This window comes from Spodoptera frugiperda, chromosome 2 (assembly GCF_023101765.2).
Source record: "Spodoptera frugiperda isolate SF20-4 chromosome 2, AGI-APGP_CSIRO_Sfru_2.0, whole genome shotgun sequence".
NCBI lineage: Eukaryota > Metazoa > Arthropoda > Insecta > Lepidoptera > Noctuidae > Spodoptera > Spodoptera frugiperda.
This window is the reverse complement of record NC_064213.1, coordinates 4,640,018-4,784,196: the sequence shown is the minus strand read 5'-3', so window position 1 is coordinate 4,784,196 and position 144,179 is coordinate 4,640,018. Positions and strand designations below refer to the sequence as shown.

The 144,179-nt window shown below is 35.4% G+C and overlaps 5 protein-coding genes across 9 annotated transcripts; 4 read left to right on the top strand and 1 right to left on the bottom strand.

Moving 5' to 3' along the window:
• Positions 1-77,982: 77,982 nt before the first annotated feature.
• Positions 77,983-80,955, bottom strand: LOC118269144 (splicing factor 3B subunit 4). Its single transcript, XM_035584087.2, has 6 exons — positions 80,857-80,955; positions 80,485-80,568; positions 80,126-80,223; positions 79,546-79,722; positions 78,885-79,069; positions 77,983-78,516 (listed from the first exon to the last, which is right to left on the bottom strand). Exons 1-6 carry the CDS (start codon positions 80,888-80,890, stop codon positions 78,066-78,068), a joined length of 1,029 nt encoding a protein of 342 aa, XP_035439980.1. The 5' UTR covers positions 80,891-80,955; the 3' UTR covers positions 77,983-78,065.
• A 455-nt stretch (positions 80,956-81,410) lies between these two features.
• Positions 81,411-106,551, top strand: LOC118269332 (F-box/LRR-repeat protein 4). 4 transcript variants are annotated; one of them, XM_050700370.1, is made up of 13 exons: positions 81,411-81,769; positions 83,883-83,976; positions 84,464-84,653; positions 86,364-86,518; positions 89,347-89,471; positions 94,150-94,302; positions 98,373-98,470; positions 99,075-99,184; positions 99,649-99,804; positions 100,351-100,516; positions 100,960-101,145; positions 101,559-101,628; positions 101,999-106,551. In XM_050700370.1, the coding sequence occupies exons 1-13, from the start codon at positions 81,545-81,547 to the stop codon at positions 102,107-102,109; spliced, it is 1,839 nt and encodes a 612-aa protein (XP_050556327.1). In that variant the 5' UTR covers positions 81,411-81,544; the 3' UTR covers positions 102,110-106,551. The 4 variants fall into 4 exon arrangements, with proteins under 4 accessions (XP_050556327.1, XP_050556332.1, XP_050556325.1 ...); XM_050700375.1 differs by having other exon boundaries at positions 81,412-81,763; XM_050700368.1 differs by having other exon boundaries at positions 81,412-81,769; positions 84,461-84,653.
• Positions 106,552-108,126: 1,575 nt separating this feature from the next.
• On the top strand, positions 108,127-119,118 carry LOC118269087 (alpha-amylase 4N). The gene is made up of 11 exons (XM_050700385.1): positions 108,127-108,283; positions 108,684-108,888; positions 113,243-113,400; positions 115,521-115,692; positions 115,955-116,070; positions 116,209-116,392; positions 117,459-117,635; positions 117,714-117,845; positions 118,195-118,395; positions 118,750-118,911; positions 118,992-119,118. Exons 2-11 carry the CDS (start codon positions 108,703-108,705, stop codon positions 119,010-119,012), a joined length of 1,509 nt encoding a protein of 502 aa, XP_050556342.1. The 5' UTR covers positions 108,127-108,283; positions 108,684-108,702; the 3' UTR covers positions 119,013-119,118.
• Positions 119,119-120,460: 1,342 nt separating this feature from the next.
• Positions 120,461-127,966, top strand: LOC118268995 (alpha-amylase 4N-like). 2 transcript variants are annotated; one of them, XM_035583861.2, is made up of 11 exons: positions 120,461-120,623; positions 121,179-121,374; positions 121,675-121,832; positions 122,329-122,500; positions 122,969-123,084; positions 123,441-123,624; positions 124,061-124,237; positions 124,682-124,813; positions 125,369-125,572; positions 126,152-126,313; positions 127,784-127,966. In XM_035583861.2, exons 2-11 carry the CDS (start codon positions 121,189-121,191, stop codon positions 127,805-127,807), a joined length of 1,515 nt encoding a protein of 504 aa, XP_035439754.2. In that variant the 5' UTR covers positions 120,461-120,623; positions 121,179-121,188; the 3' UTR covers positions 127,808-127,966. The 2 variants fall into 2 exon arrangements, with proteins under 2 accessions (XP_035439754.2, XP_050556338.1); XM_050700381.1 differs by having other exon boundaries at positions 120,546-120,627.
• A 1,418-nt stretch (positions 127,967-129,384) lies between these two features.
• Positions 129,385-134,942, top strand: LOC118268996 (alpha-amylase 2). The gene is made up of 9 exons (XM_035583862.2): positions 129,385-129,551; positions 130,679-130,850; positions 131,700-131,851; positions 132,303-132,483; positions 132,828-132,943; positions 133,056-133,563; positions 133,676-133,876; positions 134,291-134,452; positions 134,856-134,942. The coding sequence occupies exons 2-9, from the start codon at positions 130,680-130,682 to the stop codon at positions 134,865-134,867; spliced, it is 1,503 nt and encodes a 500-aa protein (XP_035439755.1). The 5' UTR covers positions 129,385-129,551; position 130,679; the 3' UTR covers positions 134,868-134,942.
• The last annotated feature ends 9,237 nt before the right edge of the window (positions 134,943-144,179 follow it).

The window sequence follows — 144,179 nt, the reverse complement described above, 5'->3', positions numbered from 1 at the left end:
AAAATATAATAGCTATTCACCTGCGGCTTCACTCGTCTATTGTTTAAAAGTTTTTCTTTCATATAAGTTACATCCTGTAGTTGCAGTTGTGTAGATCAACTTTGAAAAAATCTATACATCCGATGGCTATAGTTCCAATAGTGTTTTATTAATTATTTTAATGTCCGCCTTGTACATTATTTTAAAATATCAGACACGTTTTTTTATATCTTCTTACGAAAACAAATACTTTCGAAGATATATCGATTTTAAATATCTATGTACATTTTATACGTAGTAAGGACGTATTTGCTCCCACTCCTTAACTTTGATTCATTTATTTAAGTATTGTTATCTTATACGATTTAATATTTCACGGACTAAATATTTTTTTTTATTTTCATACCCCGTCATCATCCCCATTCAGGCCATTTTATCATTTTGGAGCCTATTTAAACAATAAACACTGAAATTCGTTATTTTTAATAGTTTATAGAACAATTTTGTTTTGTATAAAAATTGTTTGTACAGTTATTTTAGTTAGTAAAGTTTTTAGTTTATTGTTTTAAATAGCCGCGGGCTTTTGGCATATTTATACAATAACACATATTTCTAACATTTGAAAATAACATTGTAATTGGAAAACATTATTTGTTTTAAAATAACATCACATTGTTATTTTAATTATCAATTTATTCTAGCGCTAACTATGCAATCATATTTTTGTTGTTTATACTAACCTATAATTTAGTTATTTTATTTATAATTTATTGATAACTTAATTTACTTAAAAAATATTGTTATCCGCGTTGTGTGAGTGAGGTTACCTGCGGTCCAATTCCCTTCCCAATCTTCCCAAACCCGGATTTCCCATCAAGCCTTAAATTCCTAACCCCCAAAAGGCCAGCAACGCACTTGTAACACCTCTGGTGTTTCGGGTGTCCATGGGCGGCGGCCATTGCTTACCATCAGGTGATCCGTCTGCTCATTTACCGGCTTATAACATAAAAAACCTACTTAATATACTATTTAATTTCAAGTACATAATACATGACAACATAAACAAAATTACTGACTAGCAAAACGCTAACAAATGAATACCAAAAACAATAACAAAACACATACATTTACAAAAGAAAATTATAACACTCCCTTTGTACTACTATCCATACAAAATTTGTGAAAATTAAAATAATTAATTCCCATTCATTATTTAGGACTATTGTGTCCAACAATAGCTTGTCACATTGACAGGAAATAATTTATACTGCACCCGCTGTTCATGAATGTACAATGTACAGTCGAGCTCAATAGTTCTATCAAACGGGAATAAAAAATAATATGAAAACAATATTAGACACGCTTCTTCTTTTTTGTCGTTTAAAAATACAACACAGAAGTAAAAATAATTCATACATCATCAGCCGGAAGGCGTCCACTGCTGAACAAAGGCCTCCCCTTAGTAAATAAGGGGGAGATCCTTTAATTAATACCTGGTTAAATTAAGGTAGCTAGCTACGTTATTCGTAAGTAAGTATAAAACGTTGGAACGAGTACCTAGCTACATTGGAACGAGCGTCACTGACAGACAGACTGACGGACAATTCAATTTGACGTTTCAAAAGTGTCTAATTAAAGATTGATTGAAATAAATGCTTTGTTTTGACGTTTCTAGAAGTAACATCACGCGCTACTTTAAATCAATATAAGTAAATAATCGTCAAAAGCTTTCGTTCGTATTTTCATGAGAAAAAAAATGGTGTCTAATATTTTTTCATTATCTAACTGATGATCATACATTTATAATTTTATATCCTATAATCATCCCTATTTACATCCCTATTTACACCACTGTTCATGAATGTACAATGTACACTTGTACAGTCGAGTTCAATAGTTATTATCAATTATAATATTCATTGGAAAATGGATGGCACGTCTAACGCTTGAGTTCTTCGGTTTTATCTATACATATAATAAAATCGTAGAAAAGTGCTGTCTGTACATTGAAAATAAAAATAAAAAAAATAGCAGGGGTTATTGTTATGTCGATGTCGAACCCAAAAATGTAATTAACTTTTTTTTGTCTGTTTGTCTGTTTGTCTGTTTGTCTGTTTGTCTGTTCGTCTGTGCGCGCTAATCTCAGAAACGGCTGATCCGAGTTGGATGCGGTTTTCACGAATATATTGTGGGATGCTTAAATTTACATTTAGTGTTTGTTTCATGTCAATCGGTTCATAAATAAAAAAGTTATGTCAAATTAAAGAATCACGTCGAACATTCTATGCTTATACCATTAATCTCCGCAACTATTTGACGGATTTGGTTGAAATTTGGTACAGATATAGTTTAGAACCTTAGAAAGGACATAGATATATTTTTATTTCAAAAATCAAAAAATAAAAATAAGAAATAAATTATTTATAAATAATTCTATGTCGATCGTTACACGACTTCGGTTCATGTTATTGTTTTAATTCATCGAAAAAATGTAAATAAATAGTAAAAAGGTATGAAAAAAATAATATCAATATAATTAAACTTTTAGTACAAAGAAAATGCCCGAACGGAGTATAAATAAATAATCCAAGTTGTCTTTATCCTCGATAGATGGCGTTGGGATCGAAATAGATCGCGCTATGGTTTCGTTACATTCATTTGGTACTATCGTAGAAAAAGTGTATTATCAGTCGTATGATTATTTGTCTGTAGTGGTCCTGCTGTTTCGTATATTCTAAATTGGTTTCGTTGTATTTGTCAATTAATAAGTTTATTTGTTGGGTTTTCCTGGTTTTTGGTTAAACTATTTAACGTAGGTTTAGTTTGATATCGATTATTAGTAGTTACTGTAGTTAGTTTTTTTAATAAAATTGTAAGTCTAATTTATAAATTAATTAGATTAGATTTAAGTCGTTTCTTTTAAATTATTTAGTTTAAGCTTGGTTATTATAGCATAGAGGATAGGTTGTAATATAGTTTCTTTTTTAATTGTTATAAATTCGTAATTCGTAGCTTTCTTTAGTTTTAAGTTAGTTTAAGTCCGTTTTTAAACTATTTTTTCAATGCCCTAAGTGAGTATACATCTATTAAATTCAAACGCAGAGCTCATTATGTTGATTTTTGAAGAGTTCCCTGGAATATCTTCCACATCTCATTTTTGAAGAGATCCCGCGAGATCGGGAACTATGTGGTTAAAACCAAAAATTTGCCGGAAGTCACTATTCCACGCGAACGAAGTCGCGGGCAAAAACTATATTGAATAAATTCATTGTTGTATGGACTTCAATAGCAATTATTATGAGTGTAGTACTCGTAGTTCGGAAGTAGTGAACTTGTTGAACTATGGTCCACGTCCAGTTTACAATTATTCAATGGAAATGATAGGTAGTTATTGAAGGTTTGGTTGCTATTGAACATTTTTTCCTTTTACATAGTGATTTTAAGGAGGATTTTTACTGTAGGTTCTTGCTTAATGAGAGATTATGTTCACCATGCTTCGCCCGCGTTCTCTTGGGATAAAAAGTACTCTTTGTGTTAGCATAGGCCTCACCACTTAACTTAGTGTCAGTGAAAACGATCACATAGTTTCGCAATGCATATTAAATCCTTGCAACATAGCTACATAGCACTTCTATGATTTTCCACTTCTATGAAAAGCACCCTTAACGAGACTCAGTGAATACCAGAGATCATACAAATAGGTACTTTGTCCCCATATTCAAAGAAAATAAGAATGTATCGTTCAGTCTCACCATACTTTTAAGCAAAGAAACCTTCAAACAAACTTCCACGAAATCTAGAACATAAAAAGATAACACCAACATTCGCTCTCATTCCATTCCCCTAAAAAGATCCATGTAACAATATTTATTAGCAAAATAACAAAAAAATACCGCTATAAAGTACACCTGACGACGCAATCAATGTACACAGCTGCAAACCGAGCTACACATAACCAGTTTATCGTGGTCCCGCTTTGTATGACCTTTCCGCATATTTGACGGTCAGTTTATACTGGTTTTGTATCACTTGATGTGTACTAGGGTGACAGTAAGAAACGTACAGGGACATGATAAAGACGACATAGCCCATAACAGTTTCAACGCTGAAGGGAACACGGTGACAACTTTTAGTACTGTTTTAGTACTTTCCAACGTTTTATCAACTGTTTATCTCGGTTTTATTAAAAATGTTCATATTTGGGATCGTAAAAGCAATGTTTTTTTAACGTTTAGTTTACAGTAGGTAATATGTACTTCATATTCGAATTTATTATGTAGCTAATTATTATCTTTGTCGTCTTCAGCTACAATAATGAGTAAGTACCTATGTGTACCCTATTTATTTATTTTTATTTTTAGCCGTGGTTGTCCCACTGCAATCAAAAACCTCCATACTGTCATTACCACTCTCTCTCTGTGCAGAGCTTTCTGCGGCCAATCCTTATCACAGGTTTTAAGTTCTGGGCCTGCCGCGATGTATATATATACACCTTTATAGACATAGGATAACCTATATATTATACAGAAACATAAAACTGAAAGTGATTTTATGTTCACAGAATATGTTAATCTAATCTGACTTTTCATTTCAAAAAACAACACCTTTGTTTTTACAATGCTAACTACATAATTTGTATAAGCTTATTTTTATACAGCAGCGTAGTTTAGGTAGGTAATCACTGAGCTACATTAATTCACCTATTTAAGAACAGCTTTATGAAATCACAGGCACTACTGAAACGCTTTCACAAACATCCACGCAAACTTGGACGGCAAAGCGCACTAAATCCTTTTAATAAAGCTGAAAATTGAAAAGCTGGACAAAAATAGTGTTTCGAAAATGCAAATTGAAACATAGCCAAGTTCATTAAAGTTCATTTCTGTGAAATAAAATATCTGGACAACGAATGTGATGAGAATTTGTGACACAGAAGTACTAAAGTCTAAAGGTGCTTTTCAGCAGACATGTGCTATGTCACGAAAATGTAATAGCTAAGCTGTGAAACTAAGTGACCGTTTCCTCTAAGCTAACTGTGTGAGGAAAATGCCCAACTCAAGCATGCGATGTATCGATAGTAAAGAAGTCAATCATAGTACACATCACACACATCAATAGCACGCATCATCTTCAATTAAAAGACATAGCTTAGCTGAGTCCGTTTCCACCAATGCTAAACTATGTGCACTAGTGAATATGATTGATGGAAGCCAAACGCATTCACAGCAACGTAGCATAGAACTTCTCTGGTGAAAAAGCATTCTAAAACTATTCAAATATGCATTGGATTGCTAGTTAGTATAATCCTTCAAATGTGTAATTTGATATAATGCTATCCTAGAAGCCAGAAGGCAATTAACCTAATTCCAACATATCTTATTCTCATATTTCACCTTGCAGGTAGCCTTTTTGTGCTAAGTGATTTACTAGTTGAATTTATGTTCCAGAAGAACGGATTTGAGAAAATTAATCCAATTGCTAAACAGTTTCTTGCTTACTGTTTTTAAAGGGGGTAAATCATCCAATGTCTTCTTCCACCTTGAACGAGGCGAGATGGAGTGTCAGACTCTTACTGACTAAAAACCAGCCCTTTTCTACTCGTATGTTTTGAGCCAGAGCCCCAGTAACCCGCTAGGTAGTCTGCAGCTCCGGGTGTCGACTAGTTTGTTGTTTGATTACTTGTGATCTAAATCAAGTGTTAAGCATGAGGTTTAGGTAGTACATTCCATCTATACAGTAACAGCTACAGTATCAGCCACAGCTACAGCTACAGTATCAGCTACAGTACAAGCTACAGTAACAGCTACAGTAGCAGCTACAGTAACAGGTTCAGTAACAGCTACAGTACAAGCTACAGTAACAGCTACAGTAACAGCTACAGTAACCGCTACAGTAACCGCAACAGTAACCGCTACAATAGCAGCTACAGTAACAGCTACAGTGACAGCTACAGTAGCACCTGCTACAGTAACTGCTACAGTAACAGTTACAGTAACAGCTACAGTAACAGCTACAGTAACAGCTACAGTAACAGCTACAGTAACAGCTACAGATTTATATTTATCAACTCTCTGTCCATCCAAAAATTGTCTGATGAATATCATTTTGCTCTTTATTCACTCTTTAAAAGTTAATTTCAGTAAAACTTCATTCTGCAGTCACGTCGAATGCTTCATCACACTTAGTACGTATTTTCCATAAACCAATTAATTTTAAAATTGATATACTAAATGGGTATAATAAACTACATGCCCAGGTTTAAAAGTTGAAGAGGCTTTTCAAGCATACTGAAAAGGGGGGGAAGTTAACAATAAGTTGGGGGCAGTCGGCCAGTAGAAACTGGCCAGCATCGGCTTAACCTACTTAATGAGCAGCTTTGCAATTTCCACACGTAACTAGAGGTACGAGCACCGATTGAGAGTACTACTGCACACATTGAAGTTCTCAGATAACGTTGTTTAAGCTGGACATTTGGATAATTTATGTGGCTAGCGACGTTACTGGTGCTTTTACCCTGTTCTTGTGTAGTAGGGTGCCAGAGGTAATTTATGGTGTGTGATTTTAAGGTGTTTTTTCTGAAGTCTCTCAGTCGTATGTGAATTAGAACGAATGGTAGAGGTAAGATAAGAAATGTTTCAGATAAAAGAACCCTCTACTATCTCCCTAGTAAGCTAGTAAAGAATGTAGCCCTCCTATGTTTTATTAGTAATATTTTGAATAGTGTTTCATCAACAATTCAATCAAAACTTTCTACAGCAATCACGTTTAAAAAAAATACCTCGCAAAACCGAACCAATTAATAACTCACTAAAACACGAACTCTTTTAAAAGTAAACATTCATTTAACCACTACAAAAACTCCGACCCATTAACATTAAAAAAACAACACCAACTATAAAATAACAACCACGTGATCGAATAAAAAAGAATTCAAGATCTGACATCGTTAGCACGACGCTTGAACCCAGTAAACTACTTTAGCGAACCGTTTTTACAATTGTGTGAATAAAAGGAAAACTAGGGCACGCAATATTTCTATAGAACTGTGCGTGGAGGGCCCTCTTACCCTCTCACCTTGTAGTAACGATCCTCTATTAGAAATGGGAGGGATGTCAAGCACTTCTCAAAAGCGAGAATGTTTTGCTGTTTTGAGTAACGCGTTCTTGCTTTTTTCTAGAGCTCTTGCAGGGATGTTACAATGGACGGTCGTAGGAAGGGTTAGTGTGTTAATGAACATGGGAAGTAGTGAGGGGATTTTTATCTTAGTTGCTTAGTACTACAGTTGTTTTTTTTTTCTTGAGGGGGGAAAATCATCCGATGACTTCTCCGAGAGTGTTATGTCTCGTACTGACTAAAAGCCACCCCATTCCTACTACTGCTTTTCGAGTCCCGGTAAATCCGCTAGGTAGTCCGCAGCTCCGACTACGGTAGGTATAAGGTTTTGTTTAGTATCTTAGGTTGAAATAGTTTTGTAGGTCAGCATAGATTTGAATCTAGTGTTCACTGAACTTTTTATTTATGGGAAATTGTCACGCATTTTTTTAGTCTATATCAGTCCTTGTCTTTGGCTATTCTTTTTTTTTCTATAGCTATCCACACTAACTTTTAAACATTCCAAAACTACACTAACAATACATTCGATTTTTAGTTTTAATTCCGCTTATTGATGTATTTTTAACATGTCTGCAATTAAATGCTCTATTCTATACATTCCAAAACTTCCTAATCTAAAAAAAAAACTTTGAAAGACTCCCTATAATAATACACATTATTTATAAATGATTTCTTCTGAATGACAGCGTATATTTTCAATATTTATTGCCATTTCACTGTGATAAAGCGGCTGTTTGGTACGATAGCGTAAAATTGTTTGCCCCTTGTCAAATGTGAGCACTGGCCGTAAATATTTGACAACGCACTACATTGGGGATGCGCGTTTATGGAAATAAAAACAATCATTTGGTTCGAAATTCGAACGCCCGCCATGTTGGTTTTAGGGTAGAAATAATATTGTTTTGTGTTTTGGGAATAAATGTTTTATGTTTTATAAAATAGGACACATTTTTAATTGATATGTATGTAGCTGATATTGTTAATAACTTTTTAATAATGAGCTTTATTTATCTTAAACATTTTCTTAATTTGGCACCATGGGCCTTGTATAATTCACATAATATGGCTGCAAAAAACTATTTTGAGAGACGCGTTTAACTTCTGTCATTTCAAATCCATTCAAGCACAAAATTACTGAGCGAAAAAAAGGCAAATAATAATCGATTATTTATTTCTTAAAATAAAAAAATGAATGAATCGCATTTCCACTCATAAATATTTATTAGTTTTAATATACTATAATGTGCACTTATGATTACCATCTTACGTCATCTTGACAGTAACTTATTGACAATAAGTTATTTTAGGGCAGGGATAGATAGAGGGGGAGAAAGAAAATATTACTGTCATATTTCTGAACTCACCCTAATTATTACGCAAATGTAGTGAATCGTTTGCGAAATAGAATAAATAGATACTCAGCGTATATTAACGTAATTAATTTCTAGATGTCATTGACGAAAAGGATATTTAGATAAATAGGAAGCAAATAAATTATGAAAGTTCTAAAAATATGTTTTTAATTTATACCCGCAATAAACAATTTTGTTGAAACATACCTATTTAAACATACATATTATCCAAACAAAATGTTCAAATAAATACATTCCTAACAAAAATACTACGTCAATAATAAAATAGCAACAAAAACCATTTCACAATCCATTCTACAGGATGGTTCAATAAAAATTATAATTTAAAAATCCCCACCACATCCCCGAAAAACGTTATTACAAACGGGCCCTTTGTTAAAACGATTAAAAAACGAGTTAACTCAATGTCGGTTCATCACGGGCCAGTGAAACGATTAAAAATAAAATCAAATGAGTTAGATTACTATAGAACACGAAAAACACAACAGTAGGGTTTTAGGGCAATTAGTTGGCCGTCATTCTGTTTTGTGTTTAATTATTGCACACATTTATTTACACATTAGGTTAACGGCAAAAACGGGTCCCTCTTTTGAAATAAATTGTCTGTGTTGTAAGCTGGACTTTATGGCTACCAAAATGTATACAATCCCGACTATTTTACCATATACGCTGTACATTCCACGTAAACTATAGCAGCGGAAAATCTATCTCTCTCAACGCCTGTTGTTGGCACGCAATGGAAACGTAAAATAGAATGTTTGGGAAAATTTCGACGCGTTTCGTAGTGAATGCCAAGGGACTTCGGACCCTAACAATTTGTTACATATATCGTTACTTGCCTTGTGTATTTTTGGAACAAAGAAACCCAGTCTATTGTCCGAATTCTTATCTATAAGGTTGTAATTTGGTTAGGGAAAGTCAACGGAAAAATCGTTGATAATGTTTCTGAACAAAGTTATCTGGTAAACAACGGCAACATTCTGGCGTTTGTTTATATTGAGAAAATATTTGATTTGGATGTTTTTATGAAAAAAGAAAACGCTCTTCAAGGATAGGATCCTATCTAAGTTTTGTATCAGTAGAGCTTTGGAACGTTTATAAATTACGATAACTTTACTATATAATATTAACTTCATAATTATTATTATACACAATAGTCCGTCAGTTAGGTAATGAAAAAATATTAGATACATTTTTTTTGTCATTTTGTCATATTATAAGATAGTGGGAGCAAATACGTCATTTCTATCGTCATTATAGTCGTATCTAGAAAAGACGTCACGCTACATTTTATACGTAAGAAAATAAAAAAATACGTGTCTAATGTTTTAAAATAATCTACAAGACGGACATTAAAATTAAAATTAATCATCTACCTTATTAATCGAATAAACCTCACCCTATTGAAAACAGAGTTGTAAATAAAAATAAAATAAATACGAATAATTGAACAGCTGCTCACTTGTATTCGAAAATCAATTCATCATAACCATTTTGTTGGGTGCCAATTAAAAAAGGATTCAATTTTATAATCATTTCCAGCAAATCTGTAGTATGATTTTGTATGGACGTATATATTGAAATATTCTATTGAACCCGTCATTTTGTTCAGCTAACATTTCAATTTTGTAATAGATAGGGTGGATAAATGCCACATATTGAATTGCAATTTTTATTACCACTAGCTATATTTTATTTTGATTAGTTTTGGCGCCATCTTTTTGAGAAGTTTTCTCTTTTTAAGGAGTTCTCATTGATGACACACACCTATTTTTTATTTTTTGTGCATTTCTCAAGAAATTTTCTGCCTCGCACAGCAAAACTGTAGAATGAGTTGTCGTCGGCGGTATTTCCGAACCGATACGACCTTCAAACCTTAAAAAAGATCGTATTCCTTTTTAAAAGGCCGGCAACGCACCTGTAACTCCTCTGGTGTTGCGGGTGTCCAAGGGCGGCGCTGATCGCTTACCATCAGGTGACTCGTCTATTCGTTTGCTACTGATTCCATAAAAAATGTTTTAAAAAATCCAATGTCTTCTCCCGCCTTGGGCGAGGTGATAGCGAGTGTCAGACTCTTACTGACTAAAAACCATCCCGTTCCTATTCCTGCTTTAAACCGGAGTCCCGGTAAATCTACTAGGTAGTCCGCAGCGGACTGTCACACACCTGAATATTATAGATTATTATATAACCAAACAATAACATCACTGGCAAAACGTGTGACCTTTCTGACGATGTACATAAAGCACATTTTCCAATACCTGAAAACTCTTCTACTATTTTCAAACACCACGTTTCTAAACATTTTCAAGAAGCTAAGAGAGCCCTAACAATCCGAGAACAACAGTAACTAATTAATTATATTCTTGGAAAGTTTTCGATGAAAACTGTTACAATGAAATCGTAATTAGCACTGGATTATATCTTTAGCAAGAATTAAATGTGATATTTTTGCCGTCCATTCCCTCATTTGTTTTGTTAAAATTAATTTCATTATGGCACGATTTAATTAATGTATTACTAGGTTCAGTAGGACTTTTTGTAGGCTTACTTTTTTAATGGATAAGATTGAAGTGTTAGACTCGACCGGAGTGATACCACGGCCTCACAGAAAACCGACGTGAAACAACGTTTGTGTTGGATTTCGTTGTATGAGTAAGGTCACCGGAGGTCTAATTACCACCCTTTACAATCTTCCGAATCCCCAATTCCTCGATAACCCTTTAATTTCTAACCCCCAAAAGGCCGGCAACGCACTTGTAATACCTTTGGTGTTTTGGTGTCCGTGGGCGGTGGCGATTGCTTACCATCAGGTGATCCGTCTGCTCGTTTACCGGCTTATAACATAAAAATGTATATCAGCAACGTTCTACCAGCAAACTTTAGGAAATTGTGTACCATTGTACCTACTACCATCCTATTCATATTTCACTTTCAAATAGTTTGTATGAGTAAAAGAGCATGACAAACTAACAATGTTACGTCAGTACGCTGTCAAGAGTTATTATTTATTATCCTAACGGTCACTCCGAACCTCTGTCCTCTTATTTGTTCGTTTAGAATTTGAGGCTTACATTTCATAAAATAAAATTGTTTGTTCACAATAAATCTGTTATGTATTTAAGCACTTGAAAGATTTGTATCTTAAAATTGGTTATTGTTTATATAATTTATATTTTCAACTGTTCTCCTGGTATCTTTCGTTAAAAGATTATATTAGGTCACTGGGCACTAAAGGAGGTTACGACATAGGACAATTTTAGAAAATATCCTGATAAATCCAGCGTAAAAAGTTCCGGAGCTGCGGACTACCTAGCAGGATTACCGCGGCTCCGGCGCGAAAAGCAAGGAGTAGGAACGGGGTGGTATTTAGTCAGTTATAAGAGTCTAATACTCCCTCTCGCATGAACTAAAAATCATTCGATATTTTTATCGATAGCCAGAATAGAATTTGATTTTCTATTCCGAGTTATTAGAGATTTGATACCATATTTGTTTTTAGAATCGCTGCAAAAAAATCAAACATTTTAAAATAGAATTGAACGTTCGAATGCATGGAATTTGAATCTAAAATTATTTTTTCCCGAACGCAGCTGCTGTTTTGTTTTTTATTGGTCTTTCCCGCAATTTCAATCGTGTATTAATAATGATTTGTTCTGAAGATTAAACAGCTTTTATCACGGCGAGAAACCTTCAAAAGGCGCTTAGCGTTTTGGGGATAAAAGTCTAAGAATAAGATAAGAAAAAGGGGCACCGAGTTCTTTTAGTAAACCTGCTCCGTAGCCCCCACGGTGCAACGCCTATTAGGGAGACGTGGGTCTCCCATGAACCACACTGTGCACCTAGCTTCATTGACAGACAGACTGACGGACTTGATTGAGTGTTTCAAAAATGCCTAATTAAGGATTAATAGAAATAAATGCTTTGACATTGACGTTTAAGGTTATCAAACACACAGTTCTTGAAATTCGCTTTAGATATATTTTAAAACTATTATAATATCACATCTATTACTCTGTTCAGCAGAAACCACCACCTATCAATGTCCTAAGGCATAGATGCCACCACCATTTACATTATGAGTTTCTAATGATTGATTGCCTATAAGTCTACACCGCATATTAAACTGCTCATAGCTCTTCACATACGACCTCATAATGCTTAATACCTAAGGACAATTCACATAGCTCATCTTCACCCTTGATTAATCCAATAAAGTAGTAAGATCAATATACTTCAACCTAACTGTGAGGTGCGACACTAAATCGTCCCTTTACGTACCAAAACTAAGAAACTTCAAATGGAATTATTGAGTTTAATCGATGTAAAGTTTACGCCGCTTAGGAATGTAAGGGAGAGGAATTTAATCAACCATCTTTGATATCTAGTTGGGATACGGTATTAATCATTTAGCTATTATGTTAGTTGTCGGGACAAAGTTCACACGTGCTCGTTTTGTAGTTTTGGGGTTGGATTCGTGGCTGTTGATGTTCAGGGTTTGTGTTCGATGTTCAGATCGCTGCGGACGAGTTCAGATCGCTAGAGGATTTACTGGGGCTCCGGTTTGAAAAGCGGGCAAGGAAAAAAGTCTGACACTCCCTCTGGCTTCGACTAATGAGGGAGAAGATGTACTATGATTTTCCCCCTTAGTAAAAAAAATATAGGAGAAGTACGAGATTAATTTAATCATACCGTGAGTTGTTCTGGTATGGGACGGGTAAATAAAAATACCTACACACTCCGCCATATTATCATCAAATCAGTAACGTCAGTGAACACAATTATTGAGTCTCCAATTAAAAACCCATAAGTGCCTGGGTGACAGGCAAATAGATTTTATAGCAAACTAGGAAGATAACTATGAACTAATCACTTAACCAAAATTATACAAACCTACGAAATAACTTGCGAAAATCGGCTTTAATATTGCCTACATAAGAACAACATTGTCATACCTTTCAGGCAAACCCAAGCGAGGTGCTATGTTTATTGTTGGTGTAAAGGTATTGTCACGCCTAGAGGGTGAATATCTGAATATATTAAATATCTGGGCAGTCTCCCCGCTTCTAATGTTACTTAGAGCTTAAACAGTTACTTTGTTCTCCTCCTTAGATTGGCTTTCGAGAAGTAAGTGGTATTTGTACCTAATAATTATTTATTAGGGAATTTTGTTTGGAAATCTTGTGTTTAAATATTTTAAGTCCTAAAGAAAATGACTTAAAAGAGTTATAAAATCAAGACTTTTCTGTCATTTGTTTATTATTTAATACTTGAAGTACATTTTTGCGAATTGTTATAGTCAGTACTTACCATTAGTACGAAATCGAAACGAGAGCGCGTTCGATGCTCTGATTGGCCGGCTCAAATAAACTAACCAATCAGAGCGCCGAATGTGCTCTCATTTCGATTACTTTGAACATAAAGCAAACTCATACTAAGGGTACAAGTTATAAGTACCAGATTACAAATTATAAGTATTACTTCGTTGATTAAGTAATCACAAAACAAAGATACGAAAGCACGTACGATCTCTGACTTGCACTCTTTTCCCTATTTTTTACATAACATAATACGAACTGATCAGTTCATCCGTGATCATGGCGCTTGCAACAGTGCCGAAATATCGGAAACTCATAAAAATAGAAAAACATGGTAAATATCCCGTTTTGAGTTCTAATACTAGTGTTAGTGACCATGTCAATTTTAAAAACTTATAATATATTATAATCTCCAAAAAGCAATGTGTTCTTTTAATTATTTATATTAAGACCTAATTATTAATAATACAAATATTCCAATACTAGTTCCCTATTTTCTTCCACAGTTAAACATCAATAACAATTTCAACACCACTTATTATAACAACACCATGTACAAACGTACCATACGAAAATAATTCACGTCCCTTAATTTGCGCGATGATTCAAAAACAACATCATTAGGACGGTTCATTTCCGTCCCTGATTGCTGTTTTCCATTTAGTGTCGACTCATTAAGAATTTATAATAAGTTTTACCAAATAATCTGCGATTTTAGTCTTGCTTTTATTTGGTATATGATGAGAATTTGCTACAACATCAGACAGTAGAGTAAATTACATTTTCTCACTGCCTCTTCTCTTCTTGTGGGTGTGAAGAAACCAGGTTGCAAACAGCGAACTTTTATAAACCTACGCAAACTGCATTCTCCAACTTGGCAATTGCTTGATCCAGCATCCAGCAAACCAGCTTAATCCAGCACTTTTTGAGATATTCCGGATCCCATAAGCTGTGCTGAATACAGCAACGTGAATTCCCATACATATTATCAAAAGTTACTTCATATTTATTTTATTGGACATGTATTTATTTTGCTTCCATTGTTTTACTGGATCCGTGATCTTGCAAAACTCCAGCTGGATTGAAAATGCTGTTGGATTGTAAGCCCTAGTGTGGAGGTTACGACAAGGCCTATGGGCATCCACTGCTGCACCATAGTCTAGCAGAGGACGGTCACGGACTGATAAATAGTGATGATCATGAATAGTAACGTTAGTAATCTTCACATAAAATAACTTACTTAATAAACATACATACATACATATCGTCACGCCTTTAATCCCCGAAGGAGTAGGCAGAGGCGCACATTATGGCATGTAATGCCGCTATACAATGTACACCCACTTTTCACAATTATTTATGTTGTAAGTCCCATGTAATAGGTGGTAAGTCTATTGCCCGGTATATTATTATATACCGGGCACATTTCCAGACTCCGTGCTACTACTGAGAAATTTTCGAAAATCCGAAAATAGCCCAGCAATACTTTGCCCGACCCGGGAATCGAACCCGAGACCCCTTGTTCGGCAGTCGCACTTGCGACCACTCGACCAACGAGGCAGTCGACCAACGAGCAGACTTAATAAACAACACACTGTAAACTACTGTAAAGTAAAAACATTGAAACATTTGTATGGATATTCGAATACAAACCTACACCTACGATATACCCCAACGAAAATTCCTCATTAATTCCACAAGATTGAACGAAATATTTATGGTGAAACATCGCGTGTCGGTCGGTCGGTCTGACGGGCGGAAACAGAACATTTCCAGACACACGTTTCATAGTGCCATCTGTAAAGCTATGTTTTTGTGTTTCTTTATTATGATTGTCTGTCTAACACTACTATAGATGTTACAGTATACGATCAGTACCGCTAAAATATAATTGTAATTAACTTAAATTATAGTATTAATTAGTCCAGCTTTTGGACTCAAAATCATATCATTGGGAATCGAACCCGAGACTTCTTGTCCGGCAGTCGCACTTGTGACCACTTGACCAACTAGGCAGTCAGCTGTTCAGCTTTCGGACTAAAAATCATACCATATTGGTGCCAGACATCATCGACGTCTTATAGTGTGGGTAAGACGTCGAGCCAGACTCAATAATCCTTGCTACTCAAAAGAACGACAAGGATATAAATATCTTCTTTAGTCTCCAAAATGTAAATTTAGATAACAACAAACATCATTATCACAGTTCCAAGTCCACCTAAGAATAGCTTAGACAGAAATAAAACAAGTACATCGTATAGACAACAAAGCGTTCACAATAATTACGGCCCAAAATTCTTCGCCACATTACACAGAAGCTAACAAAATAAATGAAAACAAACGAAGGAGCAAAACATTCCCCATCAACATACAAAAAACCAGTATAACCTGACCGTTGGATGTGCGAAAAGGTCGTAGAAAGTCGGATCATGATATACTGGATTTGTATAGCTTAACGTGTAACTATGTGTACGAACTGCTGAGCCCTAATCATGTACACACATCAAGATAACCCAGTCTATCAAAAGAATTTCAACTTTATTCTTAACATGTTAAAGTAGGAAATAAATTAAAGAGGTTGAATATTTTAGAGTATGTTGTTATGCTGGCATCTACACCGGAACTTTGGACATAGTATATACTCGTAACAAGCCGGAACACCCAAATACATTACATACACCTTATTACCGTCTTTTGGCTCGACTTGTAATAGGTATTTGAATATTTGCACTTAAGTCCTGAGTTCACTCGGGCATTGGAGACTCTTGTTTAACTTAAACTAAAGGCTTGTTCGTAGAAACAGCTCATAATACATGTATCACATTTTTTATTTACTTAATTTTTTGTACTTAGGAATTCTCGGTAGTAGACAATTTAATTTTGAAGTCTTTGAAAAGTAGGCGCTCGAAAACAGATTTCTGTCTCATATAGATTCAAACAACTTTATGCTTACGCATACGACAAACCAAACATCTATATTATTTCAGTCAGGATAGTATCTTTCTACAGTAAATAACAGACCAGAATTCGTCGAACGCATTTCGCCTCAACAAACCTCAGAAATACTCCCATCTAAAAGACAAATGTCCGGAAACTTCTAGAAATTAAAACCATAACACAAGATAGGAGAATAATATGGATGTGCAGCGTAAAATTAATTCACACCTAACCCCATCAGTGGAGATAACAACTTCAGAAGTCTTCGGAGGTTATATTAAATTCCATCCAAAAGAAACTTGCAGAAGATAAGGGCGCTACGTAATTTCATTTACGCCGTTTTAAACTCCAACTTCCAAGAGTCTGATTAAATTTTTAACAATATCTTTAATTTATAGATGTTGAAGAAGTTTTATTGCAAGAGTTCAGCGGTGTGCTGTCATTGCGTGTTGGTTCTTATTGCTGTTATTATACGTCTGTTGGAATTTCATCTGTGGGTTGTTATATAATAGGATAAGGGTGCTTTTCTACCAGAGATGTGCTATGCAACGTTGCTGTGGATGCGTTTGGCTTTCACCAATCATATTCATTGGTACACATAGCGTAGCACTGGTGGAAACGGACTCAGTTTTAATATCTATCAATTTCGCTATAATTCAGATTCACTCAATAGTCCTACCTAATAATGTACTCAAGATGTCTCAACTTAAGTCCCCAAGATACAGGATTATCCTAGTTTGGGGGCTACCGATACACTTGATGACAGCACCAAAATTAAACAAATTATTGTGATATAGTATAAGACCATGATGATTGTGAAGTATTCTTATTCTTAGTTAAGCTATGTTTTTATACGGAAAGATGCTTGCTATGGATGCGTGCTATAGATGTGTGCAAGGGATGACTTTCTTACTATCGATACATCAAATCTTTGCACAGCTACGTAGCTTAGTATCAGTGGAAACGGTAACATAGTTTCACAGCTTAGCTATTACATCTTCGTTACATAGCTACATAGCACATCTCTGGTAGAAAAGCGCCCTAAAGTTTGTCTGTGATTGTTATTGTACCTTTGTGCAGTTTAGAGCTGGTCTGTTCTGTTAGTTTTGTCTCTGAGTCATATAGCCAGATTTGGTTGAGTAATTTTATAAACTAGTTTAAGTAATAAATAGTTAAGTATAAATGTGCACACAATTTGAAATGTCACCAAACTTTTATTTAATATAATAGTTTGATGGCTATATAGCCCTCTGAGGTACAGTATATATATATTCTCAGCAATGTAAGCCAAAAATTATGTTGAATACGATTAACTTTTTTTATTCACCCAATCTAGGCTAATCATTGCTATACCCAAGGTGCTGTAAATACAGTTGCAACCTAATTTACATATCAATGTGGAGAAACGTTCCATACCTAACCAAAACAATCCAATCAAGATACCGAAATTCTCAACTAAATTATGTACAACATATAGAACAAGCTTATTCCATATACCAAATACAATAAGGTAATAGACTCCATATTATAAAATGTCCATCTAGTATTAATATTAATTTAAAATATATGCATGAAAAGACTGATGACTGTTGATGAAGCGAAAGAGGTAAGATTCGTAGCAATTGGCGTTCCATTATCTCTGCTTACCCCATGGGAGACAGTGAGATTATAAATATGTAAGTATGTTAAAATATTAGACACAATTCTATACCCCGTACATTACAAAGAACTTTAAAAAACCCAATACAATAACGCTATTTAAAACACCTACTATTGAAAATCTTCAAATGACCCACACTCAATCTTACACCGAAACCCTCAATATTAAACAACATTTTACACTAACCAAAATTCGTTCATAGTAATAGGTAAACAGATGCTGGGTCCCTCAAGGGTCTGTCCATTTGGGGTCCGTTGAAAAGCCGGAAAAGCACTAATCCATCACAAAGAGTTACGACGTTCGCAGAGGTTATATACGGTTGTAAGGGCCCACGCAATGGACCGCTCATATTGTACCAGTACCTTCCTTGTATCGCGTTTGTGTTACGTTTTGTTCGCGTTAGTGTATTATTTTGGTTGTTATTTGATGCTGTTTGGTATTGTAAAATATATAAGTACTACGAATTTTACTACGAAGTGTTTACTGTAAATAATTAAGAAATGAAATCACTACAACTTTTTTATTTAGTTATTAATTTATTTAAAGCTTTATACATAAATACATGTGTGGATATAATGCCGTTGGCATTTTCTGCCTGTCTAGGTCATGTAGAAAATAACCAGCGGGTGCAAGGACCATGACAAGTAGTAATCTTAATAGAATTAGAAATAATAAGATACATACGCAGAAGTACAATATACATATATATAATAACTTTCAATTTTGCATGTCCATAAGTCTAGCTTATTGACCTGGGTTTACACACATGTTCAAATTAAAGCATTAAATGTAAACTTCAATACTCGCACAATTCTAATCATAACAAAAAGGAAAATAATCCAAAATTAAATGACACAACCTCAAAAATCACAAACGGATAAACAAAACGACTAAGTTGGACAGTACGAAACGGAACGAAGTGCGACATAACATTGTTTACGGGGAGAAAGAAGTTGCGATCGGGACGCGGAACGGGACGAAACTTGTCTGAGGTTTGCACGCAGACAAACAAACAACCAATCTAATTACTACACCCTGTATATGAGTAGTATAGAGTAGCAGGTGAGTCAACAATTTTACTTTTAAATGTTTTCCAGTGATGCGAGAAGTTTTAAAAGATAATATTTTTTATAATATCTCTCCCTTTCCCAGTTAGTTGGACTTTTTCGATTATGGTGTATTTGATTATACTGGTAAGTAAACACTGAGTTCAAATTCAAAATTTGTTTTAAAATCTGAGGAATAGAAACTTTAAGAGTAATAATAGCGATGATGACGGGGTATGAAATTAGGTAATAAAAACATATTAGACACGTATTTTTCTATTTTGTCATACAAGATAACAATATTTATTAATATAGATAAAACAAATTAAAGTATAGGAGTGGGAGCAAATACATAATTTTTACATATAAAATGTACAGTAGAAATGACGTAACGCAATATTTCAAATCGAATATATCTTCGAAAGTATTTGTTTCCGTGAGAAAATAAAAAATCCGTTTCTAATATTTTAAATTGATTTACAAGACGGACATTAAAATAAAAATTAGTCATCTTCTTTATTTAGCTATCTAATGATTAGAATTAAATGTAGCAAATGCTTTAGTTTTTTCTTTTATATAATTATCTACCAATTTAAACGAATTAATAAATCAGAGCACTAAAGCATAATTTATCTGATGATAAACTAATCTTTATATTAGAACGGAGTTCGTAGTTTTAATAACATTGTCTTAAAAGTAAAACTTTTCACTAATCTTTTACTGTTATCAAGTAACTTTGACAGGTCCACATCAGTGCAACAGACTAAAAATAAATTAGTTGACAAAACAATCTGTTTCTAAAAAATTTAAATTAAATGATTTCAGTTGGTGGCAATCAGACTTAAGTTATCATCATTCAATCCGCGAAAGCTGTTTGGATATCTTTTATCTTTATTTTTAGGGTACTGCAGTGAAATGGTTTGAACAAAATTCAACTTTATTTTATGATTCTTAAGATCGCGTTTTGTAATTGTTACAGGCAGGATCAGTCTTATAGCTTAAGGCATAATGTTTGCTGTGGTTTCAAAGCTTTACATGAAGTTCAGTACCCTTAGTATAACTTAAGGAGAGCGCGTTCGGAGCTCTGATTGGTTGCTTTATTTGAGCCAACCAATCAGAGTGCCGAACGCGCTCTCGTTTCGAATACTTTAAACGTAAATCAAACTCGTACTAAGGGTACAGAACTGTGTTGGATTTTCACGAAATTCTAATTGAGGGTTGTCTTTAGGATTTGGCCCCAAGACAAACCAAGGCATGTAACATGTATTATTATGTTATGTAACTAACAACATAATTTACATTAACAATAATATGATAAGACTAACTAATGCCCGCAGTTACGCTAGCGTCGATTAGGGACTTTGTGTCAAATAAAAGTAGCCTAAATTATTCCTTAGTCCATCAGCTATCTGCTAATCCGTCAAAATCGGTCTAGCCATTTCAGAGATTAGCCGGAACAAACAGACAGACAGACAAAAATCATTGTATATGTTTCGTATGTATGTTCAAATGCTACTAAAGTAAACTTTGTCATATTACAAACAGACACTCCAATATCATTTATACTTCCAAACTAGACTAGATATTGTGATAACTGTATACAAATATATTTTCTCCTTTCTATTGCAAGTAGTCACTGAAAAAACCCTTCGTATAAAAACTCAGCTCAGACTTGGCAAGTTTTTTCTACATTATAAAATTAAACGCAACAAGATTGTGACGATATTTTTTTATATTCTTCTAGCAAAGGGTATTTTTATTTTTTATATTATTTACTCTGTATTTTAACTTGTCAAGTTTTTATTGTCTCTGTATTTGCTCGAGGCAGACTTCTAAAGAGGTTTTAATACTTTAGCGTCTTTATAATCTTTGCTGAGAAACTTTTATGTGCATGAATAAAATGTAACAGTTTCTTGTTTGGGTATTTCGTCTTCAATGTTTTTTTTAAACCGTCTGTTTTTCCCAAATTAGTTTCTTATTATTTTTTATAGTTAGTTAACGTGATTTATAGTTTTTTCGGTATTATATCCATGCAATTAACTATAGCTATAAAATAAGTAACTACAACAGTTCGATTTAAAGTTAAAGAATTATTTAATTTAATGAAATTAAGCAATAGGGAAGTTGACTTATTTTTATTTTAATGTCCATCTTGTTGGTTCTTAAAAAAATTGACACACATTTTATTTTCTTACAGAAACAATTTATACTTTCGATTTGAATTATTGCGAGACGTCACTTCTAGGTACATGTTATACATAGAAATGACGAATTTGCTCAAATTCCTCATACTTACTACTCCTTCTCTACTCCCAAATTTTGATTAGTTTTGTCCTTAGTATTGTTATCTTACATGACAAAATAAAAAAACTTTTCTAATATTTATTCATTACCTTACTGACGGACCAAATAGATTTTTAAGATTTTTTCCCTATTCTTTCCTTTTTAACACAGAACATGACGTCACGCTTTCTCAATTTCCCGAATAACAGAATGATTTAACACTGATATTGATATTTATTCGACTATATTTTTCCTAGATTTATTAATCCAGATAATATTTCGTCTAGATTCTGTTGATCTAGGGACAAAAATAACTAACGAGACGTGATTGTTATTCGCAAATAAGTTATATAAACTACATTTATTTTTCTTATTTAGTTCTTGTAATATTACATCAGATTAACTGCTGTTGCGGGTTTGACCGCGTAGAATAATAACTTCTATTAACATCTTCTATATCTTATATATTAAATGATACATTATTAATGATATATTGTTACTGAAATGTTTATAGCCTAAGCTATTCCTTAGTACATCAGCTAGCTGCTAATAAAATTCTTATCAAAATCGCCGGAACAAACAGACAGACAGACAAAAGCTGTAAAAAATGTGATTGGGTGTATCTTATGTATATACCTATGCATGTAGTAATGTCATGACGATATTTATTGTAGTATTATTTTAATCAGCCAGTCTATAAATACTATTTTACAAAACCTAACAATTATTGAGACCAACGCCAGTCTTTAAAAGCAAATAAAATTAGATACAAATAAATAACACCCACAAAGAAGCATTTATACACAAAAATAAAAGCAAAACTCCTCAAGCCTTCAATCTTTTAAACAAAATGGTCTCCTCGAAGCTTTCACATTTATTGCTTTTCCATCCAATGACACTGCGGCAAGTTTTGTATCTATAAATCTTCCAATACATAGTATTTATTGATACTCAGAGATCTTTATAGGATGTAACATATACCTATTACCTACATTTTATAAATATTAGTTTAGTTTTTTTACAAGATAAGGATCTATTTTAATTTTATAATGCTTTTAGTTCAAAGTTATATTGTAGGGGTAAAGGAATGAGGAAATACGTTTATGAGAAAATCGAGGTATGTACTCAAACTCTATGGGTGCTTTTCCATCAGAGATGTGCTTTGCTACGTTGCTGTGGATGCGTTTGGCTTTCACCAATTACATTCATTGAGACACATAGCTTAGCAATGGTGGAACGAGCTAAGCTAAGCTAGGTTTTTATATGGAAAGATGTGTGCTATGGATGGCTTCTCTATTATCAATATATCGCAGGCTTCAGCTACGCATGTACACCTAGATAGCTTAGTATCGGTGGAAATAGTCACATAGTTTTACAGCTTAGCTATTACGTCTATGTAGAATAGCTACATAGCACATCTCTGGTATATCTCTGGCGGAAAAATACCCTTGCTCTTGTAGTTAGTATAAAATAAAAAACAAGTTAAGACTCAGAAGTAAAGGCAGAAACTAAACATAATAAACTGCTTTATTACCATGTTAGTGATAGTAAAAAGCCACTTATGCACCTTTACAGGTTTACCTGCGATGTTAGGCTGGTAGGTTAACTATCTAAACAGATTTTTAGGGCTTATCATAACATAAACAGTAGATACTTTTAAAAATAAAACACAAATAACATTAGAATTAACATAAAAATCATAAATGATAAAGAGACATACAAAATTAATTTTTGTATTACTAAACTCAATGTCAAACAGTTTCATAATAATTAACATAAAAATAATTACACAAATTTACTCAAAAATAAAATCAGCCTAAAAACTTATTAACAACACAATTAAAATACAGAACCAAACTAACCCTTAAAATTAAATAAATTCATCTAGCTGTAAATTAACAAAACCTCCACAAATTCACACAGTCACACACACACACCACAATAAATCCAAGTACAAACACAATAGTACTAAAACTAATACAATAACAATTACAGTGTTATAAAACATGAAACTCTTCACATATTACTCGACATAGGTAACACGGTAACATAATACTTGTTAACAAAGTATGGAAGTGTCAAAACTATCGCGCCAAATTGTTTTGCTACATTGTCTCGGTGGAGCGGTGTTTCATAACGTCCCATAAACTTGAACGTTAAACTAAAGCTTTGGATACACGGATTAGCGTTAGCGGATAGCAGAAATGTGTCGCTGTAATTTTACAACCCATTTACAAGTTCTTTATACATATAATTAAAGTTCTTTATACAAAAGTTCTAAACATTGGAAATACCGGAGCTGCAAACAACGTAATAGGTTACCGGGGCTCCGGCTCAAAGCAGGAGGAGGAACGGGGTGGTTTTTAGTCAGTAAGAGTCTGACACTCCCTGCTTTCTCACCTAAGGCGGGAGAAGTAATAGGATGATTTTCCCCCCTCAAAAAAAAACTTTGAAAATAATAAAGGTGAGTTAGAGAAGAGACTGGTGTCCTCTTGGTCTTTTAAAGCAGTTCTCATGCAAATATGTTATCGGTGTTAACGCCACTAAGTTTTTTGATGATGATCTTAATCTATTCACTCGAGACTAAAAGATGCAGGTTGCATTTTCTCTATGTTGATATTTATTCTTTAAGAATCCGGGGTCTTCTTTAAACTTGACTACGGAATCTACATAATTGACACGGTTAAAAAAGCACCGAACGCGCTTTCATTTCGTTTTCGTTTAACGTAAAGCAAACTCGTACTAAGGGTACAGATGATACTATCTACTCAAAAGATAATCTAATCTAGAAATCTATATTATTTACAAAACAATGTAATCAAAACAACTCTGAAAAACTGATACCATCATCCTTAACGATCTTATTAAGGACGCTCCGTATAAAATCTTCATAATCCAATCGACAATTTCCTAAAATTATACCTCCAAAACATACAGAAATTTTAATTACCCGTACCACCGAATCACTCCAAATCCGTACACCTATTTAACCCATAAATTCTATTGATTAAATCCGCTTTATTCACTATAACAGGGGCCTAATGGGCCTGTCACGTGCTCTCGGAAGTGTCGCTAGCAGAGCATGCAATTAGGCGACGTTTTGTGCAAATAATTATGCCTGGAGTATTTCGGTCCTTTTCCCACCTCTTAATTCACAACAAACAGGTATCGTGTGAATTTTGTACCCTCATTACTGACTTGAGGGTTGGATTGAGCCGTCTGAGTATGTTGGATGAACAATCCATAAATAACCGTTGTTTGAGGTTTTTGCAGCTCTGTATAGATATGTTCGTATTAGTAAATTTTCCTTTTAATAGCATAAAATTGCATGCAATTGGATTATAATAATTATAACTACTGAAAAATTTATGTTATCTACATCTATACTTATATTTAAATATGAAGAGTTTGTTTGTTCAAACGTGTCCATCTTCGGAACTACAGAGTTCAAATTTAATAATATTTGTTTTATGGATAGTTCATTTATCGATTAAGGCTAAATGCTATAAATACTACGTTACGATTAATAGAAACCGGAAATATCTAGGTATTCCCGGTTTCTGTGGATCGAATAATAATTATATGGGCAATTCCATTTACTTCAATACAACGTTAAGAATGAAAAAGTCATGAAGTGTTCATGTCAAGATTCCTGAAATAAAACAAAGCAATCTGTATAATGTATGTATTTGACAAAATTGAAAGTTTCAGTACAAAAATACTGTCTTGTTTGTTGATTAAAATGGACCACGTTGATGAAATGTTAGATTGGATTTCTTAAAGTTTATTGAACCGAACTAGACAAAGGCGTCATTTCCAAAAAAAGGAGATTGTTATTAATTGAATTGAAATATCGTGAAAGGACGCCGCTGTATAACATCTTTGTGCTTTTCCTTTGTTATTTTGTAGAAAAAATACTTCACTTTGAAGTCTGTATAAATTCGTTTTCAAAATTCTATTTAGGGTCTTAATTCCATAAAGAGTTATTGACCTTGTGTGTGTAAAATAGTTAAGATACACCTACATCATACTTAGTTTTCATGAAAAAAATTAGTACTTATGCCTTTTTTTACATCTAATTACTTCTCCCGCCATGGGTGAGGCAAGAGGGAGTGTCAGACTCTTACTGACTAAAAACAACCCTGTTCCTACTCCTGCTTTTCGAGTCGGAGCCCCGGTAACTCGCTAGGTAGTCCGCAGCTCCGGAGAGTACTTAAGCCTTGATTGATATTTCACCTTCAAAACTAAAAAGAAAAACATAGTACATCAAGTGGAAAATAAAAAGAAACAGAATAAAAACTACTTAGTAAATACTCCTTCAAGAAAAAATAAAAATCAATTTTGCATTCTATTTCCGAACACACGCATAAAACAAAAAAAAAGAAAATTCTAAATTAAAAATACAAGTTCCAAATTCAAACTTTGATGTCATCATGACACTTCCACGGCCCTTTCATATCAGACTATCAGTAGGGTTGTGACATAAAGAGCAGCTATAAACTCCACCGCTTTGTGAATGATCGATGCTAAAGATTACTTTGTGATGCCGTAACAGTCCTTCTTTCACTTAAACTAGTTAGCCTGGGGCTAAAGTGTCGTATTACACGAACATAGGAACACGCAAGCCCATTTAAGTGGCATAGAAATGCGTTGTTAGCTTTTTATCCAGCAAAAAATAGATTTAAATTACGAACTACGGATTTTTGTTGGGGTAATTGGTTCGGTACAATGAAATTCGGATGTTTTTTTTTTTGGTTGGAGTATTTTTGTATATGTTGCCATGTGTAGTGTACGGTTCTAATTTGGTTTGCTTTTTGCAGAACTACAAATAAGTACATTGAGCCAATATTTGTTATTAGATGTTGTAGTGTTACATAAATTATCAATGGACTAATATGTATTTCACTGTATTGAATCTGTAGTACTACATACATAACTTCACGCCTGTCTCCCATGAGGGTAAGCAGAGACAATGGATCGCCAATTGCTACGACTCTTACATACTTCTTTCGCTTCAACCACAGTATTTTCGTTAGCTCGTCGGTTAAAGGTACTTTTAATATGTATCTGATCTATATACTTACTTTAATAAAGCAATTTTGCCACCAAACGAAATAGTTCCAATTTTAAACAAAATTAAAACATAAAAAACGGCCAACCCTAAAAAAAAACGAAACAAAACTCTCACGCACACACACAAACAAAAAAAAAACAAAACAACATCATTACAAACATTACAAACACAAACAAATCCGACTCCAGAAAACAATGAACCACTTATTAAATCGTGGAAAGGAATGTAACAAAATGAAATGAATCAATGGTTGTAACGAACAAAGCGGGCATTCCGTCGCGATCATTGGCGAAACGATACGATACGCAGTCTAGACGGATTGCGCTAGACGAAATATGGACGGTTTATTCCGAGTGCCGAGAGTAAAACGTCTTGTAACGTTGTCTGCATAAGCCGTTATAAATAGTAGCATTTTGTTACTGCTTGTTTTTAATCAGTGAAGTGGTTTTGGAAAATATTGTTACTGTTGTGAGAATTAATTAAAAATATTATTTTAAAGAATAACCTTTTATATATGAAGTGCATGCAAGACGACTACATCACAGGAGCAAGCGCAGATGTTTTCACGAAAAACATGCATAATTTTACAGCTTAAGCAATACATATATTGTTAAAAATAGAAAGTGTTGAAAATAGACAACAAAGAAAAAATAAATACAATAATTTTAATTACTCAAAACTAATTCATCAGCCATCCATCTGACAAAATTTTAAAAATTCATGACATACATCCTATCTTGCTGCAAACAAATCACACTCTGGTGCAGACGTCAAGAGCGGCTATGACTGAATTAAATGCCAGCTTCTGGATTACTTGCAAGGAATCCAAATTTTTATTGCTAAAAAAGTGATACTGACGTACAAAACACAAACATGAGCGTGATTTATTTAAATACTCATCTTTTAATAAAAAATCATAAGTTTCTTGCCTATAATGTGCCTCTCGTCAGTCCCCATCCTATCGCCTGCAGTCGGACAGTCGTGGGTGGAGCAACGAGCAATGATACCAACTGTTTACTTTGTACCGCGCCCCCTAATGCATCACATTCTTATCTATGTACTGCAGTGCGCCGTGAAACTGCTGCCCAAAATTAGCGGATATTTTCTCTTAGTAACCGTATATTATTGGTTAGTTTTGTTTTAAGTTCAACTAGCAATGATAATAGGCCTCTAATTAAGAATTTTTTTATCAACAGATAATCCACCTTCTTGTTTGCCCCAACGCAAGGACACGCCTCTTATAAGGTCCATAAGTCCCATATAATAGGGTGTGAGCCTATTGCCATATACTGGGCACAATTTCAGACTCCGTGCTACTATTGAGAAATTTTCGAAAAACCGAAAAAAGTCCAGCAATATTTTCCCTGATCTGGGAATCGAACCTGAGACGCCTTGTCCGGCAGTCGCACCTGCGACCACTCGACCAACGAAGCAGTTGGCTCCCAATCACAGCTCCGAATGACACGGTCACAGCTCTCTCTTTAAACTCAACTTTTTAAGAACCCTGTTATCTCCCTCCGCACTTGCTAAACGTGGAGATTGAGCAAACCTCATAGTCCAGAATAATGCTGTCTTGAACTGTCGGTGATTGTAATGTGAAGATTGTTCTATATTATACAAAGGCAATTTCTCTCTGGATTACGGACTCAAAGCCCGTCATGTATTTTTAAATCCACAATAGAATGACGTATAAATATATAAAAGAATGAAATTATGAATAGTTATCTGGTTTCAACTAGACAGCTAAAATGAATAATTACGGAGCATATTGCTCTAATAAATTCTCACGCTTGTCAAGCAGATTTGTGATTACAAAACATGATATTATTAATGTCTGTTGCCTCTTTTACATAATATATTATAAAATATACATATTTGGTTCTAAAATTGAGTTGTAACAGGATTTAAAAATATAGGTGTTTGATGAATTAGTTTACGGTTACTGAGGGTAAAACCCTGTGGTAAAACCTACTACTGTCCACGTTGCGTTATTTGACGATTTCATGAATCCATCATTCGTTCGGCTGTTTGATTGGTCGGCTCGAGTAAACTAACCAATCAGACCGCTGAACGTGCTGCCGAGCGCCGATGCGTGGATACAATCTAATATCTTCTACTAACATACTTATAAACATTTACGGTAATTAAGGTTCTTGCCAAAAACCGAAAAATCGAAAACTCCGATCCGTTTAATTACAATTACAAAAAAGTTCCAAAAAAACGAGAGAATCCAGAAGCAAATTTAATAAAAAAAAAGTGAGAGAAAAAGTCTACGAACGAATCAATGAAAACAAAGATGGCCAACTTCAAAAGAAGTTACAACAATGAACGAATTAGTCACAATGCTGGCGTATAAACGTAGGATGGTTTCGAAAAGAACAATTTCATTAATTGAAGCTTTAATTTTCTACGTCATTATGATAGCGGATCTTTTCTCTGTTTTTTACTGTCCATCTAAAGATTGTTTTCAGGCTTTATGGCTGGTACTAAGCCATTATAGTAAGTTCGCTGATCGAGTGACCGCGAGAGCAAAGATGTACTGAGATTTTTATTTGTATTTAAAAAAATATAATCAGTAATAACTTGATTTTGGAATAGGCTCACCAGGCTCACATCCTATTCGATGAAACTCGTAATGATACGACCTTCAAAACTGCAAGAACCTTTAATCCCTTAAGAAAAGAGAGCACTCCTTTTAAAAACAACATATACATACATATCGTCACGCCTTTAATCCCCGAAGGGGTAGGCAGAGGTGCACATTATGGCATGTAATGCCACTGTGTACACCCACATTTCACAATTTATATTGTAAGTCCCATGTAATAGGTGGTGAGCCTATTGCCATATACCGGGCACATTTCCAGACTCCGTGCTACCACTGAGAAATTTTCGAAAAACCGAAAAAAGCCCAGTAATACTTCGCCCGACCCGGGAATCGAACCTGAGACCCCTTGCCCGGCAGTCGCACTTGCAACCACTCGGCCAACGAGGCAGTTAAAAAAATTTCCTTCTAAAAGGCCGGCGACGAACCTGTGACTCCTCTGGTATTGCGGGTGTTCATGGGCAGCACTGATCGCTTACCATCAGGTGAACCATCTGCTTGTTTGGCCCATATTCCATAAAAAAACATAACTAATTAAAAGTATAAAAGGTATGTAGTTGTAACATCACGTGGACATGTACATAATCCCTTTGGGAATGAAAAGACACGACTTTATATTACGTTCTTATCTATAACTAATTATAAGAGACATCTAAATGTCACTCAAATAAACTAACCCTAAATAACAACAAAGAAAATCAAAGTTTCTTCTAGCAACTTTGATCACAATCACAGATCACAGTAAATATTTACACAAAATATAATCTTTCAATATCTAGTTTTAGTGAACAATTAAACAAATACAATGTAACTTTGACTCGAAACATATTTTAGGCTTTATGTTGAAGTCTAGACGACAACAAAGTCGAGTAAAGGTCAACTTATATTTTATTGTGTACTTAGTACTAAATGGATCTCTAGAGAACACTTTGGAAAATAGACCATTGTCGTGTTTATATTTTTTTGAAGGCCTGTCTAGGTTTGTTTTTTAAACGGTTGTTATTTAGTTTGACCTGTTTGTTTGTTTGGATTAAATATAGAAATTGGACCTCTGTCGTCAGTCTGTCATCTGTCATGACGACAGATCAATCTAATTTTTAGTACACACTCTTATTCTTGATGGCCATACACATTAAAAACACTTAACATAAAAAATATTTTTTTATATATTACTTGCTTTTTTTTTGTTTTCCAGAAGGAGATGGCAAGACGAACTTGACACCTACAATTGGCCGGAGAAAGCTCTGCATAGATAAAAGTGGAAGGTGGGTAGAGAGGCCTTTGCCCTGTAGTGGGACAACCATGGTTAAAAATAAAATCAATTAAAAACTTGTTTGTTGTTGGTGCCGTTGGTAGGTATCGAACCTCCCAACGTGTTGCCGATCTTGAAGTTTATTGGTCTTTTCATGACTATGTTTTGAACAACCATCCACGGGTTGGTCTATAAAAATATGATATAGGTACAACCAAGTCACTTCAAATTCAATAAATAAAAAAATCTCCGTCACAAAATGAAAAACTCATAACTCAATCAACAAATCGAAGACTCGAGCGCAACTCGATACCTAATCACTCCAACTATGAGCGTGACACACGGTCGTCCAGTTTGGAGAACGGAGAGTAATCGCGGCTCGACAGCGGCCGCACTCGAAGCGACATCTCACGCGACTTCGTTCCTATCCATTTCATTTCACTTGTCTACAGCAGTTTGGAGGTTATACACGGATTTCGAGGATGATGAACGAGTTTGAGTGTTAGAAATTAGATTAGATAGAATTTAATTTTGGTCTTATGATCCAGAAAGGAAATTAAGACCTATTTAAGTATGAAGAATATATTTAGCGAGTTCCAATCTTTGTACCTTGTAAAGCAATCAGGTGAAATGTGGGATATTAAAAGAACTTCATTATAACGTTATATATTTTTTTGACATAGAAGTAACATTTTTATCAAGTAGCCCAACTACGTAACTTAATTAAGTAACGTAGTTTGATTTTTTTATAGAATAGTGGACAAACTACCAGACGATCAGTCGTATGGATTCGGGAATACCGTGGACGACATCTCATTCCACAGTTTTTCTGTAAATCGTGAATGTAACTTAAATTAAATAAATTTCAAATAAAAAAATAGTATCAAAGCCCACACTGTTAATTTAACTGTTTGAAGCACAACACAAACAAAAAAAAACACTACACTTTTTTTAAAAAGCTAGCAATCCTAAGCGTCAGTACGTCACGTTTAATTACACGCCGCTACTCGACGGGCCTCTGATAAACGACTCTCCAACCAGCTCTACTTCATGACATGTTCAGGGTTTTAAGCTGGACCGATAACAATACGGCTAATTATCATTATTGGGTTAGGAACGGACCAAACGATTTGCTCAAATGAATTATCGTTATGGCATTAATCTTCTCAATAAGCGTGTAGGCTGGGCGTGAATTTATAGTTTGGCTTAACATAAGCTTTTGATTGTAAAATAACTAGATACAAAGTTGTGTATGATGTGCCAGTGTTGTTATGCAGCTGTATCTGCTTTAAGTGAAAAGAATCTGCCGATAAAATAATAATATATGTAGTCTTAAAATGAATATGGCTTCTCATACATGATTTTATTTTTTCTGAAGTTACATGTACTTTCCAGGATCATTTAGACACCACTAATAAACGGTGAAAGAAAACATCGTGAGTAAACTTAAACATCGTCAAATGGCCAACTGCATTGTTTCAGCAAGCGTGGGTATTAATGTTCTAACGAAAAGAGGCCTTTGTTCATCAATGGCTTATTTATAGGCTGGTGGTGATGTGATGTGAAAATTAATATTCTTATTGAAAAGTTTTAAATCCATTCGTTCATCCGCATGCTATAGATCCATTGGTCCGCTTCCGAAGAGATATGAAATGTATATCTCTATTCCTTCATGAATCATTAATAGATTTCCCATTTCCTTTAATCGAATATCGTCACTAAATACTTCCTGATTTCAAAAATAACAGCCTTCCTCTGCAGCTTAAAAATCCTAGCCCAAAATCGAAATAATGTCATTATCAACATAAACACCAAAATCGTTTGACCTCTGTCCTCTTAACGCCTTAGAGAGCATTTTCCTTCAATTATTATGGGGTTATGGGGGGCGGGGTAGGTCATCCTGCATTGGTTTTTACGCACCAACTTCCAACGCCATTAGAGCGCTCAGCTAGCGGAACAATTTAATTGATTTATTTATCCCTATATCCAATTAGGCTGGTAGCAAAAATGGCTTGATGAAATCCAGCCAAATTCTCTTCATAGTAGCCAGATAGCCAGATATTCTGGATTTAATGGGCAGAACTAAAACATGATAGGTATTCGTTTCGAAATGATGATGAATTTTCATTAAATAAGGTCCGTGAGCCAAACAAATGGTATTTTAATTATTTGCATTCTATTCTGTCTGTTATTTAGCTAGGGAACTTCATTTATTTTGTTATGATATTTAGGACTAATATTTTGTGCGGTTTGTTTATTTTAAAAATAGTAGGTATTTACAATAGGGACGTCGGTGCAAATTATTCGTGAAAGGTAACTGATATAATTATATGCGTATTTTATCATATTTGTTTAAAGAATTAAATAATGTCATGCGTGTATGACACACATGACATTAATTAATTCTTTTTATTTTTATTAATTTAATGGTATATGACATTATTTAATTCTTTTTTGTTACGTTTCATGTTACGATGACAACAGTGAACATATTTAACCGATTTCAAAAATAAGGAAGTTCTCTGTTTGACCTGTATGTATGTATGTTTGTGCGTGATCTCAAAGTCGGAGGATTGTCCTTTTCTTAGAGAACTTTAATCTCTGTTGTCCAAATAAAAATGACTTATTTTGCATGGAACTCATGTCAAAAAACTATCTTTGTTAACCAATTTTACCGATAGTTACTTACCATTTGGCCTGGTGATCTGTAAGACAGGTTTCACCTACAACAGACTCAAGCTCAAGTTTATTGTATCCTAATTGTTTGCCGTACATTGTTAAAAGTGATAATGAGAGAAATAGATTGAATATTATTAGCAGACTTGTACATTACACTTCTTTCGCTTCATCAACAGTCATCAGTCTTTTCATGCATGCTCGTCGTTTAAAGGTACTTACTTAAGAACAGTTAAGAACCGTGGCAATTGGCGTTCCATTGTCTCTGCCTACCCCCATGGGAAACAGGCGTGAGGTTATGTATGTACTTATACATTAGTAGTCACATTCACAACTAGCCCAGCTAGTATATTTTTCCACCATTTTTTCAAAGAGAAGTCGTATAAACTTTGTATTAACAACGAAATTGAGTCGAGTCCCACCCCACCTAAACAACAGTTCTTAGAAGAATACCCACAAAATACTCACTAAAACACTCAATAAACATTACTCAACTCTTTCCTTACTTTCTCAAGAACTTTTTATTTTCTTGGTAAGTAAAATTTCAACGTATCATTTACAAATTATTTGTTTAGAGAATATTTTTTTAATGTTATGAAATTAGATCTCTAGGAATCGGGGAAGAGAACAGTTTATATAAAAAAATATAAATATATGTTGTTTATATTTAACGATATTAGGTATGATTTGTTGGTTTACCGCCGCGCTCCGAGACACATAATGATAACTTAAACTATGCTAAGGATAAGGATAACGATTTTGTATTGAACATAATTGCAAACCCAGTCCGGGTTAAGTAACCATAAAATTACTCTGAGTACGGCGGTTTATTTTTACTATGGAAAGACTTTTAACCACTGCATTGCCTTCTCTTCCCGATAATACTACTTACTTTTGGAAGTCGTATTTGCAAACTGACTTCTCATTAATTAAATTACGCTCAAACGTAAATAAGAAACTATAGATTTATTATACAAACATCCTTGTTTTATATCCTATATCTTTGGTGATATCCTTATCACAATCACAAAATATTATTACTCTCTCTTTGACTGAAATAAATAAAAATAAAATAAGTTGACAAGATCAATTTCCATTATTCTTTCTCGCGTCTGTAGATAGATACTTATTCAATTTAATGACTGATCCACGTGTAACGAAGCCATAACCTCATCTCATTCGTATCCAAAAATAACCAAAAATAAATTCCATTCAATTATCCACTCCAATACCCACTACACAAGTATCAAATTCCAATAAATAAACCGTAAAACCAATAGAATATAACAAAATTAACCCTTCAACGATAAAGTAAATTCTATTCACTTCACTGAATTGTGAAAAACACGAAATCCACTCACAATACTTTCGTTCAAACATTTCAATTTTCCCTTCAAGATATCAAATCACTTGAAAATATAATTCAAATCGTGGAAATTTTAATATCCGTTTAACTGGACTCTGATTCTCAGACATAATGGAGCCAAACATTAGCTTTAAAACCTTTTTACTTATAATGTGGTCATAAAACATTTCGTTCTCAAAGTATAATCCGACTTAATTAGGTGGTCGTCGGAATTAATTAAGTTGGAGCGGTGATTTGAATTTTTAATTTAATTTCTTAAACACCAATAAGTAGCGTTGTTGTTTGTGTACTTGTTTGGACTTGTTCGAAAGTTGTTTATTATGAATTAGTTAATATTTGTTCTGAATAGTTTAGTAGGTAATTTGTGGAGTGTTTTATGTCTATTTTCATTACGGTACGGTAAAATTTTAAGTAAATAGGCTAGATGAAAAATGTTTATTTTAATGTCTGTCTTGTAGTTTATTTTAAAATATTAACAACGTATTTTTCTTTTTTTACAAGAAACAAATAAAAGCGAAGATATATCGATTAGAAATATCGCGTGACGTCACTTTTGAGTACGTTTTATACTCAATAGTGACGTAGTTAGCTCCCACTCCTAAACTTTGACACGTTTTATGTAAGCATTGTTATCTTATATGACAAAATAAAAAATACGTGTCTAATATTTTTTCATTACCTAACTGACGGACTAAATAGATTTTTAATTTTCATACTCCGTCATCATCCCTATTGTCCTTATTTAAAAGAAATGAACTAAAATTCCTGCTACAGCGTCGTAGCGACTGAATTGCTTTGGAGATTAAGTCGAGCAGTTTCTCAAGTGCAGTAATAATGTTGTAGTTAGTAAAAAAGTGTGAACAAAGAAAAATCAGCGCCAACAAGAGCTACAATAAAATTCATAAAGAATAAAAACGTTAAAGTGTAAAGAAAATTGCAACAGAGAACAAATAAAAATATACTTAAAGCATAAAAAAAAAGAATAATAAAATACCTTTCAACACAAATGTTGAAGTAAAAATAAAGCGTTCAGAAAAAGTATACACATTAAAAATTAATATTCATTATTTTTCCAGTGTTGGTTTGGTAAAATAAAATAAAAAACAGAAAGGACATTTTTAGATTTCCACAAAAGACGTAGAAAGAAAGTGTATAATTAATGTCCTGTTGAATAAGTGGGAATTTCGACTTGTACCCCTGTTGTTTGTTTTAATCCCGCGAATGTCACGTAGTCTCGTTAAGGGTTAAGTACCGTTGAGCTACTGCTAGTCAACGCTCACTTGCTTTTAGTGTTTCCACTCTGTTTATTTTTTAGTCTCTGCCAGGATTTAAAAATGGAATATTATTGTTCGTTTGTAGTGCTGAGGCCAGTGATTAAAGTTTTTATTCGACGTCGCTTGTCAAAGGAATTTTGAACTCTTTGAAAAATGAATAGAGTTAGATTCTGGATGCATTCCCAGTTTAGGTAAGGTCAGTAATGGCACGAAATCTGGTATTGATTCCAATACCCTTAGTATGAGTTTGCGTTCGGCGCTCTGATTGGCCGGCTCGAATAAACCAACCAATCAGAGCGACGAATGCACTCTCGTTTCGATTACTTTAAACGTAAAGCGTACGAGTTTGCTTTCAAGGGTACAGTGCTTAATAATAACGGGATAAAGACTACAACTGGATTAAAAACCTAAAAACATCGTGAGCTCTGTCTTTCTATTCCCCAAATTACAATAACATTGCAAACCCACTGTAGATATGACACATCTTACTTTAAAACACAAATAATTTACAAAATCGTTCTTCGCATAAAATTCAAAACACAAAATTAGGTCATTGACATACAGCTTTCATGTTTCTCCAAGCAATTTCCCGTTAATAAGGCTGAGTTCCGACGGGCGTTAAAACAAAGGTGGTCGGTGGAAACGCGAGCATCGTGAAACAGGCTCGTTAACTTTTCAATTTTCCGACGTAAGCTTTGTAATAGTTGCAATGTGACGCCCCTCGGTGTAGCCCTACCTTATTATTTACTATTGTTATGACTTGTAGACACGTTTCATGTACTTTGTACTTTTTTAATATAAAATACTTGAAATTTGTTTTTTTTTTTTGCCGTCAGTGTTGTTGTAAAATTACATAATTGTAGTAAACAAAGTATATTATTAGCATGACTTGATCGATAGGTCGCAAATGCAACTGTCGGACAAGGAGTCTCGGGTTCGATTCCCAGGTCAGGCAAAGTATTACTGAGCGTTTTTCGGTTTTTCGAAAATTTCTCAGTAGTAGCATGGCGTCTGGAATTGTGCCCAGTATATGGCAATCCCTATTACATAGTTACTTATAACACAAATGGTAAAAATTTGTGCCGTAATGTGCACCTCTGCCTACCCCTACAGGGATAAAAGCCATAAAGTTGCATATAAAGAATGGTAGTACGCATTTTGTTACCAATTTTAAGAGATCTCTGTAATAGTGGGTGAGCATAAATCATGTGTATGCAGATACGGATACAGCGAGTCTATTATGTTTCACAAAATAACAATTAGTCAAAATAACATTGTTATATTATTACAGAGATATATCAATGTTATGTAACTCATGATAAGTGTTGATATAGTGGTTCCTAATCAAATTACTATACACATGAGTTTCCTTAGGGAACTGCAAGCGAAGTTTCTCGTGATACTACAGTGAGTAAGATTGAAACGTTAGATTAGTAGGAGACTTGGAGCTTCTATGTTTCAGTAACCTAAGTATGAGTTTGTTTTACGTTTAAAGTAATCGAAACGAGAGCGCCGGAGTTTTGGTTATTTTATACGAGCCGGTCAATCAGAGCTCTAAATGTGCTTTCGTTAAGATTACTATAACGTAAGCAAACTCATACTAAGGGTACTGTAAAGTGTTAGCAGTTTTCTTAACTTATCTTCTAGTATAAGTACATGATTAAGAAATTATACCTAACTAGCTGTGCCCGCGACTTCGTCCGCGTGGAATAGTTATTTTAGGCATTATATTTATTTTTGCAAACAACTTTCTCAGCTTCATAAATTATAGCTGTTACCCACGGTTAATTTGTGCAATGAAAATTCGTGGTAGCACTGGATTATGATTATAAGGAACAATCCACACTCATTTCTATACTATTTGTGTTTCCACTGTTTTCCGGAAACCTGCGCCTATAGGTTGGGTAACCGCCACTCCGGTTTGTGTTTCAGAAATAAAATTCCTAGGGTAATTTTTAGATGGGCTCGCTACATACGCGTTATAGCAGTGGTAAGTCCCCTCTTTGAAGAGTGGCTTAAGAGGCGTCACGGCGTCCTCACCTACCGCCTGACGCAGGTACTTACCGGACACGGATGTTTCGGTTCGTACCTGTTTCGAACTCGGCGGGAGGAAACACCCGGGCGTTTCGTCTGGGTGTTGTCATTGCGAGGACCGCCCGGAAGATATGGTGGAGCATACAGTGGCGGTGTGCATTGCATGTGCTGAGCATCGCCATGTCCTTAGGGATGTGAATGGCGACGGTAACCTCTCACGTCCGGCTCTAGTTCAGGCCAAGGTGCGGAGCGAGGGGGAAAGGGACGCCGTCTCCCCTTCTGCGAAGCAGTCATCCTAGCTAAGGAGGAGGCGGAGCGCGTGAGGGAACGATCCTCATCACGCCCCAGTCGCCGCAGAAGACACTCCGGGCGTCGAGGATCGCGTGACGATCCCCGGCCACCGTAAGCGCGGGTCTGCGGACGGCGAGTAAGAGTAGCTCGTCGCCCGATCAAAACCAGACCCGTGCGTATCGTGCGTCGCGTTCTGTGCGCGCCTCAAAGAGCCAGACCACTACAGATGTGACCCAATATGGTTGATGCCCGATCCGGTGCTGCAGACAACGTAAAAGATTACCGGGGCCCCGGCTCAAATCAGAACGGGGTGATTTTTACACTCCTTCTCGCTTCACCCAAGGCAGGAGTAGCCAACGGATGATTTTCCCCCTCAAAAAAAAATAAAGAGTACTTTCTAGAACAAATGTTTTCTTTCATACATGGTGACGCAAGGTTATGAAATCCTTAAGGACCATATTTTTATACCCTATCATATTTTTATGACAATAAATTGAAGAATTGGATTTTTTTGTTTGTCAAATGTTTCAGCCGATATTATTGCACTATACGTAGAATCGGGTTGTACTTTGTTAGACAGCCACAATAAAATGTGGGCGTATGGTAAACCGCTTTTTTGCCATTCTACACTGTAAACAAATGCTTTCGATGGTCAATGATCAAAAAATGTTTTACTTCGTTAGTAAGACTATAATTTTTTTGAGTATAGGTAGTTACACCAGGCTCCGCGTCGTTCGCAAACAATGCCTCTCCTCCTGGCAGCGTCGTGTTTCGCACATCATGCGGCGCGGGTGAATTTTATATCGGAGTTATTTTAAAATTGTAATATCTTCTAAGATGTTTATTGAAGTTTAGTGATGTCAAAGACAATTTTGTTCACAATTAAATACTCTTAACGAACAACACATTTATTTCGATAAAGATTAATATTTTTTCGTTAATACAACTCTTAACAAATAATGCATTAATTTCGACCCAGTTTGATTACCATAAAAACGATTCTAGTAAGTTAATCCTAAAAGATAGACATATACTGTCGCGGACTTTTTTAGATCATTTTAAGAGGAATAATTCTTTCATACATATAATTTTCGTATCTTGAACCATTTTCGCAGCGCACGCAACGGAAGCCCAAGAATTAATAATTTCCCCCGTTTTGTCCACATTTTCCTTTATTTCTTCGCTCCTAATAGTTATAGCGTGATGTTTTATAGCCTATAACCTTCCTCGATAAATGGACTATCCAACACAAAAAGAATTATTCAAATCGGACTAGTAGTTCCGGAGATTAGCGCGTTCAAACAAACAAATAAACAAACAAACTCTTCAGCTTTATAATATTATATTAGTAAGTATAGATTAAGATCTCCTCTTGTATTGTGGGCTGTAGACAAACAAACTGTTCGGTGTGTGAGACGAAGCCGCGATAGCACAGTCAAAACATTCATTTCTCTTGTTACATATCATATTGATATAGCTTTCTCACTTTGGAGGAAACAGAGGCAATGGACCGGCAAATGGTCTGACTTTAGTATAACGTCTGTAGTATAATTTACGGATATCAATCTCTTTTATTTTCTAGCTTACCTACTCAATAATGAAGATATTCGATCTTGAGATATTTCGGTTAAGATACTTCTTTAGATTTAGATCTTTATTCAATAATAACAATTGCTGCGTATACTTAGATGTCCTATAACCAGTTATCGTACGGGAACTTACTATGTAAGTATGCTTCGTGTGAAGATGTATTAGCTTACCTATGCAACTTTGTGACCGTTTCCACTGATACAAGTGCGCAGCGCGAGTATGTGATATATCGATAATAGGAAGCCATCTATAGCTCAGATGCACTGCACATTTTATATAATCACCACCAAAAAATAAGAAATAAATTCGCTATAAATAGGTACTACGCTTAAAAATATAAATAAACACGCAATTAATTATACTTATAACTTATTCCTGGATCCTTTTCATTCGATAACCGTCGCCGTACTCAATAAAGCAAGCATAAATCAGTACATTACTAATTGATTCCGTTCAATGCTTTCAATAGGTTGAACCCTGCCGATGAGCATAATAGACCTGCTTTAATAGGCTTAATAAGTACTCGCCATCATAATTACATGCGTTAAAACGAAGCAATTACCTATATTTCGCATTGAATATCGAGTTTTAATAAGGTTTTATATTATGGATTATTATGTGTGACCGCCAGAATTTGATGAAATAAGCTATGTATTTTGGTTAAATAAATACAATGTTGATTTATCATAATTACCTATGATATAAACATGAATCACTAAATGTTTAAATAATTTTTATAGTATAAGCCGAAAAACGAGCAGACAGATCACTTGATGATAAGCAAACGCCGCCGCCCATGGACACACGATACACCAGAGGCGTTACAAGTGCGTTGCTGGCCTTTTGGGGTTAGGAATTTAGGGTTCGTTGAGGAATCGGGATTGGGAAGGGGCCTCCGTCCGGTAACCTCCCTCCCTCATAACGCAAGCGTTGTTTCACGTCAGTTTTCTGTGAGGCCGTGGTATCACTTCGGTGGAGCCGGCCCATTCGTGCCGAAGCATGGCTCTCCCACGCTTAAACTGTGATTTTATTTTTTTTTTGAAACGGTATGGATTTTTTATCATATTTATATTATAGTACATGTTTATGAACTGAACTTTATAGAACTTACAGCAGTATGTAACAATATCTGGTTACTAGACCAACGAAGCAGTAACTGAAGCTCATAAAGAATTATGATGCAACATAAAACGAATAAAAATATATAAAAGTATTCGTTTCCATGAAATGGGGCCGCACTATAATTAAACTACGAACAATATACATAGACTACACATCAAATTGTACAGAACCAGTATAAACTGACCGGCCAATGTGTAGAAAGATCATACAAAGCAAGATCAGGATAAACTGGTTATGTATAACTCGATGTGTGTATGTAGGTAGTTACATAGCTATGTAGAATATATTCGTGAGTGTGTAGAATAAAACATTAGTGCAGGCCATGAAAATGCAATGGTAGGGGAAAGGCCGGCTGGCTATTACTCCGCTTATTTGATTAAGTAACGGATAATGAAATTTTCGACGGAATATTGTATGGAGCCTTCAAAATAGATACATTATCATAGTGGAGGGATTTTGTCATGAGCTTGTCAGGGTATATTGTGCTATATTCCTCCTCTATTGTGGTATAATATCACTTTATCATGGTTTCTGGGTTTATCAATGGTTAGATGAAAGTGTGTATTCTGTAGTATACAACAGAATTCTACTATGTAATCCTAAGTGTGAGACAGCCATGTTTCGGCACCAATGGACCGGGCGACCGGAGTGATACAACGGCCTCACAGAAAACCGACGTGAAACAACGCTTGCGTTGTGTTTCGTTGTGTGAGTGAGGTTACCGGAGGCCCAATTATCCCCCTTCCCAATCCCTGATTCCCCAACAACCCTTAAATTCCTAACCCCCAAAAGGCCAGCAACGCACTTGTAATGCCTCTGGTGTTTTGGGTGTCCATGGGCGGTGGTGATTACTTACCATCAGGTGATCCGTCAGGTAGTTTACCGGCTTCTACCAAAAAAAAAATATCACCACTTGTTCAAAATCAAATGAAACGCTACAAATCATCATACATGATTATTTCTTATCCTCTATTTTTATAAGAACAGTAAAATAAAAAGCGTGCGTAGCTTTTTATTTTACTATAAAAAGCGTGCGTAGCTTTTTATTTTACTGATACAATTGTACAATTGCCAATTACCAATGCCTAATATTTTTTTCTCTTGTTTATATTTTTTAACCAACTGCACATCATCTTTTAAAACCATCTTCACCTACCCCTATAGGTAAACAATTCCCATTACAAAAGCGAAGCCTGAAACGTGAAATCCCATATGGTAATTAACGGGACATTTATTAACCCCCTACATGGTCGTATGGATTGCAGAGATTCATTCATTCTCCCGGTGTGTGCACCGTAAAAATAATTACACACTGCATGGAATCCAGGGGAGTTTCGCTGATAAACCCATGGTTCACATACTCTCGCATGGCGGTAGGACTGCGAGGTGATCGAGAGTAAGTACGATTTTTTAATTTACGTTCTATTTTTTGGTATGGAGGTATAGTGGTGTGAACTTTGCCTCTTATAGATAAGAATATATGCCTTTGTTCACTTCGTATATATTTTGAGACTATACAATATTTTGAGACTTTTAATCTGATATTGAACATAATTTTAAGTATCTTTACATAATTCTAATTTATAGAAAAATCTCATATACAAATGTCATACAATATTTCAAAAATCATTTCATTTTCAAAGATTCAAAATCTCCACTATGTTTTTCTTTTTTGTTTTATTAGTTTACTCTTCAAAATTAACTATCAACTGGCGTAGCAAAAATCTGAAATCAAAAATTAAATTCTCCTACTTACTACCATTTAGTCTGTGTCCAACCTCACAGCACAATACGGAATCCACGCTGTAATTATAAATCATTCGGAGCACGTCCGTGAAACAGCTTACTATATTTAAATTTTATTATAATCTCCGCTTTTGAATAGCTCCCAGTTTAAACCTGTGGCTTTTCGGGGACTCCCCTCTTAAGCTTTGTGCTTACATAGAAAATACACCCTCTATTTCCATCGCTTTCAAAGTAAAAATGCATTTGCATAGGTCCTGTTTGCGTTTCATTGCAAATTTTTCGTTGCAAAACGCACGGTGTAGGTTGGGGTATGTTATAAAGTTTTAAATGAAATAGTGCTTCTGCGAAATGAATATTTATTGCAACAACAGCCTGTGAATAAATTTCATTTTTATTTAAACGGATTTTTAGAGTTAGGTCGAGTGAGTAACTTAGTCACCTACCATAATAGATCCTATTCTTTTTATATACGAAATGCTCTTAAAAGAGCATTGTTTTATTTTAAAAGCCTTTTCTTGTGATTCTTGTTATTAAACCTATTACAGAGAATGTGTATTATATGTAATACGTTTTAATTACATAATTCTAATAGGTAAATGATTGTTTAGAATTCTTACCTACTAAAAGACTTTTTTTGAGGGGGATAATCAGGGGGCGAGAGGGAGTGTCGGACCCTTACTGACTAAATATCTATATTCCTACTCCTGCTTTTCGACCCGGAGCCCTGGTAACCTGCTAGGCAGTTCGCAGCTCCGGACTACTAAAAGATAAAGATTCGGAATGTTTGAAATTGCATTCGCTGTTAGGAAAACAATACCAATAACATGATAATATAGCAACATTTACCCAATTTACTTACATCTTTGTTATTTGACAGCAAATAGCATCTGCATTATTAACGATAGACTGATGTTTAAACACTAGATTAATTAGTAATTCCATTCAAATGGCCAGTTATTGTTCTGAGTATAATAATAGTCCTGTTTCCATTAATTAGAACATAGGCATTACGTAAAGAGCTATCCTACTGTAGTTGCTTGCATATTATGCGCTTCGCTGGTCTTGAAATATTAAGCATGACTTATTTAGCTTGAATTCAATTCCTGTTCAGTGTCCTTCCAAATTTAATCTTTCTTGATACATACATACATACATATCGTCACGCCTTTAATCCCCGAAAGGGTAGGCAGAGGTGCACAATATTTATAAATTGTGTTCTAATGGCGTAGTGAAATAAAATTACTAACCCTAGTCTTCACTTTTTTACACTAAAATATGACTAAAGAACTACACATTGGACAAAGATCAGGCACTAGTGGCTTATGATAAATCTGAACGTTTTCTATCTATAAAGATTCTATCTGACAAGCGGATATGTGGAGGAGGCTCGTAATCCAACAGTGGGCGAGCTGTTGATGTTATAGAATCACACAAAAGGTTACATTAAGAAAATATAAGAAAGTGAACTAAACAATCTAACACTCTTTAAAGGAAAAGTCAAACCCACCTGACTTCCGAAAATAAATTACAAGAATAAGAAACAAAAGAAGACTAAACGCCTTTATAAATAAAGTCGGAATTACCTTTATTTATTACATTATGAACACGGGCCACTGTTTTGTAAAAAAACGCACATTTAAAATGACTGTCAAATATAATAGCAAGTCAAATAAATTAGAGTGGACTACAATGGGAGACGGGGGCAGTGAAAAATAAAGAAATTTAATCTTGTTTCAGGACTCTTCCGCTAATCGCCAACAGAAGTTTGTATTGGGGAGATTCCCTTTGTTTTGTCACTATGAAAGTGAAACAGTAGGTTCAAGCAGTATTACTATGCTTATTTAATACACTATCTATATCCACTTTACGACTTTGTCACGCCTTTTATCTCTGCAGGGGTGCACCTGCACATTACGGCATGTAATGCCACTCTACAATGTACATTTACTTTTCACAATTTGTCATAAGTGCCATACTAATAAATACTAATAAGTTTCATAATAGGTAGTGAGCATATTACCATATACTCGGCTCGATTCTAGCTTCCGTGCTACTACTGAGAAATTTTCGAAAATACGAAAAAATCAAATACGAGACCCCTGTGGCACTTGCATTCTCTCGACCAATGAGGCAGACTTTACTACTTTGTATAGGTATAAAATCCCATTTTATGAAAGTTTTGCTTTCTACGATAACATTAAGTTACAGACACAAAATTATTTATTTTCCTCAGAATAATTAAAGCTACATCCACTCTGGTATTTAGTTTTAAGTAATATTTCAAGGATATGACCGTCTGAGACTTCTGTGTAACAACTTTTGTTCGAAAGGTTGTGACACGGCAACAGGGGAATAAAATTAATGAAGTTGTTCATTAGACTTAAGTGAGATTGTCGCTAATGTTGGTGGAATAAAAAATTATATAGCAGGCCAGCAATCAGATACCATAGGTACTTGATTCATTAAATGATTTTAATTAATCTTTATTAATAAGTATTGAGAATTTTCATTGTTTTTTTTTCGATTTTGGTGTTAATCTCGTTCAGAAATAATATGATAGTACAATGAACTCAATTAATTATTATGTTATCGGCTTACTCACGTAACTGTTTGACGAGGAACTCAACAAATTCTAAGCCATGCTAAACGCTCATATTTATGAGTAGCATTCCGCGACACACGACACGGCGATCTGAGGGTGGTGCTAAGTAAGCCGATAACATAATAAATAATTAATTTAGTGTGTCTCACGAAAGTTATAATAAAATTAAAGTAGACTTACGACTAATAAGGTTAGAATGAAACAAAGATATCGTTTCGTTAAAAAGTATTATGTACATTATTATGCATAGAATAAAGCTATAGGCTTTATACAATAACCAATGAACAAATCAATAATTTCTCAAAAATATACAAAAATACATTGGTTTCCATTCAAAGTACCAAATAAAAACCCTTATTTTAAGAAGTTTTTACGCCTACTCATCATAACCGACTTCTCAACAATCTTCCCCCATTTTCAACAAAAAGATATATGAAGTGATTTGTACCCGTTTTACGCACAAGGTCGACTTTTCAAAACATATGTACCTAATGAGGGACGGAAATATATTATATTGTGTGCTATATAAAATATGCTTCAGCATTTACATATGTAAATGTTTCTTTTTTCCTCATTTTATAAGATCAGGTCAGGGTACAGTTAAATTGTGGAGCTGCGAACTACCTAGCGGCTTTACCGGGATCCGGCTCGAAGGGCAGACGTAGAAACGGGGTGATTTTTAGTCACAAAGAGTCTGATACTCCCTCCCACCTCCCGATTTTCCCCCCTTAAAAAAAAGCAATGTAGGATGTGTGTACATTTAACTGTACAGTTAAAACTGCGCAGGAGACTAGGCGAGCTCAAACAGTTACGTGAGTAAGCCGATAGGCTTACTCACGTAACTGTATTATAACAACATACATAACTGACATATAACAATTCATTCAAATTAAAATAGTAAAATATATTTTATTTACTAAATATTTTTTCTACCAGATTAGAATTTAGAATACGGTATGTTTTTAATTTTTCAGGCCAATATGCAAATTAAAAAGATACAATACTACTCGTTATAAACTCGATGATTCTATGTAATCTATAAATAATTACGTAGCTAAATATAAACTCAATAACATAACAAGCATTATAATATTATCTCCGAATCTCTGAACCTTTTAATCTAAACCTACTATCACAGATTACCTCTAAGTAAGATCTTTATCTCAATTCCGAAAACGAACTTATAGTCCAGTCATTTGGTAGTTTTACCTGGAAAGTTTTCCGGGAGTTTTGAAAATTGGTGAATTTATAGATTTGGGTATGCTCTTTTCGAATTTCAACTTTGCCACCTCGTACAACCGCCGCTCGCGCCGCCATATTGAAAAAATGGCGGCTAAAAATGGTTTTTTATTAATATCTCCGTTCTGACGCATTTTACGAAAAAATATTTATTTACAGAATTAAACTAGAAAAAAAATCCTACAATTTATGTATTGATAACTTTTTCATAAAATCAATAGTTTTTGGCGTACGAGCGCCGCAAAGTATTATTCATCTGCACCACCACGTGTACAAACAATGTGTGTTGTGCAGCAACGACTGTCGCAACCGAGGGCTGGGCTCGCTGTCATTGCAGAGATAAGTCCCCTGTTTGAGGAGTGGCTAGAGAGGCGTAGGTGAGGACGCCATGGCGTCCTCACCTACCGCCTGACGCAGGTGCTTACCGGACACAGGAGTTTCGGTAGGATCCTGTTTTTGATTGGGCGGGAGGAAACGCCCGGGTGTCATCACTGCGAAGACCGCCCGGAGGACACAGTGGAAGATATTACATAACACATATAACATCAGAAGCAGGAACCTACCGAAACTCCCCTGTTTGTACAACACACATTGTTTGTACACGGTTTTTTATTAATATCTCCGTTCCGACGCATTTTACGAAAAAATATATATCTACAAAATTAAACTAGAAAAAATTTCCTACAATTTATGTATTGATAACTTTTTCATAAAATCAATAGTTTTTGGCGTACGAGCGCCGCAAAGTATTATTCATCTGCACCACCACGTGTACAAATAATGTGTTTTTTTTTAATGTATCAATTCTTAAAAACTAATGATGATATCTCGTTCAAACCAATTTTCTTTGAAAGTTTCCATTAAAATCTACAGCATATATTTTTTTTAGTTTTCTTACTCACTTATTTTAAAAGTTAGAGGGCAGGACACATTCGATAGACCTCATTTTTCCACTTTGGAAGTGTCTATCTTTCAAACAATTGATTTTGACGAAAAATGGTTTTAGGAACCATGACGTATTTTTAATGGCCTATCCATAGACAATCATCACGGATAGGTTAGACGAAAAAAAAATTTTTTGAAGAGGTGCAGTGACCGCGCGCTCTCCGCCCTCTATCTCGGAAACGGTGCACCGTATAAAAAAAAGTTTAGACAAAAGTTGTAGAAAATTTTGTATTCTACAATATTGGTATTAAATGCAAATACCAAAAACCCATAGGAAATGAGATATTTCCAAAAAAGCGCAAAAAAACGTTTTTTGGGACCTTTGGACCTTAAAATTTAATAGTTGCTTACACCCTACCATATGTAGGTTTTGAGACAAGTTTCAGGCAGTTAATATACAAGTATATACAAAATTACAGCTGGGCATCTCAAATTCCGAGGTGAAATCCTAATTTGACTGGACTAATAATACTTTGCGGCGCTCGTACGCCAAAAACTATTGATTTTATGAAAAAGTTATCAATACATAAATTGTAGGAAATTTTTTCTAGTTTAATTTTGTAGATAAATATTTTTTCCTAAAATGCGTCGGAACGGAGATATTAATAAAAAACCGTTTTTAGGCGCTATTTTTTCAATATGGCGGCGCGAGCGGCGGGTGTACGAGGTGGCAAAGTTGAAATTCGAAAAGAGCATACCCAAATCTATAAATTCACCAATTTTCAAAACTCCCGGAAAACTTTCCAGGTCCCTTTTTATGTACCAAATGACTGGACTATTAATATCATTCAAAATTGTAATGCAAAACAGTCTCAATTGTTTTGCTTATCTATTCAAAAACATTTACGATGTCCCAGTTTCAGATTTCAACCTGACAAAATCGAATCTAATTTCTGGGCAAATTATTTTCTCGTTAAATCCAAGCCCGGGGCAGAGATCAAAGAAATGAATTAATTTAATTAACTCTCGTGTTTATTTGTATTACTTAGACGTTGATACATAACGTGAATGGATAATGGAGGACATTAGAACAATTGAAACGTAAGATACCTATATAAATTACAAACAATAGATTTTTTGAGGGGTAAAATCATCTAATGACTTCTCTCGCCTTGGGCGAGGCGAGAGGGAGTGTCAGACTCTTACTGACTAAATACCACCTCGTTTCTACTCCTACTTTTGGAATTGGAGCCCCGATAAACCCGCTAGATAGTCCGCAGCTCCGAATCAGACATCAGCCCTACTGGGCCCCATCTGTGGTGGTCTGATCTTTAAAGCTAACAATAGACTTATCCAGTAAACCTTATCCGAATTATTAAAACATATTTAATGCATTTCAACTCTCCTGAAGTTTTTCTGTACCTATCATAAGCGAATTTAAAAACACAAATCACACACGGCAATAGATTTTTATTTATAGCAATAGAAACGACAGAATACATCTACCCAGTTGTTATTATTAATGGCAATAACTTATGTCAATTGATATAGCACTAGGTGATCCCTATTAAAGGTCATCGGAATAACGGCAATATGTTCTGTAGGGATAATAGGGACCGACGCAAATGGGACTTAGTGACCTTTAGGGCGTGTTTACCGTAGAGTTACATGTACGTGCGATTACATTTACATAAGGAACATGATCTAAGGATGTTTGGTGGTGGAAGTAAAGGAGACGTATTAGAGGATTGTGACTTTACTTACTTACTAGTTAAAGTTTAATATTATCTACATATACTAAAAAGCAGAAATATTTACATTATTATTATATTTAACTTTCACTTTTAGCTAGTCAGTTCCCGTGTCAGACTCCTTCTGACTAAGAACCACCCAGTTCTTATGCCTGCCTTTTCGAGCCGGAGCTCCGGTAACTTGCTAAGTAGTCCGCAGCTCCGGGTCGGGCATCACCCCTATTAGGTCCCATCTACATATGGCGGTCTGATGAATCATTGAGACGCTCCAAGCGCAACATAGAAAATGCCTTCATACTCAAAATATGTTATGATGATATTTTATGTGAAATATTTAATCACAATATTTATTTCGCATCTGTTTCTTAATTCCATAGCAATACATTAACCCATTCGTCCAATTATAGATATTAACAAAACAAATATGCGTGCTCTACTAATCATAAAGTATAAAAACAGCTGTTGTTCCTGACATAGTTCCCATGAAAACTTTCAACCCCTTATATTCTCCCGCCCCATTCTATTGAGTGAGTTTTAGAAACCGCATCTTGCTATACTCGTATTTTGCACACTATAATTTTATTTCTGTAGACATTTTATTATTGAACATATCAGGTAGTAGGTATTTATTGCATATAATTTTTATAACCAGTTTTTTTCGGTTTATAATATTTTCTTCTTTTCCTATATGGAAGCTTTTTTCCATGCCTATGCTACCTTTGATACATTTATGAATTAATATGAAATGCAGTCACGTATTTCTAATTTAACACTTAAATAACAAATCCTTTAAAAAACCATGCACCATTTAAACAACCTAAAACAAATGGACAAAAACGCAATAAAAAGTCTTGAAAGTCCAATAAGCATTTGTGAACCAGCCCTTAGTACGGGGCCTTTCAGACCATAACAGTAATAAGGATTCGGCTTTGGATACGCAATTAAGGGGTGAAACTTTTAATAACCAACAATTTCATACAATCTCATAGGTAATACGATGAAGGAATGCTATAAGAACGTTTTGGAGGAGTTTTATTGGTTCTGAGTGGTTCTTTTCAAATTATATCGTATTGAGAAAATGGTATGTTGTGGGTTGGTAAGTGGTTTGGTGTATAAATGGAGAATAAATCTTTAGGTAATTTTGCTTTTAGTGTTATTTTGGTTTAATCATTAACAAGTTTATTATGAAATCATTAGGGGAGGCCCATGTTCAGCAGTGGTCTTCTTATGACTAAATAATGATGATGATAATGAAGTATTGAGTTCGATTTTCGAGTTCAGGAAAGTATAAAATATATTATCTTCTCTACACAAATGGAGCGCGCCACCTAATCTAAGTCATTGGTAGAGTATATTTTTTTGAGGAGAGAAAATTATCCTATGGCTTCTCTCTCCTTGAGCGAGGCGAAAGAGATTGTCAGACTCTTACCGACTAAAAACAAGAAGTCCCGGTAAATCAGCTAGGTAGTCTGCAGCTACGGAGGTAAAGTGTATGTTTCCTTAATTTTCAAACGTCATCTCATATAATATGCCAGCAATGTCTAATTCGGTAAATGTGCTATATATTTTAAAGACAAAATATCTCTCGAGTAAACTCGAGACTAGCAAACGAGACCAAAAATATTTACAAAACCATTATACTTTGTTTTCATGTCCATTCAAAACAACTATAGTTTAAAATAAAAACTAAACGAGACTAGGTCATGTATAAATTCTACACATCCTAACTTTAAGCTAGAATAACATCACAATATTTCATATTAATTTCACTAACGCAAACGCGAAAGTATACGTTTACCAACAATTTTAATTAAAAATTTACTCGCTCAAGTCGCTAGCTTTTCTAATAGTTTTATTATGTATCTTATGGAGCTCACTTTGTAGTTTACGTCCTGGATTCTCTTGCACAATTACTGTTTTAGGCTAATGAGATAAAATATAATGAGAACAGGGAATAAAATTATGTACATTTTATAAAAGTTTTGTAGATCTTACTTATTTAATGAAATACTGGACATGACAGAATATTTGACTTTGATGTTGTGTATTTATGCATAAGATAGAAACATAACAAAAGGATCCAGAAACCAGAGACTCTTTAAAGACATGATTGTAATTATTAAATTCCTTTGATGATCAGCAATGCACTCACTCTCTGATCAGATGTCACCAGATTGATGTATAATTTTATGTTGTTCCAATTTTAAATCAGCTTGACACTATGAAAAATCACATTTCTATACAATGTCACGAAATTGGCCGAAGTTTTCAACATTAAATACCCAGTTATAATTATACTATCAGCCGTATGTTAGACAGATATATATATTTTTTTAATAAAAAAGACGTTGTCCCACATTAGAATCTTCTCCTGCAGATAAATGTACCAAATAAATGTATTTTTTTTTCGTTCTAGATAGATAAGGTACTAATCGATATAGTTGTTGTGATTCAGTTAGTTACTCCATACAAGATCTGAGGACCATACCTCGAAGTGGTACTCATCAGAAAGCTACTAAAGATTATTTTTATGACACCATTTCTCTGCCAACCCATAAAGTATAGATAATATCATGAAATTTATGTCTATGTTGTCTAACGTGAACTCCTTCGTAATATCTATCGATAAATAACAGAAAACCACACTTTACTAGAACCAGAAAAATACCTTTATAACGTTGCAATAAGAGTCATTTTTAATTAACTGCATCTTAATTAAGAAAGTGTTAGAACAAAGTGCAACTAACCCTCAAAATGAAGTGCAAACAAAATAGAATTTTAATGTAAACATATTATAGTATAATCTTGAGTACTGCGGATTAGACAACAAAGCAGCGTGCCTCCACACTCGACTAAGGAATTAGCTTGGCACTTAACATTAATTGTATGCATAATCTATCTAAATACTTAACTTGTTGGCAACCACAGTTTATTATAAAACAGATTGCACGAGTAAGAAACTAAGGTATACCTAGTTACTTTTACATGACATTATTCTCCTAGGATTTATTATTCGGAGCTGCGGACTACCTAGCGGGTTTTCCGGCTCGAAAAGCAGGAGAAGGAACGGGGTGGTTTTTAGTCAGTAAGAGTCTGACACTCCCTCTCGTCTCGCCCAAGGCGGGAGAAGTCATTGGATGATTATTCCCTCTCAAAAAAGTGTTCATTGTGATTAATTTTATTCTCTACTTTACTTTTTACTTAGAGCGAAATTTCTCCCAGCGTATATAAAAACGCTTTTCCTGCTCAGGTTGGCCCACTTTTCTATAACCTTCCACGATAAATGGACTATCGAACATAAAAATATTATTTTAATACGTACTGATTACGAACCTGTAGTTTCAAAGATTAGTACATTAATCTAACCCAACAAATAATAATATAATTAGTATAGACTGTCTGTACAATAACTAATCAACAAAATATTAAAAAATCCATCAAGGACAGACGACCCCTTAATTATCGAGTTAGCATGTTATTGTGCTCATTATAATCAAATAGTTAGCCTATTTATTCCCAAACACAAAATCAACGGTCCAGATTCCATGCCATTACTAGAAAAGAGAACATAGTAAATATAACGTCTAGACATCAAATTACACTTGTATACATAAACAAGCAGGTAAGGTACAATTTCAAGTCAGACATTAGTGTAGGCAGAAAATTAATGGCCTGGAAAAACTTTATGGAAGAAAAATTGGGAAAAAATTGAATTTCTCCAGACTTACAAAGTAAAGATAAAATGCTTGGACTTTTCATTGTTTGCGAGCATTTGTTACATGACTTCACGTCTATGTCCTTTTCAGACGTGCGTGAATGTGAATGATAGCTGTCTTTTGTATCTACCAAATATTTTTTATAAAATTAACTAAGGATCTAAATAAATTTACTTATTCAAACAAACTTCAGACGACCATCATTGGTTGAGTGACAGTAAGCGAGCAAGAGGTTTTCGATATCAAAAATTCCCGAATCCTTAACCAACGCTTTTGGTATTTCGGGTGTCCATGGGCAGCAGCGATTGCTTACCATTTGGCTGGCTGGCTTATCCATCTGCTCGTTTACCGGCTTATTATATAAAAAACAAACTGGTAGTGGTCCAGAGTCTGTAAATGCGTTTGACATCAAAACTGAAAAGAAATTCTAGTATCTAATCATTTTGTATAGTAACTCTTGTCCTCATTGTCAACATATCAGCCAAATAACGCCCACTACTAAGCTGACTTACCTATTTCGTAAGTCAATACTTAGTTTACGTTACGCAAGAAATACACCCGATTGTTCTAGAATTTTAGGTTCACGTAAGAATAACAGAACAATGAATAATGAATTTAAATTAACGTTGTTTTGTTTATCATAATTTATGAACCTGTAACTAAGTACTTGGAATTAACGAAAGATTTTGTTTAATTCTCAGTACCTTCGTGTACGCTTGCGGGAGTACATAATGGAAATTATGTATAATTATAATAGGTATAAAATACAGTTAATATTCATCGGTGCAATTTAATGTGTAACATTATAGTTTATTTTGTACATTGATGTTATTTTACATAGGTAGTTTACTTAACTATCATGCTATCTCTGTCATTTTATAAAGAATTGATAGGGACAAAACTAGTTTTAGAGCGTCTTAAAATTGAGTAGCATTTGAGTATTCGGACATCAGATTCGTATTTCGGAATTAGAGTTACCATAGTTAAATATCATAATAACAGCATCATCATCATCGTCCTATGTACCACAAGACATGAACATATGTCTCCCCTGACTTCCATATAAGCCGGTTCGAAGCGACCAACATCCAGCGGCCGTCGATTCTCCGCGTTGTTGAAAATTTATTGAGGTATCAGGGTTAGTGGAGTACTTTAAAAAAATATATTTACGTTTGTCTGATTGATTAAATGAATACTTACAGTAGTATAGGATACAAATGTATTGGTACCTACCAACAATATTTCACCTCAAAAATGCACAGTCCCCAATTTCCAAAGTTTGTAACGTACGTCCCGTCATATTTAACGATGTAAAATATGGACATTTGAAAAGGCGGCCCATCAACTTCGTGCAGGCGGAGCCGCGGGCTAAATAAAGCTTGTTAGTGGTAAATTTGTATGTAACTTGATGTTCTCTACATTTGAAGCGAGGCGACACTGCAGCCATATGTAATGCGCATCGTATTTCTGTTGTGTTTTCAAAGTTGAAATGTGTAGACAGTATTCAGCTTTTTGGTTTTGCTGACTTTTTTAACTCGATGATCTTGAAAAGGAATCAGTTTTTAGGATGTTAAGACTTTATTAAACTAAGAATAGTTCTGTTATAACAGGCTAATAATTTAGTGTTGAACGCAAACCTTCCTAGCTAGCGATTAGACACTTCAAAAGTATGCTAAATGTCAGCCTTACTTAGCTGTTAATAAGAGTTAATATTAATTTATTATTTTAAAGATAAACTGCAACAAAGAACTTTTTTCAAGGGAGGAAAATCATTCAATGTCTTCTCACGCCATAGGTGAGGCGAGAGAAAGTATCAGACTTTTACGGTAAGTTGTAGTAAGAGCAAGAGTAATCTTGCTTTGAGCTGGAACCCAGGTCATCCGTTAGGTTACCACAGGTTGCTCCGGATCGGACATCAGCTCTACTGGGCCTCATCTGGTAGTCCGATGGCTCTTAGTGTCGCACGGACAATAAATAACTTTAACTCGAAAGTTCCAAGTTTTAGATTCAATTAACAAAAAAACAGAGGACTATACTTATTACCAAACAAGCTACACACAGCACAAAGACATTTCAAACGCACAGCATATAGCACAAGACACTTCATTTCAAGCCCTGTTTGATTTCAATCTATGCTTGTGATGTGACCCAATTAGTACTAACAACTACATATTGAGTTATACATAACCAGTTTATCTTGGCCTCGCTTTGCACAATCTTTCTGCGCGTTCGACGGTCAGTTTATATTGGTATTGTGTAGTTTGATGTGAAGTGTGTACTCTAGTCGAAGCTCCACGTGTGAATAGTCTCTATGCGTCATGTGCAAGCTAGCGAGCTGACAGGTCGAAGTTTGAAACAATCGAGTGACGCTTTTGAAGCGTTTGGAGTTCAAGTTTGGTATAATTATATTGTATAGATTAAGTTTTGAGTAGTTATAGTCTAGTATTCGGTTTGCCTCACATCTTTGTCAATGGAGTCAGTGGGATCTCAAGAGACTGGGTTTTTGTAAGGGGGTTTTTAATCATCTAATGACTTTTCTCGCCAGGGCGAAGCGAGAGAGAGTATCAGACTCTTACTGACTAATAACTACCCTGTTCCTACTCCTGCTTTCGAGCCGGAGCCCCGGTAAACCCGCTAGGTAGTCCGCAGCTCCGGATTAGGCATCAGCCCTACTGGGCCCCATCTGTGGAAAGAGACAGGGTTCCATTAAGTTTTCGATGAAAAAGTATGAAAGCTATTTTTGTGCTAAGTATTCAATGCAGTTAAATTGTGTATGGTAAATTTGATAGAATTTATTGAACCTGTCATTTTAGTCTGAGAATGATTTATGAAGATACACGCACAAAACTTAGGTAAACAAAAGTTTAGTATCCACTTTTCCTCTATCCATTAACATCTAATTTCATTACTCTATTAGCTGTAATAGGAACCAAGAACATAATCTTTTAAAACAAACAAAAAAACTTCTTAAATCCATAACTAAACAACACGAAACAATTCAATTCTCTCATCCGGGCTCCATATTCGCAGAAAACACGTAAAGCGTAAAACTTTCCACTCAATTTTCATTCACATCTCAATTCGGGCTCGCTCAAAAATGTTAAAAAACTTTTTTGCGAAAAACGACCACAGGTACGTTGGAAAACAATTACCTGGGCTCCAACAAAAACATTGTATTTTGCAAACTAACTGCAAAGTGCCAAATGCCTTGTGAAAACATGTTTAGTCTTTTTTCCACGGTGTGAGGTAATTATGTACGAGCTTCAGGTTTAGCTTAACCTAGTTTTGTGATGAGGTACACTGTGTTCTAGTGTGTGAAAATAGATTAAATAGATAGAGGAATGTTTTACGAATTTTATTTTTCTTTACATTCTCTTTTGTTGTTCAGTGTTGTTAGTTGAATGGCTACTAATGTGTCTACATAAAGTTGATGAGAAAAAAAGAAGTTAAACATAGTTACAGATCGTATTACGCAGAGGGCAAACTTAATGCTTATTGCTTGTGCTAATGCTAATTCCCAATACACATCACATCAGCGGCTTATAAGTGGCCACTATTGACCAAAGGCCTCTCCTCACACGGAGAAGGATTAAGCATTAATCACCACATTTGCTTAACCCAAGTTGGCGATTAGACTTATAATTAGAAATTATAAGCCAAGGTTTCCTAGCGATGTTTTCTTCACCATTTTTGTGAATGGTGTCTACATCTTAAAAAGTACATATAACTCGGAAAAAGTCACATTGGTACTTACCGTTAGTAGGTTTTGGACCCTCACCCTCATGTATGACTTTATTCACATTATCGACGCTCAAAAAATTCAAATATTTTATCATAAACACAGCAAATAAGTAAACTTCACCATAGAATGAATTCGATTTAAAACAAATGAGCGCTACATACAAACCGGCTGAACGTGCAGCCCGCTCCAAACAGCCAAACTGTCCTTTTTCGATCAATGTGTGACGTAATTATCCCGGGTCCCGTACGATAATTAAGTTGTATGAGAGTACAAAGCGCAGTGCCCCTAAGTTTGCCCATTACCGGCCGCCTACCCACTGAAGTTGGCCTGAATTCAGCTTTTATACAACCTAACTAGTTGGAGTAAACATTTTCAGGTGTTTTAGTTTATGCTGGTTTTGACATGGTAATGCGTAACTTTGTTTTTAATATCGTTTGGGAAAATTACGCTCTTTGAACTACATAATTTATGTATTTTTGTGGATAAAATTATAGGTAGTCATGTAAAAAAGGGAGACGTGTACTGCTGGACAAGAACTGTTAACGTTGATGCCTTGGCAAGGAAAGTTTTACTGGCATGTATTGCTCTAGCTTAGTCCACCTCTTATGATAATTACAAATAACTAACTACAATACGAGTGCCTCTTCCTATCAGTTCCGACAAGTACAATTTATATGGGTGGTTAACAAGCGCTCAAGTACCACGTCCTTGAAATACAAATACGTATTTATCTGCGGTACGCCACATAGCCTTCCCGAATTACATAACTCCAGCAACATAACTAACAAATAAACAACCTACATCAATAAACACATAACAACAACAACCAACTATAACTATATTCCACTAACTAAATAAATTCATACAAAACGTTCTTCTTCAACTTAACTTTCAGATACGTTCCCAGTTCGCATATTTCACACAGTTTCACATATAAAGTACTAACACAAACAAAAATATTTTGCGACAAAAAGAAAGCGATAACATAAATCACGGGGCGACGGGCAAACATGAAACTGATAGTTGGAAAACGCTCACATACCAAAGGGTCCTATCAGCTTATCGTACAAACTAGAACTGCACTACAAGCTATTTGTCAAACTTTCGCCAACAACGAAAACATAAGCGACTTCATACCAACATAACTAGAGCTCTCATTGCAACCATTACTTCCCCCTCTCACTACTTCATCCCCAACATTATGGAGGGACGAGGAAGCTCAATGTAACTGGTAACGACAAGCGACAGATTGAGAATATCATCTCATGTTTAATTCACACGTGTGTTTGAATCGAGTGCCGCATACAGTTTGAACATAATGCATTACTGTTGCAGTGCATGGAAGATTGTAGCGAATAAATGAATATTTTACGGTGAATCGATTCCATTTGGATTGAATACCTTATCGATATGTTTACGTATCGATTATTCGGATCGTACCATGCATCATCGATGTTTTGATAGATTTTCTTACAGTTTATGCGAATAGTTCTGAGAGCGAAGTTTTTATCGTGTTATTTTTTCGTTTATTTTTCCATGGTTATGGGAAAGGAAAGTTTCTGTAATGTTGTTTTCTAAATAAGTAATTAAACATGAAAGCGATTTTTTTTACTCTAAACGATTCACTCAAATATCATCTGAGTAATTGATAGAATTTCAAAATAAATACTTAACATCACACATTGATAAAAAATAACAACAAATCGCAGTTTTGTTGTTTGGCTTAAAACTAGTCGAGTTTCTCGTCAAATAATAACGTGAGTAAGCCGAAAAAAATAATAATTAAATTGTAGTTTATTAACCGACTTCTTTAAAACACTGGTTTTAGTATGTTGAACTCAGTTTATTTAGTCTATGTATTTAAATTCATGTTATGTCTATTATAGTGTGAAAAAAATAAAAAATATACATTACATAGCACTTTTAATTCAAATTCAATTTCACTACAATTTCAAATTAAAATCAAATAAAAGAGTCACGTAAAATAAAAATATTCAAACTAATTCACTCAGTACTCTTCGAATCGAATAAATACGAGTGACACAGCAATAAATCTGAATACATGGTGAATAAATCTCGATTGAATATATCAAATATCTCCAATACTAACTTAAATGTAAAGAGCTCATGAATCAACTGCTATCGACATTTATATAAAATAGAAATTAAAATTGTACTCTCGCAAAACGTTATTTATGTGAAAAAGTCAGATTAAGTTTGTCGTAGATAAATAGGGTACCTTTTGATGGTTGTTTGTTTACTCGTGTTAACCTTAATAGAACTTGTTACTTGACTTATAATGGCACTGAATCAATTTGCTAATCATGTTGTCGACACACTTTTTATCTCCAAAGGGGTAAGCAGTGATGCCCATTACGGCACGTAATGTTGCTAGCCAATGTACACCGACTTTTCACCATTTGTGTTATAAGTCCCATATAAAAGGGGGTGAGCCTTTTGCCACATACTGGGCACACACACTAAATTATAATGACACTAAATAATTTGCTAGAAAGCGTCGTGGTGGCCCAGAGGTTAAAGATGCTCCGCTCCTCATGCATGAGAGCGCGTTAGGGAGTTCAAAACTTCACAACGACAAGTACCAATATGACTTGTTCCGAGTTGTAAGTATTAAAACAATTTCGCTCCTTATGCATGAGAGCGCGTTTTCGAAACCTACGAACGGCAAGTACCTACCAAAGTGACTTTTGTTTTTCGTTGTATATACTTTCTAGGATAGACACCACTGACAAACGGTGAAGAAAAACATCGTGAGGAAAACTGGGTTTATAATTTTGAAATCGCCAACCCGCATTGAGCGTGGTGATTAATGCTCAAAACCTTTTTCATGCGAGAAGAGGCTTTGGTCAGCAGTGGCCACTAATAGGCTGTTGATGTGATGAGATAATTTGCTAAACATCTTGTATAATTATCCATTTTAGAACTATAAAAAACTCGTAAGTAAGTACCTAAGATCGTCCAAGGTGACACTTATAAATGTCTCACGTAAACTGAAAAATAAATAAACCTATTTTTGTTTTTCATCTAAGTTTTGATAAGATAAACTGTCTCATGTCTACTAAAAAAGTAAACAGAATGACAGTCGATAATTTATATCTTCTATCAATATTTAAAAGCTTTTATTTTGACATAAACTTTATAAAACTAGAAACTTGTTTGGACTAGTTTGCTAAGTGCTTACATAAGTGATATTATTATAGCATTATAATATTCACGCCTATATAAGCTGTGGACTGCCTAGCGAGTTACCGGAGTTCTGGCTCGAAGCAGAAGAACGAACGGGGTGGTTTTTAGTCAGTAAGAGTCTGACACTCCCTTTCGTCTCACCCAAGGCGAGAGGAGAGACTGTACGATTGTCCCCATTAAAAAAACCTGAATAAATCGTCATAATTTTATCAATGGCCCATAACAGTCAACAGAGCTGCATTTTGAGCAACTACTGCCCAATCTCCGTCAAAAATGTGTAATGCCTTCATCAGATCTTACAGGAAGAATTAGGATGGTAACAAATGCATTGAATGACCACATGAAAATAGTAATAGTGGTCCCTAAATTAATAAAAAATATAAAGTTCTTGGCCAGTAAAAGGTTAAAAAATCCCTGATCTATATCATTACTGATAGTTGCAAAACCCAATAATACTTTACTCGACCCAAACTTGTAATCTTACACAAGTAACTATAATGAGCCAGTCACAAACCGTCACGTGACGTCACGTCATCACATTTTCACCCCCAAAGGGCGGAAAGGTTTGAGTTTTCTAATTATTTGCTGCCCACTCGCATCGAATGAAGTGGACAGTACATTTTAATTCGTGGTTTCCACCAGTACCTACCTAAGGGTCGACCAATGAATATGGAATGAAATAAAAAGCTAGACGGTCAAATAGGTACAGTACGCGGCAAAAAATATTGCGCAACGACTTTTGGAAAGCGACAGTTTTGTATTATCAGTATTACGATCACTTATTTTTCTAAGAGAATGTTCGACTAGTCTGTTGCCCATTTTCGCCAACCTCTATTAAATTTTAATTAACTCCTAAGCTAAGATAGGTAACATTTAACGACGTTTTGTTTTTCACCAACCTTTAAGTGACCCCTAACAGTACCTAACAGTAAGGAGTTAGTTTAGGTGCTACGTAAGTAACTTTTAGTTAAAAGATGGTTTAGGGGTAGTTTTTATGGTATAAGAAGATTACCTAATAGTAAGCAATCCGGGGCACCGATGGACACTTGAAACACCAGTGGCTTTTGGGGGTTATGAAATTAAGGGTTGTTGGGGAATTGGGGGTTGAAATGATTGGGAAGGGTGGTAATTGGGTCTCCGGTAACCTTACTCACACAACACAAGCATTGTTTCACGTCAGTTTTCTGTAAGGCCTGCAGAAGGCTTGAAGCATGGCTCTCCCACTCTTTCACACTTGGTTGCTGAAAACAGTCATTACCCGTTCATAATCATGAGCAGTATACACGGTGATTTAGCCGATTATCTCTTTCGAAACGGCGATGAGCACTATCTATCGCTGGGTAGTGTATAAATAATAATGTCGACGCAACTACTTATTGATCTGCGTACGATGTTACAGGTCACTGAATCTCCCACGCTTAGCGAACTGGATTTATTTTTGCGAAGAACTTATCTTTGTGCGTAATGGTCGGATGGATATTATAGGTAGGATTTATCTCAACGAGGTGTTTGTTTGGTTAGTGGTTGGTTTGAGTGGTTTTTAGTGAATATTAATGTGTTTCTAGGTCGGTTTTAAGGCCGTATCTACTTAGAAAAAAGTATCTTTATAATAAAATATTGTTTCTAAATTTATTTATTAGACAGACTTAGTCTAATGCGACAATGTAATCTATAATATAAAAATAAGTCAGGTTTTTCTTTTAGTCTAATGCGACAATGTAATCTATAATATAAAAATAAGTCAGGTTTTTCTTCCTGACTCTATAACTCCAGAACACATGAACCGATTTCCTCGATTTTGCATTCCTTGGAAAGATCTTGGACTCCGTGAGGTATAAAAAATCAAGAGAATAGCAGCAAAACATGGAAATTCATTTGTGGCTAAACGGAGTTCGTCGGGTTTACTAGTTAAACATAAAATAAACTTCTATATGAAAAAAAATACACTAGAAATAATACATAATCATTATCACACGCAACAGTCAGTTAGTTATTTCGACGCGACGACTTTATAGACCTCACTCAAATATTATACCTTAATTCTATTAATCTACCTATCTCCACGTCTATAGCAATAAAAATTCATCCGATCCTCACGGCTGGCTGGCCTACGTCCAACGTTTCCTAATGGAATTCTGCACGACTGTGACCGACCACTTCACGGAGTACACTTGAATGTAAAAATTATGCACCGCTTCATTCGAAATATACTTTTACTCAGAAGCCCCTTGATGTCAACACTGCCAATATGTTTGATGTATCGATACGTTTCGTGGAAGTTTAGAAGTAGCTCTTTGACGAATATTCGAGAAATTTTGACGAGAAAAGTGGCTACGGCAGACGTTTTTGACGTAAAATCTTTATGTTGTTGGGTAGGTATAAATGTTAATAGTACTTGGGAAATGAAAGATTTCAAATCAAAAACATATTTATAATCAACATTATTTACAGAAATGATATTCCACCCAGAAGATACTACTAAGAAGAAGTACCTATAATGATTTATACAGAAACCTTCGAAAATACTAAAAGCATAGTTCTCTATCGAAAGAAATATACAAGGCGGATATGAATGGGGCCGTTGGTAGAGGGTGCCCTAGACGGAAATATAGCGATCAGATTGGCGATATATTAAAGATGGGCCAAATTAAAAGTACCTTTAACCGACGAGCATGCAAGAAAAGACTTATGACTGTTAATGAAGCGAAAGAAGTGTGTAAGAATCGCAGCAATTGGCGTTCCATTGTCTATGCCTGGGGTTATTAATGTATAATATATACATAGTCCTTTATAAACACACCAGCATTTACCAAACACAACCACACACTCCAAAAATAAACACACTAAACAACATCCTGTACAACAACAAAAAAAAAATCAAAATCCTCTCTCTATCCCCTTTAATGAACATAGATTAAAAAACAAAAATCACTTGTAACAGCAACGATAAGATGCAACGTTCAACCTCGTATCAGGGATGCTCGTTAAATTTTCAATCTGCCGCGAGAGGCAGGCTAATGACAGCAAGAGTCATTACGCCTCGCTTTCTCTATGGACGTCGTCTATGGATAGTAAAAAAAAAACTCGTATTTTTAGTGCGCGCGAAATATGAGGATCGATGGAAAGTAAAATGGCGACTGGATTTGGACAGTTTTGTGTTACGTTCTATTGGTGTGAATTTATATTTTGGTTGAGTGTAGTAATTTTTGTGGATTAATGGTTCCCTAGACAAATACACGAAATAATTTGCTCAATTCTTTTTTTCATAGGAGACATTTTTGATCATAAATCACCACTAATTTAATTGCTGTGTAATGGCATCATAATATTAGATTCAGTTTCACGTTAGAGGAGGATTTGCCTTCAACAGCTTTGTGTTAGTCGTCAGAGGTTTAACCTCATGCTATTGTTAAGAACTTGGGATAACAAAATGTGAATTCCTTTTTGTCGAGCACGTTCTGTTAGGATGGCTGCCTTTGGAATGAATACTACAAGTGCTGTCATTTTTGCACTTACTTATAAAAACATAACAAAGAGGTTGACTATCAAAACAACATAATAACCATAAACCATTACTTCAAATCAATACACGAAGTTCATTAAGAATGCAAAATCAGCGATCCACTTTCAACATAGCATTAGGGATGGGTAATATCGCTTTTACTCTATATCAAATCGTATCTATATATCGGTTTAGAATATCGGATATCGCATCTATATATTTCGATATCTATATATTGGCCGAATCAGTGTGGAACTCTGAAACGAAAGTAGTACCGTACTGTAATTTTAGGTTTCGGTTTTGTTCGATTTATGTACATCATTGTATTTTAATTGTAACTGTTTACTCGAAATCAGTGAATGTATTGTTTGGTTTAGTAGTGTTCCTGTTCCCGAATCAGTTTGTACTGGATATCATAGACCATGCGATACGATATAGGTCCGCGTTACTCTTTGGTATAGTGTGTTGTTCTGTGGCACATCGCGCTATATTCGCTAGATACGCGGATACCTGATATATAGATTCAGCGCCGTCCGATATATAGATATTGGATATCGTGCCGATATATAGATATCGTATCTGTATACGATTTATATCGCCCACCACTACATAGCATTGATGAGAACGTACATCTCCGCCCCACATATCGAATCTTACTTTACTCCGCAAAGCACACACGGAATAACTTAGACATTCCCAATCGCACACTCATCAGCCAAGTAAACGTTCATTAGAATTTAAATCATCCACATCCTAATACATTTGCATCAGCTGAAAATAATCTAGAATATTCTAGAAACAGCTGACATAATCCCCACTTCACCCACTGGCCGACTTGTACAAAATATTTAAACTCTACTAAGTTTAATCATAATATTTTCATACTCAGCACAAGGCGACGAAGAAAATCGAGTCAAAGCGAAGATTTTATTTACTACTCTGACGTAAAATAAAATCGTAAAGGAGTTCTCCCTTTGAGATACAACGCTGTACTAAACAGGGCTGGATTTAGGGTCAATAAAAACAATGTGTAAAAGACTGTGACACTATATTATATTGTTATATATCGTCACGCTTTTCCATCCCCGAAGGGGTAGGTAGAGGTGCACATTATGGCACCGTACAATGTACACCCACTTTTCCAAGCAAGTCCCATGTAAGTGAGCCACATTTTTAGACTACCGTGCTAATACTGAGAAAATTTTGAAAACCGAAAAAAGCCCAGCAATACTTTGCCCAAGCCGGGAATCGAAACCGACACCTCTTGTCCGTTAGTCGCACTTACAACCACTCCGCCAATGAGACAGCTGTGACACTATTCATGTTTTATATGTGTCTTACGCTTATAGAATGTAAATAGGAAGTGTATCGTGAGTCTTTTATACACTTGATCATAGATAAGCCATAGAACTGATAGGTTATACATAGGTAACATTATATAGAACAGGAATTGAAACTAACCGTATTGGTTTACACAACACGAAACCTCACAATAATCACGATAATTATGATCGTTATAAAATTGGATCACTTTAAATTATTATTGGGATATTTCATACAGTAATTACCACATCTCATATTAACAGAACTCTATTATGATATTTGACATGAAACAAAATTCTTAATTTGAAATACGACCCTGTAACTATCACTGAAATGGAATCAGTGTACGTAAGTAAATGTGGGTTACATCAGCAAATACTTTAAATTAAAATTTGTGTTAGTACCTACTTAATGCATGCACTTTGATACTGAATGCACCAGCCTTATTGAATTTAGAACTTTTTAGAAGGAAATTGTGATGCACTAGGGTGACTTTTCATCTTAATGTAAAGTTTTATATTACATGTTGATTAGTTAAATAAGAATGCGAAAACAGTGTATGGAAGAACACATTGAACAGAGGATAATAAATGAAAACTGAGTCTTGACCTAAAAATATCCACTTTCATCAAAAGAGAAAATCTATTCGCATCGCTTACAGTTACTTAACCACAAGATCCTGTAGCACAAACACTTTCTTCACTGACCACAAAAGCAAACAATAGCAAATACCCCCGAATCCTATGTGAATCAGTGAACTGCGAAAGGGTTAAACGTTTCAACTCTATCCATGCTTACCAACACTCCAGAAAAATAAACCAACCTTAAGAAAAATCAATCTAGCGTCATCGAACGCTAGTTCCATTCATCATTTTTACTCGACGCGCACAGTCAACGGTCAACTCGGCCATTCGGAAACCATACTTGAGAAAGCTTTCTTTGATAACAATGGACAAATCGGTTTTACCTCTACAAGTTGGAAAACTGATTTTTATTGAATCGCATCGTGATAACAGTTGTTCGGAAGTTTCTGGCGCCGGGATATATCGTCTGACACCGAACTTGGCTCGTCAACATTTTTCAACGTTCGCGTTGAAGGTATAAACAAGAGTTATTGGACGCATGTCGAACTAGTTTTTCACTACCAAGTTGCAAACTTTGTTATAAAGTTACTGCTATCGAATTTCGAATTTTTGGAAAATACACAAGGATACTAATGCTATTATAACTTTCGTAAGACATACTATATTAATTATTATGTAATCGGCTTAATCACGTAACTGTTTTCATGAGCATTCCGCGACACACGACGTGCTTCTCTTGAGCTCGGCTTGAATCTAGTGGAGTTCTTCGTCAATCAGTTAGGCACATAAGTAAGCCGAAAACATAATAATTAAGGATACTAATGTCAGACATTCTATCAATTATTCTAATCATATTTGGAAAACTGTTGCAATTAAAACTAAACTGATAACATAAACAATCACTGATACTCGTACTGTCATAATCACACTAAACTTGCTGATTCAACCAAATGCTTTCCTAATTGAAGTCTTAAAATATCCTATACAAAGTTTATTTTCCAATTACCACTACAGTTTCTATTCAATTCAGTCTCCTCTAAGTTCTGTAGGTAGCATAATAATTACCACGATCTAGTTCTAATTTAAGTTTTAGTTCCGAACTCTGTAGTGTTGAGAGAGTATCCGTATTGCAAAAGTTGTGCGAGATTAATAAACGTCAAGTTGGTAACATAGTCGCATTCGTTTGTGCAAAGTTTGTTGTTAAAACTATGCATCAGTTGCTGTCGACACACATATGAGTTAATAATGAGATTTATCTTTATTGAAAGAAAATTATAAAAAGTAATCTTTACTTCTTAACCTAATGGGGAACGTGTTTTATTACGTTGTTATGGATGCCTTTGGCTTTCCCCAATCTATGTTTTTTTATATGGAAAGACGCGTGCTATGGATGTGTACTATGGATGGCTTCCCTACTATCGATACATCGCATACTCGAGCTGCGTATCTTCCTCGCATAGCTACATAGCTTAGCATCAGTGAAAAAAATGGCCACATAGTTTCACTGTTTCGTATTACATCATCGTAGTATAGCTACATAGCCCGTCACTGGTAAAAAAAACACCCTTAAAACTGCTATTCGGATATCTTATAAAAAGTCAACTAACTCGACCATAAAAAGGCAAAATGGATAGATAGGTATATGTTCGGTACTTCTTTATGCTTTATCTAGTCAACCAATTTTCTTTAAATTGTCCTTATATGTCTATAGTTGAAGTTAAGTATAAGCAAATTCATGCGGGTAAAAGCTAATACAAATCCCTTCATGAACCAACATGCATAATACCACATAATGGGATAGCTTGCCAAATTAATCTGACCACTCGGTTACTATAAATGTGTTCCTCAGTCGTTACAAGTAGTTATAAGGTACGGATTATTCTTGTTTTCGAGTTCATAGCAAATTGAATAATGGTAAGTACGCCTTGGGGTGCGATAGTGGTTGCCTTTGTTGCGTCAGACAGTTTCCACTGATTCCTTCTGTGTATCTTATTGTATTAACTTTGTAAATGCTTTTGAAGTGTATAAGGATTCTTCTTTGTAGTTATTTTTGTATCGGAGTGTAGTGAGTGGTGATATGGATCGGGGTATATAAATGTAGTTGATATTACATGTATCTTAGTAGGTAAATTAATTCTTGATCTGCCTGAGTTATTTCGTGTAGGTAGATAAAAAAATCCAGATGGTAATGTGTACCTAGGTATCATCAGATGTTCTGCGAACGGCAAGCAAGGGTAGCTCATCGCCCGAGTAGAACCAGACCCGTGCGTACGGCGCGTCGCGTGCCGCGCGCCCCTCGAAGAACCATCAGACCACCACAAACGGGTCCCATAGGGTTGATACCTGATGCGGGTTTAATAGGGCTTCGACTCAAAAAGTAGGAGCAGAAACGGGGTGGTTTTTAGTCAGTAAGAGTCTGACACTCTCTCGACTCACCCAAGGCATGAGAAGTAATTGAATAATTTTCCCACCTCAAAAAAAAAAGATATCATCAGATTAGGTCTTAATATAGTATATAGTAAAACTAATTACATAAACAGGAAAATTTTATATATTTTACAACAGCACAAAAACCAAATAGAACAAAGATAAGAATTAATAAATATTATTCACTACCGCACCCCATTGTATTCATTCGAAACTCCTTTGATATTGCTCGGAACTGTCACCTCCTTTGTACAATACGATTTTAGTGGAAAAATCCGAAAAAGAGGTTCTATTGCAGCGGCCCTTCGCGTCGGAATGCACATAATTCCGGTTCGCCCAATATCACGCGACGTGAACTACGGCGACGTGATAGTATCCAATGGAAGATAGGAAGGCTTGTGGTACATTGAGAGATTTTTTAAATTCTGTGTTTTTTTTATTTTATTTGGCAGCGAGTGACACTTACATATGCTGCGTTGAATAGCGGAAGAGGTATGTAAAGTTTATAGCAATTGGCAGGGAAGACGTATATAAGAGTTGTAAGAATTGGCGTTCCATTGTATCTGCCTACCCCCATGGGAGACAGGCGTGAGGTTATATATGTAAAAGTATATATGAGTTTCTCGTTAAGAAATCAATTCATATTTTTTTATTAAAACGTTGCCCCACTCTAGGATTTTCTCTTTCTCTAGGTTTGAGTCGTGGGCGTATTTACAAACATACAACCGTCAACAAACGTTGCCCAGTCACCACACCAACCTTACAGTCAATAATTTATCTTGGAAAAGATCTGGAGATATCATTATCGTGTAATCTATCAACTACAAACATGATTATGTAGCCAGAAACACAAACGACTACAACAAACATACACAAATTACCTTAATTTACTATTGTAAAGAAACTATAACATACAAACAATTCAATCAAAACAAACCAAGTGTACCTCAAACTTTACACCAGAACAAGACTGTTATTTTCAGTGCGATGCCCTAAGGGAGATTGACCCGTGAATGACCGGCCATTACTAAGATATATGCAACTCCATACTCTTCTATGGCAAATGGCACCATGAAGACAAAATGAAACGTAAGTGGATGTAACTTATTCCATGTTTGATATTAACTTGAAAGTTTTGGAGTGATATTTGTGCAGTGTATGTTGTGTGCTGAAGTGTCAATTTATTTTAATACTAGTTGATGCTCAGTGCTACACTATAACGGACTTTGTGACTTTATTTTCTAAAATAAAAGTAGTCTAAGTTACTCCTTAGTACATCAGCTATCTGCCAATAAAAGTCCCGTCAAAATCGGTCTAGCCATTTCAGAGATTAGTCGGAACAAACAGACAGACTGACAGACAACAAATTTAAAAAATATATTTTATTTTATGTATCGCACGTACGAGTATGTAAATCATATGCATGTAGTAAAAAGCGGTTAAATCAATATTACAAACAGATACTCCAAATTTATTTATTAGTCTAGACTACATGTATACGTAGTCTAGTATAGGTAATAGTAGTAAGTGGTCTAAATTTATTAGGGTATCAGGGTTGTTTTTAGCAGATGCACTTATAAAAATATTAGTGGCGAAGACACTGATTTATTGGTGTGTGTTTGCAAGGGTGATTTCGGCGCGAGATGTCTCCGGTTAGATTTCCGATGGCTTTTACATTCAAATGCTTTTATAACCTGTAGTGAGCTTTTTTTTGAGGGGGGAAAATCATCCAATGACTTCTCCCGCCTTGGGTAAAGCGAGAGGAAGTGTCAGACTCTTACTGACTAAAAACTACCCCGTTCCTACTCCTGCTTTTCGAGCCGGAGCCCCGGTAAACCCGCTAGGTAGTCCGCAGCTCCGAACCTGTAGTGACCTAAGGCTACTTCAACGAACATAAGGCGCGATGTTAGAGGGTCATCAACACTGCTTTATTTATTACCCTCTCATTTCCTCCTCGCCGTAGAAACGCCCTCTGTTTACGTTTACTGCCTTCGAAACAAAATAAATATAATTATCACTTAGGTATATTGTAGTTTTATGTTCTTCTAATACAATTACATTGTGGGTTGGGTATTGTTTACTAGTACCGTATCGAGTCGAGGTTAACCAGATGTGTTGAGTTCAATCATAAACTTGCTATAACTATTGAATTACCGTAAAATATATTATGGCAATACGAAGCTGCAAATAAATGTATATGTATAGACATTATAGTAGATAATTATTATGAAAGTAAATCGGTATTTTGTTTAATTCTTATATTTGTGCGTTGCATAAAGTTAGTATGATTGATAGTGAAGCTAGGCATAGAAAAACAATCCGATTCAATTTTCGATTCCACCCAATAGGGATGATGACGAAGACAGAAAATTAAAAAAATCTATTTAATCAGTCAGTTACGTAATAAAAAAAATATTAAACATGTATTTTTTGTCATATAAGATAATAATACTTAGATAAAACGAATCAAAGTTTATGAGTGGAGCAATTACGTCATTTCTACGCTTAAAATGTACCTAGAAATGACGTCACGCGATATTTTAAATCGATATATCTTCGAAACTAATTGTTTCTGTAAGAAAATAAAAAATACGTGTTTGATATTTTAAAATAATCTATAAGACATACAATAATCATGTACTCTATTCACAGATTGAATACAAAACATCGTATTCATTAGTAATATCATCTGACTAAAAAAAATAACAACATCCTAATATAAAAAGAAATACTTTCATTCACACATTTCACACCCGCTTACTTAGTATTCAGCACCAAAAATAGACATAGCATACACAAAACAAACTCCACATTTTACATTTAAAATACGTTTGGGATTATTCAGACCTTTTACTCCGACGCCGCTTGCATTTGTTTGCAAGCTACAAACTATTACTGAACGCTCCATTAACATTCGTTAATTGCACCATTTTTTCTATAACGCGTGGGTTCGCTTCCGTTTAGAACCAAGCAATGTTTTCCTGACGAAGCTTGTATAAATCGCTACATGGTGTAAAACAAAGTCGCTTTTTCTGTCCCTATGTCCCTTTGTATGCTTAAATCTTTAAAACTACGGAACGGAATTTGATGCGGTTTTTTTAATAGATAGAGTGATTCAAGAGGAAAGTTTATATGTATAACACATGCATAATAATATATCACCATTGCACCCATTGCGAAGGTGGGGCGGGGCGCTAGTATTTTTATATATATATGTTACAGTAAATCCTGAATGCCTGATGCCTTTGTATGCGTGATTGTTCGTATGTTTAGCATGGTTAATTATTAAGTGATTATAAGCACTTAATGTGTATCGGTCTAAATATAATAGGCCCTTATGACCTTCTGATTTTGGTATAACTTAATTAATGACTACCACAGTTAGGTTAACTTTGAAATTCTGAATGAATTTGAAGACTCTAGAAGGCTGAAGTTCTAACTAACAATACATATTCATAGAATAGACTAAAATTATCTATTGTAACATATATTATGATCTTCTATTCATAGTCTTACTGAAATAACTATGTAAGTAATAGACATATGAATGAAAATCTTAGTCCAATCAAGAATTAAGAAACCTTATATTTAGAGAATGACGAGGATACCTATTGTTGTCTAAGCATTGAAGATGATAATATGACTCGTAATATGAAGCACACAATAGGTTATTTGGCTTTAATAATACTAATGATTCGGACTCCTTATTGGTTTGTTACAATACCTGTATATTAGGTATTAAATTATCTGTCTATGACGTCACATCTTTTAATCTTCAAAATGTTTTTGAAGCCAGGTCATTCGGATGGTAACTAAACAGTTTTTGGTATCGCAAAGCACTTAATTAAAAATCAAAGCTTTTATAATTCATTCAAAATTGAACCATATCAGTTACACTAAACGCCTAAAGCGCTATGACTTGCAGCAACTAAATATCAGATGGATATATGGGTCTTTCAATAGGAAACCTCACTAAAATCGACATAAGGCATAACACGCATCTGCTAATAGTTGGTGAATGATAGCAGATGAAAACGGATCAAAAAAAGATTGGAAAATGTGCACGTATAGGTAGGCAAATGTAACACCCACTTTTCACTAGTTATGGTAAAAGTCCAATTAACACATTGAATGCCGTGGTGGTCACCGGTGACCGACGTTAGCGGAGGATTTGCCTTCAACAGTTTTCTATTAGCAGTCAAAGACTTAAAAAGTATGCTTTTTGCATAAACCAGTCATAATTCCAGAATCCGTATAACAGTGGAAAAATCGCTAATAATAAAGTGACAAGAATTCAGTTCAAAACTCGACCAACAAGGCAAACAGAATCATGCCTTTTTTTGAGGGGGGAAAATCATCCAATAACTTTGGGCGACGCGAGAGGAAGTGTCAGACTCTTACTGACTAAAAACCACCCCGTTCCTACTCCTGCTTGTCGAGCCGGAGCCCCGGTAAATCCGCAAGGTAGTCCGCAGCTCCGGATAAACATAATTATGCCTAGCATAACTACTTTCCTTTACAGGCTTAAATAACAGAAGATTTCTATTAACAACTTGGATAGCTGTCCTAGGTAAAAAGACTTTACTTGAGGATTTTGAAATATAAAAGCTCTAGTATAAATAGACCTTGAAATTCAAAGCCTTGGTAGACTCTCTGATATAAATTAAAATAAATCTTACTATTACTTAAATAACTATTCAAAAGAACATTAAAAGGCCTTAAAGGCCCTAAGAAGAGTAAAGACATAAATTAATTGAATTAAATAATTCAAAATTATTCAAATTACTCTTGTTAAACATAATATTTCTGGTCCATCTCACTTATATATTCTGATAAGATGAAAGTGGTTCGCATAAATTAGTGCTCTACTTTATAGTAGAGAAGCTAGAATTTTTGTGAAATAGAATTTGTAGTAGAAAATTCTTTTCCCTATACGAAGAAGATTTTGAGCATCAATCACCACTCTTGCTCAAAACGGTTGCGATTTCAAACTTACAATTAGAAACTATATATATAAGTCCAGATTTGCTCACGATATCTTTCGCCGTTTGTCAGTGATGTCTAAAATATAATTTTGTAAAATAATTACTCGGAAAAGTCACATTGGTACTTGTCAGATTACGAACCACCACCTTCATCCATGAGAAGGATTAAGAGGCTTCTCAAACCTCAATAAAATATAAATCACAATGTAAATCATCATAATCCTTAACCGAAAGACGTCCACTGTTGAACAAAGCCATCGACTGGTTCCAGTGACTCTGATGATGTCGCCGGTCCACCCAGTGCAGTGGTTCCTAACCTTTACAATGCCACTGTGGACAACTATGGTAATTGAGTTTGCCCCTAAGTAATTCAAAATAATTCAACCACACAAATTCAACAAAAATATCTTTATTAGGTATTAAGAAATTACACGTTTAGATAACGGTAAGTTACCTTACTTACTAGGTCTAGTCTAGACTCTATAACTTACTTACTAGGTTCTAGTGGGAGGTCTACCCACGTGTTAAATATAATTTTAACTTATTACAGCACATACATATCTAAGTAGGTATATAATTGATACAAAAATATCCACGTGATCGTACACCCACCTACTAGAATATTCCATCTAATTTAGTAGCCCACGCTACGTAACACAATGAGATAATTATAGCCCCTAATTGACGAATAGCCCGCTACGGCGTAGCAGCGTAGTAGACGCGTAGATCTATGATTTCGTAGCGTTCGTAGCGAGCGCAGCCATGTTCAGTATCGGATTACGCGTAGCTGTGTAGGCTATATTGATGTGTATGTGTACGTATGTTCTGTTTATGTTGTATTTAATTTAGTTTTATAATTAGTACCTACAACCTACCTAAACATTTTGAGTTAGAAAATACTTTTTTGCTTAGTGCTTGGTAATAAGTGATAATCTTGCTTCTTTATTATTTGAATCAATGTGTATGTTTATGAATCTACTACTTCGCAAAAGTAAAGGAATATTCCAAACTCTCAGTACATATGTACATAATACTCATTCAGGCCCGGAAATTAAATCTAAAAATACAAGCTCTTTTTCTCTACCAATATATTTTATTTTATGAATTCACAGACTAGATATTTACGATGATTGAAAAATCCAAGCAATAAACATGTATTCGACAAAACGACGAGAGAAGAGTTCAATGACCTTAGAATTTAATTCAAAATAATCGGAACTGGCTGGCACAAAATAAAAAATAAAATAGCTGAGACAAGTACAGTCGCCGTCAAAACTAATAAAACATTATAACTACTAGAAATATTTTCCGAATCTCGCTGAAGTAAAACTGGTAGCAATATCTCATTCCAGTGACCAATGAAAAAGTTTTAACGTCCAGTTATGATATAGCTGAAGCTGCTGAAGTGAGCATTCTATGATATTTTCGATATTTGTTCCTGGTAGCGTGGTACATTCGTTGGCAAAAATATTAAGTGGTATATTGGAGTTTGTATACTAATTTCTTCTCTTGTTTTATAATACTTACATATTGAGCGTAGAAAAATAACTGAACTGGATATGTCTTATGTGTGAAACGTAACACTTTACCAGTACCCTTAGTACGAGTTTGCTTTACGTTTAAAGTAATCAAAACGAGAGTGCGTTCGGCGCTCTGATTGGTTGGTTTATTCGAGCCGGCCAATCAGAGCGCTAAAGACTATACTTTAGTGTTTGGACTTTGGATGGTAAATTGTAGTTTTCTTAAATTTTGAACTAATATTATTACTAGTTATTGTACAAAGATTTTAAAGATCCTAACGTTAGAGTTATGATTCTCGATCTGTTTTCATTCGACTTATGTAGGTGATAGCTTAAAACTTATAGCACTGTTTTCTGTACTAGATTTCATAGTCATTACCTAGTAACAGATACCTACTTCGATTTTGCATTTTATTTTGCTAAGCAAGGTTTTGTAATTAACCAATGTGTCTTTCTCTATTCTTATGAAAATCATATTCAGCTACAAAACATTATATTATATTGCATTACATAGCCACCAATAAAAATAGGCCGATAGAAAGCAGATACAAATTTACTCTGAATTGCAATGCTGCTTATAGCATGATCAGATGAGCCCCTATCCTAGCTTGAAACTAGTCGACTTACCTCGTCCTGATTAAGCCATAAAGCATAATCAGTTTACTCCATATTTGAAATTATACCAGGAACTAATTAAAATTAAAAGCAAACCATTCAATCCATCGATATTTCCCGAACCGAATCTAAACCTCAGGAATATAAATAAAACTTTATATCTACGACTAAAATAATGTTCTGTTATATTAGTCGAACCTAAAACAACAGAGGGAAGCTTATTAATTCCAACTATAATCCTCGTGAAACATACGCGTAACGAATGATACAAATATTTGTGTTTCATTTTCGGACTTAACGATGTTTTTAATCCTTATCGGGCATGGAGTATGAGTTTATGGATGACGCGCACTTTTTCTAGTTTGGTGATAGATATTTAAATACGCAACTGATAACATCACATCCTTGACCTTAATATTATCTTATACTGAGTGCAATTTCATATAATATCTAAGAGTACTTCGTCTGTTTAAACTTGAGCTTTTACTTCCTAAAATGTAATGGTCAAAGCTCCACTGCTACATTTCTAGTTTTTTGACAAGTACCTCAAATGTTTTTAAGAGACAATGTGCAAAGTAGACTAATTGCCTACGTTAAGTGATCAGCACTATGTGGTTTATACATACATATAACTGCCTATAATCTTTATTTTGCGTATTTAGATTTTTTATTAATGAAACTGACTACATAAAGACTGCGGAAAACTTAATTTGTTGCCGGGGCTCTGGTTTGAAGCAGGAGTAGGAACGGGATCGTTTTTAGTCACTCTCGCCTCATCTAAGGCAAACATTGAATGATATTACTTACAAAAAATGCTACACGTTTTAATCCTACATTTAAATAATATTGGCACTTCATCCTTTACCTAATCCACGTGGTCGTTGGCGGACTATTATCGCAGAGCGCGGTACACTGCACAACGTCAGATTTAACTCGCAATTTGATGGCATAGGTCATTTTTGTTGATGAAATTTCGTAGTTTGTTATCCAGTTAAGTAGTTATATTGTTTTTGAATTAATTGTTTGTTTGTTTGTTTATGTGCAATTGCTCTACCTAATAAATAAACGGATTAAGTTTAGTGTCTACATAGGTCCACAGAGACTGCGAAATTCTAAGCCCATTATCCACCCACCGTGTTGTAGTTGATGTTGTAGTCAAGTTATATAAAGTACCGATAGATTTATATAACAACCTATGTGCCTATAAGTGGCCCCTGTTGGCCAAAGGTATCTTCTCACACGGAGAAGTTGCTCATACGCTTGCTCAATGCGGGTTGGCTATTTCAAACTTATAATCAGAAATTATAATCCCAGGTTTCCTCACGATGTTTTCCTTCATCGTTAGTCAGTGGTGTCTAAATAATTTTAGAAAGTACATGTAACTCGGAAAAAGTCACATTAGTAATATGCCAATGCATGAGAAGCTGTCTCATGTCTTAAACATTACCTAGTTAGATAGGTAGCCTAAAACACAACAAACCTAAGCACCAAAATTATGAGTACCTATTTCACTTATAAAACTCCGTCCAATTTTTACAATAAAATTGTCTTATGCAAATAAATACAAAGCAAACGGACTTCTTACTGCGTCTACAAATAATTGCCTCTTTACTGCACTTGTCTTGTCTTGCAGGAAAATGCAAAACGCTTAGCGATACAATATCTGTTGGTACTAACAATATTATTGTAAATGAATGTTTGTTTGTTTGTTTGAAAACTTTTTGTTAACGATTGGATAGATGCTGACATGACTTGAAAGCGTTTTTATTAGGTACATAAGAAGTACCTAGATACATACCTAAATATAGATAACTGCTTAATAAAATCGTATTACTGGCCAATGGCGAATGAAAACGATAATTTTGAACCTTTTTGAAAGTTGTAGTAACTTTATCGTGACTTCCCACTTTTATCCTATAGAATATAAGCCCTTAGCGTGACTTAAAACAGGCCAAGTTATTTCGCACACTTATGTGAATAAGCCGTTAGACATCATTAATGAATTTAAGTAGGTAGGTAAGTAAGTAAGTATATTAATAACATTTCTAACAAAAGTTGCAGTAAATAAATATCTGGCTCTGTTAATATTATTGATTCCTAGAATACGGGTTTGAAAATCTACAATATCCTATTTATTTGTAGGTAGCATCGCGGGCAACAACTAGTATTTTTAAGTATAAGCGAACGTCCGAGCGTCCAGTTTGTCGATACCGGGCGCTTTCAATAAGAATATGCCAGAAGCATACGATACGGATAGCTTACGTATGCAATATTGTAACAACCTCGTTATTATGTTTAACATATACCTAGGTAGGTTCTAGGTAGTTCAGTACATAGGCATTAAATATGTACCTAGATATAGGTAGGCACTTAGTTGTTTGTTACCTAATGGAGATCAGATTTATTTTGAAGTTTTTCGGGGATATGTAGGAAAGCACCTTCTGGTGGAAGGAAGCTATCCATAACACGCATCTTTCCATTTAAAAAACATGGTTTAGCTGAGCTCCGTTTCCACCAGTGCTTATGCTATGTGTACCAATGAACATAATTTTTGGAAGTCAAACGCATCCACAGTCAAAAAGTGGGTCCCTGACCAAGGAAAAGGTTGGAAATCTCTGCACTAAATGGGTACCTACAAATAGTAGGTAGATGCGTACTCTACTGACTACCTATTCTACCGTACCGATCCCGTCTCTTCGATATTTCCGTTAGCAAAACGAAGTTCCGCAAAATATATGTAGGTAGGTAGGTATGGCAACGTCGGTATTTCGTGGATCGTGAACAGTTTTGTTCTTTACTAAACAGTCCACTGAATTTCCGATTAATTTCGCTTCATGTGTGAATTTTGTTTATGCTTCAATGGGATCGAATATTTAAATTGAATCGCGTTGTTTGTTGTGATGTTTTGTACCTACCTATAAGGTCGTTGGGGGAACCGCTAACCGTTTTGATTCTTGGATATTAGATTTTTATTTATTTGAAGAGGTAATTAGTAAATGAAATAACTTTATTAGTTAGGTGCCTACTTTTCTTTTAGTTATAAGGAGGATCATAACAGGCAATATAAACTACTAGTCTACTACTAGTTTAATTATAAGAAAATATTCTAGATACAACTAAAGTCATGGTAAATCATCAACACACATTTCCTTACAATAAAATATATTTATTCTCCATTTCAAACATGAAAAATACGAAACAGTCACGAATTACACTAGTTAGTTACACTTAATAATTATAATTTGGTTCAGGTGGGTGTGGGGGGAATGGGGGATGTCCAAATGGGGGTGGACCACGGGGTGGGAATTGGGGCCTGAAAGAAGGGGGAGGGGGTCTCCATGGTGGCGGGGGTCTTGCACCGGGTGGAGGTGGTGGTCCGAAACCTGGAGGTCCAAATGGGGGAGGGGGGAAGTGATGGAATGGTGGAGGAGGTGGTGGGGGACCAGGAGGGGGTGGAGGACCCGGTGGTGGCATGGATGACGGGGGTGGAGGTGGCGCGGACATTGGCAGTGGTGGCGGTGGTCTCGCGTTCATCGGAGGTCCTTGTGGTGGCATTGGTGATGGTGCTGGTGGTGGCGGTGGCGCCATTAGAACTGGACCAAGCATTGTGGGTGGCGCGTCCGCGAACAGTTGATGAGGACGGTCCGCGTGTGATAGTGGGTTTTGGGCGGCGAGTAACCTGAAAAATTGGGTTGATTAGCCAGAGTTCAAAACAGCACAAATGATTAATGTCACTGCAATTTTTATGGATTGGTAGAAAGTACGAAAAAAGCAGTATTTGACATACTGCAAGATATTATTATAAATATTATTTATGTGATCTTTACTTTAAATTAACCTTATTTATTAGTATAACTTTTCTATAAAATATTTCTTAAGAGCACCATTAACCTATAGAAAACGCATTGTGTCTCACATAGATCTGCACTCCTGGCATACAAAGGGTTAATGTCACTTGGGAGACCATTAGGTCTTCCTAATGGTTTCCTCAATCTAAATCATGGACATCTGTGGTGGATAATTTAAAAATATTAAAAAGAAACTTACCTCTCAGCTGCAGATCCGTGCCTTTCGCCCTTGACATCCTTCTTGAACGCATATGAGACAGATATCGGTCTATTACATAGGTATTGGTTATTCATAGCTTCTATCGCCGCATCAGACGCTTCGAACGACGCGAAGTTTATGAACGCAAATGCTTTTGAATTACCAGTCTCTGGATCTCTCATAACCTGTAATGGATAAATGTTGATTAAGTAACTATTAATGATAATAAAATTATATCTCTTAAATAGAGTGATATTTAAACATGATTTTTTCTGTGTGTGTGAATGTGTTTCAATACCTTATAGTTTGAATATATACTCTAAGGGATTTATGAGGTATTTTTAATGGACTGAGACATTATGAGGTTTTTCATGTATGTTTGTGTGCGATCATCTCATGTTTGGTTGAACTGACTTTGATGCGGCGTTAATGGAGGTGTTAAAGAAAATTGAAGGTTCCCTTTTAAAGTTTTATCAAACCTCAACTTCCAAGGTCCTTTCAGAATGCAGATGAGAAAACTTACTTTTGAGAGAACTTTCAGAAACCACTATGTAAGTACTAAAGTATACTGAGATTGCTATTTCTATGTAACAGTAGGTGGATTACACCATTAGCTAGTAGAAATCTTAAGATAATAGTTAAATAGAATACAAGAACATACCTTAGGTGTTTGTAATATAACACCAAATGCAGAGAATGTATCATATAGAAGCTTCTCATCTACTTCCGGATCCAAGTTTCCTATGAACACATTAGCACCCACATCCAAGTTCTTCTGATGAGCAGATGCTTTATTCACCCTTACCGGTTTACCATATAGTTTTATCATATTCATCACCTGGAATTTTAATGCGAAATTTTTATTTATCTGTTATTAAACTAAATAATATCTTAACTGGTGTAGTAGTTTTTGGTAATTTCATTTATGTTACCTACTTTACAGCCATACTCAGAGTCATTAATTGTTACTTTGTTTAGACCTTAGCATTTGTTTTTCGGAACAAAATCATTACTAAGTAATAGTTTAAGTAATCATTAAATGTCTAAGAGAGCAACTGCATATTTTAGTATTTATGATACTTTATGCAAGTTACTAAAGAGGCAAATGCCAATTGGCATTATAAATATAAAAGTGCTTACTATACATACTTGCTTGCTTAATATACATACATACATAGCAAACAGCTTAGTAGTAGTAAGGATATACAACATAACTAATGAGTGATGTACATAATATTTACCTTTATAGCATAATCTGCATCTTCCTCACCCATGAACTCAACAAATCCATATCCCTGATGAGTTTGCGTCACTCTGTCTTTTGGCATGTGGACATTCACTGTAAAAAGAGAGGAAAGAGAAAACATTAAGATTTTTTACTGTATTGTGTATAGCTGACTTAGTGAAATATGGGTAAAAACATTTGTCCTAGCGATGTGCCATAACAGGTATTGCACCATAGGGACTCCGGAGCAGGTCTAATTAGTGGACTCAGTGCCCCTTATTGGTTAACAATATCATGCCAAAGATGTTGTTTATTTAATAGAATAGAAAGGTAAAAAAACTAATTACACTATTCAATATTTTAAAATGTACATACCCACGGGTCCGGCTTGTACGAATAGTTCCCATAGCAAACTTTCAGTGACTCTGTCGTCAAGACCGCCAACGTATATTGTGGCATCTGAAAAATAACAACAAAATTGTATGTAGAATAAATAGTGTTACTGCATTATGTAGGAAAACTAATTACAAACGTGTTGTTTATTATTAAAAGCAAGTAACACTGTAATTACGGCCCGATAACCGCGTAAAGGAGGACGTCGACGCTATACTTAACCTCAAAATCTTTTGGTTATAATTGTTTGGAAGTAAACTATCAGAAATGAAATTATATATTAAATATACAGTAACTCTTTGAATAAAATCAAGAGTTACGCTGATTTGGACAACAAATCGTATAAATAAATACCTTGATTACGTTCGGCGATTGGTCCCGCTGCCATTTTTATTGACAAGCGTCACGTCAATCGTGACAGGAGTAAACGATAATGACATAATGACATTCTCACAATTACAGATAATAAAACATTACTATTATTCTAACAGTCGGACAGATTTTGTCTATGGTTTCACCAATTCTTCTACAATAAATACCACGGAATACAGAAACTATAGTTTCTGTATTCCGTGGTATTTTTTGTATTATTTTTATTCTTTTAATACCTAATTGGAAATTGTAATAGAATTTATAGCCGTTACTGTTTAATTATAACTTAATAGATTTTTATGATGTTTATTTTCGAAATGATGTTTTTATCTACAACTGGTTCTCTTTTCATAATAAACGAATAAGACCATTTTGTAGCTATTTTGTATCTTAGTCTGATTTGCAAATAATTAAGAAGAGCTAGTAATAATTTTCAGTAGAAATATAAACATTGTTAATTACTAAAACATTGCAGATTGTTGTATAACAAAGTTGTGTTTACGTTTACCAGCCCAGTATATTCTATGGCACTGTTTGTGTTGTTTTTGTCAGCTGTCAGAGCAGAAAAAATAACATTTCATTTCTATTCATTCGAGCGCGCATCTTTGTTATTACCGTTCGTGTTAATTTTTTCCATTAAATTCTGAAGTGGGATTATAATTGATTCAAAATGCAAAACTCGGATATAATATCCTCTTTGTTTTGGTTTAAAAACGAAAGTGAGGAAGAAGATAAAGATCATCTGATACTGGAACAGTTTGTGCACAATGTTGAAGATTTTAGTTCCCAGTATGGCAGTGAAATCAGTGTTTCTTATACTGCATTTAATCTTCGTGGACCGCCTTCCAATTTTCCTGACTACGGCGACTATCCCCAAGCCTTCGTTATGGTAAAAGTAATAGCTACTTTTGTATTACATGTGCTATTTTCTTCCTATTTTTTTTTTTTAATTTGTCTTGGACGTATCTATCACTACGTTTTATAAATAAGCTTCATTGTTTTGCCGCGTAATTTTGTCCTTTGTGACTCGTGTAAGTAAGGGTCAGGTCTTATTAACATTTTATTTTTAAAAAATCATACTAAATTAATGCAATTAAAAATTCTTAGGTAGGTATCACACAACTATGTAATTATTTGTGACTAAAATTAAATATTTTAATCAACAGTAGATAATTATCCACTAGCTTAAAGCTAACTATAATAAAATTCTTTGCTTTTGTATGTCTGCTAATTTTAAGTAGTTAACTAAGCTAATTTATTTGTTTACTTGACATCTAGTATTTTTCCTATTTTTAAATGGTTTTATTTAGCTAGACCTGTTTGTTTGTTTGGGTCATTTTCAGTTATTGCCATTTAACCCACTTCCTAATTTCTGATCATTGAGATATTTGGTACACACTCTTAATCTTGATGGCCATACAATATAAGTCCATTAAAAGTATTTAACATTAAAAAATATGTTTTACCTACTCTAAAAGTCTAAAATTCATGCCATTGTAATATCAATTAGGTATTTTTTTTCTTATAACTACACATAACAATAATAATTATTTTGCTGCTTAGTAGTAATTGACACCCTTGACTCAGAAACTCAAGAAGAAGACCATTATTTACATACATATTTACCATTATTTACTACCTAATTTTCTAACAAAAGTTATAAAGTTGTTATCAAATAAATAACATTTGCTCTCACATTGTTTACCTAATCATTAATTTACATAAATACATACATACATAACCACATGCCTGTCTCCCATGGGGGTAGGCAGAGACTATGGAACACCAATTGCATTTCAATTAAAATATGCATTCAAAATAGGTAATAAAGTAATCAAGTCATTTAATTTTAATATTTACTGTAGTTATAAGATTTTAAACCTTAAATAAACTAGGTAAATAACTCATGAACTAATGAACAAATACAAACTTCTTAACAATTTGTAAGTGGACCCTAATGACAATGGCTTAAATACATTGTTAAGCTTTTTACCTGACTTTAGGAAGGGTACTGTTGAGGGTATTGTTAGTTTATTTTGTAACAGTAATAGATATAACTAGTCCTGGACTTCATCTCTGCCTTTCATAGTCATTTTGGTTGTTGGCTTTGGTTGATCTAGTAAATGTTCTGTGTGTTATTTAAATAAAATGTTTCAATGCAAGTTACAGCCTATACGAATGGTAAATATTATCTTCAATAATAAATTTGCATTAAAAATAAATTCTAGTTGCAGTTTTAAAAATTTTAAAACTATTATTGTCATTTACTTATTTTGTGCTTGTGCTTTTAATTATTAAAAATCATACTTGAGTATTAATTTAATACTCTGTAGACTGATAAAATAGGCTGGTACATTCATATTTCATAAAATGAATTCAAAAATAGAATAAAAAAAAATACCATGCCCATAAACAACTTTTACAATTTTTTATTATTACACCATTATTATAAGATAAAGACTGCTCTCCATACTTCCTGGTGCAAATAAAAATCAAGGGCATTCTATTAATAAAGCAATTTATTCAAACTAACCATTTTCTTTCACATGTGAAGGGATATGATTGTGTTATTAAAAGTAAACAAAACAGCTATACACTATATCAAGGCCTTAATAACTTTTAAAGCCTTGAAATTGAAATGTCACTGGCAATTTTTATTGTTTTCTTTTTTTTTCTCATTTTATTATGAATTCCTTTTTTAATTTAATTTGGTCAGCTACACAAAGAAAAAATAAATCAACTTTTAAATTGTAATTGTGTTAAAAATAATTTATTTTGTTATTATTGTATTGTTTGCATATTTTAGTTGTGCCTACATTAAATTTAAGTAGCAAATAGAGTAACCAATGATTGGATATCTACTCTCCATGAGTCAACTTGTTTTAATGTTTAATTTTTATCAGTTAAAACATTGATAATATTGTGTAATTTAAACTTTGATGTTGTTTGTTAGTTCTAAATGTTGTCTATTGACATTAGTTGATTACTAAAATATCTTATTTTTTTAGAGGACCTATGGGACTTGGTGGGAAGAAGCTCCATCAGCACAGAAAGATTACATGCCACAAAATGCTAGTGCAATCACTAGCCAAGACTTTGTTGGTAAGTGTAGATAAAATATTTACCAGTCATATTATAATAGTCCCATGTAATAGGGAGTAGGTTTATTGCTACCAGTCACAATTTCAGAAACTATGATATTTTTGTGAAATATGGTAACAACTGACAAAAATCCCAGACATAACACTACCTAAACTGGGAATTTAATTCAAGACCCCATGTATAGCAGTTATGATTATATATTTAACACATTACATTACTTACTAGTTATGTCTTATTGCTTGTAGAATAAAGAACCATCCAGAGTAATTTATTCTCAAAATATTTAAAAACTTAGCACTTACATACACCGTAGTACCTAGTAGAATATCTGTATAACTAAACATAAAAATTAAACAGATCTATATGTATCTATTGGTATTACCATTTCCATATTAAACTCAATCTTAACACCCAGTATTTTGCACTCTAATATGTCACAAACTTAGTCTCAATAACCCATTACAAAAAATAAACCTTTTGGCAGAAGTGTCGTTCGAAAAAGCTGTATACCCACTGGAGGTGTCGATCTTCGAGACCTATAACCCTGGAGCGCTGGTCCGCATTTGGGCACTAGGTCCTACAACATGGATGTTGCTATGGGAAGGAGAACCGGAGTATGTGGGAGACACACCGAGGATATTTAGTCCTCCGATAAGGCAGATCAATGTACCAACACGGTGAGTCTTTTGTTTTCTTTCTTTATCTGAAGTGATAGTGATAATTATCGGTCATCTTTTATTGTGTCCCTTTTTGTTTTTCTTTATGTATATGGATGTAGAAATATTTCTTGTAAGTAGTTGTAGTAGTAGTATTTTAACAATGTTGGTTTACTTATAGACTTTAAACGAGAATTCTCCTGTGCTTAGAAAATCACTATAATGTTGTGCATGTCTATAATTGGCATAAGCACATGACCTCGTATTTCCATCATGTTTTTTTTATTATTGTTGGTGTTTATTCTGTTGACGTGCTTTAATAGAAATAAATAATTCTTTTAACTAGTCGCTACGGGGCAGTACACAATATTCAAGTAATCCCAACGCCCGACGGAAGACTGGCCCTCCATTGAATAGCAGGGCAGAGAAATAATGTAATACGAACTGACATGATTTTGCTATACCCATGTCGCTACATCTACAGAAAATCATTATAAACTAAGGATATTTTTAATTGTTAAAACATTTTAAACCCTTATGCAGAAAGAGATATTAGTCAGTGTGCCGCCTTTTTGGTCGACATACGTCCGTCTAGGGCGCCCTCTACTTAAACTCCTACACATAATAAATATTCCATAAAACTTTGAACTTGTAAACACGTGATTTCGTTCCCGCCTTTATGCTAGGCGTACAAAAGTAAACAGTTTGAAAGAGAAAGCCTAGAAGAATTTCGTTACGACTTCATATGGTTTTAACTGAGTAAAATTTTCCACGTTCCAATACTCCGAGAATACGTTCTGTAGTCACGTTTTTGGTAGTCATGTTACCTTTTATTTGTACATTTAGATTTCGATGTTGCACGTGGAAGTTGCTCGATATTTTATATTTATTATGTACATAACAATATTTCTGATATTATAATTTATTAGGTTTGTTCGTCATAGTCTAGTCAACAGTTGTCAATATTTTTTATGAGTATTGGAAACTTTTCGAAAATATTATTGAATTTTGATAAGGTACCTACCATATTTCTTTTATACATTCAGTTCTGTTTGAATTGAGTGACAGACTCAATCATACCAAAAAAGATGAAAATAAAAGCGGTCACGTTGATCCGATAACTTTGATTAAAAGTGGGCTATTTCTATCTTCCATTATCTTTGATTATTATTAAATAAATAGCATCAGCGTTTAGGATGACTAAAATACTTGTAAATTGGGTCTATTTACTCCCAACATCCCATCAATGACCTAATTTTTTGTTTTGTATCGCACGACAAAAATTACGAAACCGCGACCTCTACTCGATAACTGACTTCCGATCTCGTGTTGACTTTGGCTTCCGAAATGTCACGTGTTGGAATTTCAACATCAATGATTTTCTATAAAAATGGAATTGAGAAGATTCCCTAAAATATTTAGATGTTTCTTTAGTCAAAAATAGCAATTCGACTAAGTAATCAAATTACAAGTGCGTTGCCGGTGTTGGGGGTTAGAAATTTAAAGGTTGTTGGGGAACCGGGGATTGGGAAGAGGTGTTACAGGAGGCCCTCCTCTAACCTCACTCACACAACGCAAGCGTTGTTTCACGTCGGTTTTCTGTGAGGACGTGGTATCACTCCGGTCGAGCCGGCCCATTCGTGCCGAAGCATGACTCTTCCACACTTAATATTCGATATTTGAACAAAAAACATTCTTTATCACTTTACCTATTTATTTTTTTTGTAACAGAATCCTGAGATTGGAATTCAACCACAAGCTACTTCCTTACTACACCGAGTTGGATGCGGTACTTCTACGTGGTAGACAACCGGCGAATTTAGCCAAGCATTTGAGGAACAACTTCTCTTACTCTTCGCTTTTCTATAAACCTGTAGTGGAAAAAGGTAAGTCAAATTTTGTTTATTTTTTCTAAAAGTTTTTATATCTGTTTTGGTAGGACTTTTTGCATCGATTGTCGATTGAAAACTAGCTTAGCAAAGGTCATGAAGTCGAAAAAAAATGACATAGATTCTAAAACTAGTTGCCAATAAACGAAAAACTTAGGTACGTTCGCTATATAGAAGCATGCGCAATGCCCGCGGCTTCAATATTTGCACGCGGGTTAGAATTATGAGCCCCTAATGAGTATTGAAACTAGTTGAGTCAGACGATCAATTACGTGGGTATTTCTTACAACGAAATTCATTGAATACATCTCATGACGCGATAGTTATAAAAGAAAGCAGTGTAATGTAGGTACCTAAGTTTGGCTTTACTCCAAAAATAAGTGTGTACGGTCATTGCACCTTTGTCTTAAAGAGTTATTTAACGGGCGCAATATTATGAACGGAAAAATCCATAACATCCGAAACTGTGTAGGCGTGATGTAAGCCGATTTTATTCCTTATACAACCTCCTTATGTATGACGTCATTAATTACTCTCTTGTCAAGATAAAGTGGATTTAAATCGATTTACAAGTCGGCTTTTGTAATTTGATCTATCTTCGTACATAGTTAAATCATTTGTTTGCTTTCAGTCACGTATTTTGGTTATCAAATTGCAGATACAATACATTTAATCGGTACTTACGTATTTTTTCTTGATATACTTGAGAGATGATAGAGAAATGGGTCCAGACGTACTTATCTAAGTTAGTTAATAGTGCACTGATAAGACTTTCTTTAACGACTACCTATTCCATTAATCTAAAAACAACTTTGATAAAGAGAGGTAAGGTACACTATCAGTTTTCCGCACGTTCGCATTCACGTTCTAACGTCAACTTTAAGTGCTAATGTAAAGACGTAACACTGAAACTGTTAACCATGGTCACGGTTATACCTTGTTCTGTCGATTTTCAACTATATTCTCAACGCAATACGTTTCAATTTCCAACAGAAATGGTTTATTTTTCTTTGATTAAAGATAAGTTTCTTGTGTTTGTCTTGTTGTGAGATTTTCACCTTTATTGCTAAGGGTGTATGTTTCAAAATGTGTTTTTACTTCAGTATGAAACAATTGCTTTGTACTTTTGTACCTAGGTACTTTGTGTTGTTCTTGATAAACGTGCAGTCTAGAATGACCTGTAATGCCGTATACTATAAAACAGTGTTTCATTTTTATTTTAGTACTGGACTTTAAGATTACTCATTTTGCTTCTTATCGCGATGCGCTATGTATTATTACATTACGCTACGCTATAATGTGCTAAAATAACTTTAGATAGACCGGTTTCAATTTCCAGATTTACTCACTAGACATAGAATTTGGATATATTTTGTATGGAGCTTATTTCAAAATCTACCTCTAGGATGCAATTTTAAAGTTAGAGGTAGGTTATGAAAACAGGCCGTTTGGGCGAGGCTCTACTTGTATGTTTTGTATGGTAAACAACCTCCGTCGCCTATGGACACCTGTAACACCAGAGGCGTTACAAGTGGGTTGCCTGTCTTTTGGGGCTAGGAATTTAAGGGTTGTTGCATGTTCCAGTAATCTCACTTACAAAACGAAATACAAAGCAAGCGTTATATTATATCGGTTTTCTGTGAGGCCGTTGCAGTTTTCCGGTCGAGTCGGTCCATTCGTGACGAAGCATGACTCTCCTACAGTTGTCCGTTGCGCTGCTTTTGTGTCACGGTGTCGCAGCGGAACAAGGCATTGTACGCTCCACAAGGGTTGCAACGTCGTAGCTGCGTCTCAGATACAAACGTGATGGTCCGTCGACACAGCGTATTACCACGTGTTACTTTTCCCCCCGCTTCGTCTCTTGTCCGTCGACCCGTTGAATGGTCGCGCAAGGAGACGGATAAATTGGGCATGGCATAAAAATATATGGAAAATTACGCTGTGACGACGCAACGCGGTGCAACGGACAAGTGGAGCCACGCTCTTAGAGGGAATCTCTTTTGCAAAAACTTTAGAAATTATGATGTTATATGTACTTTAGTACAATTGGTACAACTTTGTGCAATCAGAACGTGGTTTTCATTAATATACAAGTAGGTAAATCGTTAATTAAACACAACTACTTACAAGGGAAAGGAAAATCGACTTTATTTTTTCGCAAGCAAGTTTTTTTATTACTTCTGGTTAATTAAAAATAACAATTAACGCATTATTTATACTGGCTGTCCAATTGTTGCAATGTAATAAATGGGATTTTAGATTAATGAAGATGATTTACAATATTCTCAATCGCTTAGTCTGTAAACAATTTAAAACGCTTCTGTTGTTTTTTATAGAAATTAGATCTAATTCTGAATCGGTATGTTCTACTTAAAGCAAAACAACTAAAAAGTATATTCTTAACACGCACACACACACACATAGATTATTATACAGGTTTGGAGTACTGCACCCATCACCATGACTTAGCTTATTGGCAATTGATTATTATTTATATCATAGATACCTAAATTAATTTTACTCAGCTATTTCGGATTTAATAAATATACGGAGGTGTTTCCAATGTTTTATAAGATAAAGTTCTTAAAATAGAAGTAAAAAGGTTTGACACGGTCGTCCACAGTTAAAAATTACGGGAAACGGTTCGCCTGAAGAAGAACAGTAGCTTTCCACAATATGGGCCATTCCGTTTCAACGTAGGTACTACCTACATAAAAAAACGGCTACTATAAATGCGTATTAAACTTACAAACTAAACAATGTCTTAGTTAACAAGGAAACGTCCTTAACTATCACAATACTTATCATTCATCATTGTTTTCTAGGCCAGCTGCTGAACCGAATAATTGCTTCAAACCTTCACGAGAACATCGCGCCACAGATTGTAACGCCACGAAATCAGAAGCAAATCGACACTGGACCACCACTCGGAGATTTCCAGCAGTTACCCGTGAGTATTGCTTCTATGGTTAGGTATAATGTGATAAGCATGTATCGGTTACTGTAAGTTTCAGAAGATTGGGCCTCTGAACACTTCACTCACACGATAAAAGCTAACGCAAGCATAGCCGTGTTGTGTTTTGCCGTGTGAGTGATGTTCCCCGAGCCCCATAAAGGCTCGGCGACGGTATGAGTGGTGCTGGTCATTTACGATCGGTACCCTTAGTATGAGTTTGCTTTACGTTTAAAGTAATCGAAACTAGAGCACATTCGGCGCTTTAATTGGCCGGCTGGAAAAAACCTACCAATCAGAACAGCGCTCTCGTTTCGATTCATCAGTATCATCATCATCAGTTGAGAGACGTCCACTGCTGAACAAAGACCTCCCCCTTAGTCCTCCACGTAGAACGACAAGCCAACAACGACGTACAACGTTTCGATTACTTTAAATGTAAAACAAACTCGTACTAAGGGTACAGATGACCCGTCTGCATGACCGAGTTTGATCTGGTCAAGCAGTATTCATTCAAGATCTAAGCACACGTGGAACTAGCTTCCAACACTCAATAGAGAAATAACGCAAAAATAAAAGAAACAATGTTGCTTGCAAATGCTTCTTTGAAATGTTCTATTAAATTGCTTGCACCTGACTAATTAACATAATCACTTAGTAGGTACATTGTTATTATTGGATTTATAACTTATCGTGAGAAACATCCATTGCATTTTATTTCCTTTATTGCTTCATTTGAGCAGAACTAACTGCGTTATAAGTAGTTAAACTCTAGTGCTATCAGATATCTGTTGTTTGAGGGGGGAAACCATCCAATGTCTTCACTCACTTTGGGCGAGTCGAGAGGGAGTATCATACTCTTACCGACTAAAGTCCACCCCATTCCTACTCTTGCTGCGAACCCGAGCTCCTGAAACCCACTAGGTCGTCCGCAATATCATAGGCCCTTCTAATTATCCTGTGCTTGGGACCTACGTAAATCTCTGAGTAACTTTATTTGTTCAATAGCAAATAAATAAAAACCTTAAATTTTCCTTCCTCGGTGAAATCTCCGCACTTATAAGTTTGTACGGAATCCATGTTTTGTGAGCCCTGTAACTTGCCTACCTAATATTTTTTATTATTGATTAATTAAAATTTTAATTTCCGAGTTCACGCAATCTCGCAATAAATTATTATTCAGACTCTGGCACTTCCTTTTGTATTCAACAAAATAAAATCAGAAATAGATTTTCCTACCAGACAAAATACCTAAAATAGACAAGTGTTTTTTTGTTACAATCGCTTATTGCACGTGACGCGGACGTGTGAACAAATCAATAAGGTGACAACTTGTCGTGGAAATTATTGGTAACTAGCGACCTGCCCCGGCTTCCCGCGTTTAATAATGTTGTTCTACTATACTGACATAGGTATGTATAAATTTTGCCAATAATTGGAAGCAGTTGTATAAGTTTCTATACAAGACTATAGAATATATAACTTGCGTGCGATGCGTGCGATGCGTACGATGCGGGCCGATTATTTGTTTAGTTTTTACATAGGGGCAGATAAAAGAAGCTATTTTGTTTCATACTTCGTACAGAACGAAATTATTCAATTCTTCTTCTTTTTTCTATTTAATTGTAAGTAATACTAGTTGTTAAATATCAAAGTTACCTGATATATATGGAAGGTTACATAATAATATAAGAAAATTGACCTACAACGGTGCGTCATCCCGAAACAATGGCTCTATATTTAGTCTAATACAAACAATGTATTTTAAGACAATGCTGTTATGTCTTCGTCTCCTACAATACAATAATAATGGTTAGTTTCAAATAAAAACAAAGTAATATAGATGCTATGCCATTACCTATACAGCCTTTACTTAGGATTTCTTTTGGAAATTTATACAACTTGTAGAAACAAAATTGCAAGTCATCAAAATCGCTAATAGCCACCCCTTTACATTTATCTTATAGGTGCAGTGAGGGTCCGTTTTGCCATAACTAATTTACACGCTAGGCTCAAGTTTGTCAGAAATTGGCTGCTGCCTATTCTCTGTAAAATGTGTAGTCCCTTATTCGACTCTTAGAATACTGACGGAGAGATAATCTCTGGCCTGAATATGTATTAATTGTATCCACAAATCGTTGTTTCGGGTCTGGGTGTGAAATTATATTTTTCTAAATGCACCCACGATACCAGAGATAATGCTATGGGGCAAGCATTCGTAATAGGCCCACTAGAAGTTCCATTACTTGTTGTTATTATTATGTAACGCATTCCTTGAGTGTTTTATGACAAAACACGTGCGTCACAAACATTCGCACCCGTGAATATTTCTTTACAAACAAAACGAACACTTACTTAAAGAACTGTAATACAATACGTAACATTTTGTGTTCGTGTTATGTACGAGGATGTAAGAATAAAATTATTATAGCATACCGGTAAGTTCCGTTTACGGCTTCTCCCGTATGTAGTTTCAAAGGCTTCTTCTGAGTTAGGCTGTCCTGCAGGGATAATGACATTCATGCGACTTTTTGCTGGAAATCCTTTGAAGTTATAGATCTACGGTAACTGCTTTTACATGTTTCGTCAGTAAGGTTGTTTACCACTTGAGTGTTAAAGACTCCTTTATTTCGATAAGTGAAGGTTTCAGCTCAAATATCGTAGGAAAATCAATATATTAAAGGGTGCGAGCATCCCCCCTATATACATCCCTACTAGGGTTGATATATTAACCACAAATATATCAAAACAAAATATTACTTTTTTATGTAGATTTAGTTACATGGTTGTATAACCTAACCAAATAAGGCCTACCTTATTTTTATTACCACCTAGCTCATAGGTTTAAAATGAAAAGCGCTGATAATCGCAAAACCTTATATATTTATTAAACTTTGTAATAATTGAGACAAAATGGCTTCAGAAACAAAAACTACACTTTTTTAAACACAAATAACTAAAGTGTCACTTTGGCCTTATTGGGAACCCTATGTCTTAATAAGGCCTCAATAAAAACTAGTAAGTATTCAACTTCTTAATTATAATAAAACTTTGTCAATGCTTATAATAAATGTAATGAGATCTTATTAATTAATTTTGGTCATTATACATCAGGCTAAACGAGTTTCTCATCATGTAATACCCAAGTAACATCTTTGAAGTCATCGGTACCCCAGCATCAGTCAAACGAATGAGAATAACTTCTTGTTCTGTAGCCAATTCAGCGACCGACCTAGCTTTCGTGTAGTTTGGAAGTTATATCTGGCTGCAGCAGCCTACCGGGTAAAACAGGGTGCACTAAATTCGCAGGGTGAATAGATACTATGAAGAATTTCCCGATATCCATTCACCCCTTTTCTTCTACCATTTTAACAGCGTTTCGCAAAATCCATTGGCGTTCTTTTTGACATGGTGATCATGAAATTACTAAAAAACAACTATGCCGTAATAAGGCCTACACGTTTTTTGTAGGCTTTATTAGGGCATGGCACATAGGTAAACAAAACAACGATTATATGAAATACACCGATATTATAGGTATTTCAGTTATGTGAGGAGATGGCTAAAGGTATAATTGTCATACAGACAAAACACGGCACGTCGTATACTGATAAATATAAAAATACTAACAGTTTACGCTACTCGAATTTTATAAAAACTAAAGTGCGCTCCACGTCGTGATTGTTTTCGACTGCAGGTTCCAACATAATCGCGGCACGGGTTGCTTGCTGTGCTCAAATTAGTTAAGTAATGTGCATGCACACTTCTAAAAACTTTGGCGACCATTTGAAATCGGGAAGAGGGAAATTTTCAAAATAGGCTTTATTGGGGCATAGGCCTTATTTGGTTAGGTTACTATATAACAACCAGAACGAATTGATAATACACACGTAATGTACAAAACGGTCGATCACATCACGTTATATAAATTAAAACAATAAGTAAAAAGAAACCATTTTGTTGTACATTGGAATGACGATAAAGTCAGTCGAATTTGTTATCAGCTTACTTTATAGTATATTTTTTTATTATACACACAATACACAAACTTTCGCATCTGTATTATTAGTAAGATAAACTTCGCATCGCCTCAAAATCAGTGATCAGGATAGTATATTTTCTTCACATATTGGTGATGGTACATAGGTGGTATAGTGAAATTGAATTTCATCCCCCTATTACATGGGACTTATAAAATAAATGGTGAAAAGTGGATGTACATTGTATACCGGCATTACGTACCGAAATGTGCACCTCTGCCTACCTCATCGGGTTTAAAAGACGTGACAAAAGTGTATAAATATACTTTGTAGACAATTCCCCTTAATTAGGTAACTAAGTTTTGTATAACAGAGATAACCTAGTGTTTGCTTGGGTTTCTTTGTTATCATGACAATATGATGAAGTATATTTTAAGACAATATTTTGATATTTATTCTATACTAGGTGATCTCGCGCGACTCTACAATTATTTACTACATAATTTTCACTGTACTACCCTAGTACTGCGTCCCGAAATGTGAATAGGCTCCCTGTGTATGGAGTATCAAAAAGTTGGTGTTACATTTAATATGTTTGTAATTACACTTATAGGCAGCTATTATTGCTCTCCTAAACCATCATCAATATGTTTATGTTTAAAAAAAATTAACACCACCATATTTTTCTATTTCAGGATGAAACCACACTATGTGTGATGAAGTACTTGGACATCCAGTCGCTCTGCCGATGCGCTCAAGTCAACAGACATTTCAACAGGCTCGCTTCAGACTGCATACTGTATAGAAGCATAGATCTCAGACCTTATTGGCATTGCGTGCAATCTCAGGTAAGAATATTATTATTTTTGTAAGTAAGTACCTATAAGCTATAATTTTATTGCAACTTTCATGAGACATGCTCAATTAATTATTATGTTATCGGTTTACTCACGCACTGTTTGTGTCGCGGAATGCTGCTTATGAATATGAGCCTCTAGCATGGCTTGAAACTAGTCGAGTTCCTCGTCAAACAAATACGTGAGTAAGCCGATAACATAGTAATTAATTTACCTATAAGCTACTCATGAATATGAGCCCCGGTGCGACTTGAAAATAGTCGAGCGTTTCTCGAATAGTTCACGCATGGTAACCGTAGGTATATGCGCTATTTATAGGTTTGTTTACTATACTATTCATTTCTGTCTAGTTCTTAGAAAAATATAACACGTTTTAACAAATAAATAAACAAACAAAATTATAATATTAGTTGTATTCTTACGCAAAGCTACGGTTTGAGTTAATTAACTTGTTCCGTCGAGGTCGAGGGCGGTCAAGTTTATTAAGTAATAATAAAATTATAAGATTGCCGGATGAAGTTAGGTAAGAAGTATTATATTCGGTTGAGTTTAAATTGTACCTTATACATAACGAGATAAGGTCTATTACGTGCGCTTGATAATATGATTCAGTTAAAAATAGTATACTATGTTATAGATTATTAATTTGATATTCTACATCCCAACTAATATTAGAAATGCTTATAATAGAGTGTGAGTTTGTTAGCTACTTATCTACTCAACCAATTTTCTTATAAATTTACAAACAAACACAGTTCATCCTTGATCATGACGCTTGCCGCCGAAATATCGGAAACTCATAGACATAAAAATACATGGTAAATATCACGTATCAAGTTCTAATAAAAGGCCAGCATCTCTATATTTAATGTGTCTAGCATATTTTGTACTGTCTTAAAAATATTACTCACGTTATTTAAAATTAAAACAAGTTAGCCTAAATTGGACGAAACATATAAACCAGTTTTACGATCGATTTGTTCGACGCGCTTTTTAAAGCTATGAATTCAATACATCGATTGTGTTTTTTAATATTTTGTATTTATATCGAGTTTTGTATATTGACATTGCTGCTATTATAAAAACCATGAACTAAAAACAAAAAAATAAGTATTACATATTGTACTGCCTATGTCAGTCTACCAACTGATAATTTAGAAGTCGGTGCCATAAGTACTAAACAAAATTATGTTAAAACCTAAATAGCTATGTGCTACAATGTAGGTATAGTCAGTATCGGTAAGTTGCATTATGTTCACTCGTCCTTTTTGGGAAGTTGATTAAAAAGAAAATAATTTAATGATGAATTTTTAACATATTGAACGCTGTGGTGGTCTCGGGTGACCGATGTTAGCGGAGGATTTGCCTTCAACAGTTTTCTATTGGCAGTCAATGACTTACTAACCATTGACAAATACCTTACAAACTGTAGCAATATGAAATCTCCATAATACTATTTTCGGCGTTTTTTACGTTTGAAACAATAAATCGAGTGTGTTAGTAGCCTTACAATGTTGTACACGACGCGCCACAAATCAGTCACGTGTGTTACGACTCACGTTTAAATGTCATTTACCCTAAAAACTGGTTTTGTTTTAAATATTGTAATAGTTGATTCACAGAATAAAGCTTTCGATAAGTACCTTTTAATTTTCGAATGATATTTTTATTATACCATAATGTCATTTTTAAATTTTTGTTCTGGAATATAATATGGTTCGCCTGCATTTTCTGGAAGGGATCTCTTTGTTATCGGCCCGTTTGCGTCCACTGCTAATACACTGGTCCAATAGCACGCTATTAAGAATTTTTGCTCTTCTCGTTCAACTACTGCCTATCTTATCAAGATCTTTAAAAAAGAATTTACAATGCACTTTTGGCAGTTTTTATTACTCCCATTGAATATTGCAAGCTCTAATTTAAGGTAAAACTAACTGGGAATTTAGGAATGAAACAAATTGGTAATTCTTTGACTGCTCTTAGAATCCCTTTCACAACATAGCATACTCTCTAAGCAACAATATAATGTGGTGTAATGCCTTACATCACGACTCGTGAGAGTCGGTATTCCACAATCCTCCCGCCCTGAGACCCTCAAGGAAGAGGAGGATCGCGTTCCCTATCGACGTATATTGTATTCCCTAAAACTTTAGTGAGGATGGTGGTTGTATGGATGGCTGCTTGTTTCTGTATGATGTGTATGTTAATGTTGGAGTCTAACTGTGTGCAATATTTGTGGATACTTTTAGCTACCATTCCGGACGCTCCTATGACTATGGGTACAACTTGTGCTTGTGTGTTCCATAACCGGGTTATTTCTTTTTGTAATAAATGATATTTACTTAGTTTTTCTATTTCTTTGGCTCCTATATTGTAATCTGATGGTACTGTTATGTCTATTAAATATGTTTTGTTATCTCTTTTATTTATGTAAATAATATCTGGTCTATTGTGCGTAACTGTGACATCTGTCTGAACTGGAATTTCCCACATTATTTTCGCTGCATCATTTTCTTTGACTTGAGGTTGAGTGAGCTGTTCTTTCCACCATAAGTTGGTTGTTTCCATGTTGTGTTTTTTGAGGAGGGTCCAGTACACGTACTGCACCACATTATTGTGTCTCCTGGTGTAATAGGTGCCAGCCAGCTGCTCGCAGCCCGCCACAATGTGTTGTGCGGTCTCGTCTTTGACACCACATAGCCGGCACTTCCCGTCCACCGCTCTCTTAAGCACGTCTCTTTCGTGCTGCCTGGTGACAATGGCTTGATCCTGTAGTGAGAATATGGATGCTTCTAGTGAGGGAGATATTGCCTGCTTTTTGAGCCATCTAAACGAGTAATTGGTATCTATGTTTTCTTTATCTATTACTGATCTGTAAAACTGTCCGTGAAGAGGTTTAGCTTTCCATTTTCCTATTGTGTATTTTATTTTAGCAGACTTTATTTCGCTATCTGTACATATTGTATTATTATTTATTTTAAATTCTATTCTATTTTCTTTTGCTTCCTTATCTATCGAATATTTATCTCTAGTTTTATCATGCATAGCTATTGTTTTTATAATGTAGTCTGTTTCACGTTCTAGATATTGTTGGTATTTAATTATTTGTGTTTTGTGCAACATTTCTATATTTATTAGCCCTCTACCTCCTGTTTCTATTGGTAAATATAATCTATCTAAATCCGCTTTTTGATGGTGTGCTTTGTTCATGTTTAAAATTTTCCTAGTTTTTACATCTATACTTTTTAAATCCGAACTTTTGTAATTGACTGCTCCAAATGAATACAATAAAACGGGAACTGCAAAACTATTAATTGCTTTAATCAGATTTCTGGAATTTAAATGAGAATTTGCGATACGTTTAACTCTTTTGAAGTATTCTTTTTGTAGTCCCTGTCTAACTGTATTATGTTCTATTTTACCTGATTCGTGTATACCTAAATATTTATAGCTTTGATCTCCTTTCAGATTTTCGAATTCCTCACCACTAAGTAATATGTGCCCTACACCTTGATAAGCAACAATATATTATAATGTGTTTGTTTTTCTTTTACATACATATTTCTATGCTTATCATGATATACAGTTTTCTTATAACAATCTTGTATCAAAACATGATTGTTCGACAATCAATCCATTAGTATAACGAATTGATTCGTTAGATGATCGTTTTAAAGCGTACTTGGTAACAACTGACCATCTTACCTGTTTTTTTAGTTAATAATAACCTAGTATGTGCCATAACGAAACTTATTTTCGCATTTATAAGAATAGTATCTAATCTTAACATATCCACTAATATTTTTTCACGTGGGAGAGCCATGCTTTAGCACTACTTGGCCAGCTTAACTGGAGTACCACCGCCTCACAGAAAATCGGCGTACAACGCTCGCATTGTGTATCGTCGTGTTAATGAGGTTACCGGAGGCCCAGGGGCTCCCCTATCCTGTAATCACTAATCCCCAAATCCCAACACCTAACCGTTTATAACGCCCTGGCCCAAATAAATACGTTTTACCATTATTTTAGAAACTAATTTTCTTTCCATATATTATTTCCAGGTGCTGGCAACTCTATCAATGCGGTGCAAATTCCTTCAAAAACTAGATTTATCTTGGTGCGGCAGCCATCGCATGATACAGCCCAATTATGTAGTGAAGTGAGTACAATCATCGCTGGTTTAATTCTTTAATTTACTGTTTTGAAGTAATTGTAATATTATACTTACTTGTACTTGGATAATGAGTTTAATTGCAAGTGGCTTAAGGTTGTTTATTGATTTGTATCTTGGGAGTAATAACGACTTGATGGCATATTTTGTCATCAAGTCATTAAAATTATTATAATATAACTGGATAGTTACTATTAAGTTTTATTTTAACAACACAGCATAAAAGTTGGTCTAACTAGCCAATTGCTTTGTGTGAACTCATTGTGTGTTTTTTTAAATGATATCCCGAAAAATCGTATTGTAGGATGATGTTGTAAATCTCTCTAATATAAATACGAATTTGTTTGTTAATGAAGTGATGGGGATGAAATTTAGATCAGGGTCAAAGTCAAAGTCAAAGCATTTATTTCAATTAATCCTAAATAAGGCACTTTTGAAACGTCAAAGGGGTAGCTTAAGGTCTGGAATAACAAACACATTGGTTACTTTTAATCCCATGGGAACATGGGCGAGATAACTGACAGAAAAATAAATACAACGATGTTTGATAGAATTACATTTTATAATGTTAATTTCACAACCTTGTCCGCAGTTTCCTGAAAGACAGTGGCGCAGAATTAACACACCTCCGTATGAATTGCTGTAAGTTTGTGGACAACTCTGTGCTAAGAGCCATCGTTGACACCTCCACTAGTTTACAAGGTAAGTTTGATATTCTATTACCATGGTGGTTTGCAGCTCCTTCTTGTCTTTCTACTAGACATGCGATCTTAAAGACTCGTCCCGCTCTTGGCTGACTCGGATAACTAACGAGTAATAGATGTTTGTTTCAGGTCTAATTTTTGACCCTCCTTTCCCCCTTATTGAAAATGGAAACGTTATACCTACTATAAATAACGCAATGACACTATAAGAAATGATGCTGACTGCACGGATGGTGCGGTGGCTGGGTTACCGGCTTCCGGGTTCGGTTCCCGCACGGAACGATTCTTTGTGTGATCCATAAATTGTTTTTTTAAACTGGGTGTCATGTGTATATGAACTTGTATGTTTGTAACACCCAGGAGAAAATCCTAGTGTGCGGTAACGTTAAAAAAACCAACAAACGTTTAAGGCTCTCTATTTAGTGTTCAAATAATAACCTTATATTGTTTTACAATTTTCAGAATTATGCCTCCGATCAGTAGTCGGCTGTACAGACTGGATATGTCTGTCTGCTCTCAAAAAACTGAAACGTTTGGATCTATACAGAACTGATATAACTACTTCAGCTGCCGTTGCCATCATCAGATCTAACCCTGGATTACGTCATCTTAATGTTGGTAAGTAACTGTTTTTCATTAATTATTTATACTTTAAAAATGTTTTTGAGGTAAGTACTTACCTAATGTCACGAAGAATGTAATTTGCTAAAAGTGTGGTAATCTCCGCTTATGTCTTTACGGAATATTTTTTCTAATAATTGGTCAAACTTATAGAAAATGCTCAAAAAATTTATTGGCGATGATTTTTTTTATCGTATGAGGCGGTAACCTAGCTAACGGATCGCCTGATGGTAAGCTATGGACACCCGCAACACTAGAGGCGTTACAGATACGTTGCCGGCCTTTTGGGGGCATTGGGAAGATTGAGTAAGGTGGTAATTAGACCTCTAGTAACCCGTGGTATCGCTCCGATCGAGCCGGCACATTTGTGCCTAAGCATGGCGCTCCGACACTTAAGACCGTGATCACAAGATCTCCAGAGTTTTGGGTTAAATATTTGTATCGCACTTATTATTGTGTCTAGTATTCAGCATTCAGATAAGCGACCATAGCATATAATGCGCATAGCACGTTTAATTTAATGTAACCTTCATAAAATTCCAGGTTCATGCAAAATGATATCGTCAATGGACGAAGTGGCGATAGCATTAGGCGGTAATTGTCCAAACTTGGTGTCAGTGGATTTCTGGAAGTCATACTCCTTGACTCCTAACGGCATCAGAGCATTGGGCAACTGTAAGAAGTTGCAGGAGTTGGATGTTGGGTGGTGGTAAGTTATTTTATATATTTTTATTTCCGTTTTAGTTTTTTTTTTTTGAGCCAGTTACTTGTTTTTGTCAGGACTTGTCTGTTTGATGGAGCCTGGAATTGTACATGGGACATAGCGACTTTGACGCAAATGGTGAAAATAGTGCCTACCCCTTCGGGGGTAAAGGCGTGACGTTGCATTCTTTATTTTTGTTTAGTGCTCTCCGTGTATATTTTACACAAGACTACTTTTTTTTAAATCGTCTCCTTTTAATATGACCTATTTAGTGTAGTACTAACCGCCTGTAACCAAAATTTTGTTTTTTATAAAAAAATAATCATTAATATTGCGTTAAAACTTGGTTAATCGTGTGTTACTAAACAATAGTCAAATAAGTTGTAGCATAACATAAAAAAATATGTTGTGTAAGTATTTTTATTCATTCCTTATTTGTTATTCGACAGCTTACAAGCAGGCGGTTCTGGAGAATGGCTAGGCTGGTTATCAGTCGGGGAGCTTCGCAAACTGTTCCTCGGGGCTCTACGTGGTGTCTGCGACCGAGACCTTCGTTCCTTGATACCTAGAGCACCGAAATTGGCACAGTTAGACCTGTTGGGAGTCAGGGCAGTTACCGCTGATATTTGCGACTCGTAAGTATTTTTATCTGTTTTTTTTCCTGTTAACCTTTTAACTCACTCGTCTATTGGAACTCCACTTACAAAAAATATACTTAAACAGTTCATGGGACTCTCGTTACTAAACGACCATGTTGTACTTAAAACTCGTTTAGCGCTTTATATTGCTGTTATAAATACAGTTGAAAACTACTAGATGGCTTTGTACTAAATTTATATCATTCCCAAAATAAACATTATCTGTGCAAGTCACAAGTAAACTTTGTGCGCGATTTAATAAAATTTCTATTTACTTTCTAATGGACCATCACACTCACGCACTGCTGCACTGCTAACAGATGTCGCTAGTTAATATTTTTTTCTTATTTTTAATTTCTGCGTATTTTATCACAGAATATGATATTAACATTAGTTTTATCATTCTACAGGATCCTAGCTGAATGCAAAGATCTACGGCTGCTGGACGTTAGTTTCTGTGATCAAATTCAAGAAGCTCAGGTAAGCTATTGTTTGAAAATCAAACATACTATTGCTGAAAACGATTGGCGCAATAACTAACTGCTTTGCTGTGCGGGCGAACCCGCGATAAATTTATCACAGGTATATAAATATAATGAACTAGCTGATCTGGCAAACATCGTATCGCTAAAAAAAAATTTTTTAAATCTTCTCTGGACTTCCACATTATGATTCACAGACCAAAATTTGCCAAATCGGTCAACTAATTGATTTGCATATACATATAGATTAAACGGCATGTTTTTTACTCTTGTTCTTCTAATGTATTATGTACAAAAATATACACGTAGCTAACTTGTTTAACAATAAAATAAACATAATGCACTAATAACGTTTTCTTATATTCCAGGTAGTGGAATGGCGTGAGCAATACCCACATGTAAGCATAAAGCGTTCCTTCCAATCAGCCAACTTAAACACGGCACCGAACCCACTATTCTTAGCGCCTAGTTTAGAATAGATTTAGACTTAGAAATTATAATAAAGGTTCATTCACTTGCAGGCTATTTATGTCATAAATTGTTTCGAAAATGTCTTACTCGCACTGTTACGTAGCTTAGTATCGGTGGAAACGGTCACATTGTTTCACAACTTAGCTATATAGCACATTTCTGGTGGAAAAACAACCTTAACATGTTAACTACCGCGTAGGTCACGACCGGCTTTAGCGGAGGATTTTTGCCTTTCACAGATTTCTGTCGGCATTCAAAGATTTAGTCATACGTCTCCTTATTTCCCTAATGTTATCCTATAAAAACATAACCCTCCTTCTGGCGCAGTCGGGTAAAAAAACAGGCCACAGATAATTTTAAGGTTGCAAAAGTCCTCAGATGTTACGCATCGAGTATAAAAGTTATTTAAAAACTAAATATCGCTTCATGTGAATGAACCTAAAACTGACTTATAAAAGACATGTTTGTAGCTATGTACTGTATTCTTTTGTGATTGTTTGTATGTTAGTCTATCTGAAATTGCTTTTATGCGTATGTGTATGTCTTAATACTTATGTTTGGTAGTCGTAATATTTTTTTTGTATTTGTTTGTATACTTGCGTAGTACTGTGTTGGATATTGATCTCTATTGGTAAAACGAAAATTACTGAGCTTAAGGGCTATATTTCACCGGAACACCATGGTTGCGCAACCAGTCGCCGCTACCAACAAAATGTATACAGCTCTATAGAGATATACTCACCTGGTGTCCGCTTGGTATCGCAACCAATCTAGCGGCGCGAACTGTAGCACCGTATGTTACTGGTTGCGCCACCACTAATTACTATAGCGCTGTATGGTGTCTCACTCACTCAACCGCCAATCCGGTCGCCATTGCTATCTCTTCGAGGTTCATTTTAATACTCACAAAGTGTGGTGTGGTGACTCTGGTGTCTGTAGTTTGGTATCTTACGAACACCAAGGGTGCGCGACAGATTGTGCTGCCATGGTGTCCCAGTCAAATATAGCCCTAATAACAAAATGAAATACGCGCGTTTAATGCGTAAAAGATTATAAAGTAAATTTATCTAACGATAATTGCGATCTAATTGACTGTGAAATTTGTACTCAACTTATCGAGTTTCTAAGCAGATAATAATAATAGTAACAAATATTTCACAATATTTTTCGAATCTGATGTATTATATCTATCTAATAATTATCTAATTATCTGATCCCCCGCCTTAATTCATTAGATATCATATTTATCACTAACGAACTATGAACTGACTAAGATCTACTATCTACTTTGGCTTTAAACATTCTTACTATATAAAAAGACTGACTAAATTGTAAAAAATAACAATAAAAAACAGCTAATATTGATGATGCATTTGTACAGAAAGAGATTTTTAGACAAAACCTTGAGTTCAGAATTTGGACTAAAGCTAAGTTCAATCGTTTTAATTTGAAGGAAATATATTTGCAAAATGCCTTATTAAGAGATTTATTACATATCTTGGGATATATGTCATTTAAAATGTACAATTATTCAAAATTATTGTACACTTCCTAATTGTTCTTAAGAAAAAGTGAAGTCTATTGACCAAATGATTTATCGTCAGCTGATATCTCAAGTCAAGTTTATCTACAGTAGTAGTTACAGAGGACTTTAAACTGCACTGGCGCCATCTAGGGATCACAAAAATGACATTTCATTTATAGCAGCTATTTATACAGTGTAATATCATTTTAAAAGCATAGAAGAGTAACACATCTTAAGTGGGTCCGTTACAAGTGATGTATTGAGGACTCGTCGAGTAATGATGTGAGGATAGTATTGATTCTGGATTTTGAGATCGACATTTTCTCTGAGTTTGGATCATAAAGCAAAGAGGAGATGCTATAATGTGATTATGCACTGTGACGCAAAAAACGGGCCTGCACTCAGAAAATTGCACATAGCACATTGAAATGTGAACAATTGGTAACGTTTTTACTGTGTGGAACCGCTATATGGAAAATACAGAGGGATATAGTTTGTACCGTCCCGCTCTCCCTGTAAAGAGTCACGCATTATGACATCTGCTCTTTGTATTTGCTTCATGGTTTAGATAGACCATTTAAATAAACACACATGTTAACTTATCTTAACATGTGAAAATGTAATGAGAGTTATTGCTGCGAAAACGTATAAATTATTATATCTGCGTCATTTATATTTATTATTATGGTTTACTCGAAGCGAATTAGGTATTAGTCTCCTAATCGAAAAGTAAATTGCGTCTTATTTGTATGCTTTTTAGTATGAGATAAGGCAAATTGAATGTTAAAGCTTACGTGCTAAAGTAGTTAATATTTTATTAAATTTGTACACATTTAGCGACTCATGCAGAGAAGTAACTTTTAGTATCGACCATCGGCAATTTAGATTTTGATCTATCATCCAGAAGATAGGTTTTATACTAAGTGTTGCTTTCCCTAGCTATATGAACGTTAATCCATAACATATTTTGTCAATTTCGATATCAATTACGATAATAGCCTTAACTTAAATACATCTATTTATAATGCCATTATACGTTATTATAAAGATTGTAAAGGATGTAGGAGATAATCTTAATTACTTTGCCGTGTAGGTATTAATTCGTATCTTAACTCTTGCATTCTTTAAGTAATTAACTGCTCTGCTTCATTGGTTGAATGGTTGCAAGTGCGACTGTGGGCGAAGCCGAAGTCCACACAAGGGATCTCGGGTTTGATTCCCGGGTTGGGCAAAGAATTCCTGGGCTTTTTTCGGTTTTTCGAAAATTTTTCAGTGATAGGACGGAGTCTTTAATTGTGCCAGGTATATGGCAATAGGCTCGACCCTTATTACACGGATCTTATAACATAAATGATTAAAAGTGGGTGTACATTGTATAGCGGCATTATGTGCCGTAATGTACACTTCTGCCTACCCGTTCAAGGATAAATGGCGTGAAGTTGCAAAATGGTCCTAATTTTCATCTAAAAATATTAATATATGAAATAGAACTATTATCCCTTACATCCTTGTACTGGTATTCGTATACTGAAGCCAGCAGATCAATCTAATACCATTTGTGAAGATTGCATTTCCAACTTTATTTGCTACATTATAAAGCTGAAAATGTATCAACCTAATCAGACAAATTGTACTAGGTTGACTGACATGCGATATTGCAATCATAGCATAGTACTTATATCAGAAATATTTTATAAACGTTTACATGAAACGAAATGATAGTATTTAGATATTTTCGCGGATTTTATAGTTCAGTAAGATTAATTATTATATGTATATTTGTCTAACTGCCGCTCTCAGAGACATTTAATGATTACTTAAACTATTCCTTAGTAACGACTTTGTATTGAAAACAATTGCTAAGGAGTGGGTTAAGTAACCATTAAATGACTGAGTATCGCGGTAAGATGACTGAGACTTGTAGTAGTGTAGTACATTATTATATATTTAAATGCTGAACTTGATAATTTGTTGTATGACGCTAAAACATTACATAATTATTTGTTTGAAGTTGGCTCTCGAATGCTAGCAATTAATTATTATTTCAGTTTACTTTTATGAACATAATGTTATAAAGTAAAACTTTACAGTACTTTAATTAATCTTTTAGTCCAAAATTACTTTCTGCTTGAAAGTAAACTTTATGTAAGTACTTAGTTACTCTAATATAGACAACGGGATATCAAACGGTCTAGTATAATATTCAGGTATATTGAAACTCAGTACCCTTAGTACAAGTTTGCTGTACGTTGAACAAAATAGAAACAAGAGTGCTATCGGCCGGCTTGAATGAACCAACCAAACTTAACACCGATAGCGCTCTTGTTTTGATCTCGTTAAACGTAAAGTAAACTCGTACTAAGGGTACAGGAGTCTTTCTGATGAAATGTAAAAAATACGTTAGTGACACGTATAAATGATAGTTTGTTTATATTTAGGTACAAGTTAAGTACCTTTAATTCTTAGAAAACATTGGAAGTAACTCAGATGTGACCTACCAATATATAATTTTAAAGCAACATAAATGGTAATCTATCATATCTTAGCCATACTGCGAAGTCCGAGCCTACTAACGTAGCCAGATAAGAAATAGAGTATTTTTATGTGTGAATTAAAATGTGTGATTTCATTATAATTTGAATTTATAGGTTTGATTTTCCGTCGTCTATGCATTTTTGATTGTCTGAATAAATATTCGTAATGTCTTCTGATTAGTTTTAGATTTCTATATTTAAGATATACTATTAATTATTATTATTTAGCTTTATCATAATGCCACGTTATGCGTCGCAATTCCCACTTTATGCTGTGTTATCGAGGGAATCGATGCCATGTCGCAAGTCCATAATTTCAGTCATAGTTTAAGATTTGATGGAATATAATAATGCTATTTGTTTTCTTAATAAAAATTGATAAATATATGTACCTAAATGGTTTTATTTTGTCATTTCCTTCTTACTTAGCATTCGCTACATGTAAGTTTATTTAGAAACCACTGACATAGTGGAGGAACACATCGTAAGGAAACCAGGGTGTTTACTCTTAAAACCAACCTTAATAATTAGGTATTCAATGTCAAAACTATACAACCCCAATCGTAACTGTTATGATAGCATTCAGAGTACGGAATTTAAATCTAACAACAATAGCATTTAGTTCATTCAATATCTACGTAATATGGATACAATGGGCGCTAGTGTTGCAACTCGATAATAGGTACCTATCACATTTCAAAATATCAATGTAGATCGATCAAAATTGGATTCAAAAGTAGGTAAGCCCTCTGAACTCGACTTTAAATTAAATACCAATCTGAAATCGCGAGTCCACCCTAAGCTACGGACTATCTAGCGGGTTTACTGCTCCGGTTCGAAAAGCAGAAGTAGAAACGGGGTGGATTTTAGTCAGTAAGAGTCTGACACATCCTCTTGCCTCGCCCAAGGCGGGAGAAGTCTGGATGATTTTCCCCCTTAAAATATAAACCCCAAGCGCTTGTGCTTTGGTACTTGTCTATTTCATTAATAAATAAAAATATTTTATTGTCAGTATCATACAATAATTTTGCGTAATGGTATTTCATATTAGTGATCTTGAAATAATTACACAAGAATGCCTATAATAGCCTTCAAGATAATCATGATAGCATTATGTAAAGAAGTGAACACTTGAAAGGATAAGAGGGAAATACCTACAGTAGCACTTTCTCTCAAGTGCTACTTGAATAAGTACCTAAAGAATAGGTAGTGTTAGTATTAATTCCTGTTGCCCTTCAACTAAAGAGGGTATTGTTTTGGCTTTCAAATGTTTCAATAGATTCTACCTTGCTTTGTTTAGTATATTTTGGACAAAATGTTGTAATAGGATTAGGTAATGTAGGTATCAATTTTGATCCTGTTGTTCTACTATAGTTAGATGTCGAGATTTTCCTCAAAATCGCGAGTACAGTTCATAGCACAGAAGCGGCAAAATGAAATGAAAACCGAATGTACAATCAACAGATTTTAATCTTGACTAGCTTACCACATATAGGTACCTATTACAACAAACACAGTCAAAAATATTGTCTCGCTACAATAAAGTTAGGCGATCAGATTGTATGGTTAATTAACCACCGTTCCCTTAACGGTTTGCCGAGTGTACAGCAGTCCCTCTTAAAAAAATCCACATGGATTTAGTTCAGCAATAGATGTAGGTACTTATTGAGTCGTTTTCCAACTGATTATGAAGATGACGGGATGTAATGAGATAACGTCAACACTGTATTGAAATAATTGTTTGTAAACGTTCAGTGATTCTATAGGCCTCGAAAATAAATATTATTATTATTCTTTTCAAAACATATTAGGTTCCTGTTGATATAATGTTGTTTAAGGTTGGCGCCGTCGTCTGTCAGACTTCTTACTGTGTACATGTGTATCAATTTCATTTATTTAGGTATAAAGCTTAGGTACATCATCAAAGAAATTAGGTATTATAATATTTGTTCGTATCTATCTACCTTGGTACATTATGCAAGTGCAATTTAATCTCCTGGCTTTATACAAAGGTGTTAGATAATTGTGTTGTTTACAACTATTATTATTGTTGAGTGGTTGCATTTGGAAGAGCATTGTTGTGTTTAAGTACTCAGTTTGAACAGTTGTGTTTACATCGCCATGTAAGTAAATTTTTCTTATAATTTTATTCGAGTAAATACATCATCCTGGTCTTTTCCCAACAATCACAATTTTAAAGTCCTCAACCACCTTATATAAAAATCTTATTATTTTTTGGTGAAACACACACACCCACAACCCCAGAAAAGTTACAAAGGTGTTCATCATCATCATTAGCCTGTTCTCGTCCACTGATTGACACAGGACTCTCAAATGGCACGCTACTGAGCTCGATCATCACCACCTTCACCTTGCAGATATCGCCACTCTACCTAGCGGGAGGACGCCCTACACTACGCTTGCCTACGTTATTGCTACAAAGGCGTTATAAGCCAAAAATAACATATCCAAGCCTTACTTTGATAAAGTAGTTTGTTTTAACGTTAGTACATATAATTTCAGATTCAATAGAATTGAGAGCATGGCTCTTCTTGTGTGGTTTTGTTTCTGCTCATTGTTTGGCGCGGCGTTATCGTGCGAGGCCTACATCAAGACCAACCAATGGCCGGGCCGCTCCGTCATTGTGCAGATGTTTGAGTGGAAGTGGCTGGACATTGCTGACGAATGCGAGAGGTTCCTAGGACCCAAAGGTTTTGGAGCTGTTCAGGTAAAATATTTCGAGAATGGTATTCGGTGGTATCTGTTAACTAGAAAAAAGTCCCATAAATGATTTGGGTGATGATATAGGTCCAATTCTTTTTACTCCATGTTTCAATTTCTAGATTACCAGTTCCTACTTTCTTTTTGGACAGGGTTTTTTATGCTCGATTCGTCTTGTTGTATAACAATGGGCAAGCCATGTAGTACGTGATAGTACCTGATTATCTTCTTACTTTCCTTTGGGATACATTTTTATATACACGGGGAATGTCTTGAATGAAAAAAAAATTTCAGGTCCACTGTTTTTAATATTTAATTTTTGTATATATTTATTTATAACACTCTAAAATTATATTTTTAAACATTACTTATAAAAATAAAAAAACACAATAACATTTAAAAATATAAAAATAGGAGCCAACCAGTAGCGGGAGCATGGTCCAAGCTGCCGGTGGTTAGGGCTCAAAAGACAGAAACCTCACAATACGTGCCGTTTCGAGGAGTACTGCCTTCTGCATCAGGCCCTTGATCCATCCGCCTAACCCCAGCCTCCTAAGGAGGTGGTCGAGGCTGTTGGGTATTAATCCGTTGGCCGACACGACTATCGGCACAACGATAGCCGAATCCACATTCCACATGTCGACAACCTCGTGAGCCAAGTCAAGATATTTTATTTGTTTATCTTTTTCAGCTTTCACGAGGTTCTCGTTATGAGGGATGGTGATATCGATTATCATCGTGCGGCGCGCTTGTCGGTCTATCACCACTATATCAGGTTTATTGGCTACAATAGTCCTGTCAGTGATGATAGATCGATCCCAGTACAACGTGATATGGCCGTTTTCGAGAACTGGATCGGGCGCATACTTGTAGTATGGAACCTCAAACTCAACAAGTTGGTAGTGCAAAGCAAGTTGCTGGTGGATAATCTTGGCCACCTGATTATGTCTATGCAAATATTCACCATTAGCCAAACGACCACAACCAGAAATTATATGTCTTATGGATTCACCAGGACTATGACATGCCCGACATATGTCAACGGTCCCATCCTTAATAATATATTTCCGGTAGTTATTCGTAAGGATAACTTCGTCCATAATTGCAAAGACAAATCCTTCAGTTTCTCCAAAGAGATTACTGAATCGTAGCCAAGATACGGACGCCAGAAAATCTACACTGGGTCCATGAAGGGCCCGGAAGAAGCGTCCGTGGAGCTCCTTGCTATGCCATACCTCCTTGCGGTCATTGACGCTCAGTACCACAGGTTTACGCCAGTTCTCTTTTGCTAAAGATAGTGGAGTGAATCCATTGTCCATTGCTGCTACTTCTCGATGCATACCCTCGTTTACTTTCAGGAAATATTCCCTGAGGTTGCACACCTCACGGTTATGAAGGGTCTTAGCATTTAATAAGCCTCGACCCCCACACTTCCGCGGGATATACAACCTCATGATCGATGAACGAGGGTGATGCATACGATTTGCAGTCAGCAGTGTTCGGACTCGCCTATCCAGGGTGTCAAGTTCAGTCTGAGTCCACTTGAGTATACCAAAAGAATACATCAGAACCGGCATGACCCAACCGTTATAGGCTCGCACCTTGTTTCCGCCTGATAATGAACTTTTCAGCACTTTATTCAGGCGGCCAAAGAAGCGTTCCCGTAACGATTGTTTCATGTCCGGCCCATTAATGCCTAATCCCTCTGACATACCCAGGTACTTGTAAGTATCATTTGCGGAGAGCGCTCTTAGTTTTGTGAAATCTGAGAGTTCTAGACCCTCAGATTCCACAATCCCTCCTCGCTTCACATGCATGACAGCACATTTATCTACTCCAAATTCCATTCTGATGGAACTACTAAATTTTTCAGTTATTTTCAGTAGTTCCATCAGTTGTTTGTTATTTGGAGCAAACAACTTGAGGTCATCCATGTAAAGCAAGTGGGATATGACTAGACCCCTTCTCCGCAAAGGATAGCCTAGCCCTGAAGCCTCCAATAAAGTACTGAGAGGATTCAAGGCCAAGCAGAACCATAGTGGGCTCAGACTGTCACCCTGGAATATTCCTCGCACTACCTTACAGGTTCTTCACTCCCTTGGATTTGTCTACATCCCGGATAGCAAAGCACAGTACTCCATTGCCTCATACATGACTGCAAGAAGGCGCGTAGAGTTGCATCTATCTTATACAACTCCAGCACCCTCATGAGCCATGTATGTGGCACAGAGTCATATGCCTTTTTATAATCTATCCAGCATGTAGACAAATTCTTTCGGGACCGACGAACCTGTTGGCTTACAACCATATCAATGAGGAGTAGCTCCTTAGTTCCACGAGACCCCTTCCTACATCCATTTTGAGATACAGACATAATGCAATGTTTTTCGATATGTTTTGTTATTTTTGTTCTCAAAATAGATGTAAGAAGTTTATAGACCGTTGGTAAACATGTTATTGGTCTATAATTTTTGGGTTCAGTGGAACTACCTGATTTATGGAGCAGATGGGTAACGCCTGTTGTTAGAAATTGGGGCAACGATCCAGCTTCTAAAGCTGCCTGGAATTGCGATGCTAAGCGAGCGTGTGAACTGGTGAACCATTTGAGCCAGAAGTTGTGCAGCCCGTCTGGCCCCGGTGATTTCCAATTTGGGACCGAACAGGCTGCACTGCTCACATCAGAGGAGGTGATTATCACCTCCTCCATCTCTGGCACAGTTTCACACCTTCGCTCAACATCACAGATCCAGTCATCCTCTGTGTGGCTGACAGGCACCGACCAGATGTTGCGCCAAAATGTGTTAGTGGCTTCATCATCCGGTCGCCGCCCATCAGTCACATCTTGGTTGGATCGTTCCCAATTTCTATATACCCATCTCTGATCTCTTTGGAACATGCGATTCTGAGTATATCGCTCTACTCGTTTTTTGTACCGCCTGATACGATTTGCCCATGCGTAGATTTTCTGCTTCAGGAAGTCGATGCGCTCTGTAACACGCGACATGTATTCATGAGGACTGGTTTCAGTCCCCACAAATGCACGTCTTACAAAGCGCATCACTCTAGGACGAGTATTGCCATCCCTGAAGCAGGATAGTTTGCCGATAAGCACCCTGGCCTCACTGATACGACGCTCAATCCTGCACTGCCAGGCTGGTACTGCTGGTTTTGGTCGGACTGCTGCGTCAAGATTCGAGAATCTGACGTTAGCCACTCGACAAGCTGCTACCGCCCCACAGTACAGAATCGAGTGTGTATCATAGAGGTTTTCGCTACTTTCAAAATATGTTTTAAGTAGCGAATCCAGAGCGCTTACCAGCGCCCTATTTCTTCCACACATGGGCAAACGTGGCAGTTTTGGTTTTAAAGGAGCAAATCTATACTCACGAATTGCATCCTCCAAAGCACTCCTCAGTCGTTCATTGCACTGAGTACTTACTTGTTCAACCCTGTCGTCCTCCACTCCAGCGGCAGGAGTGGTCGGTGTCACATTTTGTGACGCTGTAGGTGTTTGTACCACCTCTTGTGGTGGGGCGGGGACGACACGGTTGCGCAGTGCTTCTGAGCGTAGCCGATCAAGTGCAGCCTCGTCCAATCTACGATTGCGTTGGATGACCCGCACCTGATCCGAGAGTCGTTGAGCCGAGACGTTGACGAATGGTTCGAGTACCTGAAACATCGACAGCATCCTTTCACGGTACGCAGTGAGGTTGGTTCCTCCCTCCGTAGCACCGTAGTACGCGCGCATGACGTTCTCATTTATTGTTTGAGTCCATTTCATGCGCCGCGCACAACCACCGGCAGCGGGGACCCGTCCCGGGGTCTGTTGACCCCTGGCTCCCAAGCCCGTCGGTGGCCGGCCTCTCCTCGGCCGACGTACAGGTGGCGGCGACGTCGGCGGGGAGAAATATTCGTCGCTCGAGCTCGACGCTACTGCTGTCACCGGTTCGTGGTTGGGTTCCGGCGACGGCGAGGCGGAGCTGAGCGACGAGTCCGGGGATGGTGGGGGTGCGCCTCGTGTCCTCCTGGCTCTCGTCAACATGGTTTTATATAGTTTTCTTCATTTTAGTATATAATATTAGGTTTTTCTTATTGTTGTCACTGTCACTGTGATGTCACTGTTTATTATTGTTTTTATAATGGTTTTTTTTTGATTTTGTAAAATATTTATGGGTAGTATAAATAGTTCTGAAACGGTGTTGATTTGATTTGATTTTAAAACCAATATGAGATGTATAAATTATAAATATAAAAAGCAGACAGAATTTTTCCATGTTGACGTCATGGTGTTGCCAGGCGAACAAACAACAATTTAATTTATTCTTATGCTTAGATAGTTATAATATTTTTTTGATTAACAGACTTCGCCACCATCAGAGAATTTGATTTTAAAGCTAGAGGGCAATATAAGGCCTTGGTATGAACGCTATCAGGTAATGTCGTATAACCTGGTTACCAGATCAGGAGATGAAATGGATTTCCTGAACATGACTACTAGGTGCAACAAAGCTGGAGTCAGGTACGTCAACCGTAGGCATTTTTTATTATAAATTAGTTGCAATCTTGCGATTAAGCTTAAGATTTGCTTGATAGTAAGTGCTCACCGTAGTTTAATTACTTTTGCAACACCAGATGTAGATAACAGTGGCATAATCAAACTGTAGATTGGACATCCAGTACTATTAACAGATGAGATGCAACAACATTAGGTACATTATTGCTTGACGCTAAAATTCAGTAAGAGGATGGTAGGAACTTATTTCGTGATTGCTATTGGCGTATACTCTCAAATGATACGGTACAGAGACTTAGTAAAAATTGCAGTAGGTATTATACAACCCGTATCTTTAATTGTTTATATTGTGAGATACACATCCCAATTAATTTTATTGATTAATACAGATTATATTAGCAACAAAGAACCGTGTGTTATTTTTCCTGTTACCAGAAAATTCTAAAGTAGACGTGTAATCAATGCATTGGCGCACCCTATCCGGTCAGCTTCGCTACTATCTATGTTGCCATCGTGATATGAACCGGCTTACTATTAATATTTTAATGCGTAAAATAAATGTACCTGCGACAAAAGAACCCTCAAATACCTACTGGTCAGTAGATACCTAAAATCGTGTATTATGGTCAGTAATAGTAGACTGCCTCTTTACTACCCCATATACTTCTCTCGGGCATTTCGCATCGTAAGAGACTACCAATTTGACATAGGCATAGGGCAGCGCGCTCTGAAAAATCGTTCTGACTCGCTCGCTAAAGGTGCAGATTGTAGGAATCTCTTTTAAATATTATGTAGAGTAGTTCAGCTGTGGATTGCCAAAGGATATTGGATGGCGCAGAAGACGTCATCCAACTGGAGCTCCGGCTCGAAGAGCAGGAGTAGAAACGGGGTGGTTTTTAATTAATAAGAGTTTGACACTGCCTCTCAGCTCACTCAACACGGGAGAAGACACATGATATTTATCCCGCCTCAAAAAAGAGTGATATTGGTTTATGAAAAAGATCATACGAGCGAAATGTTAGGAATGCGGCTGTTACTCGTAGAAGACTTATAACAACTATAATAACATCTGCTTAACCTTTTGGAAGGGAACAGGATACTACATTTTTTTTTAAGATAGGAACATGCACTCGTCTCGTGTACATATCTATAAGTATATTACAATTATCTCATTTGTCGCTAAGACACATACAAGCTCTTAACAACACCGATTATAAATTAAAACGAACGTCACATAATCTTACCTTATACCTACTATAATCTTTAATTCTGCATCATGCACTTAATTTTCTGACTCATTAATTGAAATGATAACATTATTAGAGTCTACTTAGCAATTATCGTAAATGACGCTTAATATATTATTATCTACCAGTCTTACACAATAGTAATTAAAAAGATATCTACTTAAGTATATAGAAAAAATATCAGTTGGTGCGTCGTACTATATTTTGATGACGTTAGTGATGTGTAGGTTAGTAACCTGTAGCTTACAACAGCTGTAATGATAAGGCAAGACTCATAGACCATTTCTATAGGTAGGTAGACAAAATCATGAAAGATATAAAAAGATAATGTGCAAATACTGCATAAGTATTTCACGATGACGAAGATAAAAAAGTGGATGTAGTACGATCATCATAGAAATAAGTAAGCAATTGATTGAACAATAAAGAAGAATGAAAGAAAGAAGAATCATTTATTTGGTACAATACCTGGCACAAATAGTAGGCACGAAATAAAATAAAAAAGAATAATCAAAATAAATGTGGATATAAACAAAAACACTCAAAATTCTTGTTTTGTTCAGCTCAACATCCATTGTGCCTGAAAGTTTACTAATGTCCAGTTTAGGTTTTTTCTTGTACAGCTCAACATTGTCCAGTTCAGCATGGATGCCAGACATCTAATGCAATGCAAAATGTGAATAAGAGAGCAGTAATATAACGATTTTGAAAAATTAAGCTGATACTACCCTGGCCCAAAGAAGAGTCAGTTAAATCAAGTCTCCTTAATTAAGATTATACCAGAATCTCACTCTCTTAAAATAACGACTTGTGAAGCTTACCTACTATAACAAACCGAGTGAAAAGGCTTAGGTACATAATAACACTCTTTTTCCCCAGAATTTACGTGGATGTGGTATTCAACCATATGACGATACCACATAATGATAGTGTGGGTACTGGTGGTAGCACAGCTGATCCTGATACATATTCTTACCCTGGTGTCCCATATACTGAAGAACACTTCAACTTTCCTGTATGTGAAGTTAACGATTATAACAATGCTACTGAGGTCAGTGAATTTTGGCTTTTATGTGTTATGATTTCATATGGTAACAAAAATCTTAAGATATGCCATACTTTTACTAGTTTAATGTCCGTTTTCTCTAACTCTGACATTTTGGTTTTCACCAACCTATAAATGACTCCTAACATTACACAAGTAAGGAGTTAGTTTAGGTGTTAGGGGTGGTTGATAAGACGGCCATTAGACTGTTATATTTAAATGAAAGAGTATCTTCATTTTGTTTAATCAAAGTTTTCCTTTTCTCCAGGTCCGAGTTTGTCAATTGGGTGGATTACAAGATTTGAATCAGACAAATCATTACGTTCGTCTAAAGATTACGAATTACTTGAACAAACTTATTGATCTTGGTGCTGCTGGCCTTAGGTGAAAATAATACTATTATGATACTTATATTTAGGACATAGTCCCTATTTCTAGAGTCTTAGAGTCAATTTCACAGTGTCTTTTGGGGCTTTGTGACAAAATATGTATGAAAACTTAATTTGAATTCTGTTCATCCAGAGTGGACGCAGCCAAGCACATGTGGCCAGAGGACTTGCAGGATATTTACAGACGTCTCAATAATTTGAACATGAATCATGGGTTCCGAAGGAATTCCAGACCTTACATTTACCAGGAAGTGTCCAAAGGTGGAACAGTCACATTTGAAGAGTATAAAAATATGGGAGATGTTACGGAATTTACTGTAAGTCTGATTTGTGATCTCTGATTTAAGACTTAAAGTACTTTTTACTTTACAACTGATTTGTCTATTGGAGCCTTTCTCGATCTGAAAAAGGTTACAGCGACAAGGCACTGTTATGAAAAAAAATTCAATAGAAATGAAAAATTGTCATCCATCAAAATTATTAGGCTTAAACAGAGGATCGTCTGTTTAAATGCCTAAGAATTTTCGACACTTGGAAGTCGTCCCTTAATTATGTAACTTTTCTTTAGTCTGATAAACTTTGAACAATTACCAAAATACCGTAAATTGTGTCCCGATCACTTAACAGTTTGCCCAAATTATTGTATCAAGATTTTCGCTGTATCACATTTACTCACAAAGCGTTAATGTTGAAGACATTTTGGGTTCAGAACGCTTCTCAAATATTTTAACTTTATACAAATTTTACACAAACTAAATCTTCTGAAAGTATGTTGAAGAAAGGACTTGCATGATTCTGCAACATCCATTATGGCTGATTCATGGACAAATTAGTTTTCATTAACTACACAGGCATGATCGTGCATGAAGCTCTAATAAAATCAGTTAGTCATTTTAAAATTTGATAACGACACATTTTGTGTTCACGCATAATTAAGTTAAATTATATTTTGTAATACGCTAAATCATTTTGAATGTTGTGGTGCCCCGGAGGTTTAGGACGCCCGCTCCTCATGCACGAGGATGCGGGTTCGAAACCTACCAAAGGCAAGTAGCAATGTGAGTTATAATACTCTTTTTAAGATTATTTAGACACCACTGACAAAAGGTGAATGAAAATATCGTGAGGAGACTTGAGCTTATAATTTCAAACTCACCACGAGTAATACTCACACCTCCGTGCGAGAAGAAGCCTTTAGTAGTGGCCACTTACAGGCTGCTGATGTGTGATGATGTGTGATGATGTGTAAATGATTTTGTCTCATTATTATTGATTGTAGGTATGTATTATTTTTCAAAGCTGATTGTAATATCAACAGGTATTAGCTAAAGACAAAAAGGCTATTCCAAAAACGCGGATAAAGTTAACTAACTATTTTTTTAGGCTGGCGCTGAATTAGCACTAATATTCAGTGGTCGAAAACCTTTGAAAACTTTAGAATCATGGGGAACAACAGCACTAGATATGATGCCCAGTGACAACGCTGTGATATTCGTTGACAACCACGATACGCAGCGCAATGGTCTTATACTGACTTACAAAAATGAAACTTTATATAAGGTAAATCAAATCAATCTGAATTTTGGAGAAGTCTGATTATTTATCAACAATCCTAAATTGTGTCTGTTTCCTTTACAGGCTGCGATAGCATTTCTTCTAGCACATCCATATGGACAGCCACGAATGACAAGCAGCTTTGCTTTTACTTATTTCGATCAGGGTCCACCAGCTGATAATGAAGACAATATTGTGTCTCCTATTATTTATGAGGTAGGGGCCATTTTTTAATTGCGTTTGCAGTACCAGATCCCTGATGCCTCTTATGTAGGTAATTGATCTTTTTTATTGACAGAGCCGTATTATTCCTGAGATAAACTAGGCAAGTGTCTAGGGCGCCAGTTTACAGAGAAGTGCCAGGAAACGCGCGTGACTAACTGACATAGTGATCGCTATAGCAGTTGCGGTGGCGCCAAAAAAATTAGGGGCTTCTATGAGGCGCTTGCCTAAGACGCTCTTTAGGTTTAACCGCCTATGACGTTTTTTTAGTATCTGAACGAACTTTAATTACATTCCCTACCGTTTACTTATTTTTTTTTTTTGTGCCTCTTTTTTCAACCAGGATGGTACGTGTGATGAAGGATGGGTGTGTGAACATCGATGGCCGGCCATATACAGGATGGTTAGATTCAGAAACGAAGTACACAATGCTCCACTCACAAACTGGTGGACTAATGGCAATAATCAGATTGCTTTTGGTTTGCGGAAGAAAGGATTTATTGTGTTCAATACGGAGAAGACCGAGTTAAACGAAGAGTTTCAGGTAAGTTGTTTGGAACAGGAAATTAGAAAAAGGTTTTTTTTATGGAAGCTGACGTATCACCTGATGGTAAGCAATCGTCCGCCCATGGACACATGAAATACCAGAGGCGTTACAAGTGCGTTGCCGGCCTTATGGGGTTTAGGGATTTATGGGTTGTTGGGGAATCGGGGATTGGGAAGATAAGGAAGGGGGAATTGGGCCTTCGGTAACCTCACTCACACAACGCGTCACGTCGGTTTTCGGTGAGGCCGTGGTATCACTCCGGTCGAGCCGGCCCATTCGTGCCGAAGCATGACTCTCCCACACTTATAATTATTTTGAAGTTCTAACTAACTAAAAATTAACTGTTCACAGACTGGGCTTCCAGCTGGTGTATATTGTGACATAATATCTGGTCAAAAGGAAGGAAGCTTTTGTACTGGGAAGAATGTGACCGTGTCTAGTACTGGGGCAGCTTACATCACACTATCTGGAGCTGGAGATGACCTGCATTTTGCTATACATGTTGGGGATGAGGTATCTATCCATAATTTTGTATGATAGCAAAAATTCTTTTTCATATTTCATGATCTTTACACTACATAATCTTTTATTAGTCTTATTTCAGTCAGTACTGAATTCGGATTAGAAGATTCCCGTAGCAGTGAAGAAACTAGGATTAAATCTTCAAGAGAAAATTGTAATTAAGTTATTTATTATGTTAATAAAGCCTATAAGTAAACATTTCGCTGTTTTAATTCATCTCTACTAATTAGTAATATGAAAGGCTTAGTTTGGTAAAAACAAGGCAGTCTTGGGCAGAATATGTGACTAACGTTATTCCATAGACAAGAAGTCTTCTTGACTGAAAATATGGTTCTTCCTTATCTCGCTGGGTACAATAAGGTTGGGTTGCAATACGTATGGCGTTGCGGGTTAGATTCCCGCATCGGATTACAATTGCCAATAAAAGTTTCAAATAAAAATAACCATTAGTAGACCGAGCCTAATTTTTGGGTGTTCAGACCCTGTGACAGAGAGCTTATTTAGTCTTCGGTCTTCAATCCGAATGTCTATGACAACGGGTCTAACCAAGAATGTACTATTTCTCTAAAATGGTAGAAGAAGACAGATTGAGGTCGATCCCTCTATAATTGGCATGATATTTGGTTAAAAGTTAAGACGTAGAACTGAATCAAAAAAAAAGCATTAAAATTGGGTTATTCAGATTTGGATGTCTAAGATTCTGACTACCTATTTGCAAATACCGTACCGAGAAATAGCTGCTCCAAATACGTTTAAGTTATCAAAATAATAATTACCCAAAATCTTTCTCATTAACTGATCCCAGTAAGGGAAGTTTAATTTTCAAGCGAAATAACAAAAATCTAAAAGTAATAGAAATACATTTTCTCCTAATTAAACCTAATAAGGTTTTATTAGTAGTAGTAGTAGGTAGAATACTAAGGACTCAGATCCCCGCATGCAATGAATTAAAATCAAATAACCTATGAGAGTCCACTGATGCGCTCTCCCCAAAAGACAAATGTATAATCTCAATGTTTGGCAAACTGGATAATATGGAATATTCATACATATAAGGTACCTATCTCTGTTATTATTTTAATCATCTCTAATGTCCATTATATCAAATCTTTAACATTAGGTACAGTAACTACAACCATTGGTAGCTCCTAGTGTTACCACCTCTATATAAGTATCTCGATAAACATATGCAGATATTCATACAAATTACGTTCTTGATTCAAATTTATCTGGTACCTAGTCATACACATAGGCTATCCAGACATTGTGAAACAGTGTGATACATTGTGACGCACATGACAATATCATTGTGTGATTCACAAATTGTTGTTCCGCATCTGGGTAACCTGTGTAGTGTGAGTGCTTTTTTTACGAAAATGCCAGAATTACTGTTTCCAAATGGATCTGCGGGAAAAATACCTACAGGGCCCAGAATAGGCCTACAGACCGAAAAAAAATATTTTAAAGGTATTTATTAATCGTACTATGTACTATGTACTTCTGGAACTTTCCATATTATTATTGTTATTAAACAAAATTGTTATGTACGGGACTGTACATAACTGCATACTTATTCACTTGTACATAATGTGAAGTGTCGTGCTGTATTGTTATTTAAGTAGTTTCCTATTTTGTTAAGTGTTTCGATTTGTAACAACATTGTCGAGTTAAATTTCCTGGTGAACGGTAGTGTTCTCCTGTATGTAAGTATGTCTGTAATTATCTCTAAATTAATTTAATTAAATGCGATTTAAAAATTGGGAACGTATATTTGTGTTTCTATTCAGTTCAATTACTAAACAATGAAACAAATCCAAAGGAGATGTCATAATTGGATTTCCCTTTAACATAATGTGTGACACTTCACGTTATACACCACCCCACTTTCTATTTTCCAACATGCAGTCTCATACTACAAACACGTTGCCAATTGTCCACATTATAATGTGCCACTTTCTGAGTGCTTATAACCTATTTATTCCTCTTAACTTATAATTTCATTGGACGGGACCGATTTGTTTTGTCTCAGTGCATATCCATATTATGGCATCTCCTCTTTGCACTTGCTTCATGAATTTAACCATATACATAGACCTTCAACACCAGAGGAGTTACAAGTGCGTTCCCAGTCTTTTGGGCATGTATTAAGATCTTATACTAAAAGTGGTCATAGGTCTAATTGTCACTACTGACCTTATCACGGTCATGAAGATTCTAATTAGAGTTCTTTATTAATATTAAATATTTGTAACTTTTAGAGCTCAAAACATGGCCCTTCTAGTGTGGTTTTGTTTCTGCTCATTGTTTGGCGCGGCGTTATCGTGCGAGGCCTACATCAAGACCAACCAATGGCCGGGCCGCTCCGTCATTGTGCAGATGTTTGAGTGGAAGTGGCTGGACATTGCAGACGAATGCGAGAGGTTCCTAGGACCCAAAGGTTTTGGAGCTGTTCAGGTTAGTTTGTTGATATTAAGACGAAATACATTTGTCCAAGCACTTTAAGTTCTATATGTCAAAATCTGTAGTTGAAATCAAACAAAAAAGTAACGAAAACATTGCAAATGAATACATTACAATATTGCCTTATTTCCCTAATTTTTACTTTTGGTAGATATCTTTGTTAATAGAATGCCGTACCGTGTAAAACATATGTCTTCATGTAAGGCCATGATATTATCACTCCTGGTTAGCAGACCTGTTCGTACTCTCCTAAGTGCTTAAGTAGGTACTATTATTTCTTTTGATATTTGTCAGACCTCGCCAGCATCAGAAAATTTGGTTATACATCTTGACGGTGGTATAAGACCTTGGTATGAGCGCTACCAAGTGATGTCGTACAATCTTGTAACCCGATCAGGAGATGCAGCTGACTTCTTGAACATGACTACTAGATGCAACAAAGTTGGAGTCAGGTAATTTGTCTAAATATTCATTCTTAAACAGCTTGTGAGAGTAACGGTTGGACTAAGGTACCATAATCTCAAAGATCTCACTGAAAGCGGATTGGAGATTGGAGACCCTGGTTTATGAGCGTTTTCGTGTCACGAGTTTTTAAGGGAAAAATCATCATCCTCATGCAACATATCTAACTCTATTAATTATTATGTTATCGGCTTACTCACGTACTGTTTTGACGAGGAACATAATAATAATTAATTTAGTATGTCTCACGAAAGTTACAATAAAATAATATCTAACTCTAATAAAAATTGTGTTTTTGGCTATAAGTAATTTAAAAATATATGTTTGCCAAGTATCTTCTCTTGTAACGCGACTGTATTGACAAACACATTTCATAAACACACCCCTCTGTCAATGCATATAAGGTCCATAATCAACAAAACATACCGGCCGAATTGAGAACCTCCTCCTTTTTGGGAAGTCGGTTAAAAACATTTTTCTTTGCAGAGTGTACGTCGACGTAGTATTTAACCATATGACAGGAGATTATGCAACAAGTGTAGGGACTGGTGGCAGTACTGCTGATACCTATACCTGGTCGTACCCAGGAGTTCCTTATACAGAAGAACATTTTCATCACCCAATCTGCGACTTACAAGATTATAACAATGCTACTGAGGTTAGTAACGTTACAATAGCAGTTTACTTTATGTTTAATCAGTTATGCTGTTAAAATTGTTACTCTATTTTAATTAAAGTAAGGTTCATAATATTAGGAAAGTTTTCTAATTTTTGTTTATACATATGTCCATCTGGTAGATTAATTTAAAACATTAGACATGTCTTTTTATTTTCTTGTCATAGAATTAATTCTCTCGACGATATTGATTTGAAATATTGTTTAACGTCATGATTTGTTACATTTTATAGGGTGCACTGACGGAGCTACCTCAGCTCCTAAACTAAAATTCATAATTCGATGGACTATGTATTTCTATTTTACCAGTTGTGTTATGATACCCATGTAATGGAGGGTGAAGGCGAGTCAGAATGCCTACACTTCATCAACTCAGAAAACATTCGATCAAATAAAGCATTTCCAATATAGCAATGAGACGACAATTTTAATATTTTGGTTATGCTCTAGGTTCGTGTTTGCCAACTCTCAGGACTTAAGGACTTGAATCAAACAATGCCGTATGTTCGCCAAAAGATTATCGACTACCTTAACAACCTAATCGATCTCGGTGCAGCCGGTATCAGGTAATTCTATCGTAATTTTATTTTTAGAGTAATGCGTAAAATGAGTACCTAATTTTTCGATGTAATCTATATCTATACGTATGTAATAAATCTGTAGAGAGGTCAATTCTGTACAATATTGCCAATACATTAACTTAATGACACACAAAGAATTAAACGCTGACGGAATCGCAGGCACAGCTATCAATACATTTCTGCCCTAAAGTTATTATCCAACGCGGACGAAGTCGTGGGCAAAAGCTAGTAAAAAAGCAGTCGAGTCATTGATGAATTATTATTATTAGTAGATCCTATCGAACTTGGAAACTTCAACTTTGTCTAAAATACAGCGATTTTCAAATGATATCATTATTCAGAGTGGACGCAGCCAAGCACATGTGGCCAGAGGACTTGAATGAGATTTACAGACGTCTCAATAATTTGAACATGAATCATGGGTTCCGAAGAAACTCCAGACCTTACATTTACCAGGAAGTGTCCAAAGATGGAACAGTCAAATTTGAAGAGTATAAAGATATGGGAGACGTCACCGAATTCACGGTATGTGTTTAACAATATATCTTTATTTGGTATAGGTACATAGTCCACACTTAAACACTTGACTTGACCGAAAGGAAACTGTTGAAGGTAAATCCTCCCTAAGCTCGGTCACCAGTAACCGACGTGGCGGTTAACGTATTACGATGTAGTGCCAAAATATTACGGAGAACTCTGAAAGAGATGACACAAATGTAAGCAATGTACCGAAAGAACTGTTCTGGGTCTAAAAATTATTTACATCAATGACCCATCAAAAGATAAATGATTGACCAGTAGATAAAATGGTTCAATATTTGAACAATGACCCATCAAAAGATAAATGATTGACCAGTAGATAAAATGGTTGAATATTTGAACAAGAAGAAAAATATAACTTGTTTAGGTTAGATAAGATTTTATTGATTTTCCACCTCTTTATTACGTTTTTACTTTTTAGGCTGGAACGGAATTAGCGTTAATTTTCAGTGGTCAAAAACCTTTGAAAACTTTAGAATCATGGGGAACAACGGCACTAGATATGATGCCCAGTGACAACGCTGTGATATTCGTCGACAACCACGACACGCAGCGCAATGGTTTCATACTGACTTACAAAAATGAAACTTTGTATAAGGTAAATTAGATTAAGATCTTTAATAATCTTATCTTAGTAAATAAAAAATATAATTGCTTGATGACTTGCTAAGCATTGAACTTGCAAATGACCAGAGCAGATTGGCTGATATTTTTTATTTTTGTTGATGACTGGTACAAATTTTTAATAAACTCATATAAATTGGTAATAACTTAATGAAGTAATGGCAAGTCCTAAGTAAAAAGACCATGCACCATCAAATTTTATAGAATTTGTTTGCAGTACTAGCAAACCCGGCGAAGTCCGTTTCGCCTCCAATGTTAAATTTTCCTGAATTTTCTTTGCTATAAACCTCACGGAGCCCGAGACCTTTCCAATGAATGCAAAACCGTGGAAATCGGTTCGTGCGTCAGGAAGGAAAACCCGACTTATTTTTATATAATACATAAGTAGTATAACATCAAAAATAAATTTTCCTTACAGACTGCGATAGCATTTCTTCTAGCACATCCATATGGACAGCCACGGATGACAAGCAGTTTCTATTTCACTGATTTCGATCAAGGTCCACCGGCTGATGCTGATGAAAATATTATATCTCCAGTCATAAATGAGGTAACGTTTTAATTTGGGAGGTTCAAATGTGATAATTTATATTTTAGTTCTTTTGTTTAGACCCTAACTCTGAACTAAGTATTAACTTCTTTCGTTGAGTAGGTGTAGGCTGCTGTATTGTAACTGTGCTGCTGCGCACATCATTTATTTGTATGAAAAACTAAGAAGAACGGCGGTTCCGCTTCTGTTGAGTGGCAGTTTATGGCAAAATCGTACGCGTCCTAAAGTTTTTATATGTTTAAAGATTGTCAATTAAACTAATCTTGATTTTGTTGAAGTTATGTTTAAACGAGAAAGACAGAAACTTAGAATTTCGTTCAAGGTTTAGAATTCTACCGGAGCTATGGAGAACCGTAAAGGTAACCGAGGCTCGAAGCAGGAGTCTGACACTACCTCTGGCCTGGGCGGGGAAAAGTCATTTGATAATCCCCCCCTCCCCCTCAAAATGGCCCTGAATTACTTGTAATTACAAAAATGTGTAGACGATATTGGTTCTTAGTATAGAAGTGACATAAAAGTATATACGCTTCTATCCCAATATTATTTCATTTCTAGGACCAAAATACGTGTAGTGGAGGTTGGGTATGTGAACATCGATGGGCTCCCGTATACAGAATGGTTGGATTCAGAAACGTAGTACACAATACTGCTGTTTCAAACTGGTGGGATAATGGCAACAATCAGATAGCATTCGGTTTGGGGAATAAAGGATTCATTGTGTTCAACACAGAGGGAACAGAGTTGAATAGAGAGTTCCAGGTAAGTCGTCTTGAATGATGGACCAAAATAAAGCTAGAAAGCTAATGATTATCCATGTTTATGAATATACTGATAAACACACATTACATTGTTTAGCTTTCGACAACGACAACAGCACGCCTTTTAACCCCGAAGGGGTAGACAGAGGTACACATTACGGCACGTACTAATGTCGATATAAAATGTCCACCCACTTTTCACCATTTGTGTTTAAGTCCCATGTAATGGGGGTGATTTAACTTTCGAATATAAAATTATAAGAGGATTAGTACTAAAGGGGTAAATGTTTGGACATGTAGAAAGGATGGATGAAAGCAGGTTTACGAAAGAAGTATAAAGAGCGGATATGAATGGGATCGTCGGTAGTGGACGCCTTAGCCGGACATATATCGACCAGATTGGCGATACATATATTAAAAGGTCGAATTAAAAGTACCTTTTACCAACGAGTAAGCATGAAAATTAAACAGGGTAAAACAGGATAATTTTTAGTTTAACTTTGGAAGAAACCTTAAGCAACGTTGTAATTTTGAAGATGTAGAAAGAAAGCATCCATAACAAATATCGAACTGTTCACAGACTGGACTTCCAGCTGGCGTATATTGTGACATAATATCTGGTCAGAAAGAAGGAAGCCTTTGCACTGGGAAGAATGTGACCGTGTCTAGTACTGGGGCAGCATCAATCACATTATCTGGTGCTGGAGAAGAGCTGCATCTTGCTATACATGTCGGGACTGAGGTTCGTATTAAATCTAAGATAGTACTATACACTTGAATAGTTCCAATAAGATAATACAAGTGTGTATATTATTTATTACTCAATCACACTGAAATAGCGATTTTTTTTATGGTATAACCCGGTAAACAAGCAGACAGATCACCTGATGGTGAGCAATCGCTGCTGCCCATGGTCACCCGAAATACTAGAGACGTTACAAGTGCAGTTTTTTGGGGGGTTAGGAATTTAAAGGTAATATTGGGAATTCGGGGTTTAGGATGATTGGGAAGTGAGATAATTGGGCATCAGGTGATTCGTCTAATCGTTTACCGGCTTATACTAACAAAAAAAACTTATCTAAAAAGCTAAAAGTAATATGGTTACACAGATGCAATATTTATAATCAGCAAGCGATTTTAAATCTTATCCGGTTGTGTTATAATCTATTACTTCTTAACCTTTGTTCCGTAATCTTGTGTCCTTAATGTGCAGTGTTCATGATAATTATGTTTTGGTATTATTGTTCATAATAATTATGGTATACTATAATCTTAGTATTATCTGATAATTTTGGAATAATCACGCTCTTCCGTCGTGCATCGATGTTAATGTACCTATTTACTTATCTGTTGGTAATCAGATTTACAATATTAGGTATTATTGATAAAATAATATGACGTAATATTGATCAATGCAGGTAAGCAGCAATAAACATTAATGTTGACATAGGACAATATTTATTTGTCTAGTGTTTTTGCTTTTATTGACGGTGCTAGAAGACATTAATGCGTAAAAACACGATTCGACGTTTTCATGAAGTACCTATAATACATGTTTCAAATCATTTACAGTAGTTTAATAAATAGTTATTATTATCTCTGCATTGTTTTCGTATAAATGTACAATTATTGATTGAAACAATTTTTTACATATATTTTTTTAATAGTAACAAGTTCCTTGCTCGTTCTTCTCCATTCGAAGCTACACTTTGGAATGAGCACCTTGCTTCACCGACAGTCAGACTGACTGACTTACAGACTATATTTTTTTTCCTTTGTGGACATTTCAAAAGCACCTGTTTATGGTTTAATTGGAATAAATGTTATGAGTTTAATTTTAATATGCTAAACCCTTTATATGCAGTCTCGCAATAGACTGTCATGGAGTATTGATGAATTTAAGATTTTAGTAGTAGTATAGGTACATAGGTACATGTGTGAGAAAAGGGATATTGCATTGTTATCCCAGAGTTCCAGACTACCAAGCGTGCTACCGGGGCTCCGTCTCGAACAGTAGGAGTAGGAATGAAGTGGTTTTTAGTTAGTAAAAGTTGGACACTTCCTCTCGCTTCGCCCAGGGCGGGAGAAGCCATTGGGTGATTGTTCACCATAAAAAAAACAAGAGTCTAACGCTTCCTCACCTAAGTAGCAAAAAATGGCCTTCTTACATTTGTTATTATATTTTATGGTTTCAATGTTTTTTTTTTTTCAGTCATTCATGCAAACTAGGTACTAAGAAGTTTACATGCAAGCATCAGCACAGTCACGATGCCATTACGAAGAACAGGAGAAAAGTTATAAAAAATCTTTTAAATTATCATTCTTGAATTAAAAATACATTTTTAGGGATAATGAAAATTGTTAGCATGTATCATAAATAAAATGTTAAAATCAATGTTGTTTTTTTTTCTAACTGTTAAAAACCGTGTTATATAAATAGATATGAAAATAGTAGAAAGTTCTTGGTCCGTAATAACTGTACTATTGTATTATTGAATAAAAATTAATGTCTTGCAATAGAGCGATACTATGAAATAAAATAATAGTTTCTTACTTTCTTGTTCATTCTTCCCCATTCGAAGCTACTTCGAATGAGTAATTAACGTCAGCGCCCACTGCCGGCACGACACGGCATGGTACAGTACGGCATCCGTGTCGTGCCGTGGCATGCCGCGGCATTGTGGTATCAATAAATTCTAAATTCATTGAAATAAGATTCAAAATAACTTAATTTGTATTTAAAAAAAATACGTTTATTCTTGTTAATCTCAATCTTGAATGCATAGTAGAACACCTAGATGTCTTAAATGCCAACTTAAGAACCACATATTTGAAAACTATCAGGTATCAACGCACTCTGAAAAAACCTAAACTATTTAAACTGCAAACTCCACTCCGGCTACCAAGTGTCAAAATTAAGGACGATAAAAAACTGTTGATGATGAAAATGAAACTCAAGACATCCTACTAATATTATAAATCCGAAAGTTTGTATACTTGATTGTTTGTTTGTTTACTTCACATCAAAACAACTGAAAGGACCGAGATTAAATTTGGAATATTATTATATATCACTAGTAAACCCGGCGAACTCCGTATCGCCATCAGTGATTTTCCTGTCTTCCTGCGTTTCTCTAGATTTTATTCCTAAATTTTCTTTGCTATAAACCTCATGGAAGACCTTTCCAACGAATGTAAAACCGTGGAAATCGGTTCCTGCGTTCTGGAGTTATAGCGTCAGGAATAATAAAAAGACTTATTTTTATATAATAGATATAGGCGTCATAATAATATAGGCTACTTTGTATCCCGAAGCTGCTGGCAGAAGTTAGTACTTCATTAATATTTTTTTTAAATGACATTTTAGTAGACACATAATTTAATATACAGCATTCGTTAGTTCGGAACACGCAAAAAGGTAAACTATAACTTACAGCTAAGTAATGGTCACTGACATTAACAAAATATATAATATATCTAACACAACAATTGAGACGTCTACTAATGTCAAAATTTCGATTTCAAATAACAACAACAATATGAAGTAATTACAGATTAAAAAACAAAATAATACAGTACTTGTTTACTTATGTACATCGAAGAAGTGAGTAAAAACATTCATTTATTATTATTGTTATTGAGATTGTACATAAATGTCATTAAAATACCTAATTGCGCTATCATGCATCCTCGTTGATGCATTTATCAAAAAATCTGCATGTATTTTAGAACTTTCTACTACAAAAAAATTATATAATATCCAAAAATCTTAAGTATAATTACAATCATCGTACGAAATCTTAGATTATTATTGTTTTTGGACCATTTTATCGAAGATTATAATAATTAAAAGATAATATAGATATTAAGTCGTAGACTGAGGTTTTTATCTCGTTGTATATAAGCGTGGGCGCAGTAGGAGGGCCAACGCAGACTTTTCTATCTACTGTTATAGTGCACTAAGGGGTAATAAGCGTAAGGTAAGTCAATTTCTTACAATTTCATTTAAAATTCACTTTTTTATAATATCATGGTGTAGTATTATCTCTCATTTTATGAGATACTTATCACCATCACTGATTTTCAGTAATAAAAATATCATTCTTATAAAAAGATATTAAAAATCGTCATTTGCTTTATACTGCGTTTTTCTCACAAATAGCATCCGTTTAATTATATTTTGATTTAATACATAAATAATATCTAGAGTAAAATATTTGTAAATTGCACTTTAAATTGAATTATTACATGTTCTGTTTTGTTTGGTCAATAACATTTTTGCCATCTTTTAACCTCTCTTTAATCTCTCGTACACAAGTATATAAGACAGGTATATATAAAACAATAGAAAACACATTGTGTTTAGTGTGGATCTGCGTTCGAATACCAAGAATCCGCGAATATTACGCGTTAATAAAACTTTAGTTGATTTTTTATTTCAAACATAGCACATAACAAACACTGCAACTATATGACTCTTCTATGTATCCGAGTAATATTGAGGAAATAATCATTACAATACTCTCATTTCAAAACACATACATAGTCTATTGATAAATTGTATCGTATCGTATTGTTTAGTTACGTCAAGCAAAATATCGTGATTATAATATTACATAGGTAGTGGATCAACAATTCATTGTGTACCTTAGTCAAGTCAGTATAGAGTGTTTTATTGAATACAAATAGATAATACAATTTCAAAGTGTGTGTTTTAGTAGGAAGCATTTCTTCATTAGAACACGGTAATTTTCTATCTGGCTTGTGTAAAATTATAGTATTTATATTTAACAAATATCTTCTTTAAATCTTTTATTGTGAAAATATGGACGCTATTTTACTGCATTTAATAGATAAATTAATAGTGATTTGTTGTTCAATGCAGTTGATTGTAACAATAAATAATCGTACCTATTGGCAGAATAGGCAGAGCTACGTGTTACTTTATCATGTTATTCGATTTCAAATAGAGTATCAATTTCACTGCACTTCGTGTTCATGATCTCAATTGCGAACATTTATTCATTAAAAGTGTTCGAAAAATCATTTTAGTGTCGTTAATTTGCCATATTTACTAGTGTTTGACTATTATATTGTGGTTTTTCAGGATGTTTCGGCTCATCCTTTGCCTGGCGGCCGTGACTCTGGCACTGGCCTACAAAAACCCTCACTATGCATCAGGCCGTACGACTATGGTTCACCTGTTTGAGTGGAAGTGGGATGACATCGCAAGAGAGTGCGAAACTTTCTTAGGACCCAGAGGATATGGTGGTATTCAGGTAAGAAGCAAAAATCGAATTGTTCTTTTGTAGTTATCCAATTTTAGTAGGTATTTATATACCGGAGGCCCAATTACCCCCTTCCCAATCCCCGATTACCCAACAACCCTTAAATTACAAACCCCCAAAAGCCCGCAACGCACTTGTAACGCCTCTGGTGTCCATGGGTGGCGGTGATTGCTTACCATCAGGTGATCCGTCTGCTGGTTTGCCGGCTTGTACCCTAAAAATAAATTAATGATTTCTCGAGAAGCTGAAGAAAGTGCTCCTATTTTGTATTCATTATATTTATCTCAATCGCTAGATCAAAACGCAGAATTCTATTAGAGGCCAGTAGACTGACTAGACCAGTAGTTGTAGGTATCGGTATCGGTCACTTAAACCTCAACCAACAGAAATAAGCCTAAAAACAATGCTAAAGATCTTAATCAAGTTTATTTATCGATTGCGTGGATAGGCCCACTTAATAGATGACAAATCTACAAAAACCTTTATCAACGACTATCAATCTCTGTTTTTAACAAGTCATATCGTGTATTAATTTAATAACAGGAGGTATCTACAGTATTCAAGATTACCGCCATGACAGTATCAATTCTTGATAGCATTAAATTGATAATAACATATAGAAGCGTCATACCATTTTATCAACAGAAAAGTAATTAAATATCTTTTCTTAGTCATCTCTTAAGAAGAAGAGAGAAGATAAGAGAAGAATTATGTGTTTGGATAGCAGATTACTGATCTTCAACTAAGTCTGGACTTATTTCAAACGGTCCATATGTTTTTAAGACGAGTTTCTTAAATTTTCTGAGTTTTTGTAGTAATGGCTCCAATTCTTCTTTTCAGATCTCTCCTCCCAATGAGAACCTTGCCATCTGGTCTCGCCAACGCCCCTGGTGGGAACGTTACCAGCCCATCTCCTACCGCCTTGTCACCCGCTCCGGTAACGAACAACAGTTCGCTAACATGGTGCGCAAATGTAACGACGCTGGTGTCAGGTTAGTTCTTAGCCTTTTGAGATTTTCATTCAGATAGCTTTAACACCCATTATTATCAAGATAGTGATAATTTCCGAGGATTAAGCAAGCCAGCAAGGAATTTGTATTACCTTATCATCAGCTGTGTAGAGTTTCAATTATAATGATATCATTATCAACAGTAACAAACAACTTAAGTTCCCTTCAGTCCTTTGTTCATGATGATTATAAGGAACATGAATCCTAATCACTACTAAACTAGAGAAGAATTTGATTCGGTTATTCTCAAAAAAGTTGTCCTCTCAAGTTAACTGTCACGTAGATCACCGGTGACCTACGTTAGTGGAGGATTTGCCTTCAACAATTTTCTGATGGCAGTTAAAGGCTTAACATTAATAAAATTCTTTCAGTCTTCGAATTCTTTTTACTTAACAATCTCTTTCATTATTTTAAATCTGTTTCTTCTTTACAGAATCTACGTCGATGCCATCATCAACCACATGACAGGCACATGGAATGAGAACACTGGTACTGGTGGCAGCACCGCCGACTTCGGCAACTGGGGCTACCCTGGCGTGCCATACGGCAGGAACGACTTCAACTGGCCCCACTGTGTCATTCAAGGCCACGACTACGGCTGCTGCGCTGATAGGGTAATTTGTTTAACACTAGCTACTTCCGCGCGGTTTGCTCTGCTTGGCTCCTATTGGTCATAGCGTGATGTTTTATAGCCTTTAGCCTTCCTTGATAAATGCACTACCCAACACAAAAAGAATTATTCAAATCGGACCAGTAGTTCCAGAGATTAGCGCGTTCAAATAAACAGCTTCTTCAGCTTTATGTATTAGTATAGAAGTATAGATTAATTGCGTTCTTTGTTATTAGTTTCGTTAAACGAAATTCGTAGATATTTTTACTCAGAATGTGGTATCCATAGATAAGTCAGTGTGATATGGAACTACGTTCTTCTTTCTACAATTTCTTTATCCTGTTATAGGTACGTAACTGCGAGCTGTCTGGTCTGAAGGACTTGAACCAGGGCAATGAATACGTCCGTCAACAGATCGTAAACTACATGAACCACCTCATCAACTTGGGTGTTGCTGGATTCAGGTAAAATATTAATTGTATTCCCAATGACCAGTTGTTTACCAGTTAAGAGCAATTTTACCTGGCAGTTATTTATTTTAGTTTCTACAATAATCTTAATTCTATTTGCCAACAGAATTGACGCTGCCAAACACATGTGGCCCGGAGACTTGCGTGTCATCTACGACAGGCTACACAACCTCAACACTGCCCACGGTTTCCCCTCTGGCGCTCGCCCTTACATCTACCAGGAAGTCATTGACCTTGGTGGTGAAGTCATCTCCCGCGATGAGTACACTCCTCTTGCCGCCGTCACAGAGTTCAAATTCGGTATGGAACTCAGCCGCGCCTTCAACCGTGGAAACCAACTCAGATGGTTGCACAACTTCGGACCTGCATGGGGTCTTCTTGCTTCTGGCGATTCTCTTACCTTCATTGACAACCACGACAACCAAAGAGGTCACGGTGCTGGTGGAAACATCCTTACCTACAAGAACGCTAAACAGTACAAGGGTGCTATTGCCTTCATGTTGGCCCATCCTTACGGCTGGCCTCAGCTGATGAGCTCCTTCGACTTCCACGACACTGAGGCTGGACCTCCAATGGACAGCAGCGGCAACATCATCTCTCCCTCCATCAACTCTGTAAGTTTCAATACTTTAAACAGATATCAGATAAATTAGGCCTTTTATGGAATACAAGAGAGTCAAATTAGCACCCATTGGATACCATCTTCAACTTCTTTTATTTCTTCAGGACCAATCCTGCGGTAACGGATGGATCTGTGAGCACCGTTGGCGCCAGATCTACAGCATGGTTGCCTTCAGAAACCAGGCTGGCAACAGCGCTCTATCCAACTGGTGGGACAACGGCGGCAACCAGATTGCCTTCTGCAGAGGAAACGCTGGTTTCGTCGCTTTCAACAATGAATACTGGGACTTGAACGAGACCCTCCAGGTATGTTGTCAATAGCTATTTGAGGTATTTAGATTTTTACATACAAATGACTAAATTAATGACTGCCTCCTTGGCCGAGTGGTTGCAAGTGCGACTGCCGAGCAAGGGGTCTCGGGTTCGATTCCCGGGTCGGGCGAAGTATCACTGGGCTTTTTTCGGTTTTTCAAAAAATTCTCAGTGGTAGCACGGAGTCTGGAAATGTGCCCGATATATGGCAATAGGCTCACCACCTATTACATGGGACTTACAACATAAATTGTGAAATGTGGGTGTACACAGTGGCATTACGTGCCATAATGTGCACCTCTGCCTACCCCTTCGGGGATTAAAGGTGATATGTATGTATGTAAATGACTTAAATTTACTTGTAGAATTAAGTTTATACACTTACTCATATTTTCTTTCTTTACACAGACTTGCCTGCCCGCTGGTACTTACTGTGACGTCATCTCTGGTGAGAAGAGCGGCAGCAACTGCACTGGCAAGCGCGTCACCGTCGGCGGCGACGGTCGCGCTCACATCTCTCTTGGAGCCAACGAGTTCGACATGGTCTTGGCCATCCACACTGGACCTGAGGTAAGAAAATTTGTAACACTATTATAAATAAATTTTGTGGCACATTATTGTTTGTACTGGCGCGGTAAATAACTATTGATTTTTTTAATAACTCTTCAAGTAGGTAATTGGGTATCGCTACTGTCATTCTTTGAAGGGAAGTTCTTTTGGTATATTTTTGGCAGTTTTGCTATGTTATTAGTCCTATTTATCTGGAGCTGCGGCTCAACGTAGGAGTAGGGACGGGATGGTTTTTAGTCAGTAAGGGTCTGACACTCCCTCTCGCCTCACCCAAGGCAGGAGAAGTCATTGGATGACTTTACCCCTTCAAAAAGAAAGTCCTATTTAGTATGTTATTAGAACTGATTTGTTTTGTAGTTTTAATTGAACAGTTGTAATAATTATTCTTTTCTTTCTATTTCAGTCGAGGCTGTAAGAGTGTAAAGAAGTATTCCAGTAATTAAACATCAACATGAACCATCGATTACTTATTAAATCTGCGTTTGTTTAAGTCTGTGATTTATTATTTTAATTTATAAGAACCTTTATTAGTGATATATATCTAACTATAAAAAATAAACTATAAAATTACTAGTTTACTAAATGTATTTTAATGTTCCTTCAATAATGAGATTCATACAATTTTTTGAGAATGATATAATTCTTCTATTAACGAAAATTGGCAATAGATTCTACCGATCTTTTTCATTTAGCCAAAAAAATATTAAGTGGAAATCTTCTAAACAGTATACATTGATTAGGATACAGAAAATAATATATGACAACTTGCACTGCTGTGGAAACCAAACGTATCCACAGCAATGTAGCATAGCACATCTCTGATAGAAAAGCACTCTAACACATGACATGATACCACTCTGACTAAACGGTTCTTGTACACAAGACATACATTTATTATATGTATTAAAATTTATTCTTTTCACTTAAGAATCCATTATAGTACTCGTTACCAAGACCGTCAAACTATTACTCACAACAACAATCCAAAAACGAACTCCACAAACCAAAAATAAAGCAAAAAGCACTTTAAAACGCTATTTATAGAACATGAACGCACCAAATTCGTCTGCAGAAGCAACAATCGTATTCGTTTAGCAAATAAATCCTTCTAAATTCAAACGCCACGTACTGTTGTATTATAGTCTAAGAGCTACTGAACTTTTCAAATATCCAAATAGGTTCATCCTGTAAGACTAGATTGATTTTTTTTATAGGATGCCGATTCATTACATTCTAAGACGATTCATAATCCCCAAAAGGGTGCAGATTACGGCACTTGGTACCGCTGTACAATGTACACCCAATTTTCACCATTTGTGTTATAAGTCCCATGTAATAGGGCTGACGACTGCCTCGTTGTTCGAGTGGTCGCAAGTACGACTGCCGAGCAAGGGATCTCGGGTTTGATTTCCGGATCGGGCAATTATTTACGGGTATTCCTGGTATTTTTTCGGTTATCCAAAAATTTCTCAGTAGTATGGAGTCTGGAATGGTACTTACTTAATGGTGGAAAATGAACATAATTTCAAGGTTTCAGTAGCTCTTAGACTATTAGCAGTACAAGCCTCGTTTGTTTGTTATAAATCGGTTATTATCACAAACAATCGAACAGTTAACCGAAGCAGAATTGAGTGGGCAATGTAAATATATAATTTTATGATGCTAAAATATGAGCTGAATTATGCATTTTAAGCGATTTGCGATTCAAATGTTGGGATTATTTCGCGAATGAATAAAAAGAAAAAAATGTTTCATACATCAGATACGATGATAGATGAGTTTTTAAATGTTCCGATATCAATTTGTCTTTTTGCTTTATCTTTGTCTTTTAAAAAAACGTTGCCCCACGTTAGGAATTTATCTTGTGTCGTGGGTGTGTTTACAAACCTACAATTTCACATGCACATGACACCCAGACCCGAAACAAAATTTTTTTCACACAAAGAGTTACTCCATGCGGGAATCGAACCCGCTACGCGTTGCACGGCAGCCAGTTGCCCAGCCACCGAGCTAACAGTGCAGTGCTACCAATTACCTACATTTAATTAAAGTAGGTACATCAAAATATGATATAAAACTGCATTCTTAGGGTATATTCATATTCATTGTTACACATAACTTAGCACTGGTAGAAACGAACTCAGCTAAGCTATCTTTTTATATAGAAAAATGCGTGCTATGGATGTGTACTATGGACGCGTGCCATGGATGGCTTCCCTACTATCGATACACCGCATACTCGAGCTGCACAATTTACTCACACACATACCTTAATATCAGTGGAATCGGTCACATAGTTTCACAGCTTAGCTAATATATCTTCGTAGTACATCTCTGGTAGAAAAGCACCCTTAATATGGAAATGGACACAAAGGCAAATTTTTGAGCATTTATATGTTATACATGTCATATTATATGACAAAAATTTATGTTTCTTTTTAGAACTGTATTCATTATTTTTTAAATTAGACTTGCTTTTTGTTGTATGTATTTATATACGTTGCCTCATTTCGCTCATTATAAAATAATTGCGAGCAATAGGTCTACCTACACCTCCGTTAATGAGCAACCTAGGTCGTAATCTTATGCGCATTCAAATTGTTGTACACATATTTATTTATTTGGAATTTAATGCACACTGTGATAATAGTGGTACATAAGGCGAACTTTATGCATGTCATCATTCTCTATTAGTTAACTATAGGATTGAAGTAAAAATCTGCGAATATTCTACTAACGTATATATACCATACAATTAATTATTGTTTATTCACGTGCTTATTTAACGAGGACTAGTTTCAAGCCATGATAGAGGCTCATATTCATATGCAGCATTTCGCGACACACCCCAGTCGTGTGTCGGGAAATGCCGCATGCTACTGAAACTAATACTTAATAAATATCTAATAATTAAATAATTTAGTATGTTTCACGAAAGTTATAATATAAACATGTGTATTTATGCTACTACATTGTATAATTCATATTTTCTTGCAACGACAATCCCTCTTTGAAGAGTTCAAAGCAAGTAGTAAGCAAGCTTTGTAGGGTAAAGTAAAGACACGTTATGGAACTTACCTACTAATTAGCAGCAGTATTGTTATGACAAACAAACCTTAGTTATGATCTTTATCTTATTTCTGCTCATCCTACGAAGTTAACATTGAGTAGTTTATATGAGTACTTATAATACATTACATGTGTAGCAAGCCCCTGGACTATCAGAACTTCATCACTTGGTCACGTACGCAGAATAGTTAGTACGTAAACCCACTTGATTTCATGACAGCATTCACTTCGATGAAAGGGTCACATCTCTAAAATTAACGTCTGGAATTTAGGAAGGTTTTGGGTCTGATTTTTAAATTAACAGACAATCCTTAACGGTGAAATAAAATTTATATTTGAGAGCATTGGTAATCCGCTAAGCAATCCGCAGGTCCAGTTTCAGTGGCACTGGAAAATGTTGTCTTATAAGTATTTCAACTTCTTAACATTAAAAAAAGACTTATTTGTAGCATACAAATTATATTGCAAGTTAATTGCACAAAAATTATCGCAGAAAAACATCTATTGCAATGTGAAAAGTAAACAATGATTTTTATAATCGTTACAAGATTTATACACATTTTGAACTTCAGTTTACAATATCCACAACAAACCTCCACAAAAATTGCACTGCACTTGAACATATGAAGGAAAACTTTTGCTAAGGCAGTTGTCCCACCGGCAACGATGAACGAGTAACGAGTAGAGCTAGAACTAGAAACGAGTGAAAACGAGTGAAAACAAAAACAAACAAGTGAAGCGAGCACTCGCCGGCAGTGTGAACAGTCACAGCGATCAACTATTTGTATATGCATCTCTTTTGTTTACACGGAATGTATATCTATTGTACGTTTCTTGAGCGAGAAAATAGCCGATAGTTAGTCGTTCACTCGCCGTTGGTGGGACAACTGCCTAAGAAACATGACATAAGTTCTACAAACTCGTTCGGCTAGAAGTTGCAACAAAGTTTCATACAAAATTTCCGGAACGTTCCAGACACTTCGGGGTGATCTCTTGAAACGTGTATGAGTTGTAAAATGTTTCGTAACCGAAATGTGTACGAGAAGACACGACTTGTGAAATTGAATTTTGAACAGAATTGAGATGATGTGATTTTGATTCGAATCATGGTATTTGGTTTTCAAGTGTGGGAGAGCCATGCTTCGGCACGAATGGGCCAGCTCGACCAGAGTGATACCATGGCCTCACAGAAATCTGACGTGTAATAACGTTAATTTGCGTTGTGTGAGTGAAGTTAGCGCAGACCCAAATACCTTTCCTTCCCAGTCTTTCCAATCCCTGATTCCCCAACAACCCTTAAATTCGCCTCTAGTGTTACAGGTGTCTATGAGGTGATTCTGTCTGTCTCTATCATTAAATAAAAAGGTCATTCACCTCTTACGAAAATGTTGAGCTTTTATGTGGTGGAATAATATACCACTGTATGTTTAGTGATGTCTGTATAAATAATCTGTTTTTCTTTCTTTCTATTATATTTATATCCGATTTTGATGATGATATAAACTGATTTCCACAGTAAAATGAATCATTACACAAAAATCACAAGCCAATAATCAATAGTAACCATTTTAATATTAAAATACCATTTCCTTGCTTTGGAGGAGTACGTTACGCCCACAGTTCTGAATATTGTCAAGCAAACATCTGCGGTTGTCGGCAATTGATAACGCAAAAAAATCAGATGACGCACACTTTTTAAAATTCAGAACAGATCTGTGATCTAGTCAAGAAAAAAGCGAAGATAGAACCCCAAAATAAAATATAGATCACCTGTCCAAATACCGTTGGTATTATTCCGATCATCCCTCGGCAAGATCGCATAAAAATGTTAATCTGCATGTCATTTCAATAAGCTTGTGAAAGGGACAACTTAAGCCCTCTCTGCAACCCCTTTTCCTATAAAAATGTATGTCCTCCAAGAGAAGAATCAAAGATAAGAATATGGGATGTCTTGCAACATTCATCTAAACCTCAATTTAGCTTAAATAAATTTACGTTTGTTCCTCCACATACATTTGGTAAGGAAGCAAAGGGCTGGTTCCCTGTTATTTTATATGAAAGTACGACTACAGTTCGATCTAGTTAGATAATAAAGTCTAAAAAAATACAGCTTAGCAAGGGTCCCATTTCAAGATAAGGTTTTGTTTTTGTCTATTTCAAATCAATATTTCAATATTGCTTGGTCCGAATCAAGACTTCATTTTTGATAATCATGATAAAGTCTATTTACAGAAATCTTATCACATTCATATTATAAATTGATGTTTGTTCGTCAATCACGCTGAAACTACTGAACGGATTTCGATAAAATTTGGTATAGAGACAGGAGTTTTACATTTGACACTTTTTATCGAAATTGATTTGATTGCTCTTTGATTGGATATTTTTTATCCTACGATAAAACGGGCAAAGCCGCTGGTAGAAACTAGTAATATTAATACATACAATATTACTAATAACCTAACACCCACTGAACTGCCCCACGTCATTCTGATTATACTATTAGTTTGCCTAAACCTTGACCGACTTGCCTAAAGCGGCTTTTTCTTAGAACAAATTAATTACTACTATTGATTGCTATGCTTCAAGGCGATGTAATTATATCGACTTATTGGTGTATCAAAGTTTTATTCGTAGCTGCTATTATTGGCTATTTTCAGACATGTTATGTGGTAAAAAAATTGTTCCTGGAAATTGTGCAATATGTATGCAACATATTTTTTAACCTAAAACAAGAAAGTCATCGTAAAATTGAAGCAGTCGGGACCCATTCTAAATATGAAGACTAAGTGAGGGCACATTCGGCGATCATTCTAGAATGGGTCCCGACTGCTTCAATTTTACGATGACTTTCTTGTTTTAGGGTTTTTTCATTTTCATATTATAAAGAAACGCAGTCGGGTTTTTTAGTTTTTTAAATTATTTTCTTAGTGTTATTATTTTATATTTTGATATATCTAGTGTCACTTTCGCAGTAAATACGAATCAAACGACCCCTATCAAGCTGAAATCCGTCAAGTCGTTCAGCTAGCCGTATGTGCCCTCACTAAGTCTTCATACTTAGAATGGGTCGCGACTGCTTCAATTTTACGACGACTTTCTTGTCTTAGGAATTTTTCATTTTCATATTATAAAGAAACGCAGTCGGGTTTTTTAGTTTTTTAAATTACCTTTTTTACACAATGCATCCAGGGTTTTCAATCCTAGTAATATTTTCTGCACAATCTTTTCAGGGTTGCTTGGTGGAAAAATTCATAACTCTTCATTAGTTTGAGCGGTTTCTGCACATTTTACAGTGTGCCGTCCAGAATAGTGATATTTATTGTCTTGGCAGAAGATTATTGATTCATAGTGGCGAAGGAAAATAAGATAAGTAATAGGTAGGTACAATATTTATAATACTTAAGTGGGTTTTAGGTAAACGTTTGCTTTTAGGTGGTGACTGAGCTTAGTCTTGAGAGAAAATATTTATTTAGGTTTTTCTTTTTTGACAATATATCTATAGCTACAAAAACTGGTTCATAGTCACTTGGTACCCTTTAATATTTATGTGCACACAAAGCATGGAGCTAAAATTTTACTATTTTATTGCTTTAACTAATAATCAGGTATACTGAGTGCGGAGTTGTGGACAACGTAACAGGTTACCGGGGCTTCAGTTTAAAGCAGGAGAAGGAACGGGGTGGATTTTTGTCAGTAAAACTAGGGGAGGAGACGTCGCCCCGTCTGCGCACGCTGCTCATGTTGAAGAATACCTCTGTGACTCAAAACTAATAAAGCTTTTCTCCATAAATGTACATGAGTAAACTGTGATTTCTAGTTAATTTAGAAAGTCACACGATAGCTATAAGACAAAAAAATAAGCTTTGTTTCTGGTTGGTTCTGGTTAGTTAGAGTCAAGTCAGTCCTCAATTTACTTTTCCTTTTTCAAATTTACTTTTACACAATGGACCTCAGATTTTGTTCATTCATTGAATTTTACTGTATATATGTAGACAAAAATATTCGTAATTTACATATTATTGATTTTTAAACAGGTACCTACTCTCTTTATCCCAGTGATGCCATCCGACCTTTTACACCTAAAATCTTCACGCACTGTTGAAAAAGGGTTAAAACAAATGATCCGATTCAAAAATCAGAATATCATCCATCGAATTTCATACCACCATTTGAAATTCAACTTTGTATCTTAGGAAATAGAGTGTAATTACAGTTGTAGGAGTTTCAGGTGCCTAATTAGCATAAAGTTCTTAGAGTGATTGGGAAATACCCGACATTTGTTGCTTTATTTTATCGTTTTAGGATGAATTAATTGAAGTATACATCCGTCGATTTTATTTGGTCTAAATTATGTCATGCATGTTTTGTGTAGATAATCGTGTGCGGAAATTATGTCATAGTCCCTAAATGCTTATACAGCTAGTCTATTTTAATATCATTCATATACATATGTGTTCATACGTACTAAGACTAAGGATGTGAAAAGAATAAAATTAAGCCAGAAGCCTGAATGATGGGGCTGGTGTTTCAGGTACAGGACTGCCTAAAGTTAAGTAATGATTTCAACAAAAAGGTTGGTGTTGAATATAGAAAAAAAAAACGAATAATAAAGTTACGCTTTTTAATCTACTAATCGACGACTGTATAAAATTGTAGACCACACTATTCACTATGGATGCATTAAAGTGATTTGATTTGATTTGATTAGGGTTCAAATTCAAGCCTTTTATATTCAAAATTGGAGTCAGAAATTCAATAGAACTTGGTCTCATTCCAATCATTTTGGATTTAGATCAATTGTTATTAATTTCAGCCCTTAGATGCATGAGTAAAGACAATTAACTATGAAATTGATATATGAAAATATTTATGAGTACATAATTAGTTTTCAGCTTAAAACCATATTGTCAGGGATGATGGAGTGTACATAAAATATTCATTGATGTCATTCAAAAACAAATTAAGCTCATACTGTAATTGTATGATAAATAAAATGCATATTTTTGCCACGGTTCATTGCACGTTCATTATTTACGCGTCAACGTCGCGCCTTTTATCCCCGAGGGGGTAGGCAGAGGTGCACATTACGGCACGTAATACCACTGTACAATACGCACCCACTTTTTACCATTTGTGTTATAAGTCCCATGTAATAGGGGGTGAGTCTATTACTATAATTATACTGGGCACAATTCCAGACTCCGTGCTACTACTGACATTTTTGAAAAGCCGAAACAAAATTAACGTATTTATTTACATATGGGAATAAATATATAAAATAAGTTTTTTTTTAAATGGGGGAAATTCATCCATTGCCTTCTCCCACCTTGGGCAAGGCCAGAGAGAGTGTCAGACTCTTATCTACTGACTAATCGCCAACTCGTTCCTACTCCTGCTTTAACCGGAGCCCTGGTAAACCCGCTAGGTAGTCCGCAGCTCCAAAAATCTTATGAAAGCTAGATCATTAATATAGTTACTTGACCTGTTGAGATATTTGAATTATACTTTGGATGAAGTTGGATAAGATTAATCATATCAACCACAATATTACGTTGTATATCTGCGTCTGGTTACTACTACTTCCTGGGTTTAATAGGTGTGATTTTGTGGTATGGTTAGTTATTTAGCCATTGTAATGTCGACTTTATACTAAGTAATACAAAGTTAGATTTTCAGTAAATGTCAACTTTGTTATTAATATCTAGTATTCACATGAACACCATCAAGTAGAATGACACAGTTTTTTATAATTTATACTTTGCTTTTCTCATAATACGACTGATATTTCAAAAATTACCATCTTTTACAATTACCCGTTAAGCTGTGGTACAGAACGGCTATTTAGGCGATAAAACAATCAATTATGGCTGCTGAGGAATTATTAATTGACCACGGAGGCCTGACCGGGTTTTTGGGAGGCGTTTGTGGTTGGCCTCGGCCCGGATATAGCCAATGCTGATTAGATATCGCCAGTCTGATTAGACAAGTCGATGGGCCTGACGTATATTGGAGGAGCGAGCTTATTGCCAAAGATTCCGTTTGATCTTAAGCTGAATAAGTTAGGAATGGTTGCTTTAGAGCTTGGTGATATCTGATGTTGCATTTATATCTGGTAACATTTTCATTTTAACGTATACTAGCTTTGTTTTCATTCCCACGGCATAAAAGGTATCCAATCACCCAAGTCAGCTCATTACATCAAATTTAGCACTGTTGACATCAAATATCCAAATATCAAAACAAACCAATCCAAAAAAATTCACATTTAAAATATTAATGTGGTAGGTATATCAGTATCAGTATATCATATCAGTCATAAATCGGTTATACTCCGTCGTATATTGTACCTATTATTTAATTTTATAGTATTTTAAAATCAATTCAATCTAATTTTGTACGTTTAGATAAGTAAATTTTTACTAAAACACATATAGATGTAAAATGTCAAGTTAAATAATACTGTACAAAATATCTAAATTAAAGATTTTCCCTACTAAGCAAGTCATAAAACAACTTAAAAAATCTCAGAAGAGAAAAATTAAATACTTACAAAGTTTAAAATATTATGCTTCTAATCTTAGTTCATAAAGTAGTTTCACCTGAAGTATGGAGAACTATGGCGAAGCTTGTGAAGGGAACTTACTTTAATATTACT

Excerpts from the sequence above, each read along its gene's own strand:
- LOC118268995 (XM_035583861.2), top strand. The coding sequence starts at position 121,189 with ATGGCCCTTCTAGTGTGGTTTTGTTTCTGCTCATTGTTTGGCGCGGCG. Across the intron at positions 121,375-121,674 it reads AAGGTTTTGGAGCTGTTCAG|ACCTCGCCAGCATCAGAAAA; the intron begins GTTAGTTTGTTG and ends GATATTTGTCAG. Across the intron at positions 121,833-122,328 it reads TGCAACAAAGTTGGAGTCAG|AGTGTACGTCGACGTAGTAT; the intron begins GTAATTTGTCTA and ends TTTTCTTTGCAG.
- LOC118269087 (XM_050700385.1), top strand. The coding sequence starts at position 108,703 with ATGGCTCTTCTTGTGTGGTTTTGTTTCTGCTCATTGTTTGGCGCGGCG. Across the intron at positions 116,393-117,458 it reads GAGATGTTACGGAATTTACT|GCTGGCGCTGAATTAGCACT; the intron begins GTAAGTCTGATT and ends CTATTTTTTTAG. Across the intron at positions 117,846-118,194 it reads TGTCTCCTATTATTTATGAG|GATGGTACGTGTGATGAAGG; the intron begins GTAGGGGCCATT and ends TTTTTCAACCAG.
- LOC118269332 (XM_050700368.1), top strand. The coding sequence starts at position 81,545 with ATGCAAAACTCGGATATAATATCCTCTTTGTTTTGGTTTAAAAACGAA. Across the intron at positions 81,770-83,882 it reads AAGCCTTCGTTATGGTAAAA|AGGACCTATGGGACTTGGTG; the intron begins GTAATAGCTACT and ends TTATTTTTTTAG. Across the intron at positions 99,185-99,648 it reads CACCTCCACTAGTTTACAAG|AATTATGCCTCCGATCAGTA; the intron begins GTAAGTTTGATA and ends TACAATTTTCAG.
- LOC118269144 (XM_035584087.2), bottom strand. The coding sequence starts at position 80,890 with ATGGCAGCGGGACCAATCGCCGAACGTAATCAAG. Across the intron at positions 80,569-80,856 it reads AATCGCCGAACGTAATCAAG|ATGCCACAATATACGTTGGC; the intron begins GTATTTATTTAT and ends GTTATTTTTCAG. Across the intron at positions 80,224-80,484 it reads CGTACAAGCCGGACCCGTGG|TGAATGTCCACATGCCAAAA; the intron begins GTATGTACATTT and ends CTCTTTTTACAG.
- LOC118268996 (XM_035583862.2), top strand. The coding sequence starts at position 130,680 with ATGTTTCGGCTCATCCTTTGCCTGGCGGCCGTGACTCTGGCACTGGCC. Across the intron at positions 132,944-133,055 it reads TTGGGTGTTGCTGGATTCAG|AATTGACGCTGCCAAACACA; the intron begins GTAAAATATTAA and ends ATTTGCCAACAG. Across the intron at positions 133,877-134,290 it reads ACTTGAACGAGACCCTCCAG|ACTTGCCTGCCCGCTGGTAC; the intron begins GTATGTTGTCAA and ends TTCTTTACACAG.